Source organism: Pantherophis guttatus, chromosome 18 (assembly GCF_059756535.1).
Source record: "Pantherophis guttatus breed Tessera chromosome 18, ASM5975653v1, whole genome shotgun sequence".
Classification (NCBI taxonomy): Eukaryota; Metazoa; Chordata; class Lepidosauria; order Squamata; family Colubridae; genus Pantherophis; species Pantherophis guttatus.
Window position 1 is genome coordinate 11,290,665 of NC_142080.1, and position 140,745 is coordinate 11,431,409.

The 140,745-nt window shown below is 45.3% G+C and overlaps 5 protein-coding genes and 2 long non-coding RNA genes across 14 annotated transcripts in view; 3 read left to right on the plus strand and 4 right to left on the minus strand.

The window, feature by feature from the left end:
- The first annotated feature begins 278 nt into the window (after nt 1-278).
- Nucleotides 279-27,725, plus strand: USF1 (upstream transcription factor 1). Of its 4 annotated transcripts, none has more exons than XM_060682585.2 (11): nt 279-701; nt 8,171-8,261; nt 12,009-12,061; nt 12,913-13,031; nt 15,589-15,690; nt 16,947-17,136; nt 20,964-21,051; nt 21,703-21,761; nt 22,669-22,763; nt 24,999-25,127; nt 26,786-27,725. In XM_060682585.2, the coding sequence occupies exons 2-11, from the start codon at nt 8,254-8,256 to the stop codon at nt 26,870-26,872; spliced, it is 930 nt and encodes a 309-aa protein (XP_060538568.2). In that variant the 5' UTR covers nt 279-701; nt 8,171-8,253; the 3' UTR covers nt 26,873-27,725. The 4 variants fall into 4 exon arrangements, with proteins under 4 accessions (XP_060538568.2, XP_060538570.2, XP_060538569.2 ...); XM_060682587.2 differs by having other exon boundaries at nt 12,919-13,031; XM_060682586.2 differs by having other exon boundaries at nt 12,012-12,061.
- A 5,474-nt stretch (nt 27,726-33,199) lies between these two features.
- Nucleotides 33,200-78,173, plus strand: F11R (F11 receptor). 2 transcript variants are annotated; one of them, XM_087881272.1, is made up of 8 exons: nt 53,623-53,749; nt 60,055-60,168; nt 61,646-61,783; nt 64,191-64,393; nt 67,457-67,559; nt 70,598-70,712; nt 73,618-73,666; nt 76,851-78,173. In XM_087881272.1, exons 1-8 carry the CDS (start codon nt 53,638-53,640, stop codon nt 76,884-76,886), a joined length of 870 nt encoding a protein of 289 aa, XP_087737398.1. In that variant the 5' UTR covers nt 53,623-53,637; the 3' UTR covers nt 76,887-78,173. The 2 variants fall into 2 exon arrangements, with proteins under 2 accessions (XP_034260848.3, XP_087737398.1); XM_034404957.3 differs by lacking the exons at nt 73,618-73,666; nt 76,851-78,173 and adding an exon at nt 33,200-33,315 and having other exon boundaries at nt 53,696-53,749; nt 70,598-70,764.
- Nucleotides 78,174-80,177: 2,004 nt separating this feature from the next.
- Nucleotides 80,178-86,152, minus strand: LOC148111561 (uncharacterized). Its single transcript, XR_015730435.1, has 4 exons — nt 85,871-86,152; nt 85,329-85,476; nt 83,328-84,880; nt 80,178-82,187 (listed from the first exon to the last, which is right to left on the minus strand). It is a non-coding gene; the product is annotated as an uncharacterized LOC148111561 (long non-coding RNA).
- Nucleotides 84,040-85,005, plus strand: LOC148111562 (uncharacterized). The gene is made up of 2 exons (XR_015730436.1): nt 84,040-84,098; nt 84,651-85,005. It is a non-coding gene; the product is annotated as an uncharacterized LOC148111562 (long non-coding RNA).
- A 5,546-nt stretch (nt 86,153-91,698) lies between the features above and the next one.
- LOC148111563 (maestro heat-like repeat-containing protein family member 6) lies at nt 91,699-93,415 on the minus strand. Its single transcript, XM_087880738.1, has 3 exons — nt 93,125-93,415; nt 92,105-92,170; nt 91,699-91,985 (listed from the first exon to the last, which is right to left on the minus strand). Exons 1-3 carry the CDS (start codon nt 93,225-93,227, stop codon nt 91,822-91,824), a joined length of 333 nt encoding a protein of 110 aa, XP_087736864.1. The 5' UTR covers nt 93,228-93,415; the 3' UTR covers nt 91,699-91,821.
- Nucleotides 93,416-93,749: 334 nt separating this feature from the next.
- Nucleotides 93,750-116,941, minus strand: LOC148111564 (maestro heat-like repeat family member 5). 2 transcript variants are annotated; one of them, XM_087880736.1, is made up of 24 exons: nt 116,754-116,941; nt 115,852-116,272; nt 114,997-115,133; nt 113,444-113,539; nt 112,284-112,400; nt 111,329-111,451; nt 110,647-110,796; nt 109,940-110,059; nt 109,300-109,379; nt 108,672-108,807; nt 108,218-108,313; nt 106,636-106,740; nt 105,946-106,081; nt 102,573-102,691; nt 102,088-102,237; nt 101,734-101,888; nt 99,982-100,129; nt 98,443-98,594; nt 97,945-98,082; nt 97,397-97,511; nt 96,359-96,502; nt 95,439-95,615; nt 94,753-94,902; nt 93,750-94,503 (listed from the first exon to the last, which is right to left on the minus strand). In XM_087880736.1, the coding sequence occupies exons 2-24, from the start codon at nt 116,231-116,233 to the stop codon at nt 94,333-94,335; spliced, it is 3,297 nt and encodes a 1,098-aa protein (XP_087736862.1). In that variant the 5' UTR covers nt 116,234-116,272; nt 116,754-116,941; the 3' UTR covers nt 93,750-94,332. The 2 variants fall into 2 exon arrangements, with proteins under 2 accessions (XP_087736862.1, XP_087736863.1); XM_087880737.1 differs by having other exon boundaries at nt 115,994-116,272; nt 116,754-116,940.
- Nucleotides 116,942-127,542: 10,601 nt separating this feature from the next.
- The window catches only part of LOC148111565 (uncharacterized), an 18,238-nt gene continuing 5,035 nt past the window's right edge, over nt 127,543-140,745 (minus strand). Inside the window, exons 1-4 of one of the 3 annotated variants that reach the window (XR_015730343.1) lie at nt 132,775-133,115; nt 132,531-132,626; nt 131,409-131,494; nt 127,543-129,422 (exon numbers count right to left, since the gene is read on the minus strand). Coding sequence is in view for 2 of the 3 variants with exons in the window: in XM_087880739.1 (XP_087736865.1) it covers nt 129,371-129,422; nt 131,409-131,494; nt 132,417-132,614 (336 nt within the window). In the remaining variant the exon portion in view is untranslated. Of the gene's footprint in view, nt 129,423-131,408; nt 131,495-132,416; nt 132,627-132,774; nt 133,116-137,042; nt 137,129-140,745 lie in introns of those variants that run through there. The other 2 variants (XM_087880739.1, XM_087880740.1) reach the window with 2 other exon arrangements.

Below are 140,745 nucleotides of genomic sequence, written 5' to 3' on the forward strand. Positions count from 1 at the left end.
ATGCAAGAAGGAATGCTACTTCTAACTTCCAGTGACAATAGCAGAATAATTTCCACAATTAGCAAAGTAAAAGACCAGCAGAGGCTGGAGTTTTTATTCGGGCGCCCTCCAAGAAAGGCGACCCCCCCCCCCAAAAAACCTGCCCACTGGAGGAAGTAGGATGACCGGAAGTGGGCACCTAAAAGGCGGAAGCCAGCGCCCTTTTCCAACATGGCGCCCAAGCCGCGCATCTTCATTGGCCGGCTAACCGGAAGTGGCGTATGGCGCCCTTCCGTCTTTGTTTCCCAAGTGCTGATTTCTCTCATTTGCACGAGATGCCAAATCTTTTAAAACCACCGGTGATAGGCCCAGAGCGCCAGATCCGTCTTGAGTTTGAAAGAGCGACCGGGCGCTGCTTCCCCAAGCTCCCGTTCGCCCGGCCGCCTTTTCAAACTCAAGATGGAGGCGCCTAGGCCTCTCTTTTCTTTCTTTCTCTCTCAATCTGACGCCTCAAAATGGCCGCCACCGGAAGCGCAGGCCGTCCTTTAGCGGCCAACTTCCGGCTGCCGGTAGAGAAGAGGCGTGCCGGGAGGGCGGGGCTTCCGCTCCTCCGTCGGGCGCTGAGGGGAAGAAGGCGGAAGGCGGGCGAGCGTTCAGCGGTGCGCGCATGCGCCGATCTTCATGGAGCGCCGAGGGGCTCCGAGGGACGGAGGGCGGCCCAGGTGAGAACGGCGGCCACCCCCCCACCCCCACGGGCAGGGCGGGGAGGGGTCCATGGGCGCCCCCGGTGGGCTTCCGCCTCCCTCAGCCACCCGCCTCCCCGAGGCCTTTCCCGGGTTGGGTCTTTCCCAAGCAAGGAGGAGAAGGCCGCGCCCCTCCCCCCTCCCCCACAGGGAGACATTTGGGAGTGGGGGGGGAGGAGGGTGGGGGTCCCCATTGAGGCCCGGCGGGGCGATGGGGGAAGCCGCCCCCTCCCCCACTCTTAGGGACGCTTCCTCAGAACGAAGGGACCCTGGAGGTCATCTAGTCGAGCCCCCCTCCTCCTCCCCTCCCCTCAGGCCAATTATGGAGCCCCCACCCCCCTCTGGTTGCTCCTGGGAGACACCCGCCTGGAGGGTCTTTCTGGGCGTCTCAGGGCCTCCTAGGGTGGCCGGTGGCACAGCCAGCCAGATGTTCAGTTATGGGTTGCACCAGTAGAGGCTCAAGCAGTGTTCCTTGTATGGATGATGTACAACGACAATCAGGGCTCTTTTTCCTTTCTTTCTTTCTTTCTTTCTTTCTTTCTTTCTTTCTTTCTTTCTTTCTTTCTCTTTCTCTTCTTTCTTTCTTTCTTTCTTTCTCTTCTTTCTTTCTTTCTCTTCTTTCTTTCTCTCTTTCTTTCTTTCTCTTCTTTCTTTTTTCTTCTTTCTTCTTTCTTTCTCTCTCTTCTCCTCTCACTGATGATATTACCTAGTTGGGTAATGAAACTTCTGCAAGAAAACAAACCAAGCTCAGAAAACACCAAGGACCCCACAGTCCTCTTCTTCTTCTTCTTCCTCCTCTTCCTTTTTCTTTCTTCTTCCTCCTCCTCCTCCTCTTTCTCCTTCTTCTTCTTCTTATTTTATTCATTAAACATGAAACTCAGTCAACTGAACATTTAAAAATGTGTCACAAATATCATTGACTGGCACTGATGGTTGTTACGGGCTGCTGCCAGCATCCTAGGTATCAACCAAGTATTATCATCATCTCCTTCTCCTCCTCCTTCTTTTTCTTCTTTTTTCTTCTTTTTCTTTTTCTTCTTTTTTCTTCTTCTTTTTCTTCTTCTTTTTCTTCTTTTCTTTTTCTTTTTTCTTCTTCTTTTTCTTCTTCTTTTTCTTCTTTTCTTTTTCTTTTTTCTTCTTCTTTTTCTTCTTTTTTCTTTTTCTTTTTCTTTTTCTTTTTTCTTCTTCTTTTTCTTCTTTTTCTTCTTTTCTTTTTCTTTTTTCTTCTTCTTTTTCTTTTTCTTTTTCTTTCTTCTTCTTCTTCTTCTTCTTCTTCTTCTTCTTATTATTATTATTATTATTATTATTATTATTATCTCTTTTATTAATTAAACATGAAACTCAGTCAACTGAACATTTAAAAATGCATCGCAAATACCATCGACTGGTGCTAATGGTTGATACGGGTTGCTGCCAGGGTCCTAAGTATCAACCCGGTATCTTCTTAAAATATATTATTTTATTAAATTATTTATTTATTTATTTATTTATTATTATTATTATTATTATTATTATTATTATTATTATTATTATTATTATTATTATTATCTGGCACTTTGGATCCACCGCTGGAGCCCCTCCGGAGGGGCAGGTGGGGATGTTTGACGGGGTTGAAGGTCATCATCCCAGGATGTAAACTGTTCCAAGCCAAGCTTCCTTTTTTTAATTGACTGCTGGCAATTCTGTCAATGACGTTGTTGTATTATTATTGATCATCGCACAGTCAGCCAGATGTTCAGACTGGGTTTGGCATTTTTGTCTACCTATCGAGATGATTTGTCTACCTATCGACTTTATTCGTTAAACATGAAACTCAAGTCAATTGGACATTCAAAAATGCATCACAAATACCACTGACTGGTGCTAATGGTTTATACGGGTTGCTGCCAGTGTGCTAGGTATCAACCAAGTACCTTCTTAAGATGTACGATGTTCTGAGTAGCACAGTTTTTTGCAGTTCCGCTGGTGTTATTGCAGGAAGCTGTAATTTCTTGATGTGTTTTGTAAAATTCTTGGACATGGTACCAAGTGCCCCGATGACCATGGGTATCACTGTTACATGTTTCATCCATAATCGCGTCGTTTCGATGGCCAGGTCATGATATTTCATGATTTTTTCCAGTTCTTTTTCTTCGATGATGATAATGATGATTTTATTTTATTTTATTTTTCATTTTTATTATTAATCCCACATTCAGCAGATGTTCAGACTGGGGTTTGGCATTTTTGTCTCCCTGTCGAGTCCTTACCAAGGACCTGGGATAGGCAAACCTAGATGTTTGATGGTGTGACAGATGGAAGCTGTTCCAACTAAAGCCGCCTTCTGCAATATATTATTAGTATATTAGTATTAGCCACCCAGTCAGCCAGAGGTTTCGACTGGCATTTTTATCCGCCTCCGGAGTCCCTTCCCAAGGACCTGGGAGAGGCAGATGTGGATGTTTGATGGGATGAAAAGTCTTGTCGCAGGACGTGAGCTTATTGTTATTGTGGCCAGATGTTCAGGCTGGATTTGGCATTTGTGTCCACCACTTGAGTGCTTCCCAAGGACCTGGGAGAGGCAGATATTTGATGGTGTTAGAGGTTTCATCGTAGAATGAAAGCTTATTCTGAATGGTTGCTTAGTCAGCCAGATGATTAGACTGGATTTGACATTTTTGTCCGCTTCCAAGGACCTGGGAGAGGCAGATGTGGATGTTTTGAGGTGTTCAAAGTCTGTTCACAGGATGAAAGCTTATTCTTATTATGGTTGGTTGCACAGTCAGCCAGATGTTTAAACTGGTTTTGGCATTTTTGCCCACCTCAAGTCCTTCCCAAAGTCTCAGATTAATATAAAAATATAATAATAATATATTATTTAATATAATAAATAATATATTATTATTATATTAAAGGTCTGCAAGATATAAACCGTTCCAAGCACGGCTGCCTTTTGTAATTGACCAAGGAAGATTTTTGTCAGTGCCGATGATAGTACAGTATCGGTTTTACTTGTGTATTATTAGGGTTCCTTTGCAGCAGCATCCAGATGTTGAGACTGGATTTGGCATTTTTTAATCCACTATCAAATCCTTCCCAAGGACCTGCAATAGGAGATGTTATTGTTTACTAACATTAAAGATCTCGTTGCGAGATGTAAGCTGTGCCAAGTCAAACTGTCTTTTGCAATTGACTGATGGGAATTTTGCCAATGCCAAGTGCGGTTTAAGTGGGGTTCCAGATGTTTTTATTTATTTATTGATGGTATTTATTTATTGTATTTATTCAAACTTCTATACCGCCCTTCTCCTTTCGGACTCAGGGCGGGATGGCACTCAAGGCACCTATTACTATTGGAGCTACCGTTGCTTTTTTTTCTGCACAGTCATTCTATTTCTTTTTGCACGTCTTTCTATTTTGTTGTCTTTTCCAGTTTTGTCTCTTCTCTTCTGGTGGATCCAGGATGTAGTTATGGTTGGCTACACAGCCAGCCAGATGTTTAAATTGGATTTGGCATTTTTATCTACCTCTCAAGTCCTTCCTAAGGATCTGGGATAGGCAGATGTTCTTTGATGGTGCTAAAGGATAGAATTGTTCCAAGTTAAGCTACCTTTTGCAATTTCCTGATGGGGATTTTGTCAATGCCTATTTATTATTATCTCTTTTATTCATTAAACATGAAACTCAGTCAATTGAACATTTAAAAATGTATCACAAATATTACTGACTGGTGCTGATGGTTGATACAGGTTGCTGCCACCGTCTTAGGTATCAACCAATATTATTATTATTATTATTATTATTATTATTATTATTATTATTTATTGGTTAATCTTTAGTGAGATTCACAGCCTTTGAGGCTGGTTAATAGCTCAGCAGCTCGAGTCCTAACCAAGGACCTAGGAACTGTTAAGGTATCGTCGGAGGATGTAAGCTGTTCCGAATAAGGTGGTTTTTTGTAGAGTCAAAATGTTCAAGTCCGGTAAATTTAGAATTTCTACATAGCGGGGTAGCCCTTTGGGTATTGCTCCAAGAGCTCCAATTATTATTACTAATATTATTATTTCCCACCTTTTTTATATAGTCGCTTTCAATGCGAGATGAGTGGCGTATAAATTTAATAAATAAATGTCTATGGAGTTTCTCAGTCTTCCAGGTCATGGTTGTCCCAAAGGTGCTTTTTCAAGAGCCAACTGGATCTTTCTGGACTAAAAAGTCCAGTTAATAAATATATAACTCAAGGCAGCAAACGTACCGATACGTTCCATCTCTTATTTTCTCCACAACAAGCATGCTTTGTTTATTGGTTTACAGAAGAATAGAGAGGCAGTTTGGTGGTGGGTAACAGTGCCAGGTTAGAAAATCATAAGATGGTGAGTTCCAGTCCTGCCTTACGCATGAAAGCTGGCGGGGTGCCTTTGGGCCAATCACCAGGAGATGGTGAGTTCTAGTCCCGCCATAGGCACAAAAGCTAGCTGGGTGACCTTGGACTCACTCCTCACTCACTCTCATCCCAATTCGTCTCACAGGATTATTGTGGGGAAAATAGGTAGAGAACAGAGTATATATGTGTGTTTGCTGCCTTGAGCTATTTATAAAAATAATAAAGGGAAAGGAGGGAGGGAGGGAGGGGGAGAGAGAAAGAGAAAGATTCCTGGCCCAGCAGAGATCTGATACAGGTAGTCCTTGACTTACGACTACAATTGAGCCCAAAATCTCTGTTGTTAAGTTCGTTAAATTTGTTAAGCCACTTTTGCCCCATTTTAACGACCTTTCTTGCCACAGTCGTTAAGCGAATCATTGCAGTGGATAAGTTAGTAACACGGTTGTTAAGTGAATCTGGCTTCCCCGTTGACTTTGCTTGTCAAAAGGTTGCAAAAAAATGACCTCGGAATCCTGCAACCGTCATAAGTATGAACCAGTTGCCAAGCATCTGAATTTTGATCACATTGTCAAGTTTCCCAAAAATGCCCTAATTAATTCATGAGCCATGATCCAAACTTCAAAGGAAATATAGTCATTTATTAGGAGCAACATTCCGGCAATACTGGGATGCAGTTAGGACTGATCCTCCGTAGATTTACGTTCCCTTATGACCCTGTCTCTCCTCTCTGGCCATGTCATAAATCACATTCTCCAATTAACCACTTTGGCTGGCTGTGAAACCTAACGCCCTCCTTCTGATTGCGGTCAGAAAGAATGTATGGAATTCACTTCAGTTCTCCCTCCCTCCTGCTCATGGCAACTTGAAAGCTTTGCAAGTTGACACACATGATGCTACAGAGGTGGTAAATTTGAAAAACGGTAAGCCCATTGTAACTCTGAACGGTCACTAAATGAACTGTTGTAAGTCGAGGACCACTTGTGTGTAATGGCCCCCTCTGGTGATGTGAGGCGAAGGGGCACATAAGGGCAGCAAATGAGTGAATATGTGCCCATCAGGGTTTGCCGCCTCTCGCTTCTTCGTTAGAATAGAATTGAGCCGGAAGGGACCTTGGAGGTCTTCTAGTCCAACCCCCTGCTCAAGCAGGAGAACCTCCACAGGCGACGTCATCTCAGGTGTAGCGATTGCGCCATGGTCTTCAAGAACCCATAAAGTGCTGCTTGTGGACGCTGCTTGAGACTCTAGAAAAAGTGCAGAGAAGAGCAACCAAGAGGATGAGGGGACTGGAGGCTAAAACATACGATGAACGGTTGCAGGAACTGGGCCTGGCTGGTCCAGTGAAGAGAAGGATTTCCGCTACCGGTTCTCCAGAACCTGTCAGAACCTGCTGGATTTCACCCTTGTTCTTGTCCTACCTTCAGGTGCTTTGGAGAATAGGTGGACTCCCCTCTTCTCTGTGGCAGCCCCCAAGTGCTGGAAGACAGCTAGCATGATAGCAGCCTTCCAATATTTGAGGGGCTGCCACAGAGAGGAGGAAGGGGGCTCAAGCTATTTTCCAAAGCCCCCAAAGGCCAGAGAAGGAACAATGGATGGAAACTGATCAAGGAGAGATTCAACCTGGAAATAAGGAGGAATTTCCTGACAGAACAATCAACCCATGGAACAGAAGTTGCCTTCAGAGGTTGTGGGAGCTTCATCCCTGGAGGCTTCCAAGAAGAGACTGGATGGCCATCGGTCAGAAATGGTGGAGGGTCTCCTGCTTGGGTGGGAGTTTGGTCTAGATGACCTACAAGGTTCCTTCCAACTCTGTTAATCTGTTAAGTACTCGGCATGGCTAGTCTAGTGAAGAGAAGGACCAGGGGAGACAGGAGAGCATCTTCCAATATTTGAGGGGCTGCCCCAGAGAGGAGGAAGGGGGTCAAGCTATTCTCCAAGGCACCTGAAGGCCAGAGAAGGAAGAATGGATGGAAACTGACCAAGGAGAGATTCAACCTGGAAATAAGGAGAAATTTTCTGTCAGGGAGAACAATCCACCCATGGAACAGAAGTTGTGGGAACTTCATCCCTGGAAGCTTTCAAGAAGAGACTGGATTGCCATCTGTCAGAAATGGTGTAGGGTCTCCTGGTTGGGCGGGGGGTTGGACTAGATGACCCACAAGGTCCCTTCCAACTCTGTTAATCTGTCTGACACGGCAGTTGTCTAGAATTGCCGAACTGAGAAGCCACTTTGGTGTCAGGGCGAAAGCAAGAGACCACCAGCTCTCGTCCTCTCCTAGCATGAAAGCCAGCGGGGTGATTTTGTGTCAGTCCTCACAGGGTTGCTGTTCTCCTTGGTCTGGGAAAAACGAGCCGGTAGGATTAGGTACATTTGCCATCTTCGGCCGTACTTGAAAAGGTGGGATATAAACATAACCACCAATAACAGCTTGGTAAAAAAAAAAATTAAGTCCCTGGCTCAATGTTCTTGTGCAATTCTTGACTGCCCCGTGCCATTGCATTTTGCACCCACTGAAACTTCCGAATACTTTTCAAGGGCAGCTCCATGTAGAGCATATTGCAGTAGTCTCTCCAGGAGGTGACTAGGGTGCGAGTGACGGTGCGTATCCATAGGACAGGTAGATCTCGACTTACAACCATTACTTTATTATAAAAATAGACTAACAAACAGGATTGAATTTATTTAGCGACTGTTTGACGTTAACGGCGCTGAAAAAAGTGACTTATGACCGTTTTTCACACTTTATTACCATTGCAGCATCTCCATGGTCATGTGATCAAAATTCGGACCCTTGGCAAGGGGCTCCTACTTATGACTTGCTGTGTCCCAGGGTCACGTGATCCCCTTTTGCGACCTTGGGGGAAGTCATAGTCAATGGGGAAGCCAGGTTCACTTAATAAACCAGGTTAATAACTGATTCACTTAACAACTGTGGCAAGGAAGGTCGTAAAATGGGGCAAAACTCACTTAACAACTGTCTTGCTTAGCAATGGAAATTTTGGGCTTAATTGTCATAAGTCAAGGACTACCTGCAAAAAACGGGCATTCGTCTTCATGAATGTGTATTTTTTTTTTTTTTTTTTTTAGGTTTTGGATGAAGTAACTCTGAAGAAGGAGCAGGTGAAAAGAAGTCCAGGCTGAGATTTTCTGATGCATAACCGACTAAAGAAATGAAGGGGTGAGAACCATATTTTGAATGTGGTGTTAGCCACAAACAGCAGCAAGGTTCTTACCCTGTTCGTGCTTTTGCTAAAATAGAATCCGAGCCGGAAAGATAAGTTAATATCTCTTTATTTATGCATAAGTAAAAGAGAGGTCTGCCACAGATGCAAGGTGAGAGAAGCCTTTAAAAGGTAAAAAAATCACTTTATATCCCGCTTCACAGTGCTTTACCGCCGTCTCTAAGCAGTTTACAGAGTCAGCCTCTTGCCCCCAACAATAGATATGGCTACACATATGTCATCTTCAAGGTCGACACTGGGTCCTCATTTTACCAACCGGATGGAAGGCTATGTCAACCTTGAGCCTGGTGAGATTCGATCTGCCAAACTGCTGGTAGCTGGTAATCAGCAGAAGTCGCCTGCAGTACTGCACTCTAACCACTGCGCCACCGCGAGAAATAGAAATAGAAATAGAAGAAGAGAAGAGAAAATAGGACAGGACAAGACAGTGTCCAGCTAAACAGGGTCTCCCTCACCTTCCGGAAGGACATCCAAGAGGACCCACAATCACTCTGTGAGGGAGATGGGTGGTCTGTAAATATGATACGTTAAAAAAAATACTGTATTTTTCGGAGTATAAGACACACATTAGTTTTTGGGGAGGAAAACATGGGGGGAAAATTTTTGCCTCTGCCTATCAGCATCCATCGGTATTCATCTGGCTAGCGTCCAGGTTGCTTCTCTCTTTGATTAGTTAGAAAAATTAGATTTATTTATTTATTTTTAGATTAGACTGCATATTAGATTAGAAAAATGGATGGCTCTCAGTACGATACCCCTGCTTTGACCTTGAGAGCCAAGTCCCTGTGGTTATTTCTTCGAATCTATTTTTTTTTAAAATAATTTTTATTGAACTTTTGACTTTTAAAAACAAAGTAAAGAAAAATACAACAAAAACAAGGACACATTAAAAACACATAACAAACTTAACATTACATTATATATTATTTTACAGCTTTCTGTATCGACATGGATAATTCCCTATTCTTATTCAATTTTTCATCTGCGTACTTACATTTACATTTGTATCTATTTACACAACCATCATTATCCGGTTAACACTATTCACTTTCTAGTTTTAACTCGATTAAATTAACATTCTGAATTGTTTTGATTCCTCCATATTTTAACGGCAGCAAGGATTACTGTCGCATATGGGTGGAAATAAAACAACGTACCAGGAGAGGAAACAGTAAATTGAAAAATTTTACAATGTGCAGAAATGGAGAAGAGGACGCTGGAAATTGAGGAGAGGGAAGAGTCGGAATATTATAGAGCAGTGATGGCTAACCTTTTTGCCATTGCGTGCCAGGAAGGGGAGAGCGGGGGAGGTTCGTGCACGCATGTGCCCACACCCGTAATTCTATGTGTCCCACTCTACAGATGTGAGCATGACCCCCCTCCCCCCCGCTCCTGGTACGCGATGGCCCAGTAGGCCCGTTTTCCTTTCTCACCTGGCTCTAGATCCTCTCTATGCATCTGGGGAGGGCGAAAACAGCCTTCCCCTGCCCCTCGGAGGCCCGAAACGGCCCATTTCCCAACTTCCGGTTGGACAGGAAGTGACTTTTCTGCTGTCCCCAGCCTCCAGAGATTCCTAGCGCCGGAGCTAGCTGGCGTGCCAGGAGACATGGCTCCGCGTGCCACAGATGCAAGCGTGCCATAGGTTCGCCATCACGGTTATAGAGTGTGGAACAAAGTATATATGAATGTTTAGAAAAAAGGGATTTCTTCGAATCTAAAGTAGCCCAACTTTGCTGTAGGTCAGGTTGGGTTGCAGGAGAGAAATTGCGTAAATATTCAGTGGTAATCTAAGCCAACGAGCTGGGTTTGCACCATGCACTAAGCCACAAAAATGAACACCAGGCTAATGAAGTGCGAAGGCAGACAACTTTGAGCAGAGTTTCTCAACCTTCGCCACTTTTAAGATGTCTGGACTTCAGCTCCCAAAATTCCCCAGATCGTCAACTGTCTTAAAAAGCCATGTAGAACGTTGTCTTCTATGTGTTGTCTGGCTTATCCACCAAGCCGTGGATGAAGAAAGCTGACTTGGAAACCAAGCATGTACCCACCCTGATTGCATTTAGGAAACTGAAAGCTTAAAATACAATGAAGTAAAGCTTTGAAAACTAGTGGAAACTTTAATAAAGGAGATGCGAAATCTCCTCCCTCAGAATAAAAATATATCTGAGCCTTTGGTGGATAGAACCTCTTTTTTTGGAAACAAAGGTTCTCCAGATGTGGTGTGTCCCAGGTCCCATCCTGGGTACTGATACTACATAGGGCTGGAAGGGACTTTGGAGGTCATCTTATCCACCCCCCTCCCTCTCAAGGTAGATGTCCATATACTATCCTAGTCAAATGGCCGTCCAGTCTCTTCTTGAAAATCCCCAGTGATGGAGCACCCACAACTTCTGGTGGCAAGTTGTTCCACTAATTAATTGTTCTCACTGTCAGGAAGTTTCTCCTTAGTTCTAGGTTGCTTCTCTCCTTGATTAGTTTCCATCTGTTCCTTCTTGCCTCACTTTCTGGTGCTTTGGAGAATAGGTTTGACCCCCTCTTCTTTATGGAAGCCCCTCAAATATTGGAATACTGCTATCATGCCCTCTCCTAACCCTTGTCTTCAGTAGGCTAGAGCTAAAGGTAAAGGTTCCCCTCGCACATACGTGCTAGTCGTTCCCGACTCTAGGGGGTGGTGCTCATCTCCGTTTCTAAGCCGAAGAGCCAGCGCTGTCCAAAGGCGTCTCTGTGGTCATGTGGCCGGCATGACTCAATGCCAAAGGCGCATGGAACGCTGTTCCCTTCCCACCAAAGGGGGTCCCTATTTTCCTACTTGCATTTTTTACCTGCAGAAACTGGGACAAGTAACGGGAATTCAGGCTAGATGTACCCTCACTCATTCATCACCCAATTTAACCTCCTTTAAATCCTTTATCATCTTCAATTCCTTATCTAACCAGCGTCCAGCTAAGCAGGGTCTCCCTCACCTTCAGGAAGGACACCCAAGAGGACCCACAATCACTCTGTGACGGAGATGGATGGTCTCTAAATATGATACATTAAAAAAATACCCGTATTTTTTGGAGTATAAGATACTTCGGAGTATAAGACACACATTAGTTTTTGGGGAGGAAAACAAGAGAAAACAAAATTCTGCCTCTGCCTACCAGCATCCATTGGTATTTATCTGGCTAGCGACCTTGCAGCACACATTCTGGTCAGCTTCAGCACGTTATCGCAGCCTGATTCAGCACGAGCAGCTGATTGGCGGATGGATCAGCCTCCCAGAATACCGCCAATCAGCTGTTCCGGGCTGTGGGCATCGCCAGAGCCCATCACTGTCTCCGCACATCGCATTTTTGGCCTCCGCATGTTGCGTTTTTGGCTTCTGCATTCCCATTTTAGACCCATTCCAGGCTGCTGGGATCGCCACAGCACGTCACTGCCGATCACTGCCTTAGCACGCCCCGTTTTCGGCCTTCACGCATCGCATTTTTGGCTAATTCCAGGCGGTGAGGATCGGCATCACCGCCTGGAACCAGCCAAAAATGTGATGTGCAGAGGCCAAAAATGGCCGGTGTATAAGACACACTGCAATTTTCTCCCACTTTTTTGGGGGGGGGGGAAGTGCGTCTCATACGCCGAAAACTAAGGTAAATATCTGATGGAAAGAATGTTCCCATCTCATGTGTTCCTCCTTGTCTCAGCAGGCAGCAGAAAACATCAGAGACAGAAGAGGGAACAGTTCAAATCCAGGAAGGTGAGCATTCTCCGGCCGGTTGTATTTTTTACTCTTCCTACCCCTGCAAGATGGCTCCCTTCAAGGCAGACTCAGTTCCTGGAACCCCAGAAATTGGCCTCTACAATTATTGGGTGATTTTATAGACATAATTTGGAGGGGGGGGGGTCTTCTTGGTTGAGAAGGTCTGAGATTTCCTGGTGGTCTCCCATGACCATGGGGATACTACAGTCTTAAAAACAGTCCTAAGTCACTTTTTTCGGGGGCCACTGTAATTTCGCACGGTCACTAACCGGATGATTGTGAGTGGTGCGGTGGCCTAGGAGGCTGTGAGTTTGATCCTAGGTAGAGGCAGAAATTTCTCTCTCTGGGCACACTGAGAATATATCTGTTGAACAAAACTCCGCATTGGCGACAGGAAGGGCATCCGGCCAGTAAACATTCTGATAGCTCCATTCAGTTGCCCGGACTCCACCCCACAAGGGATTCTGGGGTCCTTAAAAGATGATGATGATTGCCAGGCTTCATGAGAGTGGTGTGGTGGCCTAGAAGTGGAGCTCTCGCCTCACAATCAGGAGGCTGTGCGTTCGATCCTAGGTAGAGGCAGATATTTCTCTCTCTCTGAGCACAATCTGCCGAACAAAACTGCATTGGAGACAGGAAAGGCATCCGGCCAGTAAACACTCAGCTCCATTCAGTTGCCCAGACTCCACCCCCCACAAGGGATTATGGGGTCGTTAAAAGAAGATGACTAAACGGATGATTGTAAGTCGAGGACTTACCTGTATTGCACAGTCCTGGGAAAGGGCGGGAATTAATTAACATGGCGGCTTCGGCCCTATTTAAGGCCTCTTTCTCTTCTTTCTCTGAAGGAGCAGTAGCGACAGGTGAAGATCCCACCAGCGTCGCCATTGCGAGCATCCAGTCGGCGGCCACCTTTTCAGATCCGAACATCAAATATGTCTTCCGAGCAGAGAATGGAGGTACTCAGGTGAGATGCTGTGAGCTGCCGCCGGAAGGTTTCCTCCCTTGCTTGCTGCAGGTATCCAAATCAGTGCTTCTCAAGCTGGACAGGTTTCAGACGGGTGGAATTCTGGGAGTTGAAGTCTTAAACTTTCTCAGCTTCAGAAACACTGGTCTAAAGCGGATCTCTTGTGCTGCTGGCTCCCTGTATTAATAGATATTCTTCGAAAACAGGAATCTGGTCTGCACGAAAGGACTTTCTCGCTTCTTTGCATCGTTGCTGCTTGCAAGTTTCGATTTAACACTTGTAGGCATTCGCTCAAAATCTAAGGGACTGGTTTGGACCACTTTTTCGTGCGGCTGTTGATAAAAATAGTATCGCCAACATGATCGCCAATGTCCGATGATGGATATAGCACAAGAAGAAGACAGTATTAGCTGGCTTTGAGATGCATTTGCCCTACATTGCTCTCGGGGCAGCGGGGGGTGGGAGGAATCAGAAAAAAGTAATTTTTAAAAAAAAGTAATACAGCAACCGTACTTTATATGTTTTAGCCTCCAGTCCCCTAATCCTCTTGGTTGCTGTTCTCTGCACTTTTTCTAGAGTCTCCACATCGTTTTTATGTGGTCACCATGATGTAAAAAAGATGTGGAGACTCTAGAAAGAGTGCAGAGAAGAGCAACCAAGAGGATGAGGGGACTGGAGGCTAAAACATGCAATGAACGGTTGCAGGAACTCGGCCTGGCTGGTCTAGTGAAGAGAAGGACCAGGGGAGACAGGATAGCAGTGTTTCAATATTTGAGGGGCTGCCCCAGAGAGGAGGAAGGGGGTCAAGCTATTTTCCAAAGTCCCTGAAGGCCAGACAAGGAGCAATGGATGGAAACTGATCAAGGAAAGAAGCAACCTGGAATTAAGGAGAACCTTCCTGACCGTGAGAACAATTAACCTGTGGAACAGCTTGCCACCAGAAGTTGTAAATGCTTCAACACTGGAAGTTTTTAAGAAGAGATTGGGCAGCCACTTGTCTGAAATGGTGTAGGGTTTTCTGCTTAAGCAGGAGGTTGGACTTTTAGACCTACAAGGTCCTTCCAACTCTGATATTTCCAGGGTCCCCACTTGCCATTTGGTATATTTATTTCCGAAACGGATTGGAGGTCCTTGATTATATTAATTACAAACCCCTTCCTTTGAGTCTGTTTATAATTTTTCCATCTGTTCCAGATGACACAGGTGATTATTTCATCACACAGTCTGGCCTCCCAATTATCTTTTTTCTAAAGGAGGGAGAAAACCAAAAGATATAGGTACTCCTTATGGCCACAATTGAGCCCAACATTTCTGTGACTAAGCAAGACAATCGTTAAAGGAGTTTTGCCCAATGTTATAGCCATTCGTGCCACAGATGTGAAGTGAATCACTGCAGCTGTTACGGTAGTAACAGGGTTACTAAGTGAATCAGGCTTCCTTGTTTGAAATCCAGCTGGGTAACTCTGGGCCGATCGCCAGGAAGTAGGGAGTTCTAGTCCTCCCTTAGGCATGACAGCTGATTGGGTGACCTTGGGCCAATCACCAGGAGACTGGGAGTTCTAGTCCTCCCTTAGGCATAAAAGCTGGTTGGGTGACTTTAGGCCAATCACCAGGAGACTGGGAGTTCTAGTCCTCCCTTAGGCATGAAAGCTGATTTGGTGACCTTGGTCCAGTCACCAGGAGACAGGGAGTTCTAGTCCTCCCTTAGGCATAAAAGCTGGTTGGGTGACTTTAGGCCAATCACCAGGAGACAGGGAGTTCTAGTCCTCCCTTAGGCATGACAGCTGATTGGGTGACCTTGGGTCAATCACCAGGAGACAGGGAGTTCTAGTCTTCCCTTAGGCATAAAAGCTGGTTGGGTGACTTTAGGCCAATCACCAGGAGACAGGGAGTTCTAGTCTTCCCTTAGGCATAAAAGCTAGTTGGGTGACTTTAGGCCAATCACCAGGAGACAGGGAGTTCTTGCCCTCCCTTAGGCATGAAAGCTGGTTTGGTGACCTTGGGCCAGTCACCAGGAGACTGGGAGTTCTAGTCCTCCCTTAGGCATGAAAGCTGATTGGGTGACCTTGGGCCAGTCACCAGGAGACAGGGAGTTCTAGTCCTCCCTTGGGCATGAAAGCTGGCTGGGTGACTTTAGCCAATCACCAGGAGATGGTGAATTCTAGCCCTGCCTTAGACACGAAAGACAGGTGGGTGATCTTGTGCCAGTCTGTCTCTCAGTCCAACCCACCTCACAGGGTGGTTGTAGGAGGAGGAGGAAAGTGTTTGTATGTATTTATCTTGTCATGTTTATGTCGTGTGTATTAGAGGTGGGGACCTTTTGAGAGTTGCATGTAACAAAATTTCATGTTAAGGTATGCCAATTAGCGTACATTCAAAGTGACAAACTCTTAAGTGTGTTTGGATACATTTGCAGCTTTGAGGTTTTTATAAACATAATAAAGGCGGGATACAAATAAATAATTTCAAAGCTCCCCATTCTCAATTTACCATGTTCATAACACATAAACATGCACTCCCCGTTGTCCTGTCTCCTTTTTGCTCTCTCCTCCTCCAGCTGATGTACCGAGTCATACAGGTGGCCGAGGGGCAGCTGGATGGGCAGACGGAGGGCAGTGGGGCCATCAGCGGCTACCCTGCAACGCAGTCCATGACCCAGGTAGGTGCTGCCGATTTGGAGGAAGAGGAAGGTGAGTCCTCCTGGGGAAGAGAAAGCAGTCCAGAGGTTGGGCTGAATCCTCTGGCCGCAGGTGGGTCTTAAAATGCTTCGATGGGAGCTTCTCCCAGGGGACCAAGCTGGCTGGGGAATTCTGGGAGTTGAAGTCCTCACCTCTTAAGGTGGCCAAGGTTGAGGAGCACCATCCTGGAGCATCTTCCCTACTTTTCCCTTTGCTGTAGACCAGAGGTTTCCAACTGTGGCCACTTTTAAGACTTGTGGACTTCAACTCCCAGAATTCCCCATGGCTGGCTGGGGAACTCTGGGAGTTGAAGTCCACAAATCTTGAAGTCACCCTCTTTTTTTCCTTTTTAAAAAAAAATTATTTATACATTTTTTCTTTAAAGTATGTACGTGCTTAATAAACAGTGTATTGTCTGGATCAATTTACTTATACAATATAATAATTCTGATGATAATAGTACTAATAACAGCTGTACCCTGTTTCCCCCAAAATAAGACCTCCCCTGATAATAAGCCCAATTGGGCTTTTGAGTGCATGGCAATAAGGCCAAGCGCTTATTTCAGGGTTCAAAAAAATATGACAGGGTCTTATTTTCGGGGGAACACAGATGATAGATAGATAGATAGATAGATAGATAGATAGATAGATAGATAGATAGATAGATAGATAGATGATAGATAGATGATAGATAGATAGATAGATAGATAGATAGATAGATAGATACCCTGTTTCCCCCCAAATAAGACATTCCCTGATAATAAGCCCAATCGGGTTTTTGAGCGCATGGCAATAAGGCTTATTTCAGGGTTCAAAAAAAATAAAAGACAAGTTCTTATTTTCGGGAAAACACGGTAGTAATAATACTGATGTTTACTTATGTATAGTCCAGTTCTTGCATCTTTTACTTACATAGATCAATAACCTTTCATCTTCTAATTTCTACCTCTTCTATCTACACATTGATGGAACAAATCCCATGTTAAAAATATTCTGTTTCTTCCTTTTATTATTAATGTCAATCTATCCATCTCCGCACAGTCTTGATATTTTTCTAATTATACTTTCATCTGTAGGTATATCCCCATTTCTCCAATATTGTGCAAGCACAATTCTCGCTGCTGTCAGCACTTGTATTATTAAATATGTAATCCCTTTAATTATAATTTTCTGGGTAATATATACCTAACAAAAATATTTCTGGTTTGAAGTCACCCTCATGACCTTCTCTCCCCAGGCTGTCATCCAAGGAGCGTTCACGAGCGAAGATGCCGTCGACTCTGAAGCCGCGGCCACCGAGACCCACTACACCTATTACCCGGCCACCGTGGCCGACACCAGCACCTCTGCTGGAGCTGGGACGACTGCAGTGGTCACCACCCAGAACTCGGACGCCCTTCTGGGGCAAGCTACGCCCACCGGCACAGGTCAGTCAGTCAGGACCATCCCAGATGGAGGTCATGCCCAGATTTATCCACCCACTGTGCTGTAATTTTGTTGCTCTCTCCAATCTATTAATTTGATAAATTTGTATTCCATTGATAAATGCTGCCTCTTGACTTGTAAACCATTTTTGACAGAGCCAAAGGAAGTGATAATTTGATAGGCCAAGACCGAGTTTTCCCAACCTTGGCAACTGGTAGACTGGGAAATTCTGGGAGTTGGAAGTCCACCCATCTTAAAGTTGCCAAGATTGAAAAATAACCTTGGCCTAGGGTTATTTATTTTATTTTTTATTTTACTTCAAATTTATATACCACCATTCTTCCTGGGAACTCAGGGCGGTGTACAGCCAGATAAAAACACATAATATAAACATTAAGAACAGATTAAAAGGAAATATCTCAATTTGGCCAAGAATTTTAAAAAAAACATACAAATTTAAAATCATTTAAAAGGATTTGTTAGGCCAGCCCGGCTTGTTGGAAAAGGAAAGTTTTAAGGGCACGGCGGAAGGCACGGAGGTCTTGGATTCTCCTTATCTCTGAGGGCAGCTGATTCCAGAGGGTGGGTGCCCCCACAGAGAAGGCCCTCCCCCTGGGGGTCACCAGCCTACATTGCTTGGCTGATGGCACCCCGAGGAGGCCCCCTCTGTGGGAGCGCACGGGTCGATGGGAGGTCGTCGGTGGCAGAAGTCGGTCTCGGAGATAACTAGGTCCTATGCCATGGAGCGCTTTAAAGGTGGTAACCAACACCTTGAAGCGCACCCGGAAAACCACTGGGAGCCAGTGCAGCTCGCGCAGGAGCGGTGTTATGCAAGAGCGCCATGCAGCTCCCGTAATTACCCACGCGGCCGCATTCTGGACCAGTTGGAGCCTCCGGGTGCTCCTCAAGGGGAGCCCCATGTAGACAGCGTTGCAGTAGTCCGGGCGGGAAGTGACGAGGGCATGAGTGACTGTGCACATGGGCCTAGAGCCATGGCTGGCTCAGGAATTCTGAGAGTTGAAGTCCACAAGTCATAAAAGGGCCATCGTTCCCCACCCCTGACCTAGAACAGAGGTCAACAGCCTATGGCTCCGAAGCCACATGCGGCTCTTTGGGCCCTCTGCTGTGGCTCCCTGTCAGGTGATCCCACCACTGGCTGGCCCCGCCCCTCGCCCTCCCCTCCCAGTCACTCCTCGCCTGGCCTGAGAAGGTAAGGGTGACGGTGGGGGATGGAGAAGCAGCCAGAGCAGATACAGAGAGAGGGGGAGAGAAAGAGACATAGAGAGAGGGAGGGAGGGAGGGGAGAGAGAGATATGTCAAAAGGATTTTGTGGTTCCCGGTGTTTTTTAACAACTGGTTCTCTGCCCTAATGACCGGCTGGTTAGGCATGACTAGGGGGTCATGTGACTAGTGGAAGTGAGTGACATCCAGCCAGATTTTGTGGCTCCTGGTGTTTTCTGTGGGAAATGGGTCCAAAGGGCTCTTTGAGTATTTAAGGTTGCAGACCCCTGCCCTAGAACATTCGTTAACATTCCAGTTCCCCGTTTATATTTGTAGCAAATCTTTTATCAAAATATATTCGCCGTCCTGAGTTACTTATAAAGTAATACAGGTAATCTTTGATGGTTGTAAAGCTGATTTTATGACACTTTTTTTTTCTCGAGTTATTAAGCAACCCCATTGTTTGCTATGGAGACATTTTTTGCCAGAAACAAAGTAAAATCCCAATTTGGGGCAAAAGCGCCATAAATTGCAGTGGTTTGTCCACGAAGCTGCAATGTGTCAATCTTGTCAATGTGATCCAGTTGTCGAGTATCCAAAGTGGTCATCAAAACCTCAGAACTGGGTCAGAAGTACTTTTTGGGAGGTCTGTTGTAGCTTGGAAAAGTCACTAAGCGAATGGTTGTAAGTCGAGAATTACTTGCATTTTAGCAATTAATTTAAGGTTTATATACCTGTTAGAGCATGTTGTAAAAATCACAATAATTCGTATTACAGATAGACCGTGAACAATACATGAACCCAAAATTTTTGTTATTAAGTGAGGCATTTGTTAAGTGACTTTTGCCCCATTTTACGACCTTTCTTGCCACAGTTGCTAAGTGAATCATTGCAGTTGATAAGTTAGTAACACGGTTGTTAAGTGAATCCGCCTTCCCCATTGACGTTGCTTGTCGCAAAAAGGGTTCACGTGAGCCAGGGACACAGCAACGGTCATAAGTATGAACCAATTGCCAAGCATTGAATTCTGATCACATGATCATGGGGTTGCTATAAAGGTCGTAGGTGTGAAAAACGATCATAAGTCACTTTTTTCAGGACCGTTGTAACTTTGAATGGCCACTACATGAACTTGTCAACGGTCCGAGTTGACAAACCCAACCAAAGCAAGCACAGTCGAGACCTGGGATCTGAATGCAAAACTTTATTGAGTACATCATTTCGGCACTGCTGAAGGCAAAACCAGCTCTACCTAATTCCCGCACAAACCCACATAGTTATAGTATGGATTTCCCCCTCCCCCTACTCTTGCAGGTCACATTGTCCAGTTGAGTGTCATTATTTTGTTATGAGAAAAAGTCTCTGGTCTTGGCAAACCACTGCTGATGTGTCCTTGGCACTCATGGCTCTTCTTTTTGAAGTCTGCAGCCTGCATTCCATCTCACTCTCCTCTCCCCTAGTGTTGTGGTCGGCCAGCAGCCTGTGGAGCTGGCAGCGGAGTCAGACAGTGTGGAGGCTGGGGAGGAACATGGGCCAGTCCTGGAGTCTGGGGAAGGCTCAGATGAGGGCTCTGTGTCGGAAGCAGAGATGGGGCCAAGGCCATCTGGGAGTTATGCACAGACTCTGGAGCCTCCAGAGTCGGACATCAGAGAGGCAGAGGAACAGGAGGAGCCTGTTCCTAGTGCGCGCATGCGCAGAGCTGCCAGAAGGCACGAACAGTTAAAACTAAAGGGACAACTCGGGAGTAGGGCCAAGAGATGATTGGCCTCTCCCATAAGGCTTAAAAGAGGAGCAAAGGCACGTGGGCCCTTTGCAGGAAAGCAACGTTGTTACTTCTGTTCCCAGTCGGCATCTCTGTTTGATTCTGGACTCCGTGTGGCTTTGCCAAGTAGGTCTTTGGCAGAGTGTCAAGGGGAGATAAAGGCTGGTGATTATCCCGAAGGACTTTTTGCAACTAATTGGGACTCAGCTGTGAATGAACGTAATTCACAGCTGTTGCAATAAAAGAGTTTTTTGCGACTTCTCATATGTTTTTTGACTCAGTAAGCCTAGATCACAACATTTAGTTCTTTGGCAAGTTGAGAAGCGATAATGGTTGCAATGGCATAAGCGTGCTTCAAGCTTGACAGAACTGTTGTAAGTTGAGAACTATCGTTGCTTTACTCTGGCAAGATTCTGTAGGTGAATTGACAATGAAGAAACGACTCGGAACGAAGTCCAGTTTTAGATTTTTTTTTTTTTTTAATTTGATTTATATGTCGCCCTTCTCCGGAGACTCAGGGCGGCTTACAATGCATTAAGCAATAGCCTTCATACTTTTGTATATTTATACAAAGTCAGCTTATTGCCCCCACAAACTGGGTCCTCATTTTACCTACCTTAGAAAGGATGGAAGGCTGAGTCAACCTTGAGCCTTGGCGAGATTCGAACCTGCAGTAATTGCAGGCAGCTGGTCTTAATAACCAGCTTAATAACAGGGTGCCTTAGACCACTGTACTACCAAGGCTCTTTAGATTTAGTTCTTGGATGTGATTCGATTTGGAGTATTTTGTAAACACAAAACTCTTTCTTTCTTTCTCTCTCTCTCTCTCTCTCCCACTTCGAACAGGGCAGTTTTTCGTCATGATGTCACCCCAGGAGGTGCTACAGAGTGGAACCCAGCGGTCGATCGCACCCCGGACTCACCCTTATTCCCCGTGAGTGACAGGCCTCCTATTTATTGGCATAGGAAGCATGGGAGCTTAGTTTTCCAAGTTTTCAGAATTTGTTTGCTAGGGCAGTGGCCCCCAAACTTGTGGGCACGAGGGACCGGTTTCTTGGAGAGAGGTTTTTCCACGGACCGGAGGACACGTGGTTTTCCATGCTACCTGAATCCTGCGTATGGGGCTTCATTTGTTTGTGCGGACTGGTGCCAGTCCATGAACCGGGGTGGGATGGGGTGGGGGTTAGAGACCTGTCATGCCCCTGTCGGAGTCTGACTCTGAGATAGAAGAGGAACAGCTGAGAGAGAGCGGGAGAGCGGTTCTGTTGGCTGTGGAGGAAACTGGGGAAGGGCAAAATCAGGCTGGGCAGAGCAGGGGGGAGGTAGAACAAGGGAGAAGGGGTTCTGATGAAGACCAAGGGCCCCCCTCCCTCCTCATCTTAGGGCGCGCAGCGAAGAACGCAGAAGAGAGCAACGTGGGTTGCGTGGCTTACGAGGGAGGAGAGGGCCCCGACTCCCTTCACAAGGCACACCTGGGGATGGAGTTTAAAGGAGAGGCAAACGGGAGGATTCTGGCTTAAATGGTGACATGATGTAAATTTAACAACGCAAGTATAAAATTAGACCCGCCTTTTCCTTTTCCCAGGAAATCGGAAGCTCCACGGACAACGCGGGACGAGAAACGTCGGGCACAGCACAACGAAGGTGAGGAAGGCAGCCGGAATGGGTGAGAGAGGCAATGCTGCATAGTGGTTAGGTTGGGGGAGTAGAACTGGGGAGATCAGATCCGTCCTCAGCCATGGAAACTCACTAGGTGACTCTCTCTCTCTCTCTCTCACCCTCTCTCTCTCTCTTTTTCTTTCTTTATCTTTCTCTCTTTCTCTCCCTTTCTCTCCCTCTCCCTCTCTTTCTTTTCTTTCTCTCTCTCCCTCCCTCCCTTTTTCTCTCTCTCTTTTTCTTTCTTTATCTTTCTCTCTTTCCCTCCCTTTCTCTCCCTCTCCCTCTCTTTCTTTTCTTTCTCTCCCTCCCTCCCTTTTTCTTTCTCTCTCTCTCTCTTTTTCTTTCTTTCTTTATCTTTCTCTCTTTCCCCCCCTTTCTCTCCCTCTCTTTCTTTTCCTTCTCTCTCTCTCTCCCTCTCTCTCTCTCTTTCTTTCTTTATCTTTCTCTTTCCCTCCCTTTCTCTCCCTCTCCCTTTCTTTTCTTTCTTTCTCTCCCTCCCTTTCTCTCTCTCTCTCTCTTTTTCTTTCTTTATCTTTCTCTCTTTCCCTCCCTTCCTCTCCCTCTCTTTCTTTTCTTTCTCTCCCTCCCTCCCTCCCTTTCTCTCTCTCTCTCTCTCTCTCTCTCTCTCTCCCCCAACCTACCTCACAAGACTGTTGTTTCGGTGGATAGGAATAAAGGAAGGTCCCCATGAAATGATGAGGGCTATGCCTAATAAATACAGGGAGTCCTCAACTTACAACCATTTATTTAGCGACTCTTTGAAGTTACAACAGCACCATGTCCGGTCTTGCACTCAACACCGCTGCAGAATTCCCACAGCCTTGCGAAACGGTGCAGTAGAGCCTCTCCTTCCTTCCAGAAGGTAACCCTGTAATCCTTTTGTGTCCTGTAGTGGAACGCCGGCGCAGGGACAAGATCAACAACTGGATTGTGCAGCTGTCCAAGATCATTCCGGACTGTTCTATGGAGAACACCAAATCTGGACAGGTGAGAACAGTGGAGCGGCTCTGCTGTGGGGAGATGAGGGGGGTGATGGGAGCGATATTAGTCTCGCCTTTGATATGAACGCCAGCTGGTTGATGTTGGGCCAATCACCAGGAGATTGGGAGTTCTAGTCCCGCTTATGACATGACAGACAGCTGGGTGACTTTTGGCCAATCTTTCTCTCTCTCAGCCCAACCCACCTTCCAAGGTTGTTGTGAAGAAAATAGGAGGAGGAAAGTTTGCCGGATATGTTTGCCACCTTGAGAAATTTGTCCAAAAAAATAAAGGCAGGATACAAATAAATAGAGAAAAAAATAGTGACGTCAGTCTTCCCAGCAGTTACCTTCACTGCCAAGAAGGCTAATGGTAAACTTTGGCTTGAAATTGGTCACACAGGAAGTCCTCGAGTTACGGCCACTTGTTCAGCCACCCTTCAAAATTGCAATGGCACTGAAGGAGAAGGACTTAACAACCAGTGTGCGACACGGCTGCCGTTGCAGTATTCCCAATGAAGACACGATCGTGATTTGTGTGCTCAGGTCTCCAACTTAACAGTTACAACACTGCAGAAGTCACACAATCGCCATTTTCGCCCTTCCTATCTAACAGAATAACAGAGTTGGAAGGGACCTTGTAGGTCATCTAGTCCAACCCCACGCCCAAGCAGGAGACCCTACACCATTTCAGACAAATGGTCTCTCCTTGAAAGCCTCCAGTGATGAAGCTCCCAGAACGTCCGAAGGCAACTTCTGTTCCATGGGTTGATGGTTCTCACTGCCAGAAAATTCCTCCTTATTTCTAACTTGAATCTCTCCTTGGTCAGTTTCCATCCATTCTTCCTTGTCTGGCCTTTGGGTGCCTTGAAAAATAGCTTGACCCCCTTCCTCCTCTCTGGGGCAGCCCCTCAAATATTGGAAGATGCTCTCCTGTCTCCCCTGGGCCTTCTCTTCACTAGACCAGCCAGGCTTAGTTCCTGCAACCGTTCATTATTATGTTTTAGCCTCCAGTTCCCTAATCATCCTGGTTGCTCTTCTCTGCACTTTTTCTAGATTCTCAACATCTTTTTTTATAGTGTGGTAACCAAAACTGGATGCAGGACTCTAGGTGTGGCCTTACTAAGGCTTTATAGAGTGGTATATAGAGAGTGGTTCCCTCCCAATTACCCACAAGCAAAGTCAATGTGAAAACTGGGAAGGTCACAAGCTGCCCCCATAAGTCACTGCAGGGAACTCATACTCTGTAACACCCCCCATGGCCCCTGTACATTCCTTGGGACTCTCATCTCTTCCCGTTTAACGACCCAATTGGTCCTGAGGTTATGACTGCAATTGGGACCAGAATTTCTGTCCCCAAGCGCAATACAGACACAGGACATCATGTTTTACAATCCCGACCGAAATTTTGTCCCTGTTTCTGTCGTAACCCGAGGACTTGCCTGTATTGAATAGAAGGTGATGGATGGATAGAATGGATGCTACAAGATATCCTTGCAAGGCACTTCCAGCATCCTTCATCCTTGGCCTCTGCGGCTGGTGTGACATCTAGTAAACACCAGGTTCCTCCCCATAGCAGATTCTGCGCTGTTGGTGATCTGGTTAATGATCTACTGGGCTGGTAACCATTAGCTCATTGTTAGTAAAAGAGCTATTTGTTTTCAGTCCAAGTGACGTGGGATTCAGCCGGTTCTAGTGAACCGGTAATTTATTACTATCGGTTCTGTGGGCGTGGTTTGGTGGGGGGGGTTTAATGTGACGGTGGGCGTGGCCAACTTTTTTTTTTTTTTTACTTTTCAAAGTATTTTTTCTTCGGAAGAGGTTGTAGAAAAAATGCTTTTTAAAGTAAAAAAAAAAAAAAGCCTCTGATGATCGTGCGGCTCAGCTGGGCATGGGGGGGCTGGTGCAGGGATTTTTGCTACCGGTTCTCTGAACCACCCGCCAGATCAGGCGATCCGGTCCGAACCGGGAACATTTCACCCCTGGGCCCGCCCTAGCACTATGCCGTCCTATTTAGCTGCGTTTTTTAAGCTGCGTGCAAGTGCACGCTCTCACATTTTCAATGCTGGGGCAAACCGGTCGTTAAATTATGTGAAGCCCATTCTGGTCCAGGATGCTTGGGGACTAATAATCTAGAACATTCTGCCTTCTCTTCATTCAAAGTGGTGACCAAATCCGTAATGAGGGCTCCCCTAAAGTAGCCGAGGTTACTCTCTTAAGTCCCTTTCTCTTCTTCCACCTACAGAGTAAAGGCGGGATCCTCTCCAAAGCTTGCGACTACATTCAGGAATTAAGACAGAATAACATCCGTCTTTCTGAGGAGCTTCAGGGCCTGGACCAGCTCCAGGTGGATAATGGAGTCTTGCGACAACAGGTAAGGTTGACGGGGACCCTCAATGCTCTGGCTTTCCCATCAAGGGAAAGACCTCAAAGATCTCTAGAATGAATCCACCTTGAGCAGCCTGACCTGATTCCTAGAACCTCTGCTGATCGTCTCATTCGCAAAACCCTTGGATGTTTAGACCAGTGCTTCTCAACCTGCTAGCTGGGGAATTCTGGGAACTGGTGTCCATTCATCTTTGTGTTTTATTCAAAAAAGGTTGAAATACAAAACTCCCAACACATTTAAAAAAAAAAAAAACATTGGGGGGAAAAAAAGGTGCAAAAAAGAAGAAAAAGCACAGAATTACACATGTTTTCCCGCCTAGTTGAATACTGATTAATACATTACTTCAAATTTTTTCTATCCCACCTCTTGCAAAACACATCTAGAATTTCTTTTTAAACTACTAAGCTATTTGCAAATTAGTGGCCTGTCATCCATATACAGAACAACAGAGTTGGAAGGGACCTTGTAGGTCATCTAGTCTAACCCCCTGCTCAAGCAGGAGACCCTTTACCATTTCTGCAAAGTGGCAGTCCAGTCTATTCTTGAAAGCCTCCAGAGCATCCAGAACTTCTAGAGGCAACTTCTGTTCCACTGGTTGATTGCTCTCACAGTCAGGAAATTCTTCCTTATTTCTAGGTTGAATCTCTCGTTGATCGGTTTCCATCCATTGCTCCTTGTCTGGCCTTCGGGTGCTTTGGAGAATAGCTTGACCCTCTTCCTCCTCTCTGGGGCAGCCCCTCAAATACTGGAAGATGCTCTCCTGTCTCCCCTGGTCCTTCTCTTCCCTAGACTAGCCAGGCCCAGTTCCTGCAATCGTTCTTCATATGTTTTAGCCTCCAGTCCCCTCATCATCCTGCTTGCTCTTCCCTGCACTTTTTCTAGTCTCAACATCTCTCTCTCTCTCTCTTTCTTTCTTCTCTTTCTCTCTTTTTTCTTTCTTTCTTCTCTTTCTCTCTTTTCTTTCTCTTTCTTCCTTCCTTTTCTTTCTTTCTTTCTTTCTTTCTTTCTTTCTTTCTTTCTTTCTTTCTTTCTTTCTTTCTTTCTTTCTTTCTTTCTTCTTTCTTTCTCCTTTCTCTTTTTCTCCTCCACTCTAACCTTTACCTATCTCTCCTCCCTCCCTCCCTCTTTGATTTGCTAAGCCAGCAACTTCTGTTCCATTGGTTGATTGTTCTTACTGTCAGGAAATTTCTCCTTATTTCTAGGTTGTCCTTGATCAGTTTCCATCCAATCTTCCTTGTCTGGCCTTCGGGTGCCTTGGAAAATAGCTTGGCCCCCTTCCTCCTCTCTGGGGCAGCCCCTCAAATATTGGAAGATGCTCCCATGTCTCTCCTGGTCCTTCTCTTCACTAGACTAGACATACCCCAACTCCTGCAACTGTTCATCGTATGTTTTAGCCTCCTAATCATCCTGGTTGCTCTTCTCTGCACTTTTTCTAGAGTCTCAACGTCTTTTTTATAGTGTGGTGACCAAAACTGGATGCAGCACTCTAGGTGTGGCCTTACTAAGGCTTTATAGAGTGGTGCTAGTCCCTAACATGAACTTGATTCTACCCCACTGATGGGCTTCCCCATTAAGACAACCCCCCACCTTAGAATTTAAAAAACCCTGGGACCTCCATCTCTGTCCTCCTCTTCTGCCCACAGGTCGAGGATCTGAAGAACAAAAACCTGATTTTACGAGCGCAGCTCCGACAGCACGGCGTGGAGGTGATCATCAAGGAATCCCACTGACCGGCCACCCACCCACCGGCAGGGAGGGCCTCGCTCAAAACACGGACCTCCCCCCCTACCACCTCTTGAGCACAGCAGAAGGCCACGATGCCCAGCTGCACCGGTGCTTCCAAGCCTGCCTGCCTTCCTCCCTCTCTCTTCTCTCTCTGGTGCCGGATCGGAAGGCTGCGTCCCCTCCCTCGGGGCCAGGACTCGGCTCAGGACGTTCGACTTTGCCCAGTCGCCCTTCTGAGCTCACCCTTTGGCTTGGACGTTGACACAAATGTACTCTTGGTTCGTAGGACCCTAAAACGAATAGCCCCCCCCTCCAAGTTGTGTTGACCTTCTCCCAGCCCTGCCGTTTTGCTGAGCATTGACGCCCCCCCCCCTCGCGCGCTTCCTCTGACGCCCCCTTTGCATGCACCCTCCCGTAGTTCCCTTCCAGAGTTCCCGACTCCCAAGCTGTGGCACAGGGACCTCCGGGGATCGTCCCCCCTCCCGGGGCTCTGCTCCCACCAAGCGAGGGGGTGGCGCTCTCGGCAGCCCCTCCTGCTCGCTCTCTTTAGCCCAACCTTCCTTCTCCTCCTTTGGATGGACTCCGGGAGGGCCGACGCTCGATGCTCCCCGTGGGTTTCCTCGTTGCCGAAAAAGTCGTGGCGTTGCTCGCGGCGCAGAGTTGCCAAGGACCGGAGTGGGTGCCGAGCGGTCGCCGTCTTCCTCTCTCGAAGTTGATGCATCTTAACGATCAGGATAGCAGTTCTCTCTTTTTTTTTCCTCTTTTTTTTAATATATATATATATATATAAATCCTGCGTTTTGGACAAGAACAATAACAACAAAAAGGAACATAATTAAAAAGCTGCCTTGCTGGGTTGATTTGCATTTGGTTTTTTGTTCTGGGGCAGCTGGGGTCTGTCCATGGGGGTGGGGGGAGGTTGGTTAGCAAAGAGGAAGGGTGTCAGTATGCGGACCCCCCAAATCTCTCTTCCAGCAATCTGGTAAGGCGCCCCAAAGCTATGCTATCCTGCCTCGGACAAGCAGCAGTCAACCCAGTAGAAGATTTTTCACTCAGGGATAGACTGTGGCGACCTTGGTGGTCCCTGAGCAGACGTTTCATGGCCCAACTAGGGAACATCATCAGTGTTAGAAGGGAGTGGGGGTCGTGGAGAGGAGGACGAGAACTGTGGGGTCCTTGGTGCTCCCTGAGCTTGGTGGTTTTCTTGCAGAGGTTTCATGACCCAACTGTCAGGTTTCGAGGTCGTCTCAAATAAATTGCATTTCAAACAAAGCCTTTGAAGGAAAACTATTTATTAAGCACAACATTTTAAACCCGACTCCATCGAAGCCAACACTGACTTCCAGACCCAAAACCCTCCCTTTCCGTTCCCCACTCTCCTGCCCTCATTGGCCATTTTCCAAGTCACTCTACCCCTAATCTACTGCTCCAGCTCAAAGGAATTTCCCCCCTCCCATCCCATCTCCTAAGGGATATTATCTCCAGGGAAAATAAGTAGGTGAAAAGTCAAACGTCCCTTTCCAGACGCCTCCGCTTCTCCTTCTTATGTCAGCACTAGAGTAAATGCAGCTTGAAGTGCTGACACCAACTAGGTAATATTATCAGAACTAGAAGGGGTGGGGTTGCAGAGAGGAAGAGGAGGAGGACAACAACTGTGGGGCCCTTGGTGCTCTGAGCCTGGTGGTTTTCTTGCAGAGGTTTCGTGACCCAACTAGGTAACATCCTCAGTGCTGGAAAGGGGAGGGAAGTTTGGAGAACGAGAAGGAGGGAAGAAGTGAAGGAAGAGGATGTAGACTGTGGGTTCCTTGGTGCTCTCTCAGCTTGGTTATTTTCCTGCAGACGTTTCGTTGCCAAACTAGGTAACATTATCAGTGCTAGAAGGTGTGTGTGTGTGTTTGTATGTTGGCAGTTCAGCGGTTCGAATCCCTAGTGCCACGTAACGGGGTGAGCTCCCGTGACTTGTCCCAGCTCCTGCCAACCTAGCAGTTCGAAAGCAGGTAAAAAATGCGAGTAGAAAAACAGGGACCACCTTTGGTGGGAAGGGAACAGCGTTTTCCGTTCGCCTTTGGCGTTGAGTCATGCCGGCCACATGACCACGGAGACGTCTTCGGACAGCGCTGGCTCCTCGGCTTTGAAACGGGGATGAGCACCGCCCCCTAGAGTCGGGAACGACTAGCACATAGGTGCGAGGGGAACCTTTACCTTTATGTGTGTGTGTGTGGCTTGCCCTGCCAGTGTTGTTGTGGGGTGAGTGTGGTTTTTCTCCTTGGGGGTTCCTTGATTGGGGTATTGCTTTCTGCCTGTATGTATGTCTGGTAACATACATTCATGTTAACTCGAAATCAATAGATGCCCAGCTCCCTTTTTCCCTTTAAATGAGAGTTTTGTTTTTTTTTCAAATTCAGTCAAACCTCTGAAGCGCTTCCAAGTTTTATGCTCCTCATTTCCATCTTCTGAAACCTCTCAGGTGAACCGATCCGGCTATTTTTTTTGCCATTTAGGAATCCCAAAAGATTGTAATCTTTTGTCTTGTTATTACCGATCCAACCTCGCAATGGGAATATATTGTCCTCCTCTCTCCACTGAGCAAACTTCTCCGTGTTTTGTTCTTCGTAAAACCAAACATTTAATAACGAGGAAAGAAAAGGGGGGGGCGTGAAATCTGCTTTTTCTGTACTTCTCCCAGATGGTCAATACGTTACTTATTGCTGCAAAAGCTGTTCTACGGCAAATTGTTCCTTATTTTATTAACCAGAGATGTTTATGCAGATTGATTTGCCCCTTGCATAGAAGGAGTCAGCTGGCCCTAAAGAGAGAGAGAACCCATAACCCACCTTAAGTAACTGGCTTGGTAGTACAATGTAAAGTAGTACAATGTCAATCTGACTAAATCTTCCAAGTCTTGAAAAATCTTGAATTTAATCCTTTTGTCAACAGAGACTGAGGGCCCATTCGAGGTCAAATGTGTTATTTTCCCAGCGGAGATCTGGAACACAGGTCAACTCCCCAGAAACCCAGGAGGGCCTGACCATGAGAATAGGCCGATGGAAATACTCCCCATTGTTTGATCGGGTCCCAGCAGCTCCCAAGACAATAAATAGATCTAATGCAGGTGGTGGGCCTTTTTATGAAAAGAGAATGGAATGGAATAGAAAGAGGAGAGGAGAGAATGCAGAATAGAAGAGAAAATAGGATGGAATAGAATGAGAGCAGAAGAGAATGCAGAATAGAATGAGAGGAGAGGAATAGAATAGAATGAGGAGAGAATGCCGAATAAAAGAGAGAATAGAATGGAATAGAATAGAAAAATGCAGAAAAGAAGAGAAAATAGAATGCAGAATAGAATGAGGAGAGGGACAGAATGAGAAGAGAATGCAGAATAGAAATAGAGGAATAGAATAGAATGAGAAGAAGAGAAAAGTGCAGGACAGAAGAGAAAATAGAACGGAATAGAATGAGAGGAGAAGAGAATGCAGAATAGAAAGGAGAGGAGTAGAATGGAATGAGAAGAGTGCAGAATAGAGAAAATAGAATGGAATAGAATAGAAGAATGCAGAAGAGAAGAGAAAATAGAATACAGAATAGAATGAGGGAAGAGGAATGAATAGAATGAGAAGAGAATGCAGAATAGAAATAGGAGAGGAATAGAATAGAATGAGAAGAAAAGAGTGCAGAACAGAAGAGAAAATAGAATGGAATAGAATGAGGAGAAGAGAATGCAGAATAGAATGAGGAATAGAATAGAATGAGAAGACGAGAATGCAGAATAGAAGAGAAAATAGAACGGAATAGAATAGAAGAATGCAGAAGAGGAGAAAATAGAATGCAGAATAGAATGAGGAGAGGAATAGAATAGACTAGAATGAGAGGAGAGGAGAGGATAGAATAGAATGAGAGAAGAAGAGAAGAGAATGAAGAGAAGAGAAAATAGAATGGAATAGAATGCAGAATAGAATAGGAATAGGATGGGATAGGATAGAATAGAATAGAATAAAATTACAATAGAACAGAACAGAGATGGAAGGGACCTTAGAGGTCTTCTAGTCCATACTTCTAGTCCTTGACTTACGACTGCCATCAGGATCACAGTTTCCATCGCTAAGCCAGCTGGTTGTTTAGTAAACCATGCCTGATTTTACAACCTTTTTTCCCCACAAGCTTTGCAACTTAGAAGCTCTCAGCCTGGCAATTATCCAAGGACTGATAAGGTCTGTTATTGCAATTAACCCTTGGAAGGATTATTGCCTGGACTTTTCTCTTGTGTGAATGCCATGAATTCACAGTAGTTAAATAAAGAGGGTTTTTTTGGGGGGGGACAAGGAGTCTGTTTCTTGGTTCTGCTAAGCCAGGTCAGAACAGCCAATTCCTGCAAATGTTCATCGTATATTTTAGCCTCCAGCGGCCCCCGAATCACCTTGCTTGTTCTTCTCTTTCCAGAATCTCGAAATCTTTTTTATAGTGTGGTGACCAAAACTGGATGTAGGACTCTAGGTGTGGCTTTACTAAGGCTTTACAGAGTGGTGTTAGTACCTCCCTTGATCTTGATTGTATCCCTCTGTTAATGCAACAATCCATCAAACTCAGCTGGTGAAGCCACAGGCACCGAAAGGGTGTCCGAAAACTCTTGATTGTCCAACAACAGGACCTTGAAAAATTGCCAAGTGCTTCTCATCCCAGTTTCAACAACCCCAAGCCTGGGTTACGCTGAGGTTCTTCTTCCTGCCTTTTGAATTGTGTTGCCACAAAAAAAAAAAAAAGATGCTGAGAACCTGAGAAACAGTGCAGGGAAGAGCAACAAAGGTTTAACAGATGAACAGAGTTGGAAGGGACCTTGTGGGTCATCTAGTCCAACCCCGCGCCAAAGCAGGAAACTGCACCATTTCTGACAGACGGCAGTCCAGTCTCTTCTTGAAAGCTTCCAGGAATGAAGCTCCCACAACTTCTGATGAAGATGATAAAAAGCCTGGGGATTATGAACGGTTGCAGGAACTGGGCCTGGCTAGTCTAGTGAAAAGAAGGACCAGGGGAGTCTTCCAGCATTTGAGGGGCTGCCCCCAAAGAAGAGGTGGAGGGATCAACTTATTTTCCAAAGCACCGGAAAAGAAAGACAAGAAACAATGGATGGAAACTAATCAAGAAAGAAGAAGCAACCTGGAATTGAGGAGAAAACTTCCTGACAGTGAGAACAGTGGAACAGCTTGCCACCAGAAGTTGTGGATGCTTCATCCCTGGAGGTTTAAAAAGAATGGGATGGGTAGGGTCTCCTGCTTGAGATGGATGGATGGAAGGAAGGAAGGAAAGAGAGAGAGAGAAAGAAAGAAAGAATAAGAAAGAAGGAAGGAAGGAATAAGAAAGAAAGAAGGAAAGAAAAAGAAAGAAAAAGAAAAAGAGAAGGAAGGAAAGAAAAAGAAATAAAAGAAGGAAGGAAAGAGTAAGAAAGAAAGAAGAAAGAAAGAAGAAAGAAAAAAGAAAGGAAAGAAAGAAAAAGAAAGAAAGAAGAAAGAAAGAAGGAAAGAAGGAAGGAAGGAATAAGAAAGAAAGAAAGAAGGAAAGAATAAGAAAGAATAAGAAGGAAGGAAGGAAAGAATAAGAAAGAAAGAAGGAAAGAAAAAGAAAAAGAAAAAAAAGAAAAAGAAAGAAAGAAAAAGAGAAGGAAGGAAAGAATAAAGAAAGAATAAGAAGGAAGGAAGGAAGGAAAGAAAAAGAAAAAGAAAGAAAGAAAGATAGATAGATAAGCAAGACAAACCTTCCTCCTGGAGTTCCGGCTGCTCCATCACTGGAGAGTTTTGAGAAAAGATTGGACAGCCATTGTTCCTGGGTGCCATAAGACCATCTCTTTGTCTTAACAAGGGGGTCAGACTAGAAGACCTCCAAGGTCCCTTCCAACCCTGATACTCTTATGAATGGAAAACGGGAAAACTGGAGGTTTCCAAGAAAAGGCTGAACAGCCATTTGAGGGGGGGTTGGGTTGGGTTACAAGGACTCCTGCCTGAACCGGGTGTGTGTGTGTTAGTCTAGAGGACCTCGAGAAGCCCCCTTTTCCAGCCCTCGGGATTCTCCGCTTCTATATTCGAAGCAGAAAAAAAAAAAAAAAGAAGCAGCCGACCAACCAAGCTGGGCCGGGAGAAATCCAAGCGGGGTAGCGACGCCCAGGTGAGCTCGGCTCCTTCGCAGGTGCCTCCGGGGAAGATGGGGGCCGCTTCTGCCCCCCCCCCCCAGCTATAGAGAGCCCCTCCAGGACGACCCCTCCTTTTTTGGCCCCGCCCCCGCTTTCCCAGCCGGAGGAGGAGGCCTCACCTGGGCGGTGGGCGGTGACGGGCGGGCGGCGCAGCCAATGAGCGGCCCCGCTCTGCGCTCACCTGGCGCACCTGGGCAGCGGCCAGCGCGAGAGAAGCGGCGATGGCGGCGCACGGCTGGCTCTGGGGCTGCCTCTTCTTCGCAGGTTGGGGTAAGGAAGCGGGGCTGGGGAGGAGGGCAGGCAGCCCAGACGCGGGTTCAAGCCCTGAGGCTGAGGGAAGCCCCCTCACTCCCTGGGGGAAGAAAAAAACCCACGAAGAATTGGGGTCACGGAGGACTAAGGAACCCCCCCCCCCATCCCGTGTTTCCCCCCCCCCGTGCCTTTCTCCCCCCTCCCCCCCTTATCACCTTTTATTCGACCTCCTTGAATTTGAAGGCACCCAATCCATCAGAATAGAGCTTGGAAGGGACCTTGGAGGTCTTCTAGTCCAGCCCCCCCCCTGCTCAAGCTTAGAGAGACCCTATACTTTTTTTGGAGGGGGGTGACACTAGCTATTGTTTGATTGGGGGGGGCATCCTTTTGAAAGGATCAAGATTTCTCTTTCTCTCTCTCTCTCTCTCTCTTCCCCGTCTCCTGCTTGGCTATTGTTTTTAATGTTGGTTTCTGCAAGCTTGGAGCTTAAGCCATGGTTTGTGAAGCAGGGAAGGCGGTCGGTTGAGTTTCAGACAATGCTGCAAACCCGTGTTTAGTCAACTCTTGCCGCTCTTAAAAGACGGGTGGGCTTCAATTCCCGGCATTCAAACTTGTCAAAGTTTGTGAAACGCTCCTTCAGCTTTCAGGGCCGAATTCGATTCTGCACGGATTTGGTGTACTGAGTCAACGGGCCTTTGTTTTCCTAAAAAAATACAAAATACTAGAAGACTAGTATCCGAATCATAGAAAACCCACCCACCCCAATTCCCAGTCTAAACCAGTCCAGGCTTCAGGGCTAAGCTGGGCTCTCTGCCTTAGAGATGCCAATTTAGTTGGCAAAACTTTAATTTGATTGTGCTCACCAGCCCATCTGATCCGATCTCTGGCTTGGGATCTCTTTGCCTTTATTAATAATAATCTTTATTATTATTATTATTATTATTATTATTAATAATAATAATAATGTCAGCAACCCGTATCAACCATTAGCACCAGTCAGTGGTATTTGTGCTGCGTTTTTGAATGTTCAGTTGACTGAGTTTCATGTTTAATAAATAAAATAAATAATAATAGTAATAATAATAGTAATTATTATTATTATTATTATTATTATTATTATTATTATTATTATTATTATTATTTTATTTCTATACCGCCCTTCTCCCGAAGGACTCAGGGCGGTGTACAGCCAACTTAAAAACACAAGACACAACAATGATTAAAAATTAAAATAATTAAATAAATTTGGCCAGATTAAAACCCCAAAAATTTAAAATACCCCAATTAAAATTATTATGTTGATAATGTTATAATAATGATGATTCCAAAAAGAGAGTGCCCGGCAGACTGTTGGCCGAGGGAGGGGTAGTTTCAGGGCTGACTCCCGCCGGACAGCGTGGGTGGACAAAACAGGGTTAAATTCCTGATCAATCCACCAAGCAGTTCGAAACGAAAGCACGAAAAATTGCTGGGCACTTTTGAGTCACTTTTTTCTCTCGGAAAAATAATTGTTGAAAGGGAGGGCGAGAACAAGCCGCATCATGTTTCTGTTGTTCTTTCAAGGCACACCCAGGTTTTTCTGGAAAGGTGAGCGGGCACACGGACCCCCCCCCCACTTTCAGCCCAGCCTAGCCTGGCTCTATTTATCCCTCCTGGTGTTGCAGACGGGATGTCTTTGGGGTTTAGGATCTCGGGGTTCCCGAAGGCTTTTTCAAAAAGGGGGTTAAGGACAGTTTTTGACCAAAGTCAGCCAAGAGTTGTTGGGTTCCCTGGAAACTTATTTATCTAGGACCAGAATGTTTAGTATATTTTAATTGGTTTTTTATTATTAACGTTTGTATTACATGTATTTTTATCGTTCGCTGTTCACCGCCCTGAGTCCCTTAGGAATAGGGCGGTATATAAATTTAATAAATAAATAAATAAATAAAATAAACTTAGTCTTGCTTAGTATCGCAGGAAAATTCATGCCAAGTTACAAAGGGAAAGGTGAGGAAGCCGCGGAGGGCCCCTGCCTGTTTTTCTGTTGTTGTTGATGCTCATCAGAGGGAAAGAAACAAAAAGAGAAAGTGAGAAAGAAAGAAAGAGAAGAAGAGAAGCAGACAAAGAGAAAGGGAGGATAGAAAAAGAAACAGAGAAAGAGGCAAAGAGAGAGTGTGAGAAGGAGAGAGAGAGAGAGAGAAAGAACGAAAGAAAGAAAAATAAATAGAGAGCGTTAAAAAGAGAAAGAAAAAAGAAAAAGATAGAAAGGAACAGAGAGGAAGAAAGAGAGAGACAAAGAAAAAAGAAAGGAAAAGAAAAAAGAGAAAGGAGAAAGGAGCAGGAAGGAAGAAAAAGAAAGAAAGAGAAAGAAAGAAAAGTCATTTGCAGAGGTGGGCAGTGAAAGAGAGAGAAAAGAAAGAGAGAAAGAAAGGAAAGAAAGAGAGAGAGAGAGAAAGAAAGAAGGAAGGAAAGGGAAAGATCTCAAAACGGATGACAGAGAAATAATTTTAGATAACTTCTATGGTAGCTTCCAGTAATCTTTGCCCAGTAGATATTGCTGTAATGACCATGTAAAAAAAGCAAAAATAAAATACCTGAGGACCAATTGCGTAACTGGTATTTACTGCCATTAAAGGAAGATGGCTAGAACATTGAAAAAAATTGGGAGATTAGCGGCTGCTGAGCTGGAGCCAAAAAGTTAGAAGTCAAGTCAGAAAGGTGTGATAATATGTAGAGAAAATACGACAAAAGTAGGATTAGGAGACATAGGATTTCCCCATTTCAAAGGGCAGAAAATGGGGCCCACATGTCTGAACTCGCCTGTTAAATGCAGATTGTCCTTTTCTAACTTGTAAACAGAAATAGATTTCTTTCCCCTCATCAGATATATTTATTTTTCCCAGAATACTCATTAACGTGTGTCGTTATTCTGGTTAATCTGAATTTCCCAATTTTTGTGGGGTGGTGTAAAAGATTTAAGCAATGTAACACCTTTGATCCAGTTCTCCCATCCTGAACGTTTTGGCCAGGATCTATGAGAGCAAAAGGAACCCCCTGAAGTCATCAGAAGAAGCGAATTTTGGCAGGAAACGATTCCTGATCCCTTCAGCCCCAAAGTTTTGGTTAACAGAAGCCCACAGGTGGATATTTGCATCCCTGAGAAAGTGTGAGACAACAAGAGGGGATGACTCACTTCAGAGAGAATCTAAATGGGAAGATTAAGAATTTTATTTAGCTTTTTGTGTGTGACTCATTTGTTTTCACGGAGGGAGGGAGGGAAAGAAGGAAGGAGAAAGAAGAAGGAAGGAAAAAGGAAGGAAGGAAGGAGAAAGGGGAAGGAAGGAGGAAGAGAAGGAGGAAGGAAGGAAGGAAAAAGGAAGGAAGGAAGGAGAAAGGGGAAGGAAGGAGGAAGAGAAGGAGGAAGGAAAGAAGGAGAGAGAAAGAGGAAGGAAGGAAGGAGAAAGGGGAAGGAAGGAAGGGAGAAAGGGGAAGGAAAGGAGGGAGAAAGGAAGGAGGAAGAGAAGGAGGAAGGAAGGAAGAAAAAAGGAAGGAAGGAAAGGAAGGGGAAGGAAGGAGGGAGAAAGAAAGGAAGGAGGAAGGAAGGAAAAAAGGAAAGGAGGGAAAAAAGGAAAGGAGGGAGAAAGAATGAGATAGGAAGGAAAGAAAAAGAGAAGGAAGGAAGGAAGAAAAGAAAGGAAGAAGGAGAGAGAAAAAAGAAAGAAAGAAAGAAAGAAAGAAAGAAAAAGAAAGAAAGAAAGAAAGAAAGAAAGAAAGAAAGAAAGAAAGAAAGAAAGACTGACTGGGGAATTCTGGAAGTTGAAGTCCACCAGGCTTAAAGTTGCCAAGGTTGGAGACCCCTGCTCTAGTCCAACCTCCAAGGAGACTATATACCATCCCAAACAACTGTCTTCTTAAAAACCTCCCGTGATTTAAACTCCCACAACTTTCTGGTGGCAAGCTGTTCCACTGGTTAATTATCCTCACTTGTTAGGAAGTTTCTCCTTAATTCCAGCTTGTTTCTCTCCTTGATTAGTTTCCATCCGTTGCTTCTTGTCTTGCTTTCTTGTGCTTTGGAAAATAAATTGAGCCCCTTCCTCTTTGGGGCAGCCCCTCTAATACTGAAAAGCTGCTCTCATGTCAGGGGCGGGCTATGAATTTCCCAAAGGGGCCACAGGAGAAACTAGAATTATTGTGGAGGGTTGGAACCAACAGTGTGTAGGCACATACGCACGTAATTTTGAAAAAAAAACACATAACAGTCACCTTAAAAATGAAAGCAATTATGTCCCTGCCACAGGTAGTCTTCAACTTACGACCACAATTGAGCTCCAGATTTCTGTTGCTCAGTGCGTCATTTCTCTTGCCCGATTTTGCAACCTTTCTTGCCACAGTTCTTAAGTGAATCACTGCAGTTGTTAAGTTAACGACACCGTTTTTAAGTGGATCTCGTTTCCCCCTTGACTTCGCGCATCCGAAGAACCTAAAACCAGCAGAATAAGGTGGGGGGGGGAATTAATTATAATGTCGCTACTGACAAATACAGTTTTTTTTTTAATTTGATTTATATGCCGCCCTTCTCCAGAGACTTAGGGGGCTTACAATGCGCTAAGCAATAGCCTTCATCCTTTTGTATATTTATACAAAGTTAGCTTATTGCCCCCACAAACTGGGTCCTCAATTTACCTACCTTAGAAAGGATGGAAGGCTGAGTCAGCCTTGAGCCTGGCGAGATTCGAACCTGCAGTAATTGCAGACAGCTGGTGTTAATCACAATGCTCTCAGTCTGCTGAGCTACCAGGCCCTTAAGGTTGATGCTTAACCTTAGAAATCCACAGCAGCTCAACAATATTTGGAGGTTCAGAGCAGGGGTGAAATGCTCCCGGTTCGGACCAGATCGCCCGATCCGGTAGCGATGGAGGCGGGTGGTTTGGAGAACCGGTAGCAAAAATCCCTGCCCCCCCCGCCCCCCATTGCCCAGCTGAGCCATGCAGTCATCAGAGGCTTTTTATTTTTAAAAGCATTTTTTCTACAACCTCTTTGGCTGAAAAAAATGCTTTTAAAAGTAAAAAAAAAAAAAGCCTCTGATGATCGCGCGGCTCAGCTGGGATCGTCAGAGGGTTTTAAAAGCATTTTTTCTACAACCTCTTTGGCCGAAGAGGTTATAGAAAAAATGTTTTTAAAGGGAAAAAAAGCCTCTGCCGATCAGGCAAGTCAGCTGGGATCGTCAGAGACTTAAAAAAAAAAGAAAGAAAGCCTCTGCTGATCAGGCAAGTCAGCTGGGATCGTCAGAGGCTTAAAAAAAAAAAAAGAAAAAGCTCTGCCGATCAGGCAAGTCAGCTGGGATCGTCAGAGGCTTTAAAAAAAAAAAAGCCTCTGCCGATCAGGCAAGTCAGCTGGGATCGTCAGAGGCTTAAAAAAAAAAAAGAAAAGAAAGCCTCTGCTGATCAGGCAACTCAGCTGGGATCGTCAGAGGCTTTAAAAGCATTTTTTTTACAACCTCTTCAGCCGAAGAGGTTGTAGAAAAAATGGTTTTAAAAGAAAAAAAAACTTGGCCACGCCCACTCAGTCATATTAACCCCCCCTAAACCACGCCCACAGAACAGGTAGTAACAAATTTTACATTTCACCACTGGTTCAGAGACAATGATAACATGGGCAAAAAACTTGAGTTATGCAAATAGAATTAGAGAAATGGCAACAACTATGGGAAAGGAATTATAAATTGACCATGGCAACTGCATATAAAGGAAATTTATATAAAATGTTTTATAGATAGCATATGCCACTGGAAAGACTAGCAAAAATGTTTAAAGATAAATCAGCTAAATGCTGGAAATGTTTGCATTTGCCGGGAACATATTATCATATGTGATGGTCATGTACGGAAGCAAAAAAACTATTGGTCTAGAATACAGATGTGGTCAGAGGAAATGTTACATAAACCTATAGAATCAAAACCAGAGATTTTTCTATTGGGTACTTTGCCAGAAAGATATAGCAAAGAAATGTACAATTGTACACATAATAACAGCAGCAAGAATTGTATTTGCACAAAATAGGAAGACAGAGAAAATCCCGTCAGAAGGTGAAATAATAAAAAAGATTTTAGACTGTGCGGAAATGAATAGACTGACACTAAGAATAAAAGATAAAGAGGAATATGTGTATTTCAAGACATGGGAAAGATTCTATGCATGGATAGAAAAGAAATATGAATAAAAGTTGATAGATAAATGATATAGATAATAGAAAGTTAAATGAAGGATAAGATAAAAAAAGAAGTAGAAACTCAGATGACACCAGAGTAAATGGAAAAGGGGGGGGGAGAAAGAAGATTGTAAATATAAATGTACAATTATGACATGATAGATTGGGTAAATTGGGAAAGAAATTGAAAAGAAAGGATATATTATTAGAAAATTGGAGTTGCTCGGATACCAAATAAGGGAAATATTGCACAACAGAGGAGAAATAAAGGAAAGAGGAGGAGAGAGAGAGAGGAGGAGAGGGAGAGAGAGGAATGGAAGACAGGGGAAGGAGAGGAAGAAAGGATAGGGGACAAGAGGAGGAGAGAAGGAGAGAAAGGGGGAAAGAGGAGAGGAGTGGGGGAGAGGAAAGGGAAGTAGGGGAGGAGAGGAGAGGAGGAGGAAGAAAGTAAAAGAGGAGAGGAGGGAGGGAGGGGAAAGAAAGAAGAAGGAGAAGGTTTATTGTGAAAAGAGGGAAAAGAGACGGTAGAAGAGCAACCCCAAATGTGATTAAAATGTCTTATTTTTATCCTTTCGTTAGAATATATATATATATATATATATATATATATATATATATATATATATATATATGTGATCAATTACGGATAAGAGGATGTACATTTACAATATGTGTATAAGAAATAAAAATAAAAAACTTTTTTCAAAAAACAATATTCAGAAGTTCTACGGACCTACGTAAATCCTCGTCTTACGGGAGTTTGTTTAGCGACCATTCAAAGTTACAACGGTACTGGAAAAAAAAGTCGCTTGTGACCATTTTCCACTCTTACGACCGTTGCAGCATCCCCGTGGTCCCGTGATCAAAATTCGTCGCCTTGGCAACTGTCTCGTATTTATGACAGTCACATGATCCCCTTTTGCGAACTCTTTTTTTTTTATTGTATAAAATACCCAAAAAAGGAAAAGAAAATAGGAAATTAAGGGTGGGAAAGGGGACGGGGGGAAAAGGGGTGTGGAATACAAGGGGGAAGAGAAAAAGAAAGAAAAGGGGGCACTGTACAAGATAAACATACCCCAGGCTCAAACTTTTGGCATTTACACATTAACATATAACTAGCCATTTCCATAACATCAAGTCTTTCTAATCAGCAAAACCAAGATCAAAGATTCATTTTTTTGTTCTTCACAAGCACAAAATCCAGAAGTGATAAAATATTTTCCACTTTGAATAAAATAATCAATTCAACCAACCATTCCTGCTTTGACTTCCTTGCTATGGAAATAGGACGTATTTCTATTTGCACCTAATAATCTTTTGAAGTGTCACCATTTTTATTAACAAGATTCAATGTCTTCTTTCAAATTCCTTTGGCCTTTTTTTTCTTTCTTTCATCTCCTCCTTTCCCTCAAAATACTAAGTTTATATATATATATATACATCAATATCTTTCTTATTTATTTATTTATTTATTTATTTATTTATTTATTTATTTATTTATTTATTGGTTCGATTTATATGCCGCCCTTTTCCGGAGACTCAGGGCAGCTTACAATGCGTTAAGCAATATTTATTTATTTATTTATTTATTTTATATCAAATTTATATACCGCCCTTCTCCCTGAGGACTCAGGGCGGTAGCCTTCATACTTTTGTATAGACCTGCTTAGTAGGGCTTTCGGGCCCCCCTAAGCGGTGTTCTTTTTTTTTATACAAAGTCGGCTTATTGCCCCCACAATCCGGGTCCTCAATTTACCTACCTCGGAAGGATGGAAGGCTGAGTCAACCTTGAGCCTGGTGAGATTCGAACTCGCACTAATTGCAGGCAGCTGGCAGCTAAGTGCTACTTAACAGCACTTTAGTCCGCTGCACCACCAAGGCTCTTTGGTGGTGCAGCGGACTATCAACAGTGAGGCATCTGGGTATCATTCATTTAAATACAAATAATAATAGTAATATTAAAAATATATGTTGCATTAATCATACTTATGTAATTGTGGTATTATTATTATACATATTTGCATTACAGTAGTGGCCAAAATTGTGGAAACCTTTTGGGAAAAGTGTATTTTCTAAAACTAGCGAATAACACCACTTTTTTTTTGAGTAGTACCATAAAATTATATATCAATGGAAAGATAATTTAATTAAGAATGTGATGCAATCACTTTTAGGAAGGATTTGCTATTAGAATAGCAGTTACGGTATAAGGAAGAAAAGTGAAACACGTAGAAAAAAGGAGATAAACAAAAATGATCACCATAGAAAAAAAGAGAGATGCAAAAATGATCCCCATGTCAGTTAATACTTTGTTGGGTAACCTTTAGCATGAATGACGGCCTTACAACGTCTTTCCATGGAGGGAACCAAGTCTTTGAGTTCTGCAGCTGTTCTCATGTGAAACCAAGATTGAATGATGGCTTCTATTAACTGGGTTTTATTGCGTCGCTTCTGACTAACCAGTATTTTTAGTCGGCTCCATAGATTTTCCATTGGGTGAAGGTCTGGGCTATTCCCAGGCCATTCCAGCGGTGGAATAGGATTATCTTTTGAAACTCCCCAAAAAGTGGTGTTATTAGCCATCAAACCTCAAAAATACACTTTTCCCAAAAGGTTTCCACAATTTTGGCCACTACTGTAGAGTGTGTTCCTTCATTGTGTAGTTGTTCAGTGTTTTTGTGCGCCTTTCTAATAACAATCACAATATTATTTAAACATACATAGTGATACCATCTTTCAACATCTAATCTTTACATCTAGCTATTACTTTTAGTATATTATATAAAAATATCAGGGGTGAAATCCAGCAGGTTCTGACAGGTTCTGGAGAACCGGTAGCGGAAATTTTGAGTAGTTTGGAGATCCGGCAAATACCACCTCTGGCTCCAGAGTGGGGTGGGAATGGAGATTTTGCAGTATCCTTCCCCCAGGAATGGGAGGGAATGGGGATTTTGTAGTATCCTTCCCCTGCCACGCCCACCAAGCCATGCCCACAGAATCGGTAGTAAGAAAATTTAGATTTCATCACTGAAAAATATGTATAATAATATTCTTAAAAATGACTACAAAAAACCCCCCAAAAAGCACTTTTTAAAAAATCACATTCTTACACATCTTATTCTAGACTTGAACATGCAAGCTTTAAACTTCAATATTGCATTTAGCTCCCTCCCTCCAAACTACCCTTATATAATATAGTATATAGTATAATATATGCTTGGCAACTGACTCAGATTTATGACGGTTTCACTGGGTGACGTGATCCCCTTTTGCGAACTTCTGAACAAGCAAAGTCAACGGGGAAGCCAGGTTCACTTAACAACTGTGGCAAGAAAGGTCGTAAAATGGGATGACATTCCCGTAACGACTGTCTCGCTTAGCAACAGAAATTTGGGGCTCAATTGTGGTCATAAGTCGAGGACTACTCGTATTTCCCAAACTGCTGCTAAACCCATCTGAGGTTCCAGCTTGTGACACAGAGTCCCACCATGGAATACAGGTAGTCCTCAATTTACAAAAGTTTGCTTAGTGACTGTCCGAAGTTACAACGGCACTGAAAAAAAGTGATTTAGGACCATTTTTCGCACTTACGACCGTTGCAGCATCCCCAGGATCACATGATTTACATTCGGATGCTTAGTAACTGGCCCGTATTTATAACGGCCAAAGCGTCCCAGAGTCACGCAATCCCCTTTTGCGACCTTTGGACACGCAAAGCCCATGGGGAAGCCAGACTCACTTAGCGACCGGGTTACCAATTTAACAACTGCAGTGACTCACTTAACAACTGTGGCAAGAGAGGTCGTAAAATGGGGCAAACCAATTTCTCATTTAGCAACATACATTTGGGGTTCAATTTTGGTCGTATGTTGAGGACTGTCTGTCCTTTGGGCTTGTTTTCAGCTGGCCTAGACTGCCCTCCACTCTGGGACCTTCCTTGGCTACTCAACTCCAGGAGAAAAGCCACCATTTTCTTCGCCGTGGAGCACAAGTCCCCAATGGGCTGTCCGAACCTCTGGATTTCGGTTCCCCCAAACTCTCGGCAATGCCGGTGCCAGCTGGGACATTGTGAGAAAATAAATCTGCACAGCTGGAGGATTTTCCGCCAGCTGTTCTTCCAGTTCCCCTTTCCTTGGTTTAGTTTCTGCACCACGGCCTGCAGCATTATAACCTTTCTTTTTTAATATATTATGTGTAATACAGGTAGTCCTTGACTTACAACCACAGTTACCATCATCTTCATTTAACGACCCCATAATCCTTTGCGGGGTGGAGTCTGGGCAACTGAATGGAACTATCCGAGTGTTGACTGGCCGGATGCCCTTCCTGTCACCAGTACGGAGTTTTGTTCAGCAGATCTATTCCCAATGTGCCCAGAGAGAGTGAAATATCTGCCTCTACCTAGGATCGAACTCACAGCCTCCTGATTGTGAGGCGAGAGCTCCACCTCTAGGCCACCCCACCACTCCGACTTACGACCACAATGGAGCCCAAAATTTCTGTTGCTAAGTGAGACATTTCTTAAGTGAGTTTTGCCCCGTTTTAACAACCTTTCTTGCCACTGTTGTTAAGTGAATCACTGCAGTTGACAAGTTAGTAGCACAGTCATTAAGCGAATCTGATTTTGCTTGTCCGAAGGTCACAAAAGGGATCACATGATTTTGGGGCACAGCAACAGTCATAAGTACATGCCAGTTGCCTTGAGACTTAATCCTCATCACGTGACCATGGGGATAGTTCGAAGGTTGTAACTGCGAAGAGTGGTGACAAGTCACCTTGTGACAAGTAACCGTTGTAACTTGGAACGGTCACTAAATGAAGTGGAGGACTACCTGTATTGCTTTTTTAAAAAAAAATCACAGAAAAGAAGAAAGCAGAAAGGCACAAAATGCAAAGACACATAGAATAGAGTTGAATGAATGAACGAGCAAGTTGGAAGGGACCTTGGAGGTCTTCTAGTCCAGCCCCTGGCCAAGCATAGTGCATATTGCACGTTGTCGAAAAATGCAAGCATGAGTGCTTTAAAAATAAATAAATAAGGGAGCTGAATACATTAGAAAAAATAAAAAGTATAATATGTCATTATGAAAGTAAATGTCAACTTGCAAAGCTTTCAAGTTGCCATGAGCAGGAGGGAGGGAGAACTGATAGAGCTGATTGATTTCCCTAACTGAAGCTACATTCCATACATTCTTCCTGACCGCAATCAGAAGGAGGGTGTTGGATTTCACAGTCGGCCAAAGTGGTTAATTGGAGAATGTGATTTATAACATGGCCAGGGAGGAGGGGAGAGACAGGGTCATAAGGGAACGTAAATCTACGTGGGATTAGTTCTAACTGCATCCGAATATTGCCGAAATGGTGCTCCTAATAAATGACGGTATTTCTTTTGAAGTTTGGCTCATGGCTTATGAATTAATTAGGGCATCTTTCGGAAACTTCACAGTAAATAGTTACTGTTCTATATATATCTACTATAGTGCAAACATTACGCAAGTGTGTAACTACTACACCCTTATACAATTTGTGTTTTATTAATCGACTGGATTTCCTACGAGTCCCATATTTCACGAGGCTTCCTCATACACATTCTGTATCTATCGATTCATTAAATTTATCTTTATGCCTTGATATGCAACCCGTTTCCAACTTCGATTTCCAGCATTTTTCGGCGCGGTGCATAAATAAAATTACAGCCTCCGCTCAGCCAATAGCAGCCATTTCCATAACCACAAACCCTATTAACTTACACCTTTCTTTTCCCTTTTCCTGTCCTCTTTATTTTGATTTCTATTTTATAGTAGGATAATTTTAATAAAAGTCTTAAAAAAAGAAGAAGAAGATGGGAGCGACTAATCAGTTTGAGTACGCCAGAATATTTCTAGCTCAGGGTTGACCCTGGAACTCTTGGTGCTCTCTGAGCTTGGTAGCTTTCTTGAAGACGTTTTATGACCCAACTAGGGAACATCATCAGTGCTAGAAGGGGGTGAGGTTTGTGGAATGGAGGAGGAGGAGGAGGAGGAGGAGGAGGAGGAGGAGGAGGAGGAGGAGGAGAACTGTAGCGTCCTTGGTGCTCTCTGAGCTTGGTAGCTTTCTTGAAGACGTTTTATGACCCAACTAGGGAACATCATCAGTGCTAGAAGGGGGTGAGGTTTGTGGAATGGAGGAGGAGGAGGAGGAGGAGGAGGAGGAGGAGGAGGAGGAGGAGAACTGTAGCGTCCTTGGTGCTCTCTGAGCTTGGTAGCTTTCTTGAAGACGTTTTATGACCCAACTAGGGAACATCATCAGTGCTAGAAGGGGGTGGGGTTTGTGGAATGGAGGAGGAGGAGGAGGAGGAGGAGGAGGAGGAGGAGGAGGAGGAGAACTGTAGCGTCCTTGGTGCTCTGTGAGCTTGGTAGCTTTCTTGAAGACGTTTTATGACCCAACTAGGGAACATCATCAGTGCTAGAAGTGGGTGAGGTTTGTGGAATGGAGGAGGAGGAGGAGGAGGAGGAGGAGGAGGAGGAGGAGGAGGAGGAGAACTGTAGCGTCCTTGGTGCTCTCTGAGCTTGGTCGTTTTCTTGAAGACATTTTATGATCCAACTACAGAACATCATCAGTGTAAAAAGGGAGTGATGTTTGCTCTTTGTTTATGTACAAGTGTTGGTATGTTCTTGGTAATTTGTAGATTAGGCTGTTGTTGACTGTTTGATTGCTCCGATCAATACATGACCAGAGTATTATTTATGACTCGATTGGTTTGGTACTACAGGGCAAGCCGGTAGTATAGTTAGTATACCAAATGAGAGCAAATCCTGTTGCATTTGCAGTTTGGCACTCTGCTGAGGAGGTCTGTTGTAATTCAATGTATAATTTTGACACAGACTCAGGAAAAGATGCCCCCGCACAGAACATGGGTGAGGTCTGTTTCCTGTGGAATCTGCAGTGTTTGCTTTGTGCAAACTCTGGCTGGGGAAAGACCCCACACACAAACACACACACACACACTTCACCCACTTCTTCTGGTTAATAAACAGCCTTACTCACCCTCTGCCTCTATGGGCACTGGGTCTAAAGTTGCACAAGTTTTGGGGCCCAGGAGATTTCTTCTTTCTTTCTTTCTTTCTTTCTTTCTTTCTTTCTTTCTTTCTTTCTTTCTTTCTTTCTTTCTTTCTTTCTTTCTCCTTTCTCTTTTTCTCCTCCACTCTAACCTTTTCCTATCTCTCCTTCCTTTCTTCCTCCTTTCTTCCTTTCTTCTTTTTCTTTCTTTCTTTCTTTCTTTCTTTCTTTCTTTCTTTCTTTCTTTCTTTCTTTCTTTCTTTCTCCCTCCTTTCTCTTTTTCTCCTCCACTCTAACCTTTACCTATCTCTCCTTCGTTCCTGCCTCCCTCCCGCTTTGATTTGCCAGCCAGCAACTTCTGTTCCATTGGTTGATTGTTCTCACTGTCAGAAAATTCCTCCTTATTTCTAGATTTAATCTCTCCTTGATCAGTTTCCATCCATTCTTCCTTCTCTGGCCTTCAGGTGCTTTGGAGAATAGCTTGACCCCCTTCCTCCTCTCTGGGGCAGCCCCTCAAATATTGGAAGATGCTCTCCTGTCTCCCCTGGTCCTTCTCTTCTCCAGACCAGCCATGCCCCAACTCCTGCAATCATTCATCGTATTTTTGAGCTTCCAGTCCCCTCATCATCCTGGTTGCTCTTCTCTGCACTCTTTCTAGAGTCTCAACATCTTTCCTTCCTTCCTTCCTTCCTTCCTTCCTTCCTTCCTTCCTTCCTTCCTTCCTTCCTCCCTTCCTCTCCTCCTTTCCTTCCTTCCTTCCTTCCTTCCTTCCTTCCTTCCTTCCTTCCTTCCTTCCTTCCTTCCTTCCTTTCCTCCTGGTCTCAGAGCAACAACCTGACATCAGCAAACCACCATGATGCTGGCAGTCCTGCCTGAAGAAGCTGAGAAGACCTGCACAGCCTCATCCATGTTTTCTAGAATGTTCCTTGGCCTCTCTAGGCTTTTCCTGGAATTATACATGGAGATTCCCTATGGCCCAGAGTTGGCTTTGAAGTACAGGATGGCCTCGATTTACAGCCACCATTGAGGTCAGAACTTTCATCACTAAACGAAACTGTCATCTTTATTACCGTTTCTGCCAAGGTCATTAAGTGAATCTGACTTCCTCTCTTGGTTGTCCGAAGCCAACTGGGACGGTCACAGAGGAGGATGCTAACATGACCTTGGGAAGCTGCAACTGTTAGCCGCCACTCGTTTAGTGTCCCTCCCGAGCGTGACTTCCAATCGCAGTCCTCGCACTTACAACCGATGCAGCTTCCCCTCAATCTCGGGATCAGCATTTGGTCGCCGGGTTCAGAAAAATTACTCGGTGCAAATAGAAATACGGTGCTATTTCCATAGCAAAATGGAAGATAAAGCAGGAAGAGGTTAAACGGATTATTTTATTCAAAGAGGAAAATAAGTTTAAGCATGTTTTTTTCCCTTGGATATCACTTCTGGATTTTGTGCTTGGGGTGAAAAAGAAAATGAAAATGTTGACTTTGGTTTTGTTGATCAGAAAGATTTGTCGTCATAGAAACGGCTAGTTATATATTAATGTGGAAAAGCAAAAAGTTGAAGTTGGAGTGTTTTTATCTCGTTCTGAAGAGTTAGAAGTCAATGCCTTTATTTTTTCCCCTCTTGTATCCCACACCTTCTTTTAGAATAGAATAGAGGAATAGGAATAGAATAGAATCACGGAGTTGGAAGGGACCTTGGAGGTCTTCTAGTCCAACCCCCTGCTTAGGCAGGAAACCCTACACCACTTCAGACAAAAGGTTATCCAACATCTTCTTTAAAACTTCCAAGGAGCATCCACAACTTCTGCAGGCAAGTTGTTCCATTGATTCATTGTTCTAACTGTCAGGAATTTTCTCCTTACTTCTAAGTTGCTTCTCTCCTTGATTAGTTTCCACCCGTTGCTTCTTGTTCTACTCTTGGGTGCTTCGGAGAATAGCTTGACTCCCTCTTCTTTGGGGCAGCCCCTGCTCCTTTTCCTTTCCTTAATTCCCTATTTTTTTTTCTTTATATTTTATATAATTAAACAAATATATATATATATATTTAAAAAATGGTTGCTTGGCATCGAACATGTATTTACGATGGTTGTGGCATCCCAGGGTCATGCAATGGCCTTTGCACCCTTCCCAGCCGACTTCAAGCAAAGTGATTGAAGGAAGCCAGATTCGCTTAAAGACTGCTTAAAAGTTGAGAGTGAAAAAAGGCTGCAGAATAGGGCACCCAACTCACTTAGCCCCACTGTCTCATTTAACGATGGAAATTCTCGTCTCTGTTTTTGGTCGTGACTGCCTGCGAACTCTTTCGCTGAGTAACTCCGTCGTGCCGAATTGTACGGAAGTTTAAAAAGGTAAAGGTTCCCCTCGCACATATGTGCTAGTCGTTCCCGACTCTAGGGGGTGGTGCTCATCTCCGTTTCAAAGCTGAAGAGCCAGCGCTGTCTGAAGACGTCTCCGTGGTCATGTGGCCGGCATGACTCAACGCCAAAGGCGCACGGAACGCTGTTCCCTTCCCACCAAAGGTGGTCCCTATTTTTCTACTTGCATTTTTTACCTGCTTTCGAACTGCTAGGTTGGCAGAAGCTGGGACGAGTCACGGGAGCTCACCCCGTTACGCAGCGCCAGGGATTCGAACCGCCGAACTGCCGACCTTTCGATCGACAAGCTCAGCGTCTTAGCCACTGAGCCACCGCGTCCCCTGTACAGAAGTTTACATAATGTAAATTTACAGAAGGGCAACTCCCTTGAGGACTTGACTTTCCTGGTTCAAGGTTATGAATAATTTCTGTCCTTCAGGAATGTCGTTCTCTCCAATGACTGGTTGGGTGGCAAGTTCTGCTTGCAAACTTCCAGGACATGTTGGCTGGTGCTAGGGAAACCAGGATGCCTCCCTAAGACAGACCAGGTTTCTGTGGTCCTTTCAGTGGCAGGATCTCTCATGGTGGACCAGGTTGCTTCCCAGTTCCCTGAAGTATTGCAAAACTGCCTGAGCTTGTGAGATTTCGATGCTCACACCTTGACTTCAGAAATCTCACCAAACCTCCGAGGCTTGTGAAACATTTGACATTAAACATTAAAAAAGATGCTGAGACTCTAGAAAGAGTGCGGAGAAGAGCAACCAGGATGATGAGGGGACTGGAGGCTCAAACATACGATGAACGGTTGCAGGAACTGGGCCTGGCTGGTCTAGTGAAGAGAAGGACCAGGGGAGACAGGAGAGCATCTTCCAATATTTGAGGGGCTTTTGCAGAGAGGAGGAAGGGGGCCAAGCTATTCTCCAAAGCACCCGAAGGCCAGACAAGGAACAATGGATGGAAATTGATCAAGGACAACCTAGAAATAAGGAGAAATTTTCTGACAGTGAGAACAATCAACCAATGGAACAGAAGTTGCTGGCTTAGCAAATCAAAGAGGGAGGGAGGGAGGAGAGATAGGTAAAGGTTAGAGTGGAGGAGAAAAAGAGAAAGGAGAAAGAAAGAAAGAAAGAAAAAGAAAGAAAGAAAGAAAGAAAGATGTTGAGACTAGAAAAAGTGCAGAGAAGAGCAACCAGGATGATGAGGGGACTGGAGGATAAAACATATGATGAACGATTGCAGGAACTGGGCCTGGCTAGTCTAGTGAAGAGAAGGACCAGGGGAGACACGAGGGCAGTCTTCCAATACTTGAGGGGCTGCCCCAGAGAGGAGGAAGAGGGTCAAGCTGTTTTCCAAAGCACCTGAAGGCCAGACAAGGAAGAATGGATGGAAACTGATCAAGGAGAGATTCCACCTGGAAATAAGGAGGAATTTTCTGACAGTGAGAACAATCAACGGATGGAACAGAAGTTGCCTTCGGAAGTTGTGGGAGCTTCATCCCTGGAAGCTTTCAAGAAGAGATTGGAATCTGTCAGAAATGGTATAGAAATGGTATCACTTAACGTCCTCAATCAGGGGGAGTAGGGGTTCGAGTTGTTAAGCGAGACCATCACTTCCTAGGCCCTATTTGGACTGCAATGGGGAGGGCCCCATTATGGTCACAACGTAAAGGATTACCTGTAAATGAAGTGCTTAATAGCAGGAACTGCGAGAGGGATCTTGGGAGTCTTAGTGGACAACCAATTAAATAGGAGCTAGCAGCGTGCAGCGGCAGCCAAACAAGCCAATGTGATCCTAAATTTGGAAGTTGTGGGAGCTTCATCACTGGAAGCTTTCAAGAAAAGATTGGGCTGCCCATTTGTCAGAAATGGTGCTTGGGCGGGGGGTTGGACTAGATGACCTACAAGGTCCCTTCCAACTCTCTTAATCTGTATCTGATTCATAAACAAGTCAGAAGCGATTATATGATTAAACGGATGCAGAATTCCAACTAGATAGTACATTTCTACAGAGCTGTTTAATCCCAAATTCCGAGCATTGAGAGAGCCAGTGGTTAGAATGCAGGATTGCAGAGTAATTCTGCTGACTGCCAGCGGTTTGATCCTGACCGGCTCACTCTTCTGTCCTTCCCAGGTTGGTAAAATGAGGACCCAGATTGTTTGGGGCAATAGGTTGACTCTGTAAACTGCTTAGAGAGGGCTGCAAAGATACTGTGAAGCGGTATATAAGCCTAAGTGCTATTGCTATTGTTCCTTTTCTTCCTTCCTTCCTTCCTTCCTTCCTTCCTTCCTTTCCTTCTTCTTTCCTTCCTTCCTTCCTTCCCTCCTTCCTTTCCTTCTTCTTTCCTTTCCTCCTTCCTTCCTTCCTTCCTTCCCTCCCTTCTTCCTTCCTTCCCTCCCTTCTTCCTTCCTTCCCTCCCTCCCTCCCTCCCTCCTTCCTTCCTTCCTTCCTTCCTTCCTTCCTTCCTTCCTTCCTTCCTTCCTTCCTTCCTTCCTTCCTAAAGGTTGACTTAGCCTTCCGTCCTTCCAAGGTGGGTAAAATGAGGACCCAGATTGTTGGGGACAAGAGGCTGACTCTGTAACCCGCTTAGAGAGGGCTGCAAAGCACTGTGAAGTGGTATGTAAATCTAAGTGCTCTTTTGTTATTAACTGTTGGTTCAATGCCAAATTGGGCAAAGGTGCCATAAATTGCCAATCGATCAATAAGCCCGCAAGGATAAACTCAGCTGGCCGGGTTGCCTCCTGCGAGCGGTGTCATGCCTTTCAGACAAAAAGAAGTTTCAAAATCCAGATTCATTTGCAGATCAAATGCAGGGAAGTCCCAAGCAGCTGCCTCTTAGGAGAAACTCAGCTGATGTGAGTAGCCGAAGAGTAACCTCTTGGGCTACTCAACGTCAGCTGAGTTTCTCCTAAGAAAAGCTGAAGTGAGTCATTCGTTCGTGGGAGCTGAAACTGGTAGGGCAAGAAACTCGACAAGTCGGTTGGATTACCACACCTTCCACCCTTTGCTACCTGGAGGAGAAGTTTATTTAGTTCACGAATAACAACGTGTGCATTTGCAAGCCAGTGCACCCAAACCTAAATCCGGACCTTATCTGCAGACTTCAGGAGGGGATTGTCACAATTTTTGGCAGTGCAATTCTTAGGGTTTTGTTGGTATATTAAGGGAAGCGGTGGCTCAGTGGCTAAGACGCTGAGCTTGTCGATCGAAAGGTCGGCAGTTCAGCGGTTCGAATCCCGAGTGCCGCATATAACAGGGTGAGCTCCCGTGACTTGTCCCAGCTTCTGCCAACCTAGCAGTTCGAAAGCAGGTAAAAAATGCAAGTAGAAAAATAGGGACCCCCTTTGGTGGGAAGGGAACAGCGTTCCGTGCGCCTTTGGCGTTGAGTCATGCCGGCCACATGGCCACGGAGACGTCTTCGGACAGCGCTGACTCTTCGGCTTTGGAACGGAGAGGAGCACCGCCCCCTAGAGTCGGGAACGACTAGCACGTATGTCCGAGGGGAACCTTTACCTTTATATAAAGGAAAAGTATAAAAATGTGTCTACCCAAGTAGCCTTCAACGTACGACCACAAATGAGCCCCCATTGCTACGCGAGACAGTTGTTACGTCAATTCTGTCCAATTTTACGACCTTCCTTGCCGTCATTGTTAAGTGAATCCCTGCAGTCGTTAAATTAGTCACACGGTTGTTAAGTGAATCTGGCGTCCCCCATTGACTTTGCTTGTCGGAAGGTCGTAAACGGGGTTCATCTGGCCCGGGGGGGGGCACAGCGACGGTCATAAATGCAAGTCAGTTGCCAAGCGTCTGAATTTTGATGACGTGATCGTGGGCATGCTGCAAAAGTCATAACTGTGAAAAAACTGTCATATGCCATTGTAAATTTGAATGGTCACTAAATGGACTGTTATAAGTCGGGGACTACCAGTATACAGATATTGGGGGAAAGATTCATCAAAGTGAATTTTAGGGCAAGCTTGTTATTTAAAAAGATTATAAAGCTTTTTATTTAAAAAGTTTACAAACTAATCATCATTGATGGTTTGTATTTCTCGCTCTCACCAAACCCCGGCTTAGGTTGTGTGTTTTCGCGGATAGTCAGTTTTGAATGCAGGACAATCTTAAACTAGCAAATAAGCACCAACCGGAGGCCATAACATAGTTCAACGTTGTGGACGCTGACTGTTTCGCGAACCCAGCCGTCCGTAGGTTGTAACGTAAACCATGATTTATACTTTGGCGCAATATGTGAATCTACCGAGGGTGCTTTCCTGGATGTCTCTGAGACCGTCCTTGGTGTTGCAAATCAGATTTTCTTGACTTTGGTTTAACGAAGCGATTTCTTTTTGCCACTTGGATTGCAACCCATGACCGTTCGCACAAATCTTCATTTCCTGTTTCTGCTGCGTGTGGTTTGAAACACTGAATCACAGTTTTTGCTGAAAGCTCTTCCTGGAGCTGACCTCTCTCCGTGTGTGTCTGTCTCCTGGGCGAGCCCAGCCTCGCTGGACCAGAAGTGGACGATGGGTTGGCCGCATTGAACTGGTTATTTTTCCAGAGGGAAACAAAGAGCAGGCAGAATCCTCGGCATTCTGCTTGGATTTTACTGCAGAGGGAAAAAAATTTTGGGGTGGGGGAGTCTGGTTGTGACCCTACGAAGTGTATTTTGGGGAGGTTTGTGTAGGAAGCTGCACACCCCGATTTTGAGTCGGAAGAAGAATCGGAAGCTGCAGGAAAAGGCTCTGGATATTCAAGGATCGCCATGGCAGCTTGTCGAGTCTTAAAGAGAAATTTCTTGATTTTTGGTCTCCTCTCTTTAGGGTCCCTGGTCCTGGGTGAAGCCCCCCTGGAAATGGAAGTCCGCGAGAACGGAGGTAAGTTTCAAACCTGCGGCCGCGTCTCCTTTTTTAATCACGAAATAAAACTAAATCAAATGCTACACTAAACCTAGGTCGTCGTTTGTATCTTCTTTAATTTATATAACGACGTATCTATTAATTGAATAATAAATTAAATGAAAATATTAATTATTTATATTATTATTTAATTATTATCAATATTTTAATTAAATTAATATTTAAACATTTAAATTAATAATTTAAATATTTTCATATTTTCATTAATATTTTAATTAAATATTAAAATAATTAATATTCATTATTTAATATTCATTAATATATTTATTTATTTAACTAATTTAAATTAATAATTTTAAATTGATTTTAAATTGGGTTATTTTAATTTACGGCCAATAATATTTAATTATTTTAAATTGCTTTTAAATTTTGTATGTATTGTTTTTTACTCTGGCTGTTCACCGCCCTGAGTCCTATTCTGGAGAAGGGCGGTATAAAAATTTAAATAATAAATAAATAAATTTAAATTTAAATATTTTAATATTTAAATTAATATTTTAATGAAATATTAATACAATTAATATTCATTATTTAATATTCATTAATAAATATATTTACTTATTACTTTAATTTAAATTAATAATTTAAATTGAAATATTAAAATTAAATATTAAAATAATTAATATTCATTATTTAATATTTATTAATAAATAAATTTATTAATTTAATTTATAATTTACACAAAATAAATTCATATAATTAGGCACCGGAGAGAAATTCCTTGGGTGTCCAATCACACTTGGCCAATAAAGAATGTTCAATTACGTATTCTATTCTAGAACTTTCTTCTGGAGTAGAATGTGTGGGTCCCCCCCCCCCAGCTTTTAATTCTAAAGTGTTGCTTTAAACCATTATTTCTCAGCCTTGGCTGTTTGAAGTTGGGTGGAATTCAACTCCCAGAATTCCCCAGGCAGCTTAATTCTGGGAGTTGAAGTCCACCCACCTTCAAACAGCCAAGGTTGAGAACTAATGGTTTAAACAGATCCCTGTGGGTTTACTTTAGAGATAGAGGTAGTCCTCGACTTATGACTTGACCTCAACGGGGCCCAGAATTTCTGTTGTTAAGTGAGACAGTTGTTCAGTGAGTTTTGCCCCGTTTGATCTTTCTTGACACAATTGTTAAGTGAATCACTGCAGTTGATAAAATTAGTAACGTGGTTTGTTAAGTGAATCTTGGCTTCCTCATTGACTTTGCCCGTAAAAAGGGACACTGCAACCGTCGTAAGTACATGTCAGTTGCCGAGCGTCTGAATTTTGATGATCGTAGAGATGCTGCAAAGGTCGTCAGTGTGAAAAATGGTCGTAAGTCACTTTTTTCAGTGCCGTTGTAACTTTGAACGGTCACTAAGTCGAGGACTACCTGTGTATAAGGGGAAAGAATAAAACTGTGTCTATATCAAATCAAAAAGTCAAAATCTCCCATAAAAAAAAAACACTTCATATATTTTATCATTACATTAGTTTCATATTTCATACTTCATCTCCATGCTTTATTATCTAGCCACTGATAAAACAAATCCCATATCAAATAGCATTGGTTTTTTTTAAAAAAAAAAAAATTGAGCACCCATCACACAGAACAAAGTCCAGCCAGATGTCATGTTTTCCACCGCAAAAATGAAAAAACCTATGAAAGGGAAAGCTGCCTGTGGTTAAAATGTGTGACTTCCTCGGCCCCAAATCTGCCAAATTATTTTGTGATTCCTCTTTTGAAAATAGACAGACACCCACTTAAGTGGGGAAGGGGTGGAGAAGTGCCTGAATCATGGTCACAGGACTGCAGGGATGCTGCAATGGCCATAAGTGAGGGGGTCCTTGGTGCTTTCTGAGCTTGGCTGTTTTCTTGACCCAACTAGGGAACATCCTCAGTGGTAGAAGGGAGCGGGTTTTGCAAGGAGGAGGAGGAGGATTGTGGGGTCTTCGGTGCTGTCTGAACTTGGTTGTTTCCTTGCACATTTCGTTATCCAAACCAGGTTAAATTAGGTAATGACGATATCATGGAAAACAAGCAAGCTCAGAGAGCGCCAAGGACCCCACAGTTCTCCTCCTCCTCCTCCTCCTCTCTACAAACTCCCTCCCTTGTAGCACTGACTATGTTCCCTAGTTGGGTCACGAAACACCTGCAAGAAAACCACCAAGCTCAGAGAGCACCAAGCACCCCACAGTCGTCGTCCTCCTCCTCCTCCTCCTCCTCCTCCTCCTCCTCCTCCTCCTCCTCCTCCTCCTCCTCCTCCTCCTCCTCTTCTTCTTCTTCTTCTTCTTCTTCTTCTTCTTCTTCTTCTTCTTCTTCTTCTTCTTCTTCCTGCTCCCCCTCCTCCTCTCTACAAGCCCCCTCCCTTGTAGCACTGATTATGTTCCCTAGTTGGGTCACGAAACGCTTGCAAGAAAACCACCAAGCTCAGAGAGCACCAAGCACCCCACAGTCCAGTCCTGCGCTACTAAATATTCTCCTTTATCGGTATTTGGCACCCAGCCTGCTCCAGAACCCTTTGTGGACCTACAAAGCCCCTGCCTTCCCTCCCGGAGGCCTTTCACCCCTTTCCTGCACCCCCCACCAGCCCCCTCCCTCCCCACCAGTGGGGTGGGGGAGGTGGGATCCCTGCAGGGGTGGAAGAGAGCTGGCAAGCAGGAGAAAATTGCTCTGCACAACACCTGTTGTTACCTGTGCAGCCCAAATCCCCTGCAAGAAAACCACTAAATTAGGAGTTGCTTTCGGTGACTTCAGACTTTGAGTTCTGTTTGCTCCAGGTTGCTCAGTGGAGGTTGGTGCAAAACTCCTGGCTTGGCTTAAGGAGCTACTTAACGTTGACTCACCTGCACCTCTTGGAGCTGGCCGGCAAAAGAGCTGCCACGGCAGATTAACTGCGGTGGAAATCTTGGGTTTTGCAAAGCTTTGTTGACGCACAACCTCCTAGTATTTGGCCAAAGGAAGGGAATAGAATAGGAGCTGGAAGGGACCTTGGAGGTCTTCTAGTCCAGCCCCTTGCTCAAGCAGGAGATCCTATACCCGTGATGGCAAACCTATGGCATGCCTGCCACAGGTGGCACACAGAGCCATATCTGTGGGCACACAAGTGTTGTCCTAGATCAGCTCCTGTGCGCATGTGCCCGCCAGCCCAATAATTTCCAGTCCCACCAGAAGTCAGGAAACAGTCTGTTTTCGCCCTCCCCAGGCTCCAAGAAAGCCCCTGGAGCCTGGGGAGGGCGAAAAATGGGCCCACCGTGCCATCGCATGCCAAAAGTGGGGGGAGGGCGAGGGAGTCATGCACTCATGCATGGGGGGGCGGGGTGCATTGAATTATGGGTGTGGGCATGTACGCACGCAACCCCCCCCGCTTTTGGCACGCGATGGCCAAAAAGTTAGCCATCACTGTCCTATCCCGTTTCAGACAAATGGCTGTCCAGTCTCTTCTTGAAAACCTCCACTGATAAGGAAGGAAGGAAAGGAAGGAATGAAGGAACGAAGGAAGGAAGGTAGATTAACAGAGCGGGAAGGGATCTTGGAGATCTTCTAGTCCAGCCCCCTACTCAAGCAGGAGACCCTATCCCATTTCAGACAAATGGCTGTCCAGTCTCTTCTTAAAAACTTCCAATGATAAGGAAAGGAAGGAAGGAAGGAAGGAAGGAAGGAAGGAAGGAAGGAAGGAAGGAAGGAAGGGAGAGAGAGAAAGAAAGAGAGAGAGGGAGGGAGAGACAAGGAAAGAAAGAAGGAAGGAAGGAAGGAAGGAAGGAAGGAAGGAAGGAAGGAAGGAAGGAAGGAAGATTAACAGAGCTGGAAGGGATCTTAGAGATCTTCTAGTCCAGCCCCCCACTCAAGCAGGAGACCCTATCCCATTTCAGACAAATGGCTGTCCAGTCTCTTCTTAAAAACCTCCAGTGATGGAGCGCCCACGATTTCTGGTGGCGAGCCGTTCCACTGGTTAATTGTCTTCACTGTCTCCTTATTTCCAGGTTGCTTCTCTCTTGGATTAGTTTCCAAAGCTTACTGAATTTAGTTAGTTTCCGAAGCTTAGTTAGTTTAAGAGATCAGAGACTGGTGTCAGGTTTCGAGGTCGTCTCAAATAAATTGCATTTCAAACAAAATCTTTGAAGTAAAACTCCCATTTATTAAGCACGGCATTCTGAGTCCGACTCCAATTGCAGCCAACACTGACTTCCAGACCCAAAACCCTTCCTTTCCGTTCCCCATTCCCCTGCACTCATTGGCCATCTTCCAAGTCACTCTACCCCTAATCTACTGCTCCAGCTCAAAGGAATTTCCCCCCTCCCATCCAAATAGTTTAGTTTCTCGGGAGCTTGGCTTGGGCACAGAAGGAGAATTGTGCAAAATGTTTTCCTGCTCTACCCACCCACCTCTGGCTAACTTATCAATACTTCCTGGTTTTGCATGACACCCTAAACTACAGGTAGCCCTTGTTTAACGATCAGTTGCTTAACAACTCTCTGAATGGTTGGTGGACTTACCAAAAGATACTTACAGCCGGCTTCTGGAGTTCTAATGGCTGTAATCTGTATTATTTTGAGTGTTTGGATCATTTTTCCAACCAGCCGCAGATTCTATGGTCCCATAACCGCAGGTTTTTTTTTTGTTGTAAAAAACCCCCATAGGAATACCTAAATTCACTTAATGACCGTCTGAGAAGTTGAACCGAAGAGGCAGGTAGTTTCATGGTAGCTTATGGCAGCCAGTTCAAGAATCAAAAGTGAGACCAATCGAAAAATCACCTCTTGCTTCCAGTTTTAGAGAAGGGAGAAAGGCGTTTATGAAATTGAAGAAATTTTAGATTCTAGAAAGCATCGGGGAAAGTTACAATATCGAGTTAACAACCGCTACCAAAAAACAAGCTGTAAAATTGAGTCTGGTAAGATAAGTGCCTCAATTTATACCCATCATGATTTACACTGCAAATTCAAGGCTCCATTATAGAATAGAATAGAATGGAATGGAATGGAAGGGAAGGGAAGGGAAGGGAAGGGAAGGGAAGGGAAGGGAAGGGAAGGGAAGGGAAGGGAACGGGTCTGAGTAGAGGTGCGTTTCAGCAGGTTCTGACCAGTTCTGGAGAACCGGTAGCGGAAATTTTGAGTAGTTCGTAGAACCAGTAAATACCACCTCTGGCTGGCCCCTCCCCCATCTGTTCTCTGCCTCCCGAGTCCCAGCTGATTGGGAGGAAATGGGGATTTTGCAGTAACCTTTCCCTGGAGTGGGGAGGGAATGTGTCAGCGTTTCAGCGCTGACATAGAAGGGGAGATAAGCCCTGGACTTTTGCCTGCTAAATCCCTTTGAAGCTCGGTCTCCGTGGAAATGAAGAGGGGGGGAACATTCCTGTGAAATGACGAGATAAGAAGTCAGGAGAGTGACTTGGAAGATAGCCAATGAGAAGCAGAGAATTGGGGATCGGAAAGGGAGGGATTGGGGGGCAAAAGGTCAGTCTTGTCCGCACGAGTCATGATCCGGTTGCTGTGCTCGAATAAAGAGAAGATTTCCTTAAAGATTGGCAGTTTGGAAATTCATTTATTTTTGAGATAGCATCGAAGTCTGACAGAATGGAGATTTTACAGTATCCTTCCCCTGCCACGCCCGCCAAGCCACACCCACAGAACCGGTAGTAAAAAAATTTGAAACCCACCACTGGCTCTGTAGTCCTACTTTGAGGACTACCTGTGAAAGGTAACGTAGTGGGCCATACGCCCTGCTAGGCTAAATCGTTCCGAACCAATTTGTGTTTGAAAAAAAGCAACTTAACAACCGTTTTTCACACTCACAACAGCTGCAGCACCCCTGAGGTCACGTGATCAAAATTCAGAGACTTGGCCACTGGCATATATTGTTGACGGTTGCAGTGTCCTGAGGTCAGTTGTTATGTGAGTTTCGCCCCGTTTTACGACCTTTCTCGCCACAGTTGCTAAGCGAACCACCACCGTTGTTAAGTCAGGAAGACGGTTGTTAAGTGAATCTGGCTTCCCCATTGACTTTGCTCATCAGATGGTCGCAAAACGGGATCACGTGAGCCCCCGGGACGCTGCGACCGTCATAAATACGAGCCAGTTGCCAAGTGTCCGAATTTTGATCACGTGACTGTGGGGACCATGGGGTGAAAACAATCCTGTGGTGGTTTTTTTTTTACGGCCATCGAGACTTCAAATGGTTACTAAATGAAGAGTCGCAAGTCGAAAACTACCTGTATTCTATATTTTATTTGTTTTTCCAACCCACATTTTTCTAGCTTGGCGGTCCTTGTGACACCCTTTCCTTCTCTTTCCAGCTGTGAGCCTCCCTTGCAAAGCCATACTGTTGCAACCCAACCCGACACGCCAGGAGTGGAAGTTCCAGAAAGATGGCCTCACTCTGCTCTTCTACCACGCCAATAAGTTCACAGGTGGGTAGTCCGACAGAATGTGTGATGACCCGGGGCACAGCCCAGAGACTACACAGGCAGCTGGCAGTTCAAACTGCCCCTTTATTGTTACAAATTTCCCCAAACGCTCCCATGTTTCTGGGAAGTCCCAGAGCAAAGTGATAACAAACCCCCATACAAACCTCAAGCAGCCTCTGGCTGCATATTAATCCAGCCCAACTCTGTGGGCACCATGAAAGCTGTGCACATATGGTGATATTGCGCAAGCAGCGTGCGCTAGTGCACATGCACAAAAGCTGCACGCATACACAGATGGTGCAGTTGTGCACGCAGCGCATGGGGAGGAGCTGCGCATTACTGCGGGTGGCACGTGAGGTTCACCACCACTGCTCTGTATGTTTAAATGTTTGTGATTGGTACTAGAAGCGCACATCGAAACACTGAACAATGAAAGAATGAAGGATGAAACTTTAATATAAATAGATGTGAAGAGCTAAATAAGGGAAATATGAATAACAAAGCAGGTGAAAGAGATAGAAATAAGAGGGGAATAATAGTGTATATATATATATGTATATATATATATGTGTGTGTGTGTGTGTGTGTGTGTGTGTGTATATATATATATATATATATATATATATTAATATAACAAGATATATGTAATAATAAGAGGGAGGTCTAGAAATTGAAAGGTGGCAGTCTTAGGTATGTTGAAACAATATGAAACAATGAAAATGAAATGTAAAAACTATGAGTAACAATCGGGGGTGAAATGCTACCGGTTCGAGCCAGTTTGCCTGAACCGGTAGTAAAAATATGCTTTTAAAAGTTTTTTAAAAAGTTCCAACGATCGCCTGTCGCTCAGCTGATCTTCAAAACTTTTTTTTTTTTTACTTTTTAAGCATTTTTTTTACTTCTGGTTCCCCGGAACCGATAGTTAAAAATGCTTTAAAAAGTAAAAAAAAAAAAAAAAGTTCCGACGATTGCCTGTCACTCAGCTGATCTTCAGAACTTTTTTTTTTTTTGCTTTTTAAGCATTTTTTTTTACTACCGGTTCTCCGGAATCGATAAAGTAAAAAATTTTAGTTAAAAATGCTTTAAAAAGTAAAAAAAAAAGTTCCCACGATCGCACGTCGCTCAGCTGATCTTCGAACTTTTTTTTTACTTTTTAAGCATTTTTTTACTACCGGCTCTCTGGAACCGGTATTTAAAAATGCTTTAAAAAGTAAAAAAAAAAAAAAGCAGGAAATCCAAAATCATGTGTTTGGTGTGAAGTGCGCATGAGTAAACCAGTGTCGACTGGCGGAGGATTTCACCACTGGTAATAATATTATGTCTATTTGTATTAAAATGTATGTTACCCAGGTATCACACTGTTCACGCATTGATATGTATAAATAATATAAAATAAAAAACCTGGGGGAGGGAAAAAAAGAGAATCATTTTATAAGTTCAGACATCACTGAATTTCTCTCTCTGGTGCGTCTTTCTTCAGATAACTACAAGGATCGGGCCACGTTCACCCCATATGAGATCCATCTCAAGTCGGTGACCCGCAAAGACTCGGGCACGTACATTTGCGAAGTCCTCGGACAATCTTTCGCGCAGTCGGAAGTGAAGCTGATTGTGCAAGGTACCGCTTCCACTCCCGGGGCATTCTCGAGTTGGGCCAACGGATCGTTTCAGCTGTGCAAAATATCCTGTGGGGATCTTTATGATGCAAAGTCTTTAGCCTGAAAACTGAAGAGTTGGCATCAAGTCTAGTAAGAGCCGTGGTGGCGCAGTGGTGAGAGTGCAGTACTGCAGGCTACTTCTGCTGACTGCCGGCTACCGGCGATTTAGCAGTTTGAATCTCACCAGGCTCAGGGTTGACTCAGCTTTCCGTCCTTCTGAGGTGGGTAAAATGAGGACCCAGATTGTTGGGGGTGAGAGGCTGACTCTCTACACCTCTCAGAGAGAGCTGCAAAGCACTGTGAAGAGGGATATAAGTCTAAGAGCTATTGCTATCTTCCTTCCTTCTTTCTTTCCTTCTTTCTTCCTAAAGGTTGACTTGGCCTTCCATCCTTCCGAGGTGGGTAAAATGAGGACCCAGATTGTTGGGGGCAAGTGACTGACTCTGTAAACCTCTTAGAGAGGGCTGGAGGGCTATTGCTATTTTCCTTCCTTCCTTCCTTCCTTCCTTCCTTCCTTCCTTCCTTCCTTCCTTCCTCCCTCCCTCCCTCCCTCCCTCCCTCCCTCCCTCCCTCCCTCCTTCATTTCTCCCTCCCTCCCTCCCTCCCTTCCTAAAGGTTAACTCAGCCTTCCTTCCTTCCATCCTTCCTTCCTTCCTTCCTTCCTTCCTTCCTTCCTTCCTTCCTTCCTTCCTTCCTTCCTTCCTCCTAAAGGTTGACTCAGCCTTCCATCCTTTTGAGGTGGGTAAAATGAGGACCCAAATTGTTGGGGATGAGAGGCTGACTCTGTAAACCGCTTAGAGAGGGCTGGAGGGCTATTGCTATTTTCCTTCCTTCCTTCCTTCCTTCCTTCCTTCCTTCCTTCCTTCCTTCCTTCCTTCCTTCCTTCCTTCCTAAAGGTTGACTCAGCCTTCCGTCCTTCCGAGGTGGGTAAAATGAGGACCCAGATTATTGGGGGCAAGAGGCTGACTCTGTAAACCGCTTAGAGAGGGCTGGAGGGCTATTGCTATTTTCCTTCCTTCCTTCCTTCCTTCCTTCCTTCCTTCCTTCCTTCCTTCCTTCCTTCCTTCCTTCCTTCCTAAAGGTTGACTCAGCCTTCCATCCTTCCAAGGTGGGTAAAATGAAGACCCAGATTGTTGGGGGCAAGAGGCTGACTCTGTAAACCGCTTAGAGAGGGCTGGAGGGCTATTGCTATTCTCCTTCCTTCCTTCCTTCCTTCCTTCCTTCCTTCCTTCCTTCCTTCCTTCCTTCCTTCTAAAGTTGACTCGGCCTTCCATCCTTCCGAGGTGTGTAAAATGAGGACCCAGATTGTTGTGGGCAAGAGGCTGATTCTATAAACCGCTTAGAGAGGGCTGTAAAAGCATTATAAAGCGGTATATAAGTCTTAAGTGCTATGGCTATTCCTAGTAGTCTAGTGAAAAGAAGGACTAGAGGTGACATGATAGCAGTGTTCCAATATTTGAAGGGCTGCCACAAAGAAGAGGGAGTGAGCCTTTTTCCAAAGCACCAGAAGGCAGAACAAGAAACAATGCATGGAAACTCATCAGAGAGAGAAGCAACACTGGAATTAAAGAGAAATTTCCTCACAGTGAGGACAATTAATCAGTGGAACAGCTTGCCACCAGAAGTTGTAGGTGCTTCATCACAGGAGGCATTTAAGAAGAGATTGGACCAACATTTCTCCAGAACGGTACAAGGTTCCCTGCCTGGAATAGAGGCTTGGAGTAGAAGATTGCCAAAGTCCCTTCCAATTCTGACCTGTCCCAATTTTATGACCTTCTTTGTGGCAGTCATTCAGCAAACGTGGCAGTTGTACAGTGAAGGCCGTGGTCATTAACTGAACCCATTGTTTTGCTATGTGGCGGCTTTTTTTTTTTATTTATATGCCGCCCTTCTCCGGAGACTCAGGGTGGCTTACAATGCGTTAAGCAATAGCCTTCATACTTTTGTATATTTACACAAAGTCAGCTTATTGCCCCCACAAACTGGGTCCTCATTTCACCTACCTTAGAAAGGATGGAAGGCTGAGTCAACCTTGAGCCTGGTGAGATTTGAACTTGCAGTAATTGCAGGCAGCTGGAGTTAAATTACAATGCATTAGTCTGCTGAGCTATCCAGGCTTTTGCCACAAACCGGAAGTAAACCCCAGTTCCACACTGCAAACGGATGATTTGAGGTCCCATGACTGCCAGTGGGGAGTGTGGGCTGGACATTAAGACTTTGAAACCTGGTTTGGGGAGTGGGAAACCTGTCGTAAGTCGAGGATTGCCTGTATAACTTTCCCACGGCAGCCATTTTGTGCGCGTGGCACCTCCTGCCATCCAAATTGGCCTCCTAACCTGTGAGCCCTCCCTCTCTATTCTTGGGCAGTGCCGGCCGCCAAGCCCACCGCCCACGTCCCTTCGGTGGTGACCATTGGAAACAAGGTGGTCTTGAGATGTGAGGAGACAGACGCCAACCCCCGGCCGACTTTCAAATGGTTCAAGGACAACATCCAGATGCCCCCGGATCCCAAAACCAGCACCATCTTCAAGAATTCGTCCTACACCATCGATTCGGACACAGGCGTGCTGGTATGCTCCTATGTTACCGACTATAAGCTGTGTTTATTACAGGGGGGGAGGGGGCTGCAAGCAGGATGCCCCACTTCCACCGGGCACTTGGCATGGGTGGGGTGGGGTAGCTTACATTCACGGGTAAGGAGACAATTTTTTATTTTTTATTATTTAGCGTATGGCAAATACATGGACTTACAATCGTTCAAATGTTAATGTCCAGTCCACTCAACCATTCAAGGACAGAGTGGTCTATGTTGAAAAAATATCAGGCATCGGGCCGGTGTAAGCTCTTGATCAAAGGGACGCGGTGGCTCAGTGGCTAAGATGCTGAGCTTGTCGATCGAAAGGTCGGCAGTTCGGCGGTTCGAATCCCTAGTGCCGCGTAACGGGGTGAGCTCCCGTGACTTGTCCCAGCTTCTGCCAACCTAGCAGTTCGAAAGCAGGTAAAAAATGCAAGTAGAAAAAACAGGGACCACCTTTGGCGGGAAGGGAACAGCGTTCTGTGCGCCTTTGGCGTTGAGTCATGCCGGCCACATGACCACGGAGACGCCTTCGGACAGCGCTGGCTCTTCGGCTTTGAAACGGAGATGAGCACCGCCCCCTAGAGTCGGGAACGACCAGCACATATGTGCCAGGGGAACCTTTACCTTTAAGCTCTTGATGGACAGAATGTGATGGATATTTTGTCGAGGAGCACCACAGCCACACTGAGGGGTGGAGACAAGACCCCCCCCCCCTTTAACAATGAGTCCTGGCAGACACCATGTTGGACAATAAACCAGGGTTACTCAGCTTTAATATGCGCAGACTTGCAACTTTAAGGTGGCTGGACTTCAACTCCCAGAATTCCCCCAAAGCTGCCCTGAGGAAGTCCACCCATCTGGAAGCATGCTGGCTGGGGAATTCTGGGAGTTGAAGTCCAGCCACCTTAAATTTGCAACACTGAAATAATCTGTTGAAAGCCAAATAGGTAACACCATCAGTGCTACAAGGGGGAGGGGGTTTACAGAGAGGAGGAGGAGGACTGAGGGGTCCTTGGTGCTCTCTGAGCTTGGCTGTTTTCTTGTAGACGTTTTATTACCCAAATAGGTAATATCATCAGCGCTAGAAGGGAGTGGGGTGTGCAGAGAGGAGGAAGAGGAGAAAGAGGGGTGAGGAGAAGGACTGTAGGGTGCTTGGTGTGCTTTTCCAAAAGGCAACTGGACTTCCCTAATTTTTTCCTTGAAAACGTTTCGCCTCTCATCTAAGAAGCTTCTTCAGTTCTGAGGAAGTAGCAAGATTGAGAACAACTTGTAATAGACAACGTGTTCGTATCTAGGGGTTATATCCTAAAGTCAAAAAACAAACTACCCAACATAGAGTAACAGAGTGTCCAAACAGATCCTCTAATGGAGAGCCCGTCAATTTCCTGGCTGCAACAGAATTTATATTTGCAGCTTACATATCAAAGTGTCCTTTAAGATTCCACATTTTTATATTCTGTGTTTTGCATTTTACTCCTGTGGTACTGAAATAGGATGTGACTAATACGCTAAATAAATATCCTACAGGGACAGTTTTTTCCCCTTGTACCATCACTCTGCTGAACACCTAATCCTCAAAGTATTGTCCTATGTCTGAGTATATTTACTCATGTCGTATGACTGTAGAATTATTATGCTTCTTCTCATCTTCTCTATCACTCCCTCTTATTGGTATCATTATTACTATGATGATGATGATGATGATGATGATGATGATGATTACTCTGTTGCTCTGCATGTATGCTGGAAGCTTTTGCACCAGAGAAAAATTCACACTTCACGAAATAAAAATTTCTATTTCTATTCTATATTCTATCCTATTCTATTTTCTGTTTTTTATTTCTACTCTATATTCTATTTTTATTCTATTCTACAGTAATTCTATTCTATTTTCTATTCTGTTCTATTCTAATCTATTCTATATTCTATTTCTATTCCATTCCATTCCATTTCTATTTTATTCTGTTTTCTGTTTCTGTTCTATTCTATAATTCTATTCTATATTCTATCCTATCCTATTTATTTTCTATTTTTTATTTCTATTCAATGTTCTGTTTCTATTTTATTCTATTCTATTCTGATCTATTCTGATCTATTCTGTATTCTATTCTATTCTATTCCATTTCTGTTCTTATTCTATATTCTATTCTGTTGTTGTGACCTAGACTCAGTCATTACAAGACACAATTAGTCCCAAACAAACCTATTTTATTATAACAGCTGAGAATTACTTCATTCCCAGCTTAGTCCAAATTAATTGCAAACCAAATCTTTCAGAATAAGTCCTGTGGGCTTATCACAGACCTTTAGCTTCTTTGGCACCCTGCCAAAGGCCTTTCATGGCAAAGCTCCATGAACTTCAGAAACAAGAGACACTGACTGGAAACAGATTTAGCAATGTTGCTTTCCTACAAAGAGCCCAAGAGCCTTTGCTGCTCTTTTAAGCCTTCTGGGAGGGGCCAATCATCTCCTGGACTTACTCCCGAGTCATCCCTTTTGCTTTAGCTGCTCTTGCCTTCTGGCAGCTCTTCTCATACGTCCACTAGGAACAGGCTCCCCCTGTTCCTCTGCCTCTCCACTGTCAGCCTCTGGAGGCTCCGGAGTCCGCGCATCACTCCCCGATGGCCCTGGCCCCATCTCTGCCTCCGACGCAGAGCCCTCATCCGGGCCTTCCTCAGACTCCAGGACTGGCCCATTGTCCTCTCCAGCCTCCTCACTGTCCGACTCCGCTGCCAGCTCCGCAGGCTGCTGGCGGACCACAACAGTTGTATTCTAATCTCTTCTGTATCTATTTCTATTCTATTTCTATTCTGAATTCTATTTTCTTCTGTTCTAATTCTATTCTGTTCTTGTTCTTGTTCCTGTTCCGATGGTCTTAACCCGAGGACTGGTTGTGTTTGAGCAGTGCCATTGTGGTTTTTCACCCACGCACCCATCGCCTGCCTCCAATGTCTGCAGAACTGGGCATCCCAGAGAGGGACGCTGGCTCAACCTGTGGAGGAGGAGACAGGTGTGTCCTTGGTCGAGAATTTAGCTCCTTTCCTCTTTCTTTCAGGCCTTTGAGCCCGCCACGGCCCTGGATGCTGGCGACTATTCCTGCGAAGCCGAGAACAAGGTGGGGCCCCCCCAGAGGTCGGAGGTGATTCACATGGAAACCAGTAAGTAAGCCACTTGGCATCTCTCCTGCGGGCACCAGCTCTTTGGGGCGATATTCTGACCCAGCCTTAGCCAGAAACAAAAAACAGACTCCTTGTCACGAAAACCCGCTCCATGCCATAGGGCCAAGGTATCTACGGGACCGCCTTCTGCCACCAACAGCCTCCCACTGACCAGTTCGCTCCCACAGAGAGGGACTCCTCAGCGTACCGTCGGCCAAGCAATGTCGGCTGGCGACACCCAGGAGGAGAGCCTTCTCTGTCGGAACTCCTGCCCTTTGGAAGGAATTGCCCCCGGACATTCGTAACATCTCTGACCTCCGGGTCTTCCGCTGTGGCCTCGAGACCCTACTGTTCCGACAGGCGGGGCTGTCTTAACCGAATGATTTTAAATTGGGTTTTAATTTTGGGTTTTAAAATTCGGCCAAAACTATTTAATGATTTTAATTAATTTTAACCATGATATCTGTATATTTATGTTTTAATTCTGGCTGTACACTGCCCCAAGTCCTTCGGGAGAAGGGCGGTATATAAATAAAATTATTATTATTATTATTATTATTATTATTATTATTATTATTATTATTATTATTATTAAAAAATAAATTTATTAATTAATTCACAAGAGGTAATTAATGGCATTCACCCACCGAAAAGTCCAGGCAAGAGTCCTTCAAGAAGTTAACTGCAGTAACAGACCTTATCAGTTCCTTGCGATAATTGCCAGGGCATGAGCTCCCAGCCGAAAGGCTGCAAATTAAGTTCTGGCAAAAGCAGCCTTTGATGCACGAAACACAATGAGCAAAATCTCCAGAAATACGAACGGTTGTCTCCTACGACCACCCCTCCCCTTTCCTTCTATTTATTCCCCAGCCAGGGAGGGGCCATTCAGCACCCACGTGTGCTTTGCTTCCCGTGTTGACTCCTTGTCCTCCGTTGTTCTCCTCTCCTATCTGCTCTGCGCACACGTGCATCTGGAACAGGCCCCAGCTGTTCCTCCTCCTCACTCATCTCAGCCTCCAAAGGCAGCTGCCTCTCCGGTGGCTGGGAAAGGTCGGGCGGCTCTGGCTCTATCTCTGCTTCCGACACAGAGCATCCATCGGAGCCTTCCCCAGACTCCAGCATTGGCCCAAGTTCCTCCCCATCCTCCTCATCGTCCGAGTCAGGCCACAACAGGTGGCACCTTCTGCCGTCTTTTGGACCCTGGCCGTCCGATTGTGTTTTGCAATCAATGCCAAGGGGGTTGGTAGGAAATTCCTAATTTTACAGAGTACAGGAAGTCCCTTAGTGACCGTTATGACCATTTTTCACACTTATGACCATTGGAGCATCCCCATGGACTTGTGATGGACATATTATTTTTTCTTTTTAATGTCATCTTTGTTGTGCGGTTTTTTTAAAATTCTTATTTCCTTTTTAAAATATTTTGGCATTTTGTATTTTAACCTCCTTTGAATAAATTAAAATTTCAATACAAATCAGACACTGAAAAAAGTGACTTATGACCGTTTTTCACACTTACGACCGTTGCAGCATCGCCATGGTCATTCGATTTACATTTGGGTGCTTGACAACTGACTCATATTTATGACGGTTGCGGTAACCCAAGGTCACGTGATCCCCTTTTGCGACCTTCCTGCAAAGCAAAGACAATGGGGAAGCCGGATTCGCTTAACAACCGGGTTACTCACTTAACAAGTGCAGTGATTCACTTAACAACTATGGCAAGAAAAGTCGTAAAATGGAGCAAATGTCACTTAACAACTGTCTCACTCAGCAACAGAAATTGTGGGCTCAGTTGTGGTCATAAGTCAAGAACTGCCTTGAAAACTACTTCTGCTTGAAATGGGATTCTATCTGGAATGCTCAGAGATAAGCACACAAAAGGGAAGTAAGGCATCAAAACTATGCTCCTGGGTGTTAATTTTATTCACTTTTATTGGCCATAGTTGGGCAAAGACTGAGTGAATACTGATCAATAGCATGTTGTCTTTTTCTGCTTTATAGAAACATAGTGTCAACTCTCCAACAAATGAACCCAAAATAAGGGAAGACTCTCGCGATTTTTAAAATCCCAAAAGTAAAACTTTATTGGATACACCGTTTTGGTACTGAAGAATCAAAACCAGCTCTGTTTTTTCCCGCGCAAATACTTGCTTAGTTAACAACAGCTTCCCTTTCTCCCCCACCCCTGAGTGATCACATTGTTCTGCCCCAGCTACGGACCCCAAAGAACGCAGCACACACAAACTCTATACAAAGCTTATTTTACTCAAACAACTTAGTCTTTATCAACCAAAAGCTGTTAATAAACTGTCTTTAACAGCCTACCAGAATTCTAAGATAAGGTAATCACAGTCTTACTAGAGTTGGCAGAAAGGCCAGAAGCAATTTTGCAGAGAATCCAGACGCGAAGGAGAGTGAACTGAAGTTGTTCCCTACAGCTTGCTGCAATCGGTGTTCCTCCTTAAATAGGCTAGGGGAGTGGCCAATTATCCCCAAGCCTTACTCTCGAGGAGACCTCCTCCTGAGGAGCCACTCCTGCCTTTTGGCAGCTCTGTGAGCTCGTGCATCGAGAAGAGGCTTCTCCTCTTTGTCCTCTTCACTTATGGGAGCTTCTGGAGGTTCTGAAGGCCCTGGCTGAATCCCCGCCTCTGGCACCACATCTTCTCCAGCCTCCTCACTGCCCGACTCGAGCGTCAGCTGCACAGGCTGCTGGCGCAGCATCACACCAGCCTCCTCGTTGTCGGAATCAGCTACAATCCGCACAGGCCGCTGACGGGCCACAACACACATTGTCCAATTATGAGACGTCTTTTTGTTATGGGAACAGTCCGTCTCTTTCTCAAGCACCTACAGCGGTGACCTTGATGGTTGCACAGGCTCTCACGGTCCACACACACATTCTCAGCATTTGATTTCCCCCTTCCCTCCCCCCCGCAGTTCATTGGCAAGTTGAAAAGTGTTTAGGGTTGAAAGAAGCAAAGCTTGATACATAAATTACGCATTTGATCTTTCTGACAATTTTTATTGCTCTGCAGGTAAACTCAACGTAGGTGGGATCGTGGCGGCCGTGGTGGTTCTCCTGATCATCCTGGGACTGATCATTTTCGGCGTTTGGTTCGCTTACAATCGGGGCTATTTTAGCAGTAAGTTGCACCCTTCTTGTTTTCACAGAGCAGGAAAATCCTAATTTTGTGGGGGGTGGGTTCTAATCTTGTTTCTTTAATAACCCCAGCCCTTCGAGGCTGTGGGGGCATTGGAGGAGAATGAAGACTCCAAAGCAGATTTTCTAAGATTTGGGAACTGGGATGGAGTTTAATAGCCAACAAAATTGTCTTAGTTAGTTCGACTTACGACCACAATTGGAACCAGAATTTCCATTGCTAAGCAAGACGGCTGTTAAGTGGACCTTTTGCCACGATTGTTAAGTGCATCACTGCAGTCATTAAGTGAACCATTGCAGTTGTTAAGTGAATCATTTGGTTGTTAAGTGAACCACTGTGGTCATTAAGTGAATCATTGTGGTTGTTAAGTGAACCACTGTTGCTATTAAGTGAACCACTGTTGTCGTTAAGTGAATCACTGTGGTTGTTAAGTGAACCACTGCAGTTGTTAAATGAATCACTGCAGTTGTTAAATGAATCACTGCAGTTGTTAAGTGAACCACTGCCGCCATTAAGTGAACCACTGTGGTCATTAAGTGAATCACTGCGGTCGTTAAGTGAACCACTGCAGTCGTTAAGTGAACCACTGCGGTCGTTAAGTGCATTGCTCATTAAGTGAGTCCCTCATTCACTTTGCTCATCAGAAGCCGGCAGCAAAAGTCGCTTAACCTGTGGCCAGAACCGTCTTAAAACAGGGCAAAATTCATCTAGCAACCGTCTCACTTAGCAGTGGAAATTTGGGGCTCCATTTATGGCCATAAGTCGAGGACTCCCTGAACTCCACTCAAACTATTCTGGGTGGGGAATTCTGGGAGCTGAAGTCCACTCTTTCTAGAAGTGCCAAATTTGCCCCCAAAACTGGGAGTCCCTGGGGGGCTGATCCAGTTGGAGAAAAAGCCAAGAGAACTTAAATTTTGGTGGCTGAACAAATAGACTTTGACCCTTTCTAACCATGCAAGAGAGACACAATCACCTCCTTTCTTGACTAACTGATTATTTGTCTTTTTTTTTCTTTTTCAGAAAGAACAACGTGAGTAGCCATTTCTTCCTTCCTGCCTACCGTTCTTTGCTGCGTAACCACCAGTCCTGCTGTGAGGTTCCCTTTTCAGGGTGGATGAGGAAAGGGCACAGTTGATCCTGGCCTGGCCACTTTCTCTCTGATTTACAGGATTTTATTCCACTGATAAAAGTGGGAGACCCTGGTTCATTAAAAAAAAAAAGCAAAGTACAGGTAGTCCTTGAGTTACGACCATTTGCTTACTGACCGTTTGAAGCTGGTTCTCGCACTTCCTTGCTATAACGTGGCCACGACGTTTGGGTGCTTATATTTATGACGGGTGCACCATCCTGGAAGTGCTGTGAACGCCATTTGTGAAGTCGATGGAGAAGTTGGCAAGGAAGGTCGCGTGTTGTGTCTCGCTTAATGACTGCACTGCTTAGTGACCAATTTTCCAGGCCTTATTATGGTTGTAACTGGAGGACTACCTGTACAGTAAGTGAAAAGCCATGAAACAAAAACAATCAAAATTAATATTCAAACAATAAATCGGTGTTCCCCAGCTTTCAGCCCCTGGGAATTATGGGATATAAATTCCCAGAATCCTCCAATGGACCATTTCCAGAACTCTCTAATTGGAGAAGACATGTAGGAGTTGACATCCACCCAACTTAAAGTGTGCTGACCAAGGAATTCTGGGAGTTGTAGTCCATCCCCCCTAAAGCATTCTGAACAGAGAATTCTGGGAGTTGAAGTCCACCTGTATTAAAGCATTCTGAACAGGGAATTCTGGGAGTTGAAGTCCACCTGTATTAAAGCATTCTGAACAGGGAATTCTGGGAGTTGCAGTCCACCTGTCTTAAAGCATTCTGAACAGGGAATTCTGGGAGTTGCAGTCCATCCTTCTTAAAGCATTCTGAACAGGGAATTCTGGGAGTTGCAGTCCATCCCTCCTAAAGCATTCTGAACAGGGAATTCTGGGAGTTGCAGTCCATCCTTAAAACATTCTGAACAGGGAATTCTGGGAGTTGCAGTCCATCCTTCTTAAAGCATTCTGAACAGGGAATTCTGGGAGTTGCAGTCCATCCCTCCTAAAGCATTCTGAACAGGGAATTCTGGGAGTTGCAGTCCATCCTTAAAACATTCTGAACAGGGAATTCTGGGAGTTGAAGTCCATCCCTCTTAAAGCATTCTGAACAGGGAATTCTGGGAGTTGAAGTCCACCTGTATTAAAGCATTCTGAACAGGGAATTCTGGGAGTTGCAGTCCACCTGTCTTAAAGCATTCTGAACAGGGAATTCTGGGAGTTGCAGTCCATCCTTAAAACATTCTGAACAGGGAATTCTGGGAGTTGCAGTCCACCTGTCTTAAAGCATTCTGAACAGGGAATTCTGGGAGTTGCAGTCCATCCTTCTTAAAGCATTCTGAACAGGGAATTCTGGGAGTTGCAGTCCATCCCTCCTAAAGCATTCTGAACAGGGAATTCTGGGAGTTGCAGTCCATCCTTAAAACATTCTGAACAGGGAATTCTGGGAGTTGCAGTCCATCCTTCTTAAAGCATTCTGAACAGGGAATTCTGGGAGTTGCAGTCCATCCCTCCTAAAGCATTCTGAACAGGGAATTCTGGGAGTTGAAGTCCATCCCTCCTAAAGCATTCTGAACAGGGAATTCTGGGAGTTGCAGTCCATCCTTAAAACATTCTGAACAGGGAATTCTGGGAGTTGCAGTCCATCCTTAAAACATTCTGAACAGGGAATTCTGGGAGTTGAAGTCCATCCCTCTTAAAGCATTCTGAACAGGGAATTCTGGGAGTTGAAGTCCACCCATCTGGAAATTTGCCAGGGTTGAGAAACATTTTCCTAATTCTCTCGTCTCCCCCTTCTCCAATCTTTTCCAGAAGTTCCAGTAAGAAGGTCATTTACAGCCAGCCTTCCAACCGAAGCGACGTAAGTAGAAGGAGAAACTCCCCTGCTTCACCCCCCCCAGGAATTTGGGTCCCCAAAGGCCAATTTTGGACTTTTCCGTTTTCATGGGAGGGGATTTAATGGGATTTAATGCCTTTTGCAGAGCTGATAATATCAACTTGCGTTCTCAGTTTTTAGAGAAATGAGAATCCATGTCTTTAGAACTGCAATAATTTATATTTTTAAAGTTTCTGAAGATATCTGAATCGGGACCAGAAATGCTTTCCTCTCAAGGCAGAATTTTAGAGATATGCTATTCTGCACAATGGAAATACAGCTGGTCCTCGCCTTGCGACCACAAGGGGGATTGGAATTTCAGCCACCAAGTGATGCAAGATGGGCAGCGTATCTATTTAATAAATAAATAAATAAACGTGGTCACGAAGCCAGTTACTCCGTGGCCAGATCGGATGATACAACCATGTGCACTGCACTCTTGGAGCAAATCAGATGGTTGTTAAGTGAATCATGTGGTCATTAAAAGTGAATCCAACTTCTCCAATTAACTTGCTCCTCAGAAGCCTGGTGGGAGGATCACAAATTGTGACCTCGTGGCCACAGGACGCTGCCCGCTGGTTGCCAAGGACCCAAATCATGATTGTATAACCTTCAGAGTAGTACGACGGTCGTAACTTCGAGAACAGGTCATAAGTCATTTTTTTTTCCAGACCGTCATAATTTCAGACTGCCCTTAAATGGATAGTCATAAGTGGAGGACTGCCTGTAATGCTTTAGGGCTTGAACAAAATCATAGACAAGTGGTCCTCGACTTATGACCACAATTGAGCCCAAAGTTTCTGTTGTTAAGTGAGACATTGGTTAAGTGAGTTTTGCTCCATTTTACGGCCATTCTTGCCACAGTTGTTAAGTGAATCACTGCAGTTGTAAAGTCAGTCACCCGCTTCTTAAGTGAATCTGGCTTCCCCATTGATTTGGCTTGTCAGAAGGTCGCAAGAACGTCATAAATATGAGCCGGATCACAGCAATGGTCATAAGTATGAACCAGTTGCCAAGCATCTGAATTCTGATCACATGACCACGGGGGATGCTGCAAAGGTCGTAAGTGTGAAAAACGGTCATAAGTCACTCTCTTCAGTGCCCTTGTAAGTTTGAACGGTCACTAAATGGAATGTTGAAAGTCGAGGACTCCCTGTAAAAGGCATGCTTTGAACATTTGGGGAGAACCAAACTATTTATTTTTAGAATTAAATATAGAGAGTCCTTGACTTACGACAGTTCCTTTAGTGACGGCTTGAAGTTACAACGGCACTGAAAAAAGGACCATTTTTCACACTTACGACCATTGCAGCATGCCCAGGGTGACGTGATTTACATTCGGATGCTTGACAACCCGGCTCACATTTATGACGGTCTGCAGCGTCCTGGAGTCACGTAAATTAATCCCCTTTGGCGAACCTCCTGACCTCCAGATTCACTTAACAACCGTGTTACTAATTGAACGACTGCAACGATTCACTTTAACAACAATGGCAAGGAAAGTCGTAAGATGGGACAAAGCTCGCCGAACAAACGTCTCACTTAGCAACATAGGTTTTGGGCTCAACTGTGGTCGTAAATCGAGGATTACTTGTGTTTATTTAGGCTGTGCAGTTGTGATTGTGGTAATCTGGTCATCTTTGACGGATGTTCTTTGGAGCACATATAAACCAATTTACACCTGAGATATATTCGTTTTCCAAACTTTTTGCGTTCTAAATTCACACAACCGTTTTTTCTATTTATTATTTATTTATTTGTATTTATTTATTGGGATTTGTCAAACAGAAACGAGAACAAGAATAAAAGAGAATAAAAATACAGCGACAGGGACGATAGGCCCCGTGAGTGCACTTAGGCACGCCCCCTCTACTCACCACTTAAGTATGAAGTAAGGTCCACGGAAATCAATTTGTGACTGAAACTGTGAAAATTTGTAGCTGAATCAGGCAGGGCAGTGTTGTCAAACCTTTTCGGCACCGGGTGCCAAAACGGGAGTGCGCGCACTTGCGCGTGCCGGAAACCGGAAGAGCTGCCACCCAGTGTGCATGCACGTGCCAGGAAGATGATCTTCCGGTTTCCAGCGCACGCATCAGGGGTGGGTTCTACTTACCTTTACTACCGGTTCTGCGCATGCACAGAAGCTTCCTGATGGTATCGGGGTCGGTGGGCGGAGCCTCCCGCCGGTTTTACTACCGGTTCTATAGAACCGGTCCGAACCGGGGGCAACTCATCACTGGCGCGCATGGGCACCAGCCAACTGGTCTTCGCAAGCACATGCGTGCCAGAAACTGGAAGACCAGGTGGCCGGAGCGCATGCGCGTGCTGGAAATCGGGAGAGCAGCTACCCAGCATGTTCATGCGCACCAGAGCAGCTGCTCTTCCGGTTTCCAGCGCTCCCGTGCGCATCTGGCCGGCACGCCAGAACCCGGAAAAACAATGGACGACGGTTCGGTTGCCTGGATACAGGGGTCTGCAACCTTAAACCCTCAAAGAGCCTTTTGGACCCGTTTCCCACAGAAAAGAAAACACCGGGAGCCACAAAACCCTTCCCGTGCCTGACTATTTCTGGAGCGGCCACAAAACTAGCATATGTAGTTGAATTAAATGTTCCGTTTTCTTCTGAAACTTTTCTTTTCTTGGATTTATCCATGGTTGGCCTACCGAGGGTTGAAAAACTCAATAAATCGCTTGCCGATGGGTGTCGCATATTGGCGGTTGTGAGGCATATTTTGAGTGACAGGGAGCCGCAGCAGAGGGGTGAAAGAGCCACATGCGGCTCCAGAGCCGCAGGTTGCTGACCCCTGCCCGTAGAAATGGCTCTTGCGTGCCACTTCTGGCACGCATGCCACCTGTTCGCCATCACGGAGGTAGGGCATTCCAGACTTTGACAACTCTATTACAGAAATCATATATTTTTTTTACAGTCAAGTTTTAGAACGATTTACATTGCGTTTAAAGCAGTTGTTCGTGAGTGTATTATTGCGATTAAAACAGAAAAAGTCATTTACAGGTAAAACATTACTACATATAATTTTGCATGCCATGCCTAGATCTGATCACAAGCAACGCAGTTCTAAACCGAGAATTTCAAGCCTTAGCAGGATAGGGAATTCTACTGTTATTATATCAAAATAAATTTTCCTCCTCTTGATTCTTTTTTTTTCAGGGTGACTTTAAACAAACTTCTTCCTTCCTGGTCTGATCGTGGCTTACAGACTTCGTGTTTTAAACTCTCTGCCCGGCTCAGGACTGCTGTAAATGTTCTCGGTGGATCTTTGTAATTAAGTGTGATTTTTATTCAGTGGTTTGTTTTTTTTTTGTTAAGATATATATATATAAATATATGTATATGTATAAAATAATAGTTTGCCTTTTAAACGTATTTTTTTAAACAGTTGCTATTTAAAAAGGCTGTGCTTCCATGCCTTCCTTTCAGGGTATTTTCATCGTTTAGGATCGTGAGACTTTTGAGTTCTGGTACAAAATGATTGAATTCCGTAGTGTGCCTAATTTTTTTAAGGCTGATCTGTCACTCAAATTCAGTTTGAGGTAGTTATGAGTTTTAAGGACAGAGGTTAAGTGGACTCAGTTGCATTTCTGTCCTCCCAAAATCAGTCATAACCAAACCTTGGTAACTTTTAAGATGTGTGGACTTCCAACTCTCAGAATTCTGGGAGTTGAAATCCACTCATCTTAAAGTTGCCATGGTTGAGAAACACTGATCATCATCATCATCATCATCATCATCATCATCATCATCATCATCTTTTAACGACCCCATAATCCCTTGTGGGGTGGAGTCTGGGCAGCCAAATGGAGCTAGCAGAGTGTTCGAATGGCCGGATGCCTTTCCTGTCGCCAATGAGGAGTTTTGTTCAGCAGATATATCCTCATTGTGCCCAGAGAGAAAAATTTCTGCCTCTACCTAGGATCGAACTCACAGCCTCTGCCAAATTTGAACAAGAAACCAAGTCCTGCATTTTTGCATTTAATTGTGTAGCAGATAGAATAGCCACAATGCATCTTCTGTCCATCAAGGAAGTTGTGCTGAAGGACGATTGTTAAATCTCTCTTCTTTTTTTTTTTTTATTTGATTTATATGCCGCCCTTCTCCGGAGACTCAGGGCGGCTTACAATGCGTTAAGCAATAGCCTTCATACTTTTGTATATTTATACAAAGTCAGCTTATTGCCCCCACAAACTGGCTCCTCATTTCACCTACCTTAGAAAGGATGGAAGGCTGAGTCAACCTTGAGCCTGGCGAGATTCGAACCCTGCAGTAATTGCAGGCAGCTGGTCTTAATAAACAGCTTAATAACAGGGTGCCTTAGACCCCTGTCTTCTTTAGGGAGAGAGTTAGACGTGCTAAAATTACTCCAGCTGTCTTAACAATATTTGCCTTTATTAATATTACGATATTCTTATACGGTTTTTGTTTTTTTTAAAAAAAAATGCTGGACACTGAACTGGAAATAAACTTTTGATTCAACGAATGTGTCGTGTTAAAATTTATCTTAACCTTCCTTAGCTTTGTGTAAAATATAGCTAGTCTTTGACTTAACACCAGTTTGCTTAGTGACTGCTTGAAGTTACGACACTGAATAAGTGACTTAGGACCATTTTTCACACGACCACGATTTACCTTTGGATGCTTAAGAATTGACTCACATTTATGACGGTTGCAGTGTCCCTGGGTTATGTGATTCCCCTTTTGCGACCTTCGGGCAAGCAAAGTCAATAAGGCCGTAAAATGGGGTGACTGAGAATCTCCATAGAGATTCTGGAAAGAGTGACAGATAACAGATGAACAGAGATGGAAGAGCAGAGCAACGAAAGTGATTAGGGGGCTGGGAGATAAAACATACGGAGAACAGTTGCAGAAACTGGATATGTCTAGTCTAACAAAGGGAAGGACTAGGGGAGACATGGTAGAGTCTTCCAATATTTCAGGGGCTGCCACAGAGAAGAGGAGGGTCACTTTCAAAGCCCCAGAGGGAAGGAGAAGAAGCAACGGATGGAAACTAATCAAGGAGAGAAGTAACCTGGAACTAAGGAGAAACTCTCCTGACAGTTAGAACAATTAATCAAACAAACAAAGATAATCAAACAACGGATCACCGAACACCTAGAAGCAAACCAAGTAATAACCAAAAGCCAACATGGGTTTGTCAAAAACAGATCATGCCAGACTAATCTTATTGCATTCTTTGACAAAGTGACAAAATTAGCGGACCAAAGGAATGCTGTCGATATCATTTACTTGGACTTTAGTAAAGCATTTGATAAAGTAGACCATAACCTACTACTAGATAAAGTAGAAAAATGTGGGTTAGACAGCATCACCACAAGATGGATTCGTAACTGGCTGACCAACCACACTCAACCTGTAGTCCTCAATGGAACTGCATCTACATGGAGGGAGGCTATGCAGTGGAGTACCCCAGGGCTCTGTTTTAGGCCCAGTGCTCTTCAACATCTTCATCAATGACTTGGATGAGGGGATAGATGGGGAACTCATCAAATTTGCAGATGACACCAAGCTGGCAGGAACAGCCAACACTCCAGCAGATAGGCTCAAGATACGGAAGGATCTTGACAGATCTTGAACATTGGGCGCTATCTAACAAAATGAAATTCAAGAGTGAAAAAAGCCAGGTTCTACTTTTAGGCAAGAAAAACCAAATGCACAGGTACCGTAGACGTGGTCCCTTGCTCAATAGTGGTGACTGTGAGAGGGGTCTTGGAGTCCTAGTGGACAACCATTTAGATAGGAGCCAGCCGTGTGCAGCAGCTGCCAAAAAAGCCAACACAGTTCTGGGCTGTGTAAACAGAGGGAGAGAATCAAGAGCCCGTGAAGTCTTAATACCACTGGAGGCGAAAACATATGAAGAACGGTTGCAGGAACTGGGTAATTTAATTTAATTTAATTTAATTTAATCAATTGAATTTATATGCCGCCCCTCTCCGAAGACTCAGGGCGGCTATGTCTAGTTTGATGAAGAGAAGGACCAGGGGAGACAGGATAGCAGTCTTCCAATATCTCAGGGGCTGCCCCAAAGAAGAAGGGGGCGGGAGAAGAAGCAACGGGTGGAAACTCATCAAGGAGAGAAGCAACCGAGAACTAAGGAGAGATTTCCTGACCGTTAGAACATTCACCCAGTGGGACAACTTGCCTCCAGAAGTTGAAGCTGAAGTTGAAACTCCAACCACACTGGAAGCTTTTCAGAAGAGATTGGTCTGAGATGATTGTCGGGTCACCTGCCTGAGCTAGGGGTTGGACTAGAAGACCTCCAAGGTCCCTTCCAACTCTCTTATTCTGAAATAATTGGAGAATTCTACTCAGTTCAAAGTTCAACTGATTAAGACAATAGCTGTGACTCGTGGAAACAGCAGATAGTTATGTTCAGTGAAGGCATTCAAAATACACAAAGACATTATTAATAGGGTATATTTCTCACAGACGCTGGGACCCTGAACATAACACGCTCTCATATTGTTGTTTGACTTATTAGCGTTTATTTCATGTCTAAAGTCTCTTCCAGTAATGAAACTATTTGTGTCCAATCCAGAAAACGTTCAGCAAGTGAATGGCAGCTCAAATCTCTGGAGAAAGCGCAGACACCTTGATGTGCCGTGTAACCCCGTGAGAAAGAAGGAATGGTTAGGTGCAAAACTGACGGTAGGGAGATCTGATGCCATGAAGGTTGTTCAAAGCTGAAGAGGCCAAGAAACTCGAAATTTAAAGAGCTGCCGGTGTTTAAAGCAACTGGAGCAAACTCAGCTCTGAAACCAGAAGCTGCATTGAATCACCAAAATCGCCCCCCCCTTCAAAACAAACTTTCTTCCTTTCTTCATCTAAGTGAAAGGATTGTCCATCTCACAAAGGAAGAGATTCTGGATGGTCTGCAAGGAAACTGAAACGCAGGCAACCCTTGACTTGCCATCACAATCTAGGCCAAAATTGAGGTTGCTAAGCGAGACGGTCCTTAAGTGAGTTTTGCCCCATTTTACAACCTTTCTTGCCACCGTTGTTAAGTGAATCCCTAGAGTGGAAACTAGACAGCCACTTATCCGAAATGCTATAGGTTCTCCTGCTTGAACAGGGGGCTGGAACAGAAGCCCTCCAAGATCCCTTCCAGCTCATTCTATTCTATTCTATTCCATTCTATTCTATTCTATTCTATTCTACTCTACTCTACTCTACTCTACTCTAGTCTACTCTACTCTACTCTACTCTACTCTACTCTACTCTACTCCAGTTCCAACACTCACTCTTCACAACAGGATGGATGATAGGCTGAAAAAGCTTCCCTTCCTGAAGAAGGACAGCAAGGAGTCAGAGTCACAAATCAGCAACAATGACCTGTGTCAGTGGGACAACCAGGAAGTCCTCTTCTCTGGCTCCCACCCATCCGGTTCTTTAGCCAGAACCATGGAGGCCTTGCCTCTGATTGTGACGTCTTCCCCAGTTCAATTGGAGGTCAGGAAGAAGGTTCAGCCTCCAGCGCTGGTGCTCCCTGATTTGGTGCGCAGGACATCTGCCAGGACCCCTCTGAAGGCTTCTCAGGGGGAGATGAAGCCTGGCCTGAAAGAGCCCCCTCCCTTTCCAAGGAGGCCCAAGAGGGAAAGGCCTCGGGGGAGAAAACGCTCTCAAGACACCGTCCTTCCCTCATATCCAGGTATAGATGCTACAGGGCTGGGCTACCTATGGAACCAGCCTTGTCCCATCACATCAGCCCACCCCACACAATCAATCAATCTATCTATCAGAACACAGCCAGAAGGGACCTTGAAGGTCTTCTAGTCCAACCTCCTGCTCAAGAAGGAGATGCTACACAATCCCAGACAAATGCCTATCCAGTCTCTTCTTAAAAGCCTCCAGTGATGAAGCACTCACAACTTCTGGTGGCAAGAAGTTCCACTGGTTGATTGTCCTCACTGTTAGGAAGTTTCTCCTTAATTCCAGGCTGCTTCTCTCCATGAGTAGCTTCCATCCGTTGCTTCTCTTCCTGCCTTCTGCTGCTTTGGAAAATAAGTTGACCCCCTCCGCCATATATGGAATTGGAAAAAATTCCAATTCCATATATGGAGTTCAAAGTTCCTCCTCAAGACGGTTGTCTAAGAATATGAAGATCAGGGACTCGAGAGTTATGACACGTTTGACCCTTCCCTCAGGATCAGTCTGGTCTAAGCACATTTTTTTCTCTCTTCGCTTTGAGAAGACTTGTCCCATTAAATTGCCCATCAATCTCTGTCTGTCTCTTCTTCTCAGAACTCTCTGACGAGTCCTTTAAAATTTTATGGGAGAGCAAGAAGCCGCTAAAAGGCAGACCCATCAAGGAAGTCCTCATGAACCTCATGATTTAGCAATGCAGTGCAAGCCATCAAAAATTTAATATTATGTGCCGGCTATCAGGAGGAGTTCAGTCAGTTGGAGAAGGTTAGATGCTGGGACATGACGGTGACTCCTGATGGTTTGTTCGAAGCCATTTTCTTCCTGGTCCTGTAAGAAATTAAAAGACAAAAGAGGTTGGCTACAAGTGGCAGCGGGTGGGAGAGGGAGGGGAGGGGAGAGGGAGAGGAAGAAGAAAAGGCAGAGAGAGAGAGAAAGCTAGAGAGAGTGGGGAGAGGGAGGGGAGGGGAGAGGGAGGGGAGAGGAAGAGGAGAGAGGGAGGGAGGGAGAAAGAGAAAGAGGGAAAGAGAGAGGGAGGTGGAGAGAGAGGGAGAGGGAGGGGGAGAGGGAGGGAGAGGGAGGGGGAGAGGGAGGGAGAGAAAGAGAGAGAAAGAGAGGGAGGTTGAGGAATTCTCTCAATGGAGTAATTCATTGAGTAATTGAATTCACATCATGATTTCTCTAGCTTGGTGATTTTCTTCTCCCTAACCAGCAGATCTCGTCTGAGCTCTCCATATTTGCTCTTTTGGGAACTTATTCAGCTTCTCTAAACTGGGGCTGAAGGTGATGTTCAGAGAGGCCAACACCTACCTGCCCCGTCCCGATCTAAGAGAGAAGACCATCGGGAAGGTTTTCTTCTCGGAGGTGAGCAGACCTTGGGATGCACCCCAATATTCTGGACAGCCATTGGTCTGAGGTTGTAGAGCAGGGGTCCTCCAACGTTTTAAAGAGGGGGCCGATTCATTTTTTTTGCCTTTCTCCTTCTAAGCCCCCGTTTAAATTGTTTTAAAGACTTTTAATTTGAAGGAGTTCTTTACAAGCCCAGAGCTGCTTTTCCAGGCTGCACCGGCGAGATCACCCCTCAGCTGGCCCTCAGCTGGCCTTGCAGCTGGCTCGCTGGGAGATAAGGCAGTTAGGGGCGGGGCAAGGGGCGGGGCTTAATCACACCACTCCGCGGGCCGTATTCTTTGCCCGTGGGCCGTAGTTTGAGGGTGCCTGTTGTAGAGGGTCTGCTGCTTGAGCAGGGGGTCTCCAAGGTCTTCTGCTAGTCTGTTGATCGGTGGAAGGGCTTCCCTCCAGAAGTTGTTGGTGGGGAAGGTGGGAGGGAGGAAGAAAAGAAGGGAGGGAGAGAGGGAGGGAAAAGAAGGGAGGGAGGGAGGGAGGAAGGAAGGAAGACTCAATGACCACAATTTCCTTTTTCTCTTTGCATTATAGGCAGTTTTGTATTCTTACAACTATCATTTACATTACCTTTTGCCATACTGTAGTCCTCGACATATCACTGTCATAGAACCTCCAGTGGTCACTAAGTGATTTCAGCAGTCCTTAAGCCAATGCCGTGGTCGAATACTTAGGATAAACCAGATCTTTCAGTGATTTCCGTCTAAAAGTTGTCCTCGATATACGACCACAACTGAGCCCCAAATTTCTGTTGCTAAGCGAAAGTTCTTAAGCAAGTTTTGCCTCATTGTTTGACCTTCCTTGCCACAGTTGTTAAGTGAATCGCTGCAGTGCAGTTCTTAAGGTGGTCAATCTGATGAATTAGTGAATCTGGTTTCCCCATTGACTTGGCCTATCAGACGGTCACAAAAGGGATCACGGAACCTCGAAACACTGCGACCGTCATAAATATGGACCGGCAAGTACCCAAATTTCGATCACATGACCATGAGGATGCTACAATGGTCTGAAAGTCTGAAGAATGGGCATGTCCCTTTTGTCAGTGCCGTTGTGACTTTCAGTGGTCACTAACCGAGGACTGTATTTTCTTTTTCTCTCCCCGTAATGGCTGAAAGTGGCATCTTTAGTCGAGGCTCTCGGGGCAGTTCCCTTCCTTGGCTTGGCTAATGCTCCGTATCTCCACTCTTCTTCCTCAGCTGCTGTATCACCCGGAGGTTGGAGACTTCTTTATGACGCCAGACATTCTCGAGGTTCTCCTGGAATGGATGATTCAGCCGTATCCTCTCATCCAGATCTTTAGCGTGAGAGGACTGGGATATGTTCTTCAGCACCCCCTTCGAGGTAAGAGATGGGGGGCAGGAAGGGAGTGGCTTCCAAGGTAGTAGCAGGTGTGGCCTCACTCTCTGGGAAGTCTTCAAGGCTGGGGAGGACAGAAGAAGGAGAAGAAGACAATCATCAGGAACAGGATGGACTCAGCTAGAGTGGTGGGCGCACCCCTGGAAGATCTGAAGGATCAAGTAGATCCTCTTGGAGAAGATCTCAAAGCAGAACAAGAGGAAACAGATGGGAACTGATGAAGGAGAGAAACAACCTGGAACTAAGGAGAAATTTCCTGACTGTGAGAACAATTCATCCTTGGAACGACTTGCCTCCAGAAGTTGTGGCTGCTCCATCACTGGAGCTTTTCAAGAAGAGACCAGGCAGCCATTTGTCCAGCATAGTCTAGGGTCTTCTGCTTGAGCAGGGGGTTGGACTGGAAGACCTCCAAGTTCCTTTTCAACCCTCTTCTTCTATGCTCTGTGGGCTTCTCTTGTGCTTGTCATGATCGCTGCGAGACTCCGAGAACTCCAGTGACCGTGTTTGATTGCTCGTTCCTTTCCCTGCTTCCTCCAGAAGAACATCTCAGGGCCAGTTTTCATGCCGGTCATCAACTGCGCTTGTCACCCAGAGAAGAGTGTAGCGAAGGAAACTCTCCGGACCCTTCATTTCCTCCTTAGGCACCTTGCTGCGGACATCCATGCATTGAGGCGGTCCATCTAATTCCTCTCCTGTTGAAATATTTTCCTGACGAAAGTCAACCAAATCACGACAAACTGGTTTCCCCTCCTCTTTTTTAATTATTTCTGTAAGAAATAAGAAATGAATGAAGGAATCAATAAATACATGAGTGAATGGATGAATAAAGGAACGAATAAACAAAGGAATAGATGGATAAATGAATAAATAAATGAATGGATTAATGAATAGATGAACCAATGGATGGGTAAATGACTGGATGGATAGATGGAAGGATGGAAGGATGGATGGATGAATATCAAAGCTGTTCTGGCGAGGAAGCCCACAGATGCCTCTACTTTCAGTGGTGCATTTTGTGGGGTGGGGGCTTATGCCAAATTTTGCTCCGATTTCAGCCCCCACCAGTTTGCCCTCTGCCTCCCACCAACCAGGGCATGCCTGCTCTTGATGAGGAGACCCCCGAGGGTGACTCTTCTGCTCAGCCCCTTCCCCCTTCCCTCAGGCCTGGCCCATCTCTAGATTTAAGGAAAGCAGAGCCGCGGGCTGAGGGCTTACTGCAATGGGCATGGTAGACTTGCTGTTTCTTCTCCCGATGGCTTTGGTGCTGGGGTCTTGATCCTGAAGCCTTTTGAGGAGGGGCTTCATGATCTTCAGGTTAGCATAGGGGTCTGCGCCCAGCGCCTTCCATAACTCTCTGGTGCTTCTGTGCAGGTGGAAAAATGGATTGGGGGAAAAATCAGATTCTTTCCCCATTTTCGAAGAGACGGCCAATCCAGATAGATTATATCCCCCCCACCAACGGAAGAAAGGATTAGACAACAGATGGCCAAATGAACCGTTTTAATACAAACAGGGTGTGTCTAACTGATGAGGACTTATAAGTCCGAGATAGATCTATCATAGTCTCCTTAGTCTCCCAATGAGCAGCAGAGTGTTTGCTGGCTGCCAGAAAAAAAAAAGCCTAGAAACTAGTGGATTGTGATTTCACTGAATTAGGGTTCCATAAAAATCTTGGTTTATGTAGGAAGAACCTGGCTAAAGAGAAATACACATAAAGCCTATGAAAAGGAAAGGGAAAAAAAAAACAAATACTGTACCTTTACAGGGAGGATACATGGGATGAGGGTGTGGCTAACTGATGAGGACTTATAAGTCCGAGATAGATCTATCATAGTCTCCTTAGTCTCCCAATGGGCAGCAGAGTGTTTGCTGGCTGCCAGAAAAAAAAAAGCCTAGAAACTAGTGGATTGTGATTTCACTGAATTAGGGTTCCATAAAAATCTTGGTTTATGTAGGAAGAACCTGGCTAAAGAGAAATACACATAAAGCCTATGAAAAGGAAAGGGAAAAAAAAAACAAATACTGTACCTTTACAGGGAGGATACATGGGATGAGGGTGTGGCTAACTGAGGAGGACTTATAAGTCCGAGATAGATCTATCATAGTCTCCTTAGTCTCCCAATGGGCAGCAGAGTGTTTGCTGGCTGCCAGAAAATAAAAAGCCTAGAAACTAGTGGATTGTGATTTCACTGAATTAGGGTTCCATAAAAATCTTGGTTTATGTAGGAAGAACCTGGCTAAAGAGAAATACACATAAAGCCTATGAAAAGGAAAGGGAAAAAAAAAACAAATACTGTACCTTTACAGGGAGGATACATGGGATGAGGGTGTGGCTAACTGATGAGGACTTATAAGTCCGAGATAGATCTATCATAGTCTCCTTAGTCTCCCAATGGGCAGCAGAGTGTTTGCTGGCTGCCAGAAAAAAAAAAGCCTAGAAACTAGTGGATTGTGATTTCACTGAATTAGGGTTCCATAAAAATCTTGGTTTATGTAGGAAGAACCTGGCTAAAGAGAAATACACATAAAGCCTATGAAAAGGAAAGGGAAAAAAAAAACAAATACTGTACCTTTACAGGGAGGATACATGGGATGAGGGTGTGGCTAACTGATGAGGACTTATAGGTCCGAGATAGATCTATCATAGTCTCCTTAGTCTCCCAATGGGCAGCAGAGTGTTTGCTGGCTGCCAGAAAAAAAAAGCCCAGCATCAGACGCTTGGCCACTGGTTCAGATTTATGACCGTTGCTGTGTCCCAAAGTCAAGCGATCACAATTTGCGACCTTCTGACAAGGAAAGTCAGTGGGGAAACCAGATTCACTTAACAACCATGTTTCTAACTTGAGAGCTGCAGTGATTCACTTAACAGATGTGACAAGAAAAGTCCTAAAATATCTTTAAAAGGTCATTCCCATATCCTCTTCCCCCTCCCTCTCCCCTCCTTTCCTCCTTCCCTCTTTCCCTCCCTCCCTCCCTCCCTTAATTCCTTCCTTCCTTCCTTCCTTCCTTCCTTCCTTCCTTCCTTCCTTCCTTCCTTCCGCAGTGTTGGGCTCACTTGTGTCGTAAGTCGAGGACCGCCCATATATTCCTCTGGGTTGGTATCTCCCTGTGAAGGAGCCAGGGTTGCCAACTGATCTGATGGCAGGAAGCTTACGTTGCTCCTGGGCCTTTGCTGCTTCTTCTCTGCAGCAATGAAAGCCTTCCGAAGCACGGAAACCCTGGTCCACTCCCGAAGTTTGCTTTCCAAGGAAGCCCAGGCAGGTAAAACGTTGGCCGTTCCCCTGCCACATCTGCTGAGGAGTTGGCAAGCCACACCGCACCCTCCGTGGCTGAGAGTTCAGTGGGCCGTCCCTCACGGAGGGCCTCTGCGCCACCGGAAGTGCCAGGGACCCCAAAACTGGTCAAGGGGGGGGAGGTTTCCAGGAGCAGCGTGTCTCCAAAATTAACCCAAAGGTGCTTTTCCCAGAATGACCCAGTTGGAAGTTGGAGCAGTGGTGAAATTCAAAAATTTTCCCTACCGGTTCTGTGGGCGTGGCTTGGTGGGCAGTTGACCGGGTGGGCGTGGCTTGGTGGTTATGTGACTGGGTGGGCGTGGCTGCACAACTGACTCACACGCAATGCAAAAGCTGCTTGACTTCACACAAAATGGCCCCTGCAACAAACAGGAACCTCCCAGAATCACAGAGAGCTCAAAAAGAAATTATTACACTTTGCACAAAAATAACACAAAAGCTGCACAACTGACTCACACGCAATGCAAAAGCGGCTGAACTTCACACAAAATGGCCCCTGCAACAAGCAGGAACCTCATAGACAATCAGGCACAGCAGATTTCTCACAGCTGATTGGTAGTAAAAAAATGCTAAAAAAAAGTTTTAAAAAAGCCTGGTTCAGCTGATTGTCGTACTTTTTAAAGCATTTTTAAACTATCGGTTTGGGCAAAAGGTAGCAATTATTACTATCGGTTCGGGCTCACCTGCCCAAACTGGTAGCATTTCACCCCTGCCTTGGAGGCCTTCTACTCCAAACCACTTCTTTTTTTTTTTATTAAAAAGTTTTTTTTAATTTTACACATATTTTCCCTTCCCTCCTCCCCCCTCCTGCCCAACCCTCCCACCCCCACCCCCCCCGACTTCCCAGAGCAAATACAGGCTATAGCATTTAACAAACATATAAAAAAAACATAAGCTAACTATCTATAGATTTATCTCCCTTTTACACTTTAACTCCCCTTGTTCGTATCTGAATATAACTATTTAAACCGATTATTGTTTGAAAATAATGAATCCAACTTCATTCTTGTCCGTTCTTCAATAATACGCAAGTCTTCTTTCTTCCAGCATTGCACAATCAGCACCCAATTACAATTAACCATCACATCTCCAACCCTTACATATATGAACCCATTGACAAAATATTTTAACCAATCTTAAATAAACTATACTGTAAAAACCTTATTTGTACTTTTTACCCCATAAACTCATATTAATTCTTCCTGGGAACATGCCTTACTTAATAACTTTGCATAAACTTATTCATCTTATTCTCTACAAATACACTGCTTATAATCAAATAACATCTTCACTATTTGATATCTATAAAAAATATTGTAAAAGACCTTCCCTCAACCCTTGCACCACTTATATTTTCCTACTCGCTGTGAACAAAACATTCTTTATAAGCTTATATAAATTTTCAGCAAAGCATTCCTTAAAATTAACTTTAGTGTTAATATACTTCAGGACAAAAGTGACAGTTTGGTCAGTAGCCCATAACAATTCAAACGTAAGATTACTTAATATAACTTTTCAAAACAAATCATGTCCCTAAATAAAAGTCTAGTCATTCATTTTCACTACTACTATCCTCCCCAGGCAAAAAGATTGTAATTTTTCCATCTCGATTTTTTCCTGACTTTTTTGCGAATCTTCTTCTTCAGTCTTTTTCCTCCATCTCATCATGTTGAGAAACTGACCGGGACATGTTCAGAAAGTTCAAACAAGGTATGCCGTATATATCGGGAAATTCCAACATTCCAAAATCAAATTCTGATTATTATTTTTTTACAGAACTTGGCTGAGGAAAGACTCGTAAGATTATGCCACCATCTGCTGGAAGAATTTGGAAAGACTTGGCAGAAAGTGGAGAACGAAAAGAAAGGAAACGGAAAGTGGAGAACGAAAAGAAAGGAAACGGAAAGTGGAGAACGAAAAGAAAGGAAAGCCTTGGGGTAAGGTAGTCCTTGACTTACAACAGTTCATTTAGTGACCATTCAAAGTTACAACGGCACGGAAAAAGTGACTTAGGGCTGTTTTCCACAGTATTTCCCAGGGTCACACAATCCAGATCCAGACACTAGGCCACTGATTCAAATTTACGACGGTTGCAGTGTCCCAGGGTGACGTGATCCCCTTTTGCGACCGTCTGACCAGCAAAGCCAATTCAGTTAACAACCTTGTTGCTGATTTAACAACTGCAGAGATTCACCTAACAATGGTGGCAAGAATGGTTCGTAAAATGGGACAAAACTCACTTAAAAATGTCTCACTTAGCAACAGAAACTTTGGGCTCAATTGTGGTCGTAAGTTGAGGACCAACCATGTTTCAACGGTCATCAGTGTGAAAAAGGGACGTGAAACACTTTCTTCAGTGCTATTGTAGCTTCGAACGGACACTAAATGACCGGTTATAAGTTGAGAACTACCTGTCCTGATATTTCTATGCCTTTTTGGTCTGCCTTTCTCCACTTTGGGGCATCTACCATAATTAGACGCTATTCTTTTCTAAAGAAAAGAAGAATTAGGGGCGACATGATAGCAGTTTCCCAGTATTTGAGGGGCTACCCCAAAGAAGACGGGGTCCAATTATTCTCCAAAGCACCAGAAGGCAGGAGAAGAAACCACGGAAACTCATCAAGGAGAGAAGCAACCTGGAATTAAGGAGAAACTTCTTAACAAAGAAGACAATTAACCAGTGGAACAGCCTGCCACCAGAAGTCGTGGGTGCTTCATCAGTGGAGGCTTTTAAGAGGACAAAGTTATCTTAGATTGTGTAAATTCTCCTGCTTGAGCAGGGGTTCGGTTAGAAGACTTCCAAGGTCAGGGGTGAATCTCCTGGTTCGGACCAGATTGCCCGATCCGGTAGCGATGGCGGCGGGTGGTTCGGAGAACCGGTAGCAAAAATCCCTGCATCCCCCCCCCACACACACACCATGCCCAGCTGACCCGCACGATCATCAGAGGCTTTTTTTTTACTTTTAAAAGCATTTTTTCTACAACCTCTTCCGCCGAAAAAATGCTTCCGCCGATCCCAGCTGAGTTGCCCGATTGGCAGAGAGGCTTTTTTAAAAAATGCTTTAAAAGCCTCTGACAATCCCAGCTGAGTTGCCTGATTGGCAGAGGCTTTTCAAAGCATTTTTTTGCATTTGCAGAAAAAATGCTTTGAAAAGTTAAAAAAACAAAGTTGGCCATGCCCACCCAGTCACATTACCCCCCCCAAGCCACGCCCAAAGAACCGGTAGTAACAAATTTTACATTTCACCCCTGTCCAAGGTCCCTTCCAGCTCTATTCTATTCTTCTTCTTCTATTCTCAAAACAATTTCCCCTAGGAGACGCACATGAATATATGATTATGGACAATGTCTGTACTGAACAACTCCCTTAATCCATTTAAAAGTCATTAAATCGATCACGGACGCAGGATGACCTGGTTTATGATCGGTCCAACTTACAACCTATGAGGCTGGGCTCATTCAGGGCTGAAAGTTGAAAGGACTGCCAGGAACAGATATGAGGAGGGGACCAGTGCTCGGCCACCTTCTGGCTTAACAAACTAAGTTGAGAAACGTCGCATGCTTTCCAAAGGAGATCAGGGCCCATGGGAAGACGCCTTTGGGATCCAGAGGTTTTCCCGAAGGGTTTTATTCAATGCTCCATCTATGTGGATAATAATGAGCATCTTTTTGGAGGACATTAGATCTCCCCCCACGGAGTGTTCAGCTCTCTGCATCTGCCCTACTCTAGGCGTTCCTATTTCTGTTGGAAGACGAGCAAGAGTGGAGATGTTCCAGATATCATCGATGGTTGATGGTTGCTACCACCCTTCTCCAATAGCACCTGTGGCTCTGTGACCTTCTCGTGGAACCTTCTCCTCTCTCTGACATTAAATTGTTCTGTCTATCTCCAGGGCCTGTTTCCACAATCTCCCTGCCAGGTCTTGTTTCTGCGACGTTCCTTCGTGGTCCTTCGCGATGTAAGAATTATCTTCACGCTTCCTCGCTTTCCCCAAAGACCAGCTGGAAGGCAGGTGCCCAGAGGGTCATGGGTTGCCCCTTCCCCACTTTGGAAGAGCTTTATAGCTCCCGCTGGCTTTAGAAAGTTCAAAGCATCCTAAAGGATCCATTTCATCCTGGGCCCCCCTCTTTTTGAACTATTACCATCTGGCAGACGGTACAGGGCAATAAAAACAAGGACAAATAGGCTGAAAAACAGCTTCTATCGCAGAGCAGTAACTATACAATTCTACGTACAGTGCAATATGAATACAATACGAGGGTTTTTTAATTCAATTGCATACAATGTGAAGGAAGTGTGTTTTTGTTTTATTTTTATAGGGTTTTTAAAAAGTATAATATACAGTGAGGATGGCACTTAATTTCATTCTATGAGGTGCCATGACAATAATGGAAACTATGAAACTATGAAACTATTATTGCTTGGTCTCGGAGATCCTCCTGATGCCTTTGGAGGGGAGTTGACTACTAACAAGACCCGGCTTGATCAGATGGCCACACTGCCGAAAGATTTCTTGCATTGAGTCAGCTGCAGCCTGAGCCACTGAGGCTTCGGAATCGCCTTGCAGATCCTGGAGACCTGAAACGAATCCAGAAAACAAAGGATTTCCGGGATCAACCATGAGAACCAGCCCTGATCAGCGACAGAGCTTCTGGAGAAAAACTCCTTGTTTCAAGCGAGGGAACTTTGAAACTCACCCAGGAAAACTTCTTTCATTTGTTTTGAAGTCATCACTTCCGGTTGCATGTATTGCGCGCAGCAGCCTGGGCACGTAAAAAGAAAACGTTGGTGGGGTTAACAGAGACGGCTAAATCGACTGATTCAGGAAAAAAACGCGCAATTCATTGGTTTCCACTTGGAAGAGTCGCTTTGGGACTTTACGGGATGGTTCCCGGGATTGGGTCTGTCTAATAATAAGAGGGACTAGGGGTAGCCGTTCTTCCTCTGTTTTTGTCTCCAGGCCTCACTGGAGGCTTTCAAGAAGAGATTAACGAAGAGATTGGACAGCCACTGGTCTGAAATGGAATCGGGTCTCCTGCTTTAGCAGGGGGTTGGACTAGAAGACCTCTAAGGTCCCTTCCAACTCTATTACTTTATGTTCTAGGACTGTGCAAACAACCATCATCTTGGAAAAAAATCTAAGCAGCCTTGAATCCAGTTAATACTAGAATGGGAGGCCAGCTGGAAATATTTCCAGAGAAAAAGCCACGGCTGTGGGTTTGCCTATACAAGAGAGAGGGATACAGGCCAGGTAGTCCTCGACTTCTAACAGTTCATTTAGTGACCATTCAAAGTTACAATGGCACTGAAAAAAGGAACTTACGACTGCTTTTCACCCTTAGAAGCGTTGCCACATCAAGATCAAAATCCGGATGCTTGGCAAACCGACTCGTATTTATGACGCTTACAGTGTCTTGGGGGTCAAAGATCACTTTTTGCGATCTTCGGCTGAGCCAAATCCGGGAGGAAGCCAGATTCACTTAACAACCATGTGGCTAACTTAACAACGGCAGCGATACCCTTAAGAAAGAGGGCAGGAACTGCCTGAGAAACTGTTGCGCGATCGTAGCCGTTCCGGAGAAGCCACACGGTATAAGAGCAGCTTCCAGTCTGATTAAGCGACATGGCTTAATTCTGCATAGATTCTTTTGGTGACAAGGCCGCCCGCCTGTCTTGGGTTTTCCTGCCCTCCTTCCAGAGTTGGCATTGGTGATTACCAATTAAGAGGGCAGCTGCCTCGCGATGGGAAGAGTTCCGGCTCCTCAGGAATCCCAGCATCTGATCCAACATCGCAGGAAGGTTTTGCTTGCATTTATTCATCTGGGGAAAACAAGGCAACAAAGAAGCCAATGAACTATAGAGCTTTTTTTTTTTTTTTACCAAGGGGCTGCTTTCTTGGTCAAAGCCAGCTGGGTGACTTTGGGAGTTCTAGTCCCTCCTTAGTCACGATGGCCAGCTGGGTGACTTTGGTGCAGTCCCTCTCTCTCAGGGCAACCCACCTCACAGGGCTGAAGTATAGAGCTTCCTTTTTTTTTCTTTTCTTTTTTTTTTTACCAAGGGGCTGCTTTCTTGGTTAGGTTTCTAGTCCTCATGTCCTCAACAACTTACTGTACTGTACTAAACTGTGACATTATTATACTATGCTATACTTTACTATACTAATTGATATTTATGTTATTAGAGACAGTTTTATCCAAATTAAAAGCAAAAAGGAAAATAAAGAAAAATAGCAGATAGTGAAAAAAGAAAATAGAAAAAAAAAGGGAAAGAAAAATGATAAGGAAATGGCTTCTAAACTTATAAATGCATTTATATTTTGCCCCCCTCTATGTCCTAATTTCCTTTTCCCACAAACTGCCATTTCCAATCCTCAAACCCACAAACCAGCAAGGTTTCTAGTCCTCATGGTTGCATGGAACCTCTGCTGTACCCGAGAGAGCAAAAACCCAAGAAGAATCCCTCTAGTCAGTTGAGTCTGGTGCTTAACGCCTCAGGCAAGAAACCAGGAACCGGTGAGTTCTAGTCCCGCCTTCATCATGATAGTGAGCTGGGTGACTTTGAGAGTTCTAGTCCCGCCTTTGGCATGAAAGCTGGATGGGTGATTTTGGCTAATTACCAGGAGACGGTGAGTTCTAGTCCCCCCTTGGGCAAGCAAGCGGACTGGGTGACTTTGGGCCAATGAGCAGGGAATGGTGAGTTTTGGTCCTGCCTTAGGCATGAAAGCCAGCTGGGTGACTTTGGGAGTTCTAGTCCCTCCTTAGTCACGATGGCCAGCTGGGTGACTTTGGTGCAGTCCCTCTCTCTCAGGGCAACCCACCTCACAGGGTTGTTGTGAAGAAAAGAAGAAGTATTAGGGATGCCCACCGTCTTGAACTATTTATCAAAATAAGAAAGGCAGGACAAAATAAAGAAATAAACGGTTAGTTTACTCTAATCTGGAAGAAAACAGGCCAGCTTGGCTCCTACTTACAACCACGTAGCAGATGTTGGAGTACATGCTATGAAGACTGGTGTACATTTCATAGTCAAACAAGTTGCTGGGAAAGCCCCCCCAGTTCATAAAGGACACGCAGGAGTCGAGGGTCTTCCTGGAGACCTGGCCGAGGGAGGAAAGAGGGAGATCCTGTCACCTAGTTGGGTCATGAAAGGTCTTCAAGGAAACAACCAAGTTCAGGGAGCACCAAGGACCCCACAACTTCAGGATTGTCTACAATGTCTTTGCATTCTCCAGAGTGTCCACGTGGTACAACCACGTTGCTCTGAGTGAAGATGGGGGTACAGAGTGGTCTCTGTGAAGGTAGCATGATCAGAGCAGGAGCTCAGCTTAGCCAGCCCTTCAACTCACCTCTTTTGTCCGATCATTTGACAGTTGTATGAGGAGGGGAATAAGGCTGTTCAGGATGTTTTCGGCCATATTACTGTTCCGTAACTCCTTCAGTCCTTTCAGGAGCATGCCAAAAATGGTGATGGAGGTATTCCTCAGTTCGATGTCGTCCTACGAAGGAAGAGAGACAGGTTAGTCCCTCCAATAGCAGAATAGCCATGCAGAAGTTTCTTGAAGTTTGCAGGAGAACACACAAGTTCAGAGCACACCTATTCCCAGTTCAATGTCCATGGAGATGGTCAATCATCCAGGTCATGGTTGCCCCAAAGATGGGGACCCCAACTCCAGTATGCTGCCTGGAGAGTTCTGGGAGTTGAAGTCCTCACCTCTTAAAGTTGCCAAGGTTGAGAAATCCTGATCTAGACCACAGTTGTTCAATCTTAGCAGCTCCTTCTGGACTTTCTCCCATCTTTATGGGAGAAAGAGAGAGATAGAGGGAGAGGAAGAATGAAAGGGAGTGCAGAAGGGAGGGAGGGAGGGAAGGAGGGTGGGAGGAGGGAGAGAGAGAGAGTGAAAGAGAGAGGGAGGAAGGGAATGAGGAGGGGGAGAAAGAGAGGGAGAGAGTGAGTGAGGGAAGAGGGGGAGAGAGGGAGGGAGGGAGGGAGAGAGAGGTGGAAAACCAGTTTGTTATGATTTGGTTGACTTACATCATGAAAATGTTTCAGAAGGAGCGGAATGAGGTTGACTGCCTTCACCGCATGGGTTTTGATATCGAGGTTCCTGAGGAGGAAATGCAGGGTCCTTATAGCTTCTTTTGCCAAGGTCTTCTCTTCGTGACAAGCGCAGTTTAGCACTGGCATCAAGAGGGGTTCCAAGATGTTCTTCTGGAGGAAGCAGGGAAAGAAACGAGCAATTAAACGGTCACTGGAGTTCTCTGAGTCTCACAGCGATCATGACAAACGCAAGAGAAGGCCACAGAGCATAGAAGAAGAGGGTTGAAAAGGAACTTGGAGGTCTTCCAGTCCAACCCCCTGCTCAAGCAGGAGACCCTAGACTCTGCTGGACAAATGGTTATCTAAACTCTTCTTGAAAAGCTCCAGTGATGGAGCACCCATAACTTCTGGAGGGAAGTCGTTCCAAGGATGAATTGTTCTCGGTGTCAGGAAATTTCTCCTTAGTTCCAGGTTGTTTCTCTCCTTCATTAGTTCCCGTCCGCTGCTTCTCGTTCTGCTTTCAGGGGCTTTGGAGAATGGGTTGACCCCCTCTTCTTTGGGGCAGCCCTTCAAATACTGGAAGACTGCTCTCAGGTCTCCCCTGGTCCTTAACAGGATACCAGAGATGGAAGGGACCTTGGAGGTCTTCGAGTCCAACCCCTGCTCAAGCCAGAACCCCTATACCATTTCAGACAAATGTCCTCCAAGAGGATCTGGCCTCTACTTGCACCTTCAGATCTTCCAGGGTTGCAGCCATCTTTGTAGAAGAGACACCACTCTAGCTGTCCTCTTTCTGCTGGTTGCCTTCTTCTTCTCCTTCTTCTCTCCTTCCCAGCCTTGTAGACTTCCCAGAGAGCGAGGTCACACCTGCTACTACCTTGGAAGCCACTCCCTTCCTGCCCCCCATCTCTTACCTCAAACGGGTGTTGGATGAGGTTCCCCAGTCCTCTAACGCTGAAAGTCTGTATCAGCGGATATGGCTGGGTCATCCATTCCTTCAGCACCTGGAGGATGTCTTGGATGACAAAGAATTGGCAAATTTCCGGGTGAAACAGCAGCTGAAGAAGAAGAGTGGAGATATGGAGCGTTAGCCAAGCCAAGGAAGAGAACTTCCCTGAGAGCCTCGACTAAAGATGCCACTTTCAGCCATTACGGGGAGAGAAAAAGAAAATAAACACAGTCCTCGGTTAGTGACCGCTGAAAGTCACAACGGCATTGACAAAAGAGATACGTCCATTTTTCAGAATTATGACCATGGTAGCATCCTCATGGTCATGTGATCAAAATTTGGGTACTTGCCGGTCCATATTTGAGTTGAAGATGTGGCCCTTTCGTCAACTTAACTGATCCGTTATGGGTGTACATTGTTATAATTTTAAATTGTTTTAATTGGGTTGTTGATTTTAATTTATTGTGATTTGTATTGGATATTGTTTTTGTAAGCCGCCCTCAGTCCCTCGGGAGAATGGCGGCATATAAATATATATATATATGACGGTCGCAGTGTTTCGAGCTTACGTCATCCCTTTTGTGACTGTCTGATAGGTAGTGTAAATGATAGTTGCAAGAATACAAAAAATAATGCAAAAAGTAAAAGGAATTTGGGGTCATTGAGTCTTCCTTCCTCCCTTCCTCCCATCCTCCCTCCCTCAATCTCCTTCCTTCCTTCCTTCCTTCCTTCCTCCCTCCCTCCCTCCCTCCCACAACTTCTGGAGGCAAGCCATTCCACTGATTAACAGAATACCAGGAGACCTTGGAGGTCTTCTAGCCCAACCCCCTGGTGAAGGAGGAGACCTCTACCATGTCAGACAAATGGCTGTCTAGTTTCTTCTTCAAGACCTCCAGTGATGGAGAACCCACAACTTCTAGTTTCTAACCATAAAGTTCTGTTGAACCCTGGGCAACTTTCCTTGAGCTCCAGAAGGTTGGGGTGCATCTCAAGGTCTCCTCACCTCCGAAAAGAAAACCATCCCAATGGTTTTGTGTCTTAAATCGGGGTGGCGCACGTAGGTCTCAGCCTGTCGGAGCATGACCTTCAGCTCATGTTTCGAATAGTTGAACAAGATCCTAAGAGAATAAATATGGGGAGATCAGACAAGATCTGCTGGTTAGGGAGAAGAAAATCACCAAGCTAGAGAAATCATGAGCTGAATGATCGATAAATGAATTACTCAATGAATTACTCCATTTAGAGAATTTCTCACCCTCCCTCTCTCTCTCACCCTCCCTCTCTCTCTCTCACCCTCCCTCTCTCTTTCTCCCTCTCCCTCTCCCCTCCCTCTCCTCCCCTCTAATCTTTCCTCTCTCTCACTTTTGCCTTCAGTGTGTCTCTCTCCCTCTTTCTCTCCCTCTCCCCTCTCCCCTCTCCCTCTCCCCTTCCCTCTCTCTCCCCTTCCCCCTATCTCTCTGCCTCCTCTTCTTCCTCCTCTCCCTCTGCCTCCCCTCCCTCTCTCACCCACTGCCCCTCGTAGCCAAGCTCTTTTGACTTTTAATTTCTTACCGGACCAGGTGGAAAATGCCTTCAAACACACTTTCAGGACTCATCAGCATCGCCCAACATTGAACCATATCTAAGTCCTTGAACTCCTCCTGATAGCCGGTGCGCAAGATGAGGTGTTTGACGGCTTTGACTGCGTTGCTAAATGAAACAAAGGCAGAAGAGTTGGTGCCAATCATTCAGCTGATCCCCCTGCACTTCCGACCGTTACAGTATCCCTATGGTCATGTGGTCAGAATTCAGACTCTCGGCAACTGACCCATATTTATGACGGTCGCAGTGTCTCAGAGTCACGCGATCCCCTTTTGGGACCTTCTGACAAGCAAAGTCAACGGGGAAGCCAGATTCACTTAACGACCATGGGACTTAACCAGTGCAATGATTCACTTAACCACTCTGGCAAGAAAGGTTGCAAAATGGGACAAAGTTCACTTAACGACTGTTTCCTGAGCTTTGCAGAAATGGAGAAAGGATCCAGATTGGGCCCAGGAGATTCCTTACCCCAGATGGTAGGTCTGTTCTGACCCGCTCTTGCCTGCTCCCAGCAGAAAATAGATGTGCGTCACGAGCGCCAGGAGCAGGCTGGAGAACTTATGCTGGACAATGGTTGCTGCCTCAGGAAGCGAGAGGAGGAAGGAGAGCGCATTGGTGGCCTAGAAACAGGAGGAGAGGAGAGTCAGCTCGGGCTCATCAGGTTACTTAGATTCCTCATCATCATCTATTTCTTCTTTTAACGACCCCCTAATCCCTTGCGGGGTGGAGTCTGGGCAACTGAATGGAGCTGAGGCTTTCCTGGCTGGATGCCCTTCTTGTCGCCAATGCAGAGTTTTGTTCGGCAGATACATTCTCATTGTGCCCAGAGAAAGAAAAAAATCCTCATGTCCATGAAACCTGAGCCAGGAAAGTCCATGTCTGAGACACGGAGCAAAAGGTTGCTAGAAGTGGGACTTCTGAAACTCCCATTCTACACCCCCTCCAGACTTTGAGAGGCCAGTGGGGTGTAGATACAGGACAAAAGGGAGACAACGAGTAGCACAAGTGAGACAGAACTGGGGACAAAGAGATCGGTAACCTCACGTTTCTCTGTTTGTCTTCATTCCTAAGTGGGCTCTTGACTCTCCACCTCTTAGGGGTCCTTGGAGGGGCCCTGGGTGCTGTCTGAGCATGTGTTTTTTGGTGGCAGATGTCTCATGACCCAGCTAGGTAACATCCTCAGTGCTGGAAGAGTTAGGCTTAGAGGTAGGGTTAGACTGGTTGGGTCGGGAAACATCTGCAAGAAAACCACCAAGCTCAGTAAGCACCAAGGACCCCACAGTTCAAACCTGGACTACAAATCTATTGGTCTTAATTAATTAAATTTCTCCACCGGCCATCTGAGCAATCTGACACTGGGAAGTTTACAACAACGTAATAAAACAATATAACACATAATAAAAATACAGATTAAGAATATTTAAAATAAGATATGACACAAAGTACTCCGTTGGGTGTTTGCCTTTGTTGGTTCCTATCATGTATTTTCTTAAATCGAACTCTTTTTTAGTTATTTCTGTAAGAAATAACGTAAGAAATGAATAAAGGAATCAATTGAATTATGAATGATTGGATGAGTAAAGGAATGAATAAATGAAGGATTGTATGAATAAACGAATAAATCAATGAACGGATACATGAATGAATGGATTAATGAATAGATGAACCGATGGATGGATGGGTGGATAGATGATAGAGCTGGCTGGCTGGCTGGATGAATGGGTGGATGAATGGATGGATGGATGAATATCAAAGCTGTTCTGGTGAGGAAGCCCACAGATGCCTCTACTTTCAATGGGGCATTTTGGGGGGAAGGGGGGCTTACGTCAAATTTTGCTCCGATTTCAGCCCCCACCAGCTTGCCCTCTGCCTCCCTCCAGCCAGGGCGTGCCTGCTCCTGATGAGGAGACCCCCGAGGGTGACTCTTCTGCTCAGCCCCTTCCCCTTTCCTCAGGCCTGGCCCACCTGCAGATCTCAGGAAAGGAGAGCCACCGGTTGAGGGCTTACCGCAATGGGCATGATGGATTTGCTTGTTCCCCTCCCAATAGCTTCGGTGCTGGGATCGTGGTCATCAAGCCTTTTGAGGAGGGGCTTCATGATCTTCAGGTTAGCATAGGGGTCTGCAGCCAGCGCCCTCCACAGTTCCCTGGCACTTCTGTGCAGGTGGAAAAATGGATTGGGGAAAAAAATCAGATTCTTTCCCCATTTTCAAAGAGACGGCCATTCCAGATAGATTAACCCCCCCAACGGAAGAAAGGGTTAGAGAACCGATGGCCAAATGAACTGCTTTAAGGCATGGAAAAAGATATAGCTACAGGTAGTTCTCGACTTGCAACCGTTTGTCTAGTAGCCATTCAAAGGAGGGCCTCTGCGCCACCGGAAGTGCCAGAGAACCCAGAACTGGTCAAGGGGGGGGAGGTTTCTAGGAGCAGTGTGTCTACAGAATTAACCCAAAGGTGCTTTTCACAGAAGGACCGAGTTGGAAGGGACCTTGGAGCAGTGGTGAAATTCAAAAATGTTCCCAACCGGTTCTGTGGGCGTTGGTTGGTGGGCATGTGACCGGGTGGCCGTTTCTTGGTGGTCATATGACCAGGCGGCCGTGGCTTGGTGGTTATGTGTCCGGGTGGGCGTGGCTGCACAACTGATTCACACACAATGCAGAACCTCACTGAATCACAGAGAGCTCAAAAGCAAACGATCACACTTTACACAAAAGTAACACAAAAGCTACACAACTGACTCACATACAATGCAGAGGCAGCTGGACTTTACACAAAATGGCCCCTGCAACAAACAGGAACCTCACAGACAATCAGGCACAGCTGATTTTCTCACAGCTGACTGGTAGTAAAAAAATGCTGAAATTAGAAATTACAAAAAGGTTCCGACATTGCCCGGCACAGCTGATTGTCGTACGTTTTAAAGCGTTTTTTCTTACTACCGGTTCGGGCAAACAGTAGCAATTATTACTATCGGTTCGGGCGAACCAGACCAAACCAGAGGATTTCACCCCTGCCTTGGAGGTCTTGTACTCCAAACCGCTTCTCAGGCAGGAAATCTTATCCCATTTCAGACAAATGGCTGTCCAATCTCTTCTTGAAAACCTCCAGTGATGGTGCACCCACAACTTCTGGAGGCAAGTTGTTCCACTGGTTAATTGTTTGCACTGCTAGGAAAGTTCTGCACATTGTAGGTTGCTTCTCTCTTTGATTCGTCTCCATCCTTTGCTTCTTGTCCTGCCCTCAGGTGGTTTGGAAAATAGGTTGACCCCCTCCTCTTTGTGGCAGCCCCTCAGATATCAGAACACTGCTATCCTGTCCCCCCTCAATCCTTCCTTTCATCGAACTAGAGAGACCCAATTCCTGCAACTCTTCTTCATATGTTTTAGGCTCCGGTTCACTAATCATCTTCGTTGCTCTTCTCTGCACTCTTTCAGAGTCTCTGCATTGTTTCTACAGTGTGGCGACCAAGAAAGTTAAAAAACCAAGGAGGTCCAGCTGCCTTTTGGAAAAGCACCTTTGGGACAATCATGACCTGGATGGTGGAGACAACCAGCCTAGGAAGCTCTCAGAATTCAGATCGACTGCACAGCCAACCAGCGACTGCACTGGCCCTCAACCAACCCAATGCAACCTCCCCCCCAATCAGCACATGACCTGCCCACCCCAAGCTACAGATATTCACCCCTATCGCAAATGGTTGAGAATCTCTGTAGAGTACAAGAAAACAGGAGGCACATCTCCTTGAGGTTCTTCTTACCCATCGCACGCCACCGAGCACTCGAGGAGAATATCCACGACTTTGTTCACCCGTTTGGACGCCAGGTGACACACTGCCTTTAGCGTTTGTTGTTTGGTGGCAGGGTCCAAGATCTTCGGGAGACGTCGGTAGATCTCCTTGAGGATCATGGGCAGCTATGGCAAAAGAGAAATCCAAGGGATGACCAACTTTCTCAACAGCCCTAAGATTACCTGGTGGTCTCCATCCAACCCTAGCCTTCTTAAATCCAGCCGAAGTGTTGTCACCAAGTCAACAAGGTCTCACCCATTCTCATCTTTCTTTTCTACAAAATCTCCTCTATCCCTTTTGCTCCAAACCCTGCCATTTTCTTACCTCCTCCATGTCCATCCCACATTCTTCCAAGAACGAATTGAGCAGGAGTCCCGCAGTGTGTGAAATGTTTTTGTCCAGGTGTGTCAGAGCTGCCAGGGCTTTTAAGATCAGGTCGTTTATTTGAGACGGGCTCAGATGCTCGCCAAAGGCCTATCGGAAAGAAGAAAAGGAGACCATGAAGAGATGCATCAGGGTTTTGACAAGCCAGAGACTTTGACCCGTATCTGGGGACAGCACCCCATGTAGAGAGGCAGGCCGTATTCCATGACATCCACCACGTGATATTAGGATGTGGGTGAAAGAAGCCAACATGGCAGCCGAGATCGCCTGCTCCTAGACATTGTGGGGGATGGATATCCACCCTCCGGCCTTTGGAGCCTGCCGTCCCCACTGTGATATTGACTTTTTTGAGTATCTCCAGGTCAAGAGGAGGAGAAAAAGGAAGGTCAATAAGAAGCCAGGCAAAATGCTGAACGAAAACGTACCGTAGCCATTTTGGAGATGTTATTATAAAATATTGTTGGGCCCGAAAAGGAGAAGTCTTCCCTCAGCCAAGTGACGACCTTCCCCTTCTTGTTTCTAGGTTTCTCATCCATTTCTTTGGCTTTGGAGGGAGGAAAACAAGAGACGGTCAGATTTTGGCATTCGGAACTTCTGAACATCCTTCGTCTGACGGCCGGTTTAGTCGTTCCAACAGAAGAGAAGATCTGTAGCTCAGGGCTGACCTGAGGGGTCCCTGGTGCTCTCTGGGCTCGGTGGTTTTCTCGTTACCTAGTTGGGTCATGAAACCTTCACAAGAAAACAACAAAGCTCAGAGACACCAGTCCTCCTCCTCCCCCCTCGCTCCCTCTTTCTCTGCCCCCCTCCTTTCTCTTATCTCACTGATCAGGAACGAAACAGGTACAATGACCTCTTTAGTGGTCCAATTACAGGCAGTCCTCGACTTACGGCCACAACTGAGTCCTAAGCAAGACAGTTATGAAGCGAGTTTTGCCTCAGGTTGCGATTTTTTTTCTTGCCAACGTGGTTAAGTGAATTGCCGCAGCAGTTAAGTTAGCAACCCGGTTGTTAAGTGAATCCGTCTTCCCCATTGACTTTGTTTGGCAGAAGGTCACAAAAGGGATCACATGACCCTGGGACACTGCGACCGTCATAAATCGGAGTCAGTGGCCAAGTGTCCAGATTTTGATCCCGTGAGCATGGGGATGCTGCAACGGTCGTAAGTGTGAAAGACAATCACAAGTCACTTTTTTTCAGTGCCGGTTAAACTTTGAATGGTCACTAAATGAATTGTTGTAAGTCAAGGACTACCTGTAACCCCTTTTCTAGGTTAACACAATAGATGGGACTGTAAATGGAGGGGAAATATAGGGCTACATAAGAGACAAATTACATAAATGAAGGAATGAAGGAATGAACCAACAAACGAATGAACAAACGAATGAATGAATCTAACCGGTTTTAACCCAGACTACCTTGGTCTGATGTGCAAATGAAGCATTAGGTTGTGAATTGATTGTGTGCTGCCTGGGGAATTCTGGGCATTGAAATCCACATGGCTTAAAGTTGCCACTGGGTTAAGCTTTTAACTAGCCAAATTTAACCGATCCTTTTCTTTAGGTAAACCATTGATATAAGTGCCTGTCTTTCAACCGATTGTGGACGGCTCCCAATTAAAAATTAGAAGACACGTAAAATGGGGTTGAAACTATAAAATTAACAAATAATGTATTGCAATTATAAACCCTCTTTAGCTCTTTCCTTAACAATGCCCACTCAACCCGTAACTTGGTTAACCCGTTTTCTGGCTCCCTGCAATACATGCAGCCATCCAATGACTAAAAGGTGGCTTTGCAAAACACGCTAAGACCCAATCCATGTGCCAAAACTCACAAGCCCAGGCTGGCTGGTGGCAGATGCCTAGCCTAACTCTGTGGTCGGCAAACTGCAGCTCGCGAGCCACATGCGGCTCTTTGGCCCCTTGAGTGTGGCTCTTCCACAAAATACCACCTGCGGGCGCGCACGCACACTGTGATTGAAACTTCGTGGCCCATGCGCAGAAGTCGGTTTTCGGCCTGGGCGAGTCTATTCTGAAGAAGTGGCATTAGAAGAAGTGGGGGTGTCTTGCAGGCGAGAGACGGGAGACGGGAGACGCGGCGCAGGTGGGCCATGGGATACGCAGCGTGGGAGAGGCGCACGCGATTCATGCATGAGTTGAGTCAGCCAGTCAGTCAGCAATCTCCTTGTGCAGTGGTTAGTGCTAGTCGCATCCGCCAATCACGCGCGGGTGACAAAAGTAACTACTCGGAGCATAAAGTTACCTGTATTTTTCCAACCAGCTGCAAATCCTACAGGTATTTTTGTCATCAATTTAAGAATTGTAATTATTTTGTGTTGGTGGCTTTATTATTATAAAATGAAACATTTTTTTAGGTGCCCTGTTTGACATGGCTACAAAGAAGAAGCAAAGAAAAACGGAAGACGAAAACCATGAATTTAAAGTTGAATGGACCGAGACTTTCGCGTTTGTTCAAAACTTAAATGGCCTTCCGACCTGTCTTATTTGTCAGGAAAAATTGGTGCATAACAAGAAATCAAATTTGGAGAGACACTTTAAAACTAAACACGTGCCATTCAGTAGTAAATATCCTGTCGGTGATGCAAGGAAGAAAGCAGTTGAGGAACTTCAGAAGAGTCAAGAAAAATCAAGTTCTGTATTTAATTACTGGATTCAATCTTCCAACAATGTTAATATTGCAAGTTTTGTGGTTAGTCAAAAGATTGCTAAGAGAGGAAAACCATATACAGACGGCGAATACATAAAAAGTTGTTTTATAAATGCATCCGAAGAGCTATTTCGGGATTTTAAGAACAAAGCCGATATTCTAAAAAAAATTAAAGAGTTACCATTGTCTGCTAAAACAGTGAAAGACAGAACAGTCAAAATGTCTTCTTTTTTTTTTCCTTTTTTTTTTCCTTATTCGGGTCTACATAGTTATGCGAACAATCATTTTCAAGCATGAACCTTATCAAGAGTAAATTGAGAAGTTGTCTTATTGATGAGAACCTGGAATCGTGCCTAAAATTAAAAACAACATACAAACCTGACTTACTCAAACTTTCCAAGGAGATGCAAGGCCATTGTTCACATTAGTGTTTGTCAGTCATTGTCATGATTTAATTTTATGGATATTGTAAGGTCAATTGTAAGAAATTTAATTTTATCAATAAATAATATCGTTATTAAGTATGAGATCAAGTTTTATTCAACGTACCTATAGTTTAACTAAGACTTAAAACTTTAAGTAAAGTTTATTAAGTTAATTTTAGGGAACGTTGTGGAGTGAAAGAAGATGTAGTGTCGAGGAGATGGTTTGGACATATAAAGAGGATGAACAAAAGGAGATAGACGAAAGAAGTATACAGGACGAGTGTGGATGGGAGAGATGGAAGGGGTCGACCTCAGCGAACGTACCTCCATCAGATTGAGGACGTTCTTAGCAAAGGCCAGTTTAGGAGTACCCTAATTAAGTTAATAACAATGTACCTACCTATCTAGTTTAAGTTCAACCGATTTGGCTCTCCAAAGAAATTTCAATCGTTGTACTGTTGATATTTGGCTCTGTTGACTAATGAGTTTGCCGACCACTGGCCTAACGGATCCACTTAACGTGAGAAACTCAGTCTTCAAATGACCCCTGGCCCTGAGAGGTGCCAATACCAACGGCCAATTCCAGGCATCTCTGCCCAGGCAAACGACCGGGGTCTTGGTCACGCCACAAGCTGTGCCACCCAGTGCTCTCCTGGGCAGTGCGCATCCCTGGGCTCCTGGCAGCCCTTGGAGTCCAACTTTCTCACCCATTTTGCTCATGATGAGGTGGTGGAGGTGGTAGGCGGCCTCTGCGGACGTCTGGCCAACTTCTTTGCTGGTGTCGCCAACGTGCAGGCCCAGCAAAGCCACCAGCTGTCCCAGCAAAGAAAAGTCACCTGTGGGCTAATGAAAGGAAGCAAAAAGGAGGGGAAAGATGAGAAGGGGGGCTCATGAAGGTTTCAGCCAACTGAAATCAGAGCATAGGAACCATAGCACCACAGAATCCTAGAATCCTACCTTTTAGAATTCTAGAATCACAGAATCTTAGAAACATAAAATCTTAGAATTTTAGAATTATCCAATATTTGAATCTTAGTAGACTAGAATCATAGTCATAGATTCATAAAAGCAGTGAATCCTAGAATCTTTGAATAATAGAATCTTAGAATCATAGAATCCTAGAATCTTTGAATTTCTAAATCATACAATCTTTGAATCTCTGAATCTCTGAATCTCAGAATCTCTGAATCCCAGAATCATAGAACCTTAGAATCCCAGAACCTCAATTGCTGGAAGGGACTGTGGAGGTTTTCTCCTCCAACCCCTTCATCAAGCGGGACTCCTTATATCCTCCTGGTCACATCCCAAAGATGCTTTTTCCAAAAGGCAGCAGGACTTTCTTCTTTTTCTTCCTTTCTTTGAAAACATCTCACTGCGCATCCCAAACGGTGACTTACGTCGAAATTGACGTTTTCAGAAACGAACTTCAGGAGGTGTCTGATGCTCTTGATGGCCCTCTCTCTCTCGTGTCTCTTGGGAGATTCAATCCAGGGATTAATGTGCTGCCAGGAAAAACAAAGGAGGAGGAGGAAAGGAAGAATTTGTGATTCACAGTTGGAAGAGCCACAGAAGTTGCCAGGACTGGGGAGAAAATCTAAGGAGCTCAACAAATTTGAGACATTGGTCAATTGAGGTCTATTTTAGACTGAAAACTAGAGTAGCAACTGAAGATTTCTGGAATACAACTAGTCTTACAACAGTTCATTTAGAGCCGTGGTGGCACAGTGGTTAGAACGCAGTATTGCAGGCTAATTCTGCCAACTGCCAGAAGTTCAGCAGTTCCATCCTGATCGGCTCCAGGTTGACTCAGCTTTCCGTTCTTACCAGGTCGGTCAAATGAGGACCCAGATAGGAGAAGAACCTGGGTCCTCATTTAGAGAGGGCTGTAAACCACGGTGAAGCGGTATGTAAGTCTAAGTGCTATTAGTATTTAGTCACTGTTCAAAGTTACAATGGCACTGAAAAAGGGACTTACGACCATTCTTCACACTTATGACCATTGCAGCATCCCTATGGTCACGTGATCAAAATTTGAACACTTGGCCAATGACTCATCTTTATGACGGTTGCAGCATCCCAGCTCGGTCCCTAAATGAATGGCTGTATGTCGAGGACTTCCTGTATAAGTAGTCCTTGACTTACGACCAGAATTTGGGGTGCTTACCAAGGTGGATGTTAGGCGACTTGTGACTGGCTTTATGACCTTTTTTTGCCAGGGTTGAACGAATCCCTGTGGTCCTTAAGTGAATAATGCAGTCATTAGCCGAATCTCGCTTTCCCCGTAGACTTTGGCTTGTCGGAAGCCAGTTGGGCAGTTCGCCAATGGTGTTCAGGTGACACCCCCCCCAGGATGCTGCAACCATCACAAATACAGGTAGTCCTTGACTTATGACCACAATGAGTCCAAAATTTCTGTTGCTAAAATGAATCCCATCGGCATCGACATAATCTGCATCGGTCAATTGCAGAAGGCAGCTTTACTCGGAACAGCTGCGAGGCTCTATGACAGGGGTGTCAAACTCGATTTCATGGAGGGCCGAATCAAGGTTGTGTTTGACCTCGAGGGGGGCGTGGCCGAGGTGGGAGTGGCCAGCTCAACGTCTCTCGTGTCAGGGGCACCTGTGGACTTCCCTGAGACCCTCCCTCACTCTTATTATCATCTCCTCCCTCCCTCCCTCCCTTCCTCCTTGCCGTGGGACAAGAGAGACACGAATATCGGAGAAATAGTGGAATAGAATCATTAGTGAAAAGATGCCAGAGGAGGGACAAAACAAATGTAAATGACAAAAATGAACATCATTTTTTAACTATTGAAATGAGTTAAATTGAATGGTTGAATTGTCCCATGGGACGAGTTGTCCACCCAACAGCCACATTTGCCTATCCCGGGTCCTTGGGAGGGGCTCGACAGCTGGACAGAATCGCCAAATCCAGCCTAAACATCTGGCTGACCAACCCCGAGAAAGAATCACTCTTTACCGTCAAGACATCCTGCAGGGAATCCAAATTGGGAGCCTCGGACAGCAAGGCGGTGAGCATGGTGTTGCAGGTGGTCACCATCTGGTCATAAAAATCCTAGAAGGAGAAAAAGAATATCTAAAGGAAGAAGTGGTGTAAAGGAAGAAAGAGGAAGAAATCCAGGGCTGGGGAACTTATGGCCCTTTTAGGACGACTGGTGGACTGCAACGCCCAACAATCCTGAGCCAGCCACGGACTTCTGGGAGTTGAAGTCCACCCTTCTGCAATCAACGGAGTGGCCCGTCTTGCAGGGCTGGTTTTTCTTCCAGAGTTGGAGGAAATGCTTTCTCGGCTGAACACGAGGAACAAAAGGACATTGGGCTCGATGGATGGATCCAGAGTTTTGGAGGAGATTTTGAATCATGCTTATTTCCAGGTGGATCTCAGATGGCTTGGCTCCATCTGGACTGCTCACCTGAGTTTGAGCTGGTTGTCCTGGGCCGTTCACGTTCAGTTTTGTCACCAGGTAAGCCGGCAAGGAAAACACCTTCTGGATGCTTTTTCTCACCACTTTAGACCTCATCTCGGAGTTCAAGGGGGGCTTCATACGGCTGATGAAAGACGAGAAAAGAGGAGGAGGGTGAGAAGATCATAGACTCATTAGGCTAAAAGGGACCTCGGAGGTCTTCTACTCCAACCCTTGCTTGATGGTCCTTAAACCATCCCAGTCATATGGTTGTCCACTCTTTTCTTGAAAACCTCGAGGGATGGAGCACCCCCAACTTCTGGAGGCAAACTGTTCCACTGATGGATTGTTCTCGGTGTCAGGAAATTTCTCCTGGATCTCTCTTTGATAAGCTTCCCTACATCGCTTCTCATCATGCTCTCAGCTACTTTGGGGGGGAAGTTGACCCCCTCCTCTCTCTGAGAGCCCCTCAAATATCAGAACTCCCCTCATCATCCTGGTTGCTCTTCCCTGCACTCTTTCTAGAGTCTCAACATCTTTTTTATATTGTGGTGACCAAAACAGGATGCAGGATTTCTCTCTCTCTCCCTCCCTCCTTCCTCTCTCTCTCTCTCTCTCTCTCTCGGCAGGTACATACCTCATGCAGGTGATGGTGATGATCGCTTGATGGAGATTTTCGATGGACAAGGGTCTCGCGGGCTCATCTTCAATGACTTCCTGAAAAGAGAAGGAAACCCATCTAAGAAAGAACCTGAGATATGGCCACCCTCCAGCTGGCCCTCTTCCCAGCCCTACGCTTTTTCTGGTTGACACAGGAAGTCCCCAGCTTACAACTGGTCACTTAGCCACCATTTAAAGTTTTGAGGGATCTCTTCAGGACTACTTATGACCCAGATGCCAAGTTCCGAGAGGCGCCCCTTCCTCAGCGATCCTGTGACCCCATTTCGGTCACTTGGCCACCAGCTTGCATTGATGGCAGTTTGCAGTGTCCCGTGACCATGATTTAAGTCAGGGGTGGGTAACTGTGGCCTCTTGATGACCTATATAAAATTGGGAAGCCAGATTCCCTTAACAGCCGTGCGATTAACTGAACGAAAATGATTCGGCTAACAACGGTGGCAAGACAGGTCGTACAATGGGCAGAATTCCCTTAACAAATGTCCCACTTAGCAACAAAACCTTTCAGGCTCCATTGATTGGCATTCAATTCGGTTCAAATTCACTTCCAAAAAGAAAGACGCCCAGGAGCACCTGCCTCCCCCCCTCTCCCCACTTACAACGATGTTTGTGACCAGTTCCTGTTTCTGGGGCAAATCGAGGTCTTGCCTCCTGCTGTTGGCAACAGCTTTGGTGATCATGATGATGGACCTCATGAAGGCTTTCTTCAGCCCTTCGTCCTGGAAAACCCCAGTGGGAATGAAAAGAAACCAGAAGGAAGAGGATGTATTTATTTACTGAAACCTTTACGTAGCCGATTGTCTTTGGTTGAACTCTGGGGGCCCCCAATCAAAACATCACTGGACACTCTGGGTTCTAGTCCCACTTTAGGATGAAAGGCAGCTGAGAGACTTTGCGCCCATCACCAGGAGATGGTGAGTTCTAGTTCCTCCTTAGGGAAAAGGGCCAACTGTCTTTGGGCCAATCACCAGGAGACTGTGAGTTCAAGTCCCGCCCTAGGCACGAGAGCCAGCTAGGTGAGTTGGGGCCAGTCTCAATCCAAAACACGTCACAGAGTTGTTGTGTGGAAAGGAAGAAAGAGTGTAATGCAGGAGCGCTGCCTTGAGGATAATAAATGCAACAAGACCATAGATTCTCCTCCTCCTCCTCCTCCTCCTCCTCCTCCTCCTCCTCCTCCTCTCCCACAACATGCTAGTTGGGTCATGAAATGTCTTTAAGAAATCAAACAAGCTAAGGACTCCGGATTATAATTGTTCTCGTGATTAAACTCAGCATTAAGAGAAGTAGAGGGTGGAAACCTGCCTACCTTTTTCATGCTGGAATACTGATAGAGTATTTCTGAGACAATGTTGTCCAGGAAAGGCATCATGTCCTCTACTTGCGCTCCCAGGACTGCCTGGCCATAGCAGAGTATTAATGTGGTCCGAATCCATCTCTCGGAGAGAGTCTGTGAGTCCTGTCAGTCCAAAGACGAGGGGGTCAAACTCTTTCCCAAAGCACCAGAAGACAAGACAAGAAGCAATGGATGGAAACTGATGGAGCTTCTTAGTCATCCAGGTCACGGTTGCCCCAAAGGGGCTTTTTCAAAGGCAACTGGACTTTGTTTTTCCTTGAAGAGGTTTCGCTTCTCATCCCAGAAGCTTCTTCAGGTCTGACTTGGGTCAAAAGAGAAGAAGCTTTTTGGATGAGAAGCGAAATGTCTTCAGGAAAAAACCAAGCCCAAGCCTTTGGAAAAAGCACCTTTGGGTCTACTCGAGGTGTTTGTTGGGGCAGCTCCTAATCTTCTCTAGCCTTATAAAATAGTTCTCCAGGAGATGGAGATGGAGAATTTCAGCACCACCTACATCTACGAGATCTATGACCAATCTGAGGAGACCTGACAGCCTGGAGCCTAAGTCCTTCTAAGCACATTGGACTCTCCTTCCCAGAATCCCCCAGCCTCCTTCTGCACTGAGTTTCAGACCTTGCAACCCCATCCCTGGTCTTACCTCAATGGGGGCTTCTACTGCAAACGGTCCTTTTGTCTGCCTGAACTGGCCAGCCTCCTCCAGGGCCACCAGAATCTCAGGCAGGTGGCAAAAGGATGCCATTCGAATGGATTCCGAGATTCCCTAGGCAAAGCGATGTTTGTGAATTAGGACATTTATTGATTTATAGGTTCGATTTATATGCCGCCCTTCTCCGGAGACTCAGGGCGGCTTACAATGCGTTAAGCAATAGCCTTCATACTTTTGTATAGACCTGCTTAGTAGGTCTTTCCCCCCCCCCAAAGCGGTGTTTTTTTTAATACAAAGTCAGCTTATTGCCCCCACAATCAGGGTCCTCATTTTACCTACCTCGGAAGGATGGAAGGTTGAGTCAACCTTGAGCCTGGTGAGATTTGAACTCACAGTAATTGCCGGCAGCTGGCAGCTAAGTGCTACTTAACAGCATTTTAGTCCGCTGCACCACCAAGGCTCTTATTTGCACCTAACCCTTTGTCTTTACCTTCCGCTTTCTCCTCCCCTTCTCCACCTCCTGCTCCTCCTCCTCTCTGCAAACCCCAGGCCCTTCTAGCACTGATGAAATTACCTAGCTGGGTAATGAAATGTCTGCAACAAAACAACCAAGCACAGAGAGCACCAAGGACCCCACAGTCCTCCTCCTCCTCCTCCTCTCTGTAACCCCCATTCTCTTCTAGCACTGATGATGTTACCTAGCTGGGTCATGAAACATCTACAGGAAAACAACCAAGTTAAGAGAGCACCAAGGACCCCACAATTCTCCTCCTCCTCCTCCTCCTCCCTTCACCTCTATTCTGCAAAACCTGTTCTCTTCTGGCACTGATGAGGTGACCTAGTTGGGTCACTAAACGTCTGCAAGAAAACATCCAAGCTCAGAGAGCCCCAAGGACCCCACAAAGATGGAGGTCTCAGCCCCCGCAGGCATCCCACTGCCACTCACCTCTCGGTCTGTTTCTTCCTGGAGTGAAAAACTTAGAAGGCTTTGGAGCTGTTCCGTCACCAGGTCCTTCTGTGTTGAGTTTCGCAGTTTAACGCCATAATATTTGTAGAGGCTAATCTGAAGGTGGGAAAAAGAGTCCGTGAGTCCTAGGGAGCTCCACCAAACGGCCAGGAAAAGGAAATATAGGAGAAATTAGGATCAGAAAAGGACTCCGTGTGGTCAAGCACACGGAAACTGGTCCTGGGTGACCTGATCGGGGAGATGGGCAGCATACGAATCTAATAAGTCAATAATTGCCATTTTGACTTTCTTCTTCTTCTTGAAAAGCTACTTTAACCCCCCTCCCCCATCCCCATAGGTGCCCTTTGCTGATTCTCTGTTTGGCCGTCCTGAGATCCTTTATGGTTTCTGTGGAGATCTGGCAGCTTCATCTTTTTACATGCATTAGCTCTCCGTGGTGGATTGGGACAACTTGCCATGGCCCTCTTGGCTTGGCCAACTAACCATGGCCAACTAGCCATGGCCTACTTGCCGTGGCCAACTCACCAGGGAACAAGAGTTACACTAATAGCAGGGTTCCAATACCTCAAGGGTTGCCAAAAAGAGGAGGGGGTCAGCCTATTCTCCAAAGCACCCGAAGGCAAGACAAGAAACAATGGATGGAAACTTATCAAGGAGAGAACCAATCTAGAACCAAGGAGAAACTTCCAAACAGTGAGAACAATTAACCAGTGGAACAGTTTGCCTCCAGAAGTTGTGGGTGTTGCATCACTGGAAGCTTTTAAGAAGAGATTGGACAACCGTTTGCCTGAAATGGGAAAGGGTTTCCTCCTTCAGTAGGGGGTTGGACTAGAAGACCTCCAAGGCCCCCTTCCAAGTCTGTAGTTCTATTATTCATTGTCTGTCTAATATCGAGGAAATGGTGGAACAGAAGCGTCAAAGAAAGGAGGCCTCAAAGGAGGGACAAATGAAACATAAACGACAAATGTTAAAATGATTTTTAACATTATTGGAGAGAACGGAATGGTTGAATTAACCCGCGGTGAGTCTGCTGTGGCTCGTGGGCAGCCACGGTGAGTTGGCCATGGCAAGCTGTCCTCTTCTGATGTTGCATCTAAGATAACTGCGGCCCTAAAAGTGTAAAACCTCCGCATATTTACCTTGTCTTTAGACAAGACCTGGGACGTGCTTTGCTTCTGGTCGATGGGCGGCAATGCGCTTGTTTTCCTCCTGGGCAGTTTGTGGTCTGAAGGAATCTGCTTTGCCAACAACAACAAGAACAACAAAAAAGAAGTTGTGAGAAAGTGAAGGAGCAGAGGAAGGAACAGCTTTCTGTGTGTTTCCAAGGGGAGGATTGGTTTCCCTTCTGCGTCCGGATGCATATTATAAGTAATTTGACTTTTCTAGCTGGGACAGACACGAAGCACGTAACAAGGACCATCCGGATTGTATCAGCTGGAGCTGAGGCAGCTTTTGAGATGAACGGTTGGAAAATCTCTGCCACAAATTGTGAGAACTTGATTTATCACCATTTATTGTTGTGGCCCTCCAGCAGCCGAATCAGAGGAGGAGGAGGAGGAGGAGGAGGAGGAGGAGGAGGAGGAGGAGGAGGAGGAGGAGGAGGAGGAGGAGGAGGCGTGGGAGTCAGGGCCAGCATCAAGGCAACCTGAGAGCTCCGAGGGGGAAGAGGGAATGGGGCTGGCAGAGAGAGAGACAGAGGAGGAGCCTGGGCCATCCGTCAGCCCTCAGATGGTGAGTCAACAGACCGCAGGTCTGGAGGTGGATGAGGAAGAGGAGGAACATCTGGGTCCAGTGCCTGACGCGCGGATACACAGAAGGCAGAGGAGAGGAGAGCAGTGGAAATCTATGGGCCGGTCCTTGGGACAGACGAGCCACCACTGCTAGCGAAGCCCCTCCCTAGCTCTGGGGATAAAAGGCAGGGGGCGGAGATGAATAGATGTGGCAGACAACGATTCTTCTCCCTGCCGGATGGACTTGTTAGCCTGTGGTGGGAGAGAAACTTTTTGTCGGGGCTGCTGGCTCTCCTCATAAAGGAATCTTTGAGTTCACTTCAGAGGGTTTGTCGTGTTTGGGTCAGAACATTTATTTACTGACTGTTCGAAGTTATAAAGGATAGTTTACAACTGAAAAAAATGGACTGTTTCTCACACTCAGGACCATTTCGCATTTCCGTGGCATGCAGAGAGCTTCCGGTCCCTGTTGCTGCTGCCCAGCATTCAGTGCCAGACAGTGCAACAGGGCGGATGGTTGTCTTGTAGGTCTTAGATTTAAGATGGGTGGCCATTCGTCTGTCCAGTAACACACTGGTGAGTTCTCGCCAACGTATCCAGGCTGCATTCTCCTTTGCTCTCACCTCGCCATTGATGTCACCATTGACATTGGAGGTGGGATCCCAGATACCAAAAAATGTCCACCTTCTTTAGGTTTTCTCCATTGATTTGAAGCATTCCAGGGGTGGTGACAGTCCCTAAGTATCCTGTCTTGATGTTGAGGTGGAGTCCAAAATGGTTGAGGCAATCATTCCATGGTCGTTCCATGATCCTTCCAGCAAGGACCCCCTAGTTCAGCAAATTCTCCATAACTACATTTGTCTACTTTTGGGATAAATGATCTCCACCGAGGCAGCCCTGACTTCTGGACCCTCTCCACGATGGACCTCAGGGCCCACCGCGACACAAACCCAGCTGCTTACCTGGAAAGGACGAAGATGGTCCAAGATGGTCTCTAATATTTCTCTCTCGTCCATGAGATCCAAGATTTCTTTGACGGGTCTGCCTTTTAATGGCTTCCTGCTCTCCCATAAATTTTTGAAAGACTCGTCAGAGAGTTCTGAGAAGAAGAGACAGACAGAGATTGATGGGCAATTCGACAGGACAAGCCTTCTCAAAGCAGAGAGAGACAAGGAGTGCGTAGTGGATCACCAGGCTGAGCCTGAGGGAGGGGTCAAACGTGTCATAAGTCTCGAGGCCCTGATCTTCCTGTCCTTAGACAACCATCTTATATATGGAATTGGAATTTTTTATTGCTTTGAAATTTCATGATGTTGTAATCTTATAATTTAGATCTAGCCTTTGAAAAAGGCTAAGAGGGAGGGGTCTTTCCTCACCTCTGAGGGTAAGATGTTCCCTAATACAGTGGCAGCAGTAGAGAAGACCCTCTTCCTAGGCCCCACAGTCGAAACTCTTTGACTGATGGAGTCTGCACCATAACGTCCCTACCTGATGAAGGACGATTGCAGGATTTGGATTTGGGTAGTTAGGAAAAGGAAGGAAGGGTGTACTAGTGACATGAGAGCAGTCTTCCAGTATTTGAGGGGCTGGCACACAGAGGAGGGGGCCAACTTATTTTCCAAAGCACTAGAAGGTAGGAAGAGAAACTTATTGCTTAATGCAATTGGTCTCTGGAGAAGGAAGACCTCTAAGGTCCCTTCTGGCTCTGTCCTGATGGATTGATTGATGGAGGGATGGATGGATTGATTGTGTGGGGTGGGCTGATGTGATAGGACAAGGCTGGTTCCATAGGTAGCCCAGCCCTGTAGCATCTATACCTGGATATGAGGGAAGGATGGTGTCTTGAGAGCTTTTTCTCCCCGGAGCCCTTTCCCTCTCGGGCCTCCTTGGCAAGGAAGGGGGCTCTTTGAGGCCAGGCTTCATTTCCCCCTGAGAAGCCCTCAGAGGGGTCCTGCGCACCAATTCTGGCAGCACCAGTGCTGGAGGCTGCACCTTCTTGCTCATGTCCACTGGAGCTGGGGAACCCTTTACAAGAAGGGGCAAGACCTGCGTGGTTCTTTGAGTGGCCGAAGAAGTGGACGGGTGGGAGCCAGAGAAGTGACTGTTCCACTGCCATGGGTCATTATTCGTAATTTGTGGATGGGACTCCTTGCTGTCCTCCTTCTTCAAGAAGGGCAACTTTTTTAGCATGTGGTCCATCCTCTCGTGAAGAGGGAGTTCTTGAACTGGATGGAGATCCTGTCAATAAAGGAGAAGTTTTGTAACTCCAGGTTGAAAGGAGGGGTCCTTGGTGCTCCTATCTATCTATCTATCTATCTATCTATCTATCTATCTATCTATCATCTATCTATCTATCTATCTATCTATCTATCATCTATCATCTATCATCTATCATCTATCATCTATCATCTATCATCTATCTATCTATCTATCTATGTATCTATCTATCTATCTATCTATCTAGTTGTCTATCTATCTATCTCTATTTATCACATGTTCTTCCTGGGTCAAGAAGCTCAGACTGCCCAAGGAGCTGCTGATCTACAGAGGAATTTGGGAGTCTCTCCTTTGTACCTCTACAACTGTCTGGTTTGGCACAGCAACCAAACTAAAAGTCCCCTAAAGAGAGAAGACGGCAAGGAAATTACAGGCAGCAGAGAGAAAGCAGAGTTGCTTAACTCGTTCTTTGCATGCAAAAAGAAACTATAGCCCAACCTACCAACAACGTAACTGTGAAAGACAGACTAGAAATAAAAGTTGAAAGGCTTCAGCGAGGTATTTGACAAAGTAGAACACTCCCCTCCGCTCTGCTCTGCTCTACTCTGCTCAACACAACTCAACTGAACTCAACTATCCTCTACTCTCCTCAACTCTCCACAGCTCCCCTCTCATCCCTTCTGCCTTTATATCTCTGCCCCAGGGGCTGTGACATCACCGCATTATGTTCTCATGGGGGACAGCTGGTGTCATGACCCAAGGGGCCTCTTACTCCCCAAGATAATAGGGATGGGATATGGAGGGTCCCCTGGATAACCCCCTTGATAACATTAGCGACATTATGGGGAGCAAAGCTAGGGGTCACTATGGAATGACCCACTGTGATGGTGTCCCTCAATGTGCTAGATCTCAAAAGAACCTAACCAAGATTAAGGCTGATCAACTTTGTTCTTTGATTGGCTAAGTCTGCCACTGAGCATAGGACTAAAACATTCCAAATTAGTAAGGGAGTAAGGCAAGGTTGCCCCCTATCCCCATTATTGTTTATTTTGGCCTTAGAAGTTCTTTTACGGAAAATTAGAATTAATGAGGAAATAAAAGGACTGAAGATCAGGAAGGAAATTTACAAGACGCAAGCATTTGCAGACGATGTAGCCTTAATCCTTGAAGACCCCATAGAATCAGGACCAAAAGTGCTAGAGGAATTAAGTAAATATGGAGAGGTGGCAGGCTTCACATTGAACAAAACCAAAACCAAAGTATTGATTAAGAATACAACTGAGAGCCAGAAAAACAAGTATTAGGACTACAGGTTGCCAAAAAAATTAAATACCTAGGAATTTGGATTACATCAAGATGTTCGACCTTAAAAGACGACAATTATACTCCCCTAATTAGGAAGATGAAACAAGACCTTGACAGATGGAAGAAAATAAGATGATCACTTTTGGGCAAGATAGCCACAATTAAGATGAATATTCTCCCCAGAATACTATTTTTATTCCAAAACATACCGGTAAATTTAGAGAAAAAGTTTTTTTTAGAATTAGACAAAATCATCAGAGAATTTATATGGGAGGGGAAAAAACCGAGGTTTTCTATTAAAATTTTAAGGGGCAAAAGAGATATAGGTGGATTTGGACTCCCCGATTGGGAAATATATTACAGGGCAGCTAAGCTAGTCTGGATAAGAGATTGGATCACCCTGGAAAATGAGAGGATTCTTACCCTAGAAGGCCACGATTTGCAAAAAGGGTGGCATGCCCACATTTGGGATGTAGAGAAGAAAAGGAAGACATATTTCCATAGACATAAAATTAGAGACTCATTGATACAAACATGGACCCCGATTAGGCAAAGATATTACAAAAAAATTCCAAGTTGGCTCTCAACGATGGAGGCCCTGATCCACCCCAATAGATGGGGGACGGAGAAAATGGGCAGATACAAAGATATCTTAGACGAAGGAGGGAATCTTAAATCAAATGATACTTTACGAGAGCAAGGAATAACTTTAGATTGGTGGACCTATTCACAAATAAAATCTAGATATCAGAAAGACAAAGAACAATACGGTTTAGAACTTGGATCAAATGGATTGGATAAAGTCCTGATGGGAACAAATAAAAAGATTCTGGCCAAACTATACAACTATTTATTAGGTGATGACAAGTCCGAAGATATCACAAAGAATCAAATAAATGCATGGGAGAAAAATATAGGGCGTGATATAAATTTTGGGGAATGGGAGGAGGCATGGAATAGGAATCTTAAATTGACTACAGCGGCGACATACAAGGAAAACCATTATAAAATGCTACATAGATGGTATTTAGTCCCGGCCAGACTAGCAAAGATATACCCTAATATACATCCTAATTGTTGGAAATGTGGCCACGGTCAAGGCACCTTCTTTCACATGTGGTGGACATGCCCGGAAGCGAAAGGATATTGGAACAAGATCAGGAGATGGTTATATGAAATAATTGGCGAAGATATTGAATTAACACCAGAGATATTTCTCCTGGGAATAGTAAAGAAGCCATATGGAAAGGAAAAGATACATTTAATGATCCACATAATTACAGCCGCCAGATTGGCATACGCACAATACTGGAAAGAGAAAACCCAACCACCAGAAGAGCTCACAATTAGGAAAATATTGGAGTGCGCAGAGATGACTAAATTAACTCATGAATTAAACGATGATGAGAAGTCAGTTTATTATATTGTGTGGGAAAGGTGGTACAAGTGGATGCATGATAAAATGAAAGAAAGACCTAAAGGTGTGTTAAATAACGGTAAAAAGTGATTTGAAATATCACCAAGTATTATTTATGTATATAGTTAAAACACTGCACATCTGATACTAACTGTAAATGTCAGTACACTTATGTTTTTTTTCTTTTTTGTAAAAAATCTCAATAAAGTTTCTCAAAAAAACCACAAAAAACATTAGCGACATTATGGGGAGCAAAGCTAGGGGTCACTATGGAATGACCCACTGTGATGGTGTCCCTCAACGTGCTAGATCTCAAAAGAACCTAACCAAGATTAAGGCTGATCAGCTTTGTTCTTTGATTGGCTAAGTCTGCTACCGAGCTTGGTTTTTTAATTTTTCTTATTATGAGATATGAGATATAGGAGATATGATATACTGGTGTAGGGTTTCCTGCATGGGCAGGGGGTTGGATTAGGAGACCTCCGAGGTTCCTTCCAACTCTCTAATTCTATTCTATTCTATTCTATTCTATTCTATTCTATTCTATTCTATTCTATTCTATTCTATTCTATTCTATTCTATTCTATTCTTATGGAGTCCTTGGCTTACAACCGTTTTTTTAGTGCTGGTTCAAATTACAACAGCACTGAACAAAGTATTTTTCACACTTATGACCATTCTGGCATCTCCATGGTCATATGATCAGAATTTGGACCTTTGGCAAGTGACTCACATTTATGACAGTCGCCGTGTCCCAGGAGTCACGTGATCCCCTTTGGCAGCCTTCTGACAAGCAAAGCCAAGGGGGAAACCGGATTCACTTAACAACCATGTTACTAATTTAGGAATTGCAGTGATTCACTTAACAACTGGCAACAAAAATGTTGGGCTCAGTTGTGGTCGTAAATCGAGGACTACTTGTATATATGATTTTTTTGGGGGGTCCAGTTTCTGCACTGCCCATCATCGCTGAAGTGTTGTAGTAGTTTTGGTAAAACTCTCCAACGATACAAAAGCTGCAGTTGAAAGCAAAGTTTTTTTTTAAAAAAAGCCAAACAGGTTTGTTTTTTTAAAAAAGGCAAAAGGGACAATTGCAGAGTTGAAAGGAGAGGAAGCTCCTTCGGCCCCCAACCCCTCCCCCCCATGGCTTGCAGGGCCCCCCTGGGCCCCCAGACAGCTGGCAGAGTTGAGTCTTCATGCTCTTGGGGAAGGTCAGGAGGTTGGGGGCCTGCCTCGTCTCTGGGGCTGGGCTACCTAGACGTACAGCCACAATTCAGCTCAAGAGGCTTGGCAACTGGCATGTACTTATGACGGTTGCAATGTCCCGGGGTCCCATGACCCCCTTTTCTGACTTTCTGACCAGCAAAGATGATGGGGATGTGAGGGATCTCACAAAGATCGATGGTTCGTTGAGGCCACTTCCAAGAAAAGGCAGCACACAAGGATGCAATCACGTTGAATCTTTATTTAGAAGTAAAGTAGAGTAAAAGGAGGCATCCATGCCTGGATTGAGCCCCTGGTTCAGTCCTGTAGGAAGTTAGAACAAGAGCCAAAGAGCAGCCCCTGTGCAGGGATTCTTAGAGGGGCCCCTGGCCTCTCCCTTACCAAAGTGTGAGGGGGCCGGAGGGCCATTAACTCTCCCCAATGGGGCTGCAGGGGCCGGAGCCCTTTGGCCCACCAGTGGGATCAAAGGTGCCTCTTTGCTCCCATCTGGTGGCCTTTTAAGAAACTGCCATGGCTGGCACAAAACACCTAACAATTCCCCTTCTTGCCAGCCAATGACAGGTGCCAGTGAGTATGAGTGAGGGGGTGAGCAGGCGTCATAGACATGCAGATGCATCGTTTACAGGAGCAAACACAAACGCTTACACAGAAGGTTGTGTCGGTCAATGGGCACAGGTTTTGTGAACAGATCAGCTAACTGGTCGGTTGTATTACAATGTTTGATGTGTACAAACCCCATTCTGGCAAGCTACCTGACATTCTTGTAGCGGATGTCTATGTGGCGTGACCTAGAGCCCACCGTGTACGCCCCCGAGATTCCAATTGCGGCCGTGTTATCTTCTTGAATTTGGATGGGCAGAGTAGGAGGTGCCCAGATGCTCGTTACCAGAGCATTGAACCAAATCAAGTCGTTTGTTGTGCCCGATAGGCTGGCATATTCTGCCTCGGCCGTGGAGCAAGAATCAAATTTTTGCTGCCTAACATGCCAATGGATAGGACAGCCATTTAGCAGTATGAGGAAACCAGAGGTGCTCCGTCTACTCTTGGTGTCACCAGCCCAGTCTGCGTCCGAGTAAGCGGAGAGCTGGGCCGGCTTCCCCTTCTCTGGTTCCAGCATAAAGAGGGCATCGGCCGTGCCCCTGAGGTACCTAAGTACCCTCTTGACAGCATTCCAGTGGAATTCCTTTGGGTTTTCCACATGCCTGGACAATAGATTTACAGCTAAAGCGATGTCAGGCCTGCTCCAATTGCTAATGTATAGCAAGGAGCCAATCACAGATCTATAAAATTTATTATCTGTGAACTCAGGGCTGTCCTTGTCATTATGGCCATAGTAGTCACTTTGCATGGGGCTATGCGTTGAGTTAGACTCCGCCATTTTGCATTTGGCCAACAACTCCTCAATCTTTTTTGGGGGGGGGATAATACAAATCCCTTTTTAGTGGCCAAGATATGTACACCCAGGTACCTGTCAACCCGCCCCAACGACTTCAGGGTAAACTTTTCCCCCAGGGCCTTGGCAAATTCGTCACACCTTTCCCTTCTGGCTCTGTCCTGATGGATGGATTGATGGATGGATGGATGGATTGATTGTGTGGGGTGGGCTGATGTGATAGGACAAGGCTGGTTCCATAGGTAGCCCAGCCCTGTAGCATCTATACCTGGATATGAGGGAAGGACGGTGTCTTGAGAGCGTTTTCTCCCCGGAGCCCTTTCCCTCTCGGGCCTCCTTGGCAAGGGAGGGGGCTCTTTCAGGCCAGGCTCCATCTCCCCCTGAGAAGCCTTCAGAGGGGTCCTGGCAGATGTCCTGCGCACCAAATCAGTATTGTTTCATTCACTGCAACAAAAAATTACATCAACAGAAAATTATAGCAGAGATTGATATTTTTATTTACATGCTCTGGATTTGCATTATTATTATAGCTTGGTCTGACATTGGGTTTTTAGTCCTATTAATTGAGGCTGTACTGTATCCCCACCCCCACCCCCACCTCCAAATAAGAGACATTGTTTATAAAATGACAAAAAATGAACCCATGTTTTATAAAGGCAAAGAAATAATTACGGTAAAGCAAGTACCTAAGAGAATAAGAGAACTAAGAAAAGAATATTGGTTCATAGCCACATTATTAAATAAACGGCATATACCATTTAGATGCATAATACCGGAAGGAATGGTGGTGTCGTGGCAAGGGAAAAAAAATAAAAGTGGATTCACAGCACAGAGCACAGAACCTGCATGACCAAATGATGGGCATAGAAGGAGCAAATAGTAACAGGGAGGAACCGGAACGGAGGACTTAAAGGACACAAAAACAGGAAGAGCGAGAAAAACTACTAGAGGAAGGAGATAAAGAGGAAGAAGGGGAACCTCAAGAGGAAGAAGGAATGAAAAGAAGAGCTAAGAGAAAGGACAGGAAGTAATAGGAAATATCGCATAGTAGAACCACAAAGGAATGGAACAAAATTTTAAAATCTTATCATTAAATGTAAATGCTCTCAATTCTCTGGCTAAACGACATCAAATTTTTAGAAAAGTGATAAAACAAAAAATGGATATTGTGTGCCTTCAAGAGGTACACATAAGAAAACAAGATGAAAAATACTTATTACGTAAAAAATTAGGGGAATCATTTGTAACACTAGCGGAAGAAAAGAAAAGAGGAATAGTGGTGTACATTAAAGAAGGAATAGAGTGTAAATTGAGATATGCAGATTCAGTAGGAAGAATATTGATGATAGAAGTAAAATTTAAATATAAAACTATGTTATTGGTGGTTATCTATGCGCCGAACAGTGGACAATTAGAATTTTACAAAAAAAAGTACATCAAAAGATAATAGAAGAAAAAATAGGGAATATATGTTTGATCGGCGATTTCAACGCAATTGTAGATGTAAAAAGGATTATAGCAGTGATCAGAGTAATAAAAAAAAGAAAAATGTACTGCCTAGAACTTTTATGGATTTAGTACAAGAAGTGAATTTAATAGATGGTTGCAGATTTTATAATTCCGAGGTAAAGAAATTCACATATTATTCTAACCCCCATAAGTCCTGGTCCAGAATAGACATGGTTTGGGTAACCAAGATACTTATGCAAGAAATAGAAACAAATGTAAAATTTATGCAAGCACAAAATTTAAGAGAAAATTTTTATATAATGTTTTACAGATGGCATTTAGATCCTAAAAAGTTGGCTTGTATGTATCCGAATTTGCAATCTAAATGTTGGAGATGTGATTGTGATTATCATATATGGTGGACTTGTAAAAAAGTTAAAGCATTTTGGATTAAAATATGGTGGATTATCCAAAATATTCTTAAAAAGAAGATAAAGTTTACCCCACAATTGTTTTTCTTGGGTATAATTGTACGGTTATAGAGACTAAATGGATTTTAAATTTAATAACTGCAGCTAGACTTTTGGTGGCGCAATACTGGAAGAAGGAAGAATTGCCTACTATTGAAGAGTGGACATTAAAAGTGGCAAATTTGGCAGAAATGGCGAAAATTTCAGCATATTTGAAAGATCACTCACAAGAAAAATATATATTGGAATGGAGAAGATGGATTGATTATATTCAAAACAAATATCGGACTAAAAAGTATCAAATAGCTTATGAATGAATGGAAAAGTTAAGAGTATGTATATTTAGTTAAGTAAAAGGTGAGTTAAAGTGTCGAGGGGGGGATAGGAATCTGTAGTTAGTTAGCTTAGCTTAGCATATGACTGTTAATTGTTTTACCTGTATTTTGTTCTGGGAAGTCCGGGGGGGGGTAGAGGGGGGAGGGAAAGGAGCGGGGGAGGGGAAATATTTGGAAAAAAAATTCTTGTTTGTAAAACTTTTCAATAAAAGAAAACAATTAAAACCCATCCACACCATTCATGGCCAGATCTCGCCAAATCGCAACAAAAATGTGGTGAAAGAGTCCTTTGACGTGAGTGTTTCTAGTAGGTATCCCAATCATGTCAGGAAGTTCCTGGCCTCCTTCCTTTGCCCAGGATGATGTTGTTAGGCTTGCCAAAAGTAGGTCGTTAGGAAAGAAAGACCCTCCACTCCGTTTTATTTATTTATTTATTTATTTTATTAAATTTCTATACCGCCCTTCTCCCGAAGGACTCAGGGCGGTGAACAGCCAGAAGATAAAATACAGAGATACAAAATTTAAAATAGATTAAAACGAATTAAATAATTTGGCTGAATTTTAAAATACCCCATAATTAAACAGATTAAAATTTGTATTTAAAATTTAAATTTAAAAGAGGAGAAGATTTAGGCCAGGCCAGCTTGATGAAATAAAAACGTTTTAAGCGCATGACGGAAGGTGCGCAGATCCGGGATCCTCCCGGACACTTGGTTGAAGTGTCACTTGGTTGAAGTGATAGGTTTTTAAAAGAGGAATTAGTGGTTGCAGCAAAAGCCGGCTAGAACTAAAGCTCCTGGTCAAAAATTTGCAAATTTCTCCCCTTCTCACCATCCCATCCACCCACCCCGACCGGTCCGTCTTCAACCAATGGTGTGCCGAGGAGGTGTTTGGGGAACCGCTCAGATGTTTGGTGCCTCTTGGTGAAGTTTGCATTCTTTTCTCAGGCTTTGTGGACTTGAAGACTGGAACAGGCTGGTTCTCACACCTGTGGTTTCTTTGAAGCCTGTTACACGCCCTCCCTGTAGGCCAACTCTACCCTGTCCATGACAATTGCCTCCATCCTCTCCCCTAACAATTGGTGGCAGGACGCCAGTGAAGTGCCAAGTTGAAGATTGCAGTTCTGACATTCTGCCCCCTTTTTCAGAGATGTTAGTCCTGCAAAAATGCTTAAAACGTTTTTCTTTCATCAAGCTGGCCTGGCCTAAATCTTCTCCCCTTTTAAGTATAAATTTTAAATACAAATTTTAATCTGTTTAAATTATGGGGTATTTTAAAATTCAGCCAAATTATTTAATTCGTTTTTAATCTATTTTAAATTTTTGTATCTCTGTGTTTTATCTTCTGGCTGTTCACCGCTCTGAGTCCTTCGGGAGAAGGGCGGTATAGAAATTTAATAAAATAAATAAATAAGGAAACACAAATGGGAGGGGAGATAAAGACAAATACGAATGGAGAGTTAACTGATGTTCAATGAGGTTTCAGGGCTTTGAAGACTGGCATAGGCTGGTTCTGTTATGTATAAATGCCCACCATTCACCATCCCAGGTATGATAAGGGTTAACTCTACATCCACCTAGATCCTCCCCTGACCCCTCCTTACCTTAGCTCCGCCTCCCAGGTACTTAAGACATGGTCCAGGCGTCCAGGGGCCATTTCCAGCTAAATACCTGTAATAGAAACATTGATCAATAAAGAGAATTGGTTCACTGCATCCTGTGTTTGGAGTTATTGGGTAAGATCCTAGAAATCAGTCACAGGTTGGTAGCAGAGGATGGTTTACCCGCAACTCACAGAGATGGCAGAATCAAGAACCCAGACAGAGGCAGAGAAAAGAATGGCCACCAGAGCCTACATCAAACAGATGAAAGAACTGCAGGCTCTCGAAGGTGCCACAGCAAGGACCACCACAACTGAAGGTGATGGAGACTCCAACCCGAGTCCACAACTCAGGGACGAAGGGCCAAGAGAAGAAACCTACTACTGCGAAAGGGCAGAGCCACCAAGCAATGAAGAATTCCGATCCACCATCCTGGGGATGATGGAAGCGACTGCCAGCAAAGAGGAGCTCATCGCGAAACTCCAAAGCCTACTCGAAAGCAATGGAGCAGCGATGAGCACCCAGCAACAGAGAGAAGAAATCCTCAGCCCGGCAAGAGGAAGGTATCCCCAAGCTGAAGCTCCGGACGTAGAGGATTTCATTTCCGCGCCATGCTCTCGGCGGCCATCTTGGAATGGCCAACAGCCAATGGGAAGCTGAGATTCAAATCGAATGGCGGGAAACAGCGAGAACCCCAACTTCGCTGGGGAAGACCCCCAAAACAGCACCCAAGCAAGATCACAAGCCTGCGGGGGCTCACCCATCGAGCCCGAAGCAGACGAAACGATCGAAAACCTGGCTGCAGCACTCGGCTCAGCACTCAAGTCCCCAGGAGCCAGGAAGAAACAAACCGACGCTCAGCACCCCCAAAAGAGCAGCAGGGTAGCCACCGGAACTCTTGCAGCACGCCAGCAGACACCACGTGGGACAACGCACCCCAAAAACTACACCCAAGACCTGGCCACTTGCAGGACTGAATACCTGCAGGATTCGCACTCGCCACCCGCCGCACCAACTTCCCTAGGCCGCGGAATGAGGAGAAGAAACAATGACTCACCAACCACGCGGCCTCCACCAGGCTTCCTGGCCCATCCGGAGGTCCTCCAACGTCGCCCAAGATCCACCGCCTGTCAGCCTCAGTTTTGCCTGCTTCAGCTGCCATAAGAAACCGCACTACCAATTACAGACTTGCTAAAAAGGAAAGGGGAAGTAGAGCCCAAACCCTCGAAACCACTAGAATGGACTATGGACTGTCAAGCCGCTTTTGAAAAATTGAAACAGCTGTTTGCGGCTGAACCAATGCTCAAACACCCCGACATGGAACAACCTTTTGTAGTACAAGCTGACGCCAGTGACGTAGCTGTAGGAGCAATACTCTTGCAAAAGAATGAGAACGGGATATTACAACCCTGTGCTTACACGTCCCGTAAACTATCAGAAACGGAAAGGAGATGGGCCATATGGGAGAAAGAGGCGTTTGCAGTTAGATGGGCGCTGTTAACATGGAGACAATTTTTAGAAGGGGCGAAACACCCTTTCGAAGTGTGGACTGATCACAAGAATTTAGAGGCATTAAAAACACCACGCAAACTATCACCAAAACAGGCTCGTTGGGCCCAACATTTCAATCGTTTCAATTTCACCCTACGTTATCTTCCTGGTGGAAAGAACTTCATGGCGGACGCACTTTCCAGATTGCCGCAGTATAACAGCATCAAGAAGGAGGTGGTTCAACCTATGATCCCCTCGACACAATTGGCAACACCTGTCACTACCAGAGCGCAGGGAAAACCCGAACCAGAAATCTTGGGGGATTTACTCGAAAAATTGCGAGAAGCGCTAAAAACTGACGAGTGGTTTAAGAACCACTCGAATGAATGCACACTTTGTGACGGACTAGCTTGTGTTGGATCGAAATTGTATGTTCCGACCACATTAAGAACAACCGTATTGAAATATGCTCATGATGCCAAGGCCGTGGGACACTTTGCGTTTGTCAAGACTCTACATCTTGTTAAGAGACAATTTTGGTGGCCTGCACTTAAAAAGGACATAGAGGCATATGTGGCTAGCTGTCCAGTATGTGCCTTGGCTAAAAGACCTCCAGGAAAAACCCCTGGATTACTGCAAGGTGTGGCCAGACCGAATGCCCCATGGAAGGAAATATCTATGGATTTTATTGTGGACTTACCAGAGAGTGAAGGCTGCACTGTCATTTGGGTAGTAACTGATTTGTTTTCCAAACAAGTACATTTCATCCGTTGCTCAAAGATCCCTTCAGCAAAAACCCTTGCAAAACTGTTTATTCGGCAGATTTACCGGCTACATGGATCTCCAAGGGGTGTGCAATTTACTTCCAGTTTCTGGACAGAGTTTTTGAAGTTGATAGGCTCCGCCCAGGGGCTGAGTTCCAGTCACCACCCTCAGACAAATGGGGCCTATGAAAGAACCAATGGGGTTCTAGAACAATACCTGAGGTGTTACGTAAATTACCAGCAAGACAATTGGGTAGACTTGTTGCCATTTGCAGAGGTGGCATATAATAATTCCGTACACAGTAGCACCGGATTCACTCCTTTTAAGGTCGCTTCGGGCCAGGATTTCGTACCCATTCCCGAGCTACCACAAGATGATCCCCAGAATCCCTCTTTGATGGATTGGATTGAACAATTAAAGAGCACATGGGCAGTGACTCGGAAGGCATTAGATGAGGCACACCGGGCCCATAAGGCGCAAGCCGATAAGAAAAGGTCCCCAGCTCACATTTATAAAGTGGGTGATAAAGTTTATTTATCTACTAAATATTTACAGACTACCCAGAAGTCGAAAAAACTGGCCCTAAGTATGTAGGACCATTTCGTGTGATTAGACTGATTAATCCAGTAACAGTTGAATTGGAATTGCCAAAAACGTTGAGACGTATACATCCTGTATTTCATGTTAGTTTATTAAAACCTGAACACTCATCTCCCCTGAGGGCTGATCAAAGCACCCCTCCAATTCCCATTCTCATAGAGGGGGAGCAACATTTTGAAGTTAAGGAAATCTTGGACTCTAGGAAACACCATGGTAAAGTCCAATATCTGATAGCCTGGAAACATTTCCCTTTGTCTCCGGCTGAATGGGTGAATAAACGGGATGTCCGAGCTCCCAAGAAAATACAGCAATTCTATACCAAATACCCAGATAAACCATAATTATTGTATATATTCTGTTTCTCTCTTTTTTCCCTTTCTCTTATTTAGGAATAACTTCTCTTCTGCAAGAGGGGCCGAATGTCAGCCTCAGCTTTGCCTGCTTCAGCTGCCATAAGAAACGGGGGGAGGGACTAGTAAAGGGGGCGAAGGGGGGGAAGGTGCAGGAGGTGTTTTTTCCATTGTAGGACGTGTCTTCCCAAGAAACGAAAGTGAATCTCCAAAGGGGCCGGCTGACCAACTGCCCTACATTCCTGATGAATGACGTTGCCAGACGTGATGCCACCTGACCTTTGGGAGACCTTTGGATTGGATGATGGTCAATGGACATGGGGGGGGAGAAGCTTAGTAGATGCTATTTCGCGCATTTTGCTCACTTCCAGCTTTACCTGGGTTGCGATCATTTCATATTCAGTAAAAGTACTAAGCTCTTTAAAATGATTGAGTTTGGGTTTTTCTTTCCTGGATATTGAAGGAAGCATACCTGACACCGCCGCTACCGTGCCGCCGAATCCGGGAGATCCTCGACTTACGACAGCCGCCGCCACCGTCTCCAGGGATCCTCGACCTGCGACCGCCTCACCTCCTCGCCTTCTTCCAGCCTTCGCCCAAGATGCAGGGGCCCAGCCATGGCATCCGACGCCCAGGGAGGGCTATGGGCCCGCCAGGAGCGAGCCCAGCCCCCCACCAGCAGGCCTAGGCCTAGGCCTGAGAGCAGCAATAAGGAGCTCCTCACCAGACGACCTCCGGCGCGAAATGAGCCTCGCGCATGCCCAGTCGCCACCTACAGGAAGTACAAGGAACATAGAGATAAGTACAAGGAACATAGAGATAAGTACAAGGAACATAGAGATAAGTCAGTTCAGACTGGCAACAAGCATTCCCCCAGCATATTGTGAGTTCACTCACATAAAGAACCATGGACAGCAACAGACTGTAAGTAATATAACTTTCACTGCTGACAATTACAAATTGAAATTAGATGGGGCCAATCTTTTGGAGTGGTACCACCAACTACAGATTGCTTTTCTGAAAGAAAATATGTTGTACTTATTTGATGACCCACCCAAGAAGCCATGGACTTTTGAGATTGACTGTTTGCACCACAGGGCTTACTATCTCCTAATGTCTAGCTTGTCACCCAGCATTTACCCCAGTCTTGGCCACCACTTAACCGTGGCAGAGATACTATAAAAAATACTTAATTTATTTTACAGTAAGAGTGCAGCCACTACAACCAAAAGATCCAGGGAATTTTACTCAGCCAGGCATAAGGCAGGGACACCCATGGGGGAACATATACTCAAGCTAAACACCACCAGGGCAGAACTCATACAAAGGGGGGAAACCATTTCTGATAATATCATGAAAAGCATCATCATAAACTCCCTAAACCCCAGTTGGGAGAACTTTATCATGCAACTGGATAGTCTCAACATAGAGCACCTCTCTTTAGAGACGTTATCCAACAGGCTGATTGCGGAGGACAGCCTGAGAAGGGAACGCTCATCAAGCCTCAGGGAAAGCAGACCAACAAAAAGGGTAGACTTCCAGACCAGGGACCAAGATAAGCCAGAATGTTTTAACTGTGGGTCTAGGAATCACTATAGGAGAGATTGCCCAGAAACCAGAGGGACAGGGACCACAGCTACCATAGGGAAAGGCAAGGCCGCAAACCAGGTTACTCAGACAGGCGCTCCCCAGAAAGCAGGTTCAGGCACAGGGACTCACCCAACCCCAGGGACAGGAGAGGATATAGGGATAGCTCCAGGGATAGTCAGACTGGGTCACTATACGAACTTAGAGACCACCAACACCCAAACACCCAGGCAAAAGGAAGGAACACATGGTTCATTCACTCAGGAGCCACCAATCACACCACCAACAATAGGAACATACTGGAGGCATTCACACCTAAGGAATACCACATCAATGTAGCCAACCAGAACAAGGTATTGGTGAAAGGAGAAGGGAGCGCACACATAGATGGAATAGGGAAGATAGAGGGGGTACTATTCATCCCAGAAATACCCCACAATATATTAGCAACACTCAAACTAAGTAAAGACTTGGGCATTGAGACAACCTTCAGGGAAGGGAAAGCATATATGACCAAAGGAAAGAGAAGCATAGGAAAGATCATCATAGAAGGGGGACTATCCTACTTAGTGCCCCAAGAGCACTCAAACACTAACTCAGAAAGTAACGAGAAAGGGACAAGCATGCCCACAGAAAATAGAGGGGGTGAAGGAGAACACACCGCAGGAGGCAAACCCACCACAAACACAACACACAAAGGGAAACCACATATTGGCAAACCCATTCATGATGGGTGCGCCCACTTACTACACAGAAAACTAGGCCACGCTAGTTTTCCAATGGTACAAAAGATGAATGAATCGGCCTACCCGATAGTAATACATGAGGACAACAAAGCAGCCATAGACATATCCATGGCAGAAGCAGTAGGCCAAAGGTCCAGACATATAGACATTAAGCACAAACATGTCAGAGAATTAACAAACATTGGTTTTATTAAGGCTGTACATTGTGAGACCGCCGAGCAAGCCGCAGACATCCTGACCAAACCTCTACCCAGCAAACAACATGCCTACCTTACGACTAAATTAGGGGTACGGGTACAGAATACGCAAGCAGGTCCTGTCAGAAATAAATGCCTTACTCATGCCAGGGGTCAACAGGGACACAGTAGTGCAGGGGTTAACTACAATACTCACTTGGTCAGTACCACCCACTGACCACTCCTTACCTGAATCTCTGCCCACAAGTATAAAAAGTAGACACACTCTTCCCCGACTTCCACTTCCAGATGCAGTATGTGATGTAATGATGAACCTGTAAATAAAAGAGACTTAATCAAATGATTGACTCATGCCAGTTATTGGGCCTGATCCATGGATTCTGTAACAATATGGTAGCAGAGGATGGTTTTATGGCCCAATAACTCCCGATCACGCAATGAGGACACATCGCTGCCAACGAGATGGCAACGACACCGAAGCAATGAGAGGGCAACCCAGCGGGATCGCCAGGGAAGGCAGAAACCTCGATCGACCCCAAGGCCACCGCAACAGAAGAAAAGGGGGAGGTCAAGAAAGGAAAAATAGCAGACCATGATGACCGGGAGGAAGAAAGACTACGACTCGACGTCCTATGATTACTAAAGGAGCGAGCCAGCGACAAGAACCTTCTCGCGGACCTGCGAAGCTTCATAATGGACCGCGATGTGGCGAGGAGCGAGGAAGACTAGGATCCGGAGCTCGAAAAGCTGAACTCGGTGAGTGGATCGCCCCAAAAAGACCCCACAGCAGTCACCGAGCCGCGAAGCCCCGCTCAAAATTTGAAACGGCGGCCATCTTTGACCACGTGGTCAGACAAGATGGCCGACTCCCGTCCAATCGGTAGCCAGAATTCAAAATGGCCGGCGCGCGAAAAATACCCGACCCTAAGCGGCGAAGAAAGTGACCGGGGTGAGGGGACAGAATCCGATTCGGACTCCAGATGCACCCCGACCGAGTGGCAAGTCGATAAGGCCATGAAGACCCTTGCCGCCGCCTTCAGCCCAGGCCTCAAAATCGCAAAAGGGGAACCGGAGGGGCCCAAGCAAAAAGGAAAGCGAGGAGAGGGGCACCGGAACACCCACCCGAGGACTACCGATGCCCACGCCAGTGCGCCAACCCCCCTACACACCCCAAGGACACCGCGCCTCCGATCGCCCAGGCCACGCACCCCAGAACGCAGGGATTGGGGCAGCTACCTGCATTCGTCGCCGGGACTCCAACGCCATCAGGATCTTCACTTTGACGAAGCCGCTGCAAGACGACACCTTCCGGAGCACACCTGGACCCCCAAGACCGAAGCCGAGGCCTACCTGAGAGATAGAGACCTCTACGCCGGAGCTGCAATGAACAGGTCCTTCCACGATGACGGCAGAGCTGAAATGGACTTCGCGCATGCGCTGTTTCACCTAGAGGAAGAAAAAAGAAAAAAATTACAGAGAGGGACTTTTAAACTGCCGGCAAGCGTTCCCATGCCGTACTGCTGTTATAGGCACATAAAGAACCATGGACAGCAGCCTGCAGTAAGTAATTTTACAAATAATGCTGGGAACTTACCAAGTGACTTTCCAAAGTTGAGGATGGATTGGGGCAATATCCTAGAGTGGTCACAGCAGCTTCAGGTGGTGTTCCTAAAAGAAAACATGTCACATTTTATTAATGACCCCCCCAGAGAGACCATGGACTTTAGAGTTGGACTGTATTGCACCATAGGGCATTTTACCTTTTAATTTCTAGCATATCTCCCACAATTTACCATAGCATTGGTCACAATCTCACTGTGTCAGAAATCATACAAAAAATGTTTGGGTTATTTTACAGTGAAAGTGTGGCAACCACTACCCAGATTTCCAAAGATTTCTTCTCTGCCAGAGTCAAACCGGGGACCCCCATAAGCGAGCACCTGGTGTCCCTAAACGCTACCAGGGCAGACTACACCTTAGGGGGGAAGTCATATCAGATCAGATCATGAAGAGTGTAATAATTAACTCTTTAGATCACTCATGGGACAGCTTCTTAGCACACTTAGATACTGTTAGTCTAGGCCTCCTGTCCGTTGAGAAGCTGTCTAACAAACTGATCGCTGAAGACAATCTGAAAAGGAGCCGCTCTGGTCCCTCCAGAGAACATAAACATGAAAAGAAAGTAGCCTTCCAAGACAGGCAGCATGGCGTAACAGAGTGCTATAGCTGCGGGTCAAGGGGACATCTCAAGAGAGACTGCCCCAAGAACCACAGAGAGAGAAGCAGACCGGAACATAGATTCAGACAGACAGAGAGACACACTTCTGAAGAGAGGTACAGACGCAGGGACTCACCCAATCCCAGAGACAGGAGGGGGAACAGGGATAGTTCACGTGACAGCAGAACAGGATCATTATATGGGATAGGGGAGCGCACCCACATAACATGTCAGGATGGGGAGGCCAATTCGTGGCTTCTGGACTCTGGGGCCTCCAACCACACGACCTATAACCAAAAACTGCTCTCCTCATTCACAGAGGAGAATTTTTCAATCAAGGTTGCAAACCAAAGCGAGGTTAAGGTAACAGGCAGGGGGGTAGTTACGCTACCAGGCATAGGGAAAATAGAGGGGGTATTACTGGTCCCGGAGATACCCCACAACATATTGGCTGCATTAAAACTCAGTGAAGAATCAGGGATCAAGGTAACCTTTGCAGAAGGGAAGGCTCACGTCAGCAAGGGTAGAGAGGGAGTAGGTAGAGTGACAATCAAGCAAGGGCTACCATACATAACATTCCATGAGAATAACACACCCAGCATATACACCAACTCAGAATACATGAAGGACACTAACCAGGACAAAGCTGAGGAAGAACAGGTGAATGAGAGAGAGACAGAGAGTGAGGAGAACATGACACATGAAACACACTCCACCAAACACACCCAGGGAAGGCCATCGATAGGCAAACTCATGCACGACGACTGCGCTCACTTACTACACCGGAGACTAGGGCACGCCAGTTTCCCCGTAATCCAAAAAATGGCCAACTGTACCGAGGGCGTCAAAATAAAGAGTTGTGAAAATTACCTCGAGTGCTCGGTGTGCTAATGTTCTAAGCTAAAGGTCAAACCCAGACCTAAGAAATCCTCACGCGCCACCAAACAAGTATTCAATTTAGTCCATATGGATCTGGTGGGGCCCCTAAGGCCATCCATGAAATACAAGAAAAGATACTTTCTCACCATCGTAGACGATTATAGTCGTTATAGCTTCGTCTATACTCTAAAACGAAAGGATGAGGCCTTCCAAAAATTCAAAGAGTTCTACAAAAGGGTAGAGACTCAAAACAACACACAAATCAAACAAATCATGACAGACAGAGGATCTGAGTTCCTGTCAAAGGATTTCTCTCATTGGCTCAGATCCAAAGGCGTGCTTCACTTTACGTCGTCCCCGTTCTCGGCCTTTCAGAACGGTGTCGCAGAACGACGAAATTCCACGCTACAGACTATGATCAGGTGCGCTTTAGAGGACGCGGGAATTGGTCAACATTTTTGGTCTGAGGCCTTAGTTTACTCAAACTACACACTCAACAGAACCTGGTCCAGTGTAATAGACAAAACGCCATACGAACTCATGTACAACAAAAAACCACAGATAGCACACCTACATGTATTCGGCGTAACTGCTGATGTCCATATACTCAAACAGCTGCGCAGGAAGGGGGACAAAGTATCCAGGAGACTGAGATTTATGGGGTACGAGCCAGGTACCAAGGGGTTCAGATTTGTGGACAATAACGACAGATTCGTGATCTCTAGGACAGCGGTATTCCATGAACAAGCTAACTGGTCCAGGATACACCTCAACGAGGTATCCACCAGGCGGGAGACTAGGCCAGACGAGCAAGTGCAAGATAAACACGAAACGGCAGATAGACAGGAAAGGAAGGAACACAAACCCAAGCTCCAAGGCATCAAGGTTGAGGAATGGAAAGGGAATCACCCCAAGATAAGTGTAGACTCACTAACACAAAAGGAAGCCAGGTACTTACATGACACCGAACAAACGACAGATAGGCCAGTCAGATCAACCAGGAACCAATTACCAAGAAGGTTAAATGACTATGTGATGCACATACACACGAACCATATCACACCTAACTCATATGAAGAGGTATTGAGACTACCACAAGAGGAGAGGTCGAAATGGGAATCAGCCATGGCCAAGGAAATGGACAGTCTGAGAGAGCTAGAAGTTTACATTCCAGCCGAGGTTCCAGAGGGCAAAAATACGATAGGTACCAGGTGGATCTTCAAAATCAAGAACCTGGAGGGTGGCCAAAACCTGTACAAGGCTAGGCTGGTTGCCCAGGGATTTGCCCAGAGGTTCCCAGAAGACTACACTGACACTTACTCACCAACTGTAAGGACTGAAAGTGTCAAAAGTGCTCTGGTCATCGCTTCCCTGCTAGGACTAGAGGTACATCAGTTCAATGTATAGACAGCTTACCTGCATGCCAACCTAGATAAGGAAATATACGTTAGGGCACCACACAGTAAAGAGACCAACAGGGGGGGACACCTGGCTACTTCACAAAAACCTATATGGACTGAAACAATCCGGCAAACGCTGGTATGAGTGCCTGGTTGAGGTCCTGAAGTCAATGGGATTTACAGCAACCATAGCCGACAACTGTTTTTTCACTAGGAGAGAGGGGGATTCACCAGAATACATCCTAGTCTACGTGGACGACATACTTTACATCAGTAAACACGAAGGGAACCGCAACGCCTTCGCCAGTAAACTAAGTGAACACTTCACATTAAAATACCTAGGGAAAATAAACAGATACCTAGGCGTGCAGGTCAACGAAACACCTAAGGGCTTTCAACTGTCCCAGAAAGAAAAGATAGAAGAAATACTACACAAATGCAACATGGCAGATGCCAAGGGGTGTGAATCACCCATGCAGCCGGACTTCCTAAAAAATACACATGGTGAATCACCCGAGTTTGAAGACAACACACTGTACAGGTCAGTCATAGGCTCTCTTTTATATATCGCCAACTGGACCAGGCCAGATATTGCATTATCAGTTAATCTATTGTCCAGGCACATAGGCAAACCCACCATGTACCACTGGGACGCTGTAAAGAGGGTACTGAGGTACCTGAAGCAAAGTGCCGACGCATGTCTAGTCCTAGAACCAGAGCCGTCCAATGAGCCCGTCCTCTCCTGCTATGCTGATGCTGACTGGGCCGGTGACACCAAAAGCTGGAAAAGCACATCAGGATACGTATTCTACTTGAACAATAGTCCGGTGCATTGGTACACGGGTAAGCAAAACTTAGTGGCCACTTCAACCACAGAGGCGGAGTACATATGCCTATCCAAGGCCGCAAACAACCTCATTTGGTTTGACGACCTACTCGCCAGTGTGTGGTGCAAACCTGCGTATCCGATAAACATCTACGAAGACAACAAGGCCGCTATAGAAATCTCCATGGCCGACGCGGTAGGGCAGAGATCCAGGCATATTGACATAAAGTACAAGCATGTGAGACAGCTCTCTAAAATCGGATTTGTAAAGGCCATACATTGCGACACAGAAGAACAGACTGCAGACATACTCACGAAACCACTACAGGGCAGGCAACACTCACACCTGGTATCCAAACTCAATATCCACCCTTGGGCACCATTTAAACAGTCAGATCCACAGCCACAGGTCAGGCATTTAGAGGGGGATTTGTCAGAAATAAATGCCTTAATCATGCCAGGGGTCAACAGGGACACAGTAGTGCAGGGGTCAACTACAATACTCACTTGGTCAGTACCACCCACTGACCACTCCTTACCTGAATCTCTGCCCACAAGTATAAAAAGTAGACACACTCTTCCCCGACTTCCACTTCCAGATGCAGTATGTGACGTAATGATGAACCTGTAAATAAAAGAGACTTATTCAAATGATTGACTCGTGCCAGTTATTGGGCCTGATCCATGGATTCTGTAACAGGTCCAACTGTTGGGCATTTAGAGGGGGATTTGTTATGTGTAAATGCCCACCATTCACCATCCCAGGTATGATAAGGGTTAACTCTACATCCACCTAGATCCTCCCCTGACCCCTCCTTCCCTTAGCTCCGCCTCCCAGGTACTTAAGTCATGGTCCAGGCGTCCAGGGGCCACTTCCAGCTAAATACCTGTAATAGAAACGTTGATCAATAAAGAGCATTGGTTCACTGCATCCTGTGTTTGGATTCATTGGGGAAGATCCTAGAAATCAGTCTCAGGGAGGGGAGAGGGAGAGAAAGAAGGAGGGAGGGAGACACAGAAGGCGAAAGTGAGGGAGAGGAAAGGTTAGAGGGGAAGAAAGGGAGGGAAGGGAAGAGTGAAAAAGAGAGAGGGAGGGTGAGAGAGAGTGGGAGGCGAGAGGGAGGTTGAGGAATTCTCTAAATGGAGTAATTCATTGAGTAATTGAATTCACATCATGATTTCTCTAGCTTGGTGATTTTCTTCTCCCTAACCAGCAGATCTCGTCTGAGCTCTCCATATTTGCTCTTTTGGGAACTTATTCAGCTTCTCTAAACTGGGGCTGAAGGTGATGTTCAGAGAGGCCAACACCTACCTGCCCCGTCCCGATCTAAGAGAGAAGACCATCGGGAAGGTTTTCTTCTCGGAGGTGAGGAGACCTTGGGATGCACCCCAATATTCTGGACAGCCATTTCTCTGAGGTTGTAGAGCAGGGGTCCTCCAACGTTTTAAAGAGGGGGCCGATTCATTTTTTTTGCCTTTCTCCTTCCTAAGCCCCCGTTTAAATTGTTTTTAAAGACTTTTAATTTGAAGGAGTTCTTTACAAGCCCAGAGCTGCTTTTCCAGGCTGCACCGGCGAGATCACCCCTCAGCTGGCCCTCAGCTGGCCTTGCAGCTGGCTCGCTGGGAGATAAGGCAGTTAGGGGCGGGGCAAGGGGCGGGGCTTAATCACACCACTCCGCGGGCCGTATTCTTTGCCCGTGGGCCGTAGTTTGAGGGTGCCTGTTGTAGAGGGTCTGCTGCTTGAGCAGGGGGTCTCCAAGGTCTTCTGCTAGTCTGTTAATCGGTGGAAGGGCTTCCCTCCAGAAGTTGTTGGTGGGGAAGGTGGGAGGGAGGGAAAAGAAGGGAGGGAGGGAGGGAGGAAGGAAGGAAGACTCAATGACCACAATTTCCTTTTACTCTTTGCATTATAGGCAGTTTTGTATTCTTACAACTATCATTTACATTACCTTTTGCCATACTGTAGTCCTTGACATATCACTGTCATAGAACCTCCAGTGGTCACTAAGTGATCGCAGCAGTCCTTAAGCCAATGCCGTGGTCGAATACTTAGGATAAACCAGATCTTTCAGTGATTTCCGTCTAAAAGTTGTCCTCGATATACGACCACAACTGAGCCCCAAATTTCTGTTGCTAAGCGAAAGTTCTTAAGCAAGTTTTGCCTCATTGTTTGACCTTCCTTGCCACAGTTGTTAAGTGAATCGCTGCAGATGACACCAAGCTGGCAGGAATAGCCAACACTCCAGCAGATAGGCTCAAGATACGGAAGGATCTTGACAGATCTTGAACATTGGGCGCTATCTAACAAAATGAAATTCAAGAGTGAAAAGAGCAAGGTTCTACTTTTAGGGAAGAAAAACCAAATGCACAGGTACCGTAGATGTGGTCCCTTGCTCAATAGTGGTGACTGTGAGAGGGGTCTTGGAGTCCTAGTGGACAACCATTTAGATAGGAGCCAGCCGTGTGCAGCAGCTGCCAAAAAAGCCAACACAGTTCTGGGCTGCGTAAACAGAGGGAGAGAATCAAGAGCCCGTGAAGTCTTAATACCACTGGAGGCGAAAACATATGAAGAACGGTTGCAGGAACTGGGTAATTTAATTTAATTTAATTAATTGAATTTATATGCCGCCCCTCTCCGAAGACTCAGGGCGGCTATGTCTAGTTTGATGAAGAGAAGGACTAGGGGAGACAGGATAGCAGTCTTCCAATATCTCAGGGGCTGCCCCAAAGAAGAAGGGGAGGGAGAAGAAGCAACGGGTGGAAACTCATCAAGGAGAGAAGCAACCGAGAACTAAGGAGAGATTTCCTGACCGTTAGAACATTCACCCAGTGGGACAACTTGCCTCCAGAAGTTGAAGCTGAAGTTGAAACTCCAACCACACTGGAAGCTTTTCAGAAGAGATTGGTCTGAGATGATTGTCGGGTCACCTGCCTGAGCTAGGGGTTGGACTAGAAGGCCTCCAAGGTCCCTTCCAACTCTCTTATTCTGAAATAATTGGAGAATTCTACTCAGTTCAAAGTTCAACTGATTAAGACAATAGCTGTGACTCGTGGAAACAGCAGATAGTTATGTTCAGTGAAGGCATTCAAAATACACAAAGACATTATTAATAGGGTATATTTCTCACAGACGCTGGGACCCTGAACATAACACGCTCTCATATTGTTGTTTGACTTATTAGCGTTTATTTCATGTCTAAAGTCTCTTCCAGTAATGAAACTATTTGTGTCCAATCCAGAAAACGTTCAGCAAGTGAATGGCAGCTCAAATCTCTGGAGAAAGCGCAGACACCTTGATGTGCCGTGTAACCCCGTGAGAAAGAAGGAATGGTTAGGTGCAAAACTGACGGTAGGGAGATCTGATGCCATGAAGGTTGTTCAAAGCTGAAGAGGCCAAGAAACTCGAAATTTAAAGAGCTGCCGGTGTTTAAAGCAACTGGAGCAAACTCAGCTCTGAAACCAGAAGCTGCATTGAATCACCAAAATCGCCCCCCCCTTCAAAACAAACTTTCTTTCTTTCTTCATCTAAGTGAAAGGATTGTCCATCTCACAAAGGAAGAGATTCTGGATGGTCTGCAAGGAAACTGAAACGCAGGCAACCCTTGACTTGCCATCACAATCTAGGCCAAAATTGAGGTTGCTAAGCGAGACGGTCCTTAAGTGAGTTTTGCCCCATTTTACAACCTTTCTTGCCACCGTTGTTAAGTGAATCCCTAGAGTGGAAACTAGACAGCCACTTATCCGAAATGCTATAGGTTCTCCTGCTTGAACAGGGGGCTGGACTAGAAGCCCTCCAAGATCCCTTCCAGCTCATTCTATTCTATTCTATTCTATTCTATTCTACTCTACTCTACTCTACTCTACTCTACTCTACTCTACTCTACTCTACTCTACTCTACTCCAGTTCCAACACTCACTCTTCACAACAGGATGGATCATAGGCTGAAAAAGCTTCCCTTCCTGAAGAAGGACAGCAAGGAGTCAGAGTCACAAATCAGCAACAATGACCTGTGTCAGTGGGACAACCAGGAAGTCCTCTTCTCTGGCTCCCACCCATCCAGTTCTTTAGCCAGAACCATGGAGGCCTTGCCTCTGATTGTGACGTCTTCCCCAGTTCAATTGGACATCCAGAAGAAGGTGCAGCCTCCAGCGCTGGTGCTGCCAGAATTGGTGCGCAGGACATCTGCCAGGACTCCTCTGAAGGCTTCTCAGGGGGAGATGAAGCCTGGCCTGAAAGAGCCCCCT

Excerpts from the sequence above, each read along its gene's own strand:
- USF1 (XM_060682585.2), top strand. Across the intron at positions 12,062-12,912 it reads AACAGTTCAAATCCAGGAAG|GAGCAGTAGCGACAGGTGAA; the intron begins GTGAGCATTCTC and ends CTTTCTCTGAAG. Across the intron at positions 21,052-21,702 it reads CGGACTCACCCTTATTCCCC|GAAATCGGAAGCTCCACGGA; the intron begins GTGAGTGACAGG and ends TCCTTTTCCCAG.
- F11R (XM_087881272.1), top strand. The coding sequence starts at position 53,638 with ATGGCAGCTTGTCGAGTCTTAAAGAGAAATTTCTTGATTTTTGGTCTC. Across the intron at positions 67,560-70,597 it reads GGTGATTCACATGGAAACCA|GTAAACTCAACGTAGGTGGG; the intron begins GTAAGTAAGCCA and ends ATTGCTCTGCAG. Across the intron at positions 70,713-73,617 it reads GGCTATTTTAGCAGTAAGTT|AAGTTCCAGTAAGAAGGTCA; the intron begins GCACCCTTCTTG and ends AATCTTTTCCAG.
- LOC148111563 (XM_087880738.1), bottom strand. The coding sequence starts at position 93,227 with ATGAATAAATGCAAGCAAAACCTTCCTGCGATGTTGGATCAGATGCTG. Across the intron at positions 92,171-93,124 it reads GGCAGCTGCCCTCTTAATTG|GCTGCTGCGCGCAATACATG; the intron begins GTAATCACCAAT and ends TTACGTGCCCAG. Across the intron at positions 91,986-92,104 it reads AATGAAAGAAGTTTTCCTGG|GTCTCCAGGATCTGCAAGGC; the intron begins GTGAGTTTCAAA and ends GATTCGTTTCAG.
- LOC148111564 (XM_087880736.1), bottom strand. The coding sequence starts at position 116,233 with ATGGACCACATGCTAAAAAAGTTGCCCTTCTTGAAGAAGGAGGACAGC. Across the intron at positions 102,692-105,945 it reads CCTCATCATGAGCAAAATGG|CCAAAGAAATGGATGAGAAA; the intron begins GTGAGAAAGTTG and ends CTCCCTCCAAAG. Across the intron at positions 101,889-102,087 it reads GTGGGATGGACATGGAGGAG|CTGCCCATGATCCTCAAGGA; the intron begins GTAAGAAAATGG and ends CTTTTGCCATAG.